The 144,179-nt window shown below is 39.2% G+C and overlaps 1 long non-coding RNA gene across 1 annotated transcript; it reads right to left on the bottom strand.

Moving 5' to 3' along the window:
* Nucleotides 1-76,591: 76,591 nt before the first annotated feature.
* On the bottom strand, nt 76,592-129,789 carry LOC135447739 (uncharacterized). The gene is made up of 3 exons (XR_010440284.1): nt 129,718-129,789; nt 77,832-77,940; nt 76,592-77,503 (listed from the first exon to the last, which is right to left on the bottom strand). It is a non-coding gene; the product is annotated as an uncharacterized LOC135447739 (long non-coding RNA).
* Nucleotides 129,790-144,179: the final 14,390 nt, after the last annotated feature.

Here is a 144,179-nt window from a genome sequence, read left to right as displayed (position 1 = left end):
CATGAAGGAAGATTTACACTTTGCATGAGGTTAAGAAACAAACTAGGAGAAATATCTACTTGTGAAAGCCTCACTTGGTGGTTATTGATAATTTAAGCATAACAAATTGGAAATATACTAAAACTTTGTCCAATGGTGGCATTACTTCTGTGTGACGTTGCTCAAAGCAAGACTCAATCATCTGGGAATAAAAATGAAAATTTTCACATTTTAGGGTAACTTTCTTTCATTTCAATAATCAACCCTTTCATTCTCACACTTAGGGAAAGCTTTATAATAAGATAAATCTTTCTAAGAAACACATTTAAAACCCTGTAGTATTTTTAACTGTTTATTAACATTTTTGATCCAAGTACACACCTAATGGTTAATTAAGAATGCAGAAGATATCTCTTGCTGCATAATCAAGGTTACTATCCCAAAAGAGTCAAAGCTTGCTTTGCAAAAGAGCAAAAAGAAATGCAGATAAGAAAGATGAACAAGGCTAATGAAATAAGCCCCCTTTAATTTCACAATCCTATTAAAAGTTGAAAAGGAGAATTGACCTGTTTCGTGATGAGGCACTGCTCTTCCCCAAGATTAAAATATTTTTCTTGAATGTTGATTTTCTTTGCTCCTGGTCTCAAAAATACTTAGAAAATGGCATGGCCATGTTTTATTTTGCTTTTTCAAGTTGCAACAAGATATTTTACTGTTTATAAATTCACCATCTGTCATGATTAGTATTATAACAATACCTAGGGCACAAGAACATGGAACAGAACCTTAACTGAGCCTCAAACACAGAGCTTAAGCCTTTCACCCTCTCAGCCTCTGATACACAATTCTTTCCAAAAATATGAGTGTCAAGCATTGAATCAAATATCCATAAACACTGTTTGAAATAAAAAATATTTGGGTCAGTGGTGGTTGTAGCCCACCACCTGTCGTCACTCAGAAATTTGATGATTTCGCATTTATAGAAAAAAGCATAAGTTATGAATTTTCTGCTTGCAACAGGAACAACAGCAAGGGATACACCACATTTCTCTATATTAATTAATTATTCCATCCCTTAACAATACTTCAGAACATTTTGGTTTTTTTGCTACTGTCTTTTTGCTATTGGTGGATGAGAAGAGGAACCAATAGTGAAGTGGAAGTTAGAATGTAAAAGCACTTCAGAAAAAACAAAAAACAACTGCAGAAGCCTTGGCTATCTGATTTCAGAACATGAAAATGTCCTAATGTGAAATTAAAAGCCAATCTCCAGGCTAAAAATATTCAGAACAAAATGTAGCTGTGTTCAAAATGTGCAAATTTCTTTTTATTCACTTAAACTGGTTTAATTCTATAATAATGCAGTGACTAATTGTGCCCTGAGTAGGCACAAGTGTGCCTGACTGAAAAGATTGAAAATGGCAGTTAAATAATTAATGTAAAAATATGTTGATGAGCCTAACTAAGAAAATGTGAGATATTGGAAATTAAATAGCTGGCATTAGGTAATCTACTTACTGCATAAAAAGCATTAGAAATATCCATTAACTGCATCTGCCATAAATAAACAAACGTAGGAAGGAGACCAAAAGATAATATTTTTCCACTTTTGCTTAAGAGGAATATATTCAATTAATTTTTCAACAATTAAATAAAGAACCCCATACTAAATTAATCTAGAAACCTCACAGTTTACTTGGGAGTAAAATTAAAATATAATGTACTAATTTGTTTTTGGGGAGGTGGGAACAAGGGTGCTGGAAGAACCACATTATAGACTCTAATTTGATACAAATGACTGGTATTAATGATATATGTGGATATTAAGTTAAATCAAGAGTTATATTCAAAGAGGAATAGTTATATTCAAACAGGAAGAATCAATTCCAGCCTGGAGCTGCAAGGTTGCTGTAGGTGTCTTCTGAAGGTCTTTGAGACCAGGATAAAAAACACCTGCCTAGTGCAGAGAAAAATGACTGCCCTGAAGCACAGGGTGGGGGGAGAAGGGAATAAAATAAAATAAAATAAAATAAAATAAAATAAAATAAAATAAAATAAAATAAAATAAAATAAAATAAAATAAAATAAAATAAAATAAAATAAAATAAAATAAAATAAAATAAAATATTTGAAGTATTCTCAAGGCTGATCTTCACAGCAGTGTGGAGCTGTGGTTCCTCAGTGGCAGACCAGCAGCATTGCTCAGAACAGTCAGAGGACCAGAGCTGAGACACCTGAGCCAAACAACACAACAGGGCAACTTCACCAGAGTCAGCAGTGAGCCTGAGAAACAGCCTGTGCAGCTGGGAGAGCCCTGCCTTGCAGAGCTAATGAGCCATTGAAGTAAGTAACACTTTCCAAATCACTAAAAACAGAAATCATTCAGCTTCCTCTGCCTGAATATCTCCACTCTCTGTTTCTTTTTTAGCAAATAGGGAAGAGCTGAGGCTCTTATTGTTGCTGCTATTGAATTTTATTATTGATTCCAGCAATATATTTATAATTTTGGATATATTCCTGAAAGCCAGCCTCCTTTTGCAATGCAACTCAGGCCAGCAAACCTTGTACTCATGCTTCCGTGTGAACTCTTGGGGCTGAGCTTGCAGCAGCCTGTCAGAGGGGTGAGAGCTCTAAATGATGCCATTCATCTCCTGGCCATGCACTTTGCAGATGAAAAGAAGGATAAATGATTTTAGCCTAATGCAGTACCTGCCTAGTTAGGCTTTAACATTACTCTGATCACCATGGTAACCCTGAAGGAGAAACACACAACTAACCAAGTGTTAGCAATAAGGAAAACAGTTTTCATCTTTTCCTTGCTCTCCCCACCCCCCAAAAGGTAAATAATGCAAAAGGTTCAACAACAAATACTCCTGATTTACTCTCCAGACTGAGAAGTGAATCTGTGCACTCCTCTTGCTTTTATAAATTTACACTGTGTTTCAGCAGAGCAATTGTCTTGCCAAAATTACAAATCAGAATAACTAGAAATGTTGCCTGATGTAAAACTCACATAAGTAGCTGTAAAATCCAGTTTGTGTGACTTTGGCACCCTCTTGGTGAATAATACAGGTTTTTACTGTGTGCGGTTTAGCACTCAGATTAAAAACTATGCTAAGGACCCTAATTAGAAAATTTTGTGCATACAGCTACATATAAAACAAAAGGAAACCCTGGCCATCCTAAAATAAACCCTATAAGACTAAAATAATATCTGCCTTGAAAAATCAACTATTTTCCAGCTGATAGAAGCATCAGCTTTCACATAGATTATGTGAAAATCCTCAGGTTGAGGATTTTCAGAAAACTCTGAACCCAGGCACAGTCAGCATTTGTGAAAAGTGGTTTGCAACACCACCAGAGAGCCTACTATCATAATTCCCTTCTCTGTACCATCTAATGTTTCTAACAGCAAATCAAACAACAGATGTATGGCATCTAGAGTCAAACAACGTGTTGTGTTCCAAACAGATTTGCTCTGCAAATATTGGAAGATGTCCTCAATAGCTAATATTATCATTTCTCCATGTTTCTTATGAAGCAATAAGGAAATTACAGGAAAATGACTATATATTTTATAAAAATAAATGTCTATTTAGAAAAAAAAGGCAATACATGCCACAGAACATGCATCTGTTCTGCTCTGTTTTATATCTGAACAATCAAGATTGCTTTTTCTGCATTTTTATGCAAATGCAGGCATTTTTTTCTAACACATATTCATTTAGGAGGAAAGATTTTACCACATTTACATAGACTTAAGGTGATGGCAATACATGATGACAGTGTCTAAAATTATTATTTTCCCTTGTGAGCTTCCTTTTATGTTAAATTTTCAATTTTCTAATTTCAGGTTTGTCTACTAGTCCTACAGGAATACTTTAATTCTTTTAAATTCTTTCATCCTGTAGAATTGGTTAGAAGAAGTGCTAGAATAGAAACTACCTATTAAGCTTACTCACCACAATTTGAAAAGAAAAAATTCCATTTAAATTGTTGGCTCTCCTAATATGTAAAACAAAAGGACAAATCTAGAGAAAGTAGGGATCAGAAGTCTGATTTTATTAACAAAATACCACTCAGAAATGAAGGTGTTGTCACACTTGGTCACTCAACTTCACAATAAATGATTTATGCCAGGCAAGCACTTCACATTTTGAAAAGCAGAACAGATATCAGTCAAATTTTAGCCCAAACCAGTTGTGGCATGTGGATGGTTCCTGGTGGTTGATAAATGTTTAACAAACACTCATTAAATGGTTTAACACAGAAGTTTCAAATGCACTTTAAAACTTGTACTCTGCTAGGTCAAGGGTTTAACAAAAGCACAAACATAACCTCTCCTTCCAGCCTGCTGTTTGGTGGTTTCATTAGGAAATGCAATTTAGCTAATGATTCAGTTAATCTTTTTATAACCACTCACATAAATCTTGAATAAATGTTATGCAAGCTCCAGCACTAATTTAAATTACTCCTATTAAGAGTCATGTCCAAATAAAAACATGACTGTTGGCAATAAGAGCCTTACAAGGGTATATCCATATGGTACAAGATTCAAAAATGCAGAATTCCTCACATCCCTATCCTTCCTCTGCTGACATTTTAAGGCTGTTGCATTTCTTATTTCCCTTTCCCCTCACTTTTCTACCTCTTCTTCTGCAAAAGTGATCTCCAAAAGATAAAAATAGGCAGTAAACCTTCTGATGTTTTGTAGTTAAACTCCATCTATTTGTGTTTTATGGTAAGCAATGCAAATTTTGGCTTGTAGAAATAACCTTATTAGGTATGCAGGCATTTCTCTGGAAACACTATCATAAAAACCACAGCTAAGTCATTAATCTTTTCAAAAAGCTTGTTGAGATCCCCATAGGCATTTAAATGGATCATAACAGCCTCACATATGAAATATAGAGCTGCAGCCAAGAGTCTGACAGAAGTGCAAATTTGGACAAATAAGACCATCAAAGCTTCAGCTGAAGAGATTTCTCTTCTCTCCACAGGACAGGGGGTTGATAAGACCAATCATGGAGGATGAAACTATAAATGAAATAGAAATGCCAAACTCATGGCAGCCACCCATGGACTGTTAAAAGCCTACCTGCCTGAAGAGAGCAGCTATTAAATGATTGTATCACTGCAGAGAGACTGGCACCGTGGGATGGATAAATGATGGAGCATTTGCCCAGAGGAGAGCATCCCTGTTTGTCTTGCTGGATTATTATATCACACTCAGGGCAGTGAGCTGAACACTTGGTGTGTTAAATCAATGAAATTATGACCTCTTCTTGCACAAACAGAGGAGAAAAAAACCACCACACCACCCATTTTCTGGGATAAATCCCACAAATTAGTGGTTATCATATCCATGGACTATCAAAACTGCACCAATGATCTTACAAACAGTCTTCAGAAAGAACAGGCCCAGATTTCACTGTTTGCCTCTGGACTAACTCCAAGCTGCTTTCCAAGTTGGGTGTGTTTGCTGCAGGTTATTTTACTGTACCAGGATAAAGTATGACACCCAAATCTACCCAACTCTAAAGCTGAAATTATCAGATTCCTTTACAAAATTTATTCAGAGAGGACTGTGGGCCTAATCAGAGATGCTGAGACCTTCATCACAGAAGCTGCTTAAAGAGAAAAAAAGTTTTGCCAGATCCTGGGGAAAATATGGATTTGGCCAGAAACACTTTGTTTTCTGGGGAGAAGTGGGGTAATGTTTGAGGTTTTTTAATGGGAAGCACAGAGTAAAAAGAATTGCTGTCTGTGTCAAAGAGTCAGAAGGTATGAGAAAAGTTAAAATAAAGTTTGCAAAATGAACCTACAACAAAAGCAGTGACTGAAATGTCATCATCTCCAGGAAGGACTTTATAAACACCCACTCTATCACTATTTGTTTCCATAAACCATTTCAAATTTGTCTTCTTGGTATCAGCCAGGTAAACATTCAGGACTTTTATAATTTAGTGCTAAATTAATCTACAAAGTAGCACTGTTTTTCCTGCTTGCCCAGCTCTAATGGAAATGCTTAATGCTATGTTGGAAAAGAAACAACACATTATCAGGCATTTTAAAACTTATACAGCAATGACACAGAAGAACATGAATGTGTGTTTGCATTCAAGGAGAAGAAATATGCAGCCTTTGTGATAAGTTACACTTTCTCACACAGGCATCTTTTCTGAGATTTCTGCAACTTCAGTAGTCAATAATCTTCTTTTTCTTTTTTGAACGGGGTGTAAAACAACTTGGGATTGTTGAGCCAGCCACATGGAGAATTATTTCCATTTTCAGTCAGTTTAGCATGTAAATGAGGCACTGTGGTATATAAGGTCTGAGACCTCATCTGCTTTAAGCACATGCAGTATTTTGGAGAAATACTTTAGGATATGCACAGAAGTTTAAGTAAGCTTATAAGTACCCAGGATTAATCGGCAAAAACCCAACCGTAGAACAACAGCTCTGCTGCAGATCAGCTAAGAAATCTCCTGACAGTGAAATGGCCCAGGCTCCTCATTCCCACAGCAAGTTCAGCTCTGCCTTGATGTCTCCTCCCTGCCAGTTTGGTACCACAGAGCTTGGGCTTGAAAGCGCTGCCTCCGTCCCCACTGCTGTGTCTGGAGGGGAAGGAGAGCCTGCCCCAGCCCCTTCCAACCTCAAACACTCCTGCAAGGCTGCAAATCTGCACTTGGGATCCCAAAACACTCTCTCTAAGTACTTCAAATGGACAATTTGGTTCAAAGTTACAGAGATGAACTCTGGGCTGCTCCCACTGCTGAATTAATCAGCAAATAAGGAGCTCTCACTCTTCTGAAATAGGCTGAAAATTATTAGAAAGTTTTAAGTTTCTGGGAAACTTTGGAAAGTTTTAAGTTTCTTGTCCCCTTCACCTCCCCAATCCAAGAGGGAAAAAACCCATTAAATATTAAAATTATTTCATAGCTGAAATTAGGAAAATAAAAATCTGTGATGACTCATGTGGATGGTTTCGTTTCAATATTTTACGTTCATTTAATAATTTTTCTTTGTAATTTTTAAGTAAGAATTACCTTGCCTTCCTAGATGAAAACCAGTTTCAAGCAAAATCCTAAAACTCTTCAAATTTCAAGATATCAAAACAGAAGAGAGCAACAGCTGTAAAACTATTTGGAAAACGAATTAGCCTTACTTTTCCCCACAATAAATGGGTGTTTTTCAAGGAGTAAATGGCAGAATATCCCCAAAGATCCCTCTATTGCTGCTGAGTCAGGATGCTCTGGGAGCTCTCAGCACCCTCCTGCTCAGAGAGGAGTCAGAAATGGAGCCTGGACTGGGATCTCTGGATTTCCCTCTCTAAACAAACCTCCTGCTCCCTGCAAAACCCAGCACTGCAGAACAGCTGGCAATTTTTTGGAACACAACTAGAAAATAATAAAGCAAAAATCCAAGCAAAAGGCATCAAAACAGATTAGTTTGATTAAAGTAATTTGTTTAAAGGAAATACTTTCTACTGCCTTTTTTCCTAGAAGTCTGCTTTCTCATTTATTCTTTCTTCAAGCTGTCAGCTACCAAAAGCAGACAACAGAATTTGCTTAAAGACCATACCAGTGCTACAAATTATTCCTCCAATATTGCTCCTCAGCTGTCTCCCTTCTCCGTGGGTTTTCATGTATTTTGCTGCTGCTCAAACTGCCTCTCCTTGATTTTGTAAATTTACATCAGGACTGCAGAAGCCTGAAAACAAAGTTACGGGTGCTTTGCAGTTGATCAGAAATTAACTACAAATGCTCTTTTACTTTTGTTTTATTAGTTCCTGGGGTTATTTTTAGAGATTTCATATAGGTTTCAATTTATATTTAAGTAATCAGACTGCTTTCTAATTCAACAGAAAGCTTCCTACTTGGAATACATTTTCTAGACAAGAAAATGTGGGTTTATTCACACCAAACTGCTTGGCTGTGGCCGCCTGCCTCTGCTCTAATTAATATTTAATTATTTATTTGAATTAGAGCAGCTTCTATGAGCGTGTGCCAGACCAGAATAGCCAAGGAGCTGCAGAACAAAATCAGCATTTGCAGGAGCCCAAAGTTCAAATCCCTATCCTGATTTAATTTTTGGCTTTGGGAGGCAGGACAGGAGCTGCCTCCCCTGTGGTGGGAAGCATCACTCAGGATCTGACTTCAATTCCTGCTGAGCAGCTCAGAGTCAGGATCTGAGCAGGGTCTGTTGCCTCTGCTGTAAATTGGGATCGGTGCTAAACTGCTTCCCAGAGATGTGCTGAATAATTGGCAGTTGCAGAGGGCTTTGAGATGGAATATTTCTTAAGTGGGAGGGGGAATGAAACAATACTCTTGTGCTCAGAGCTCTGTAACAACTGTTCCTAAGAGCTACTCATGGCAAATCTTAAATCAGAATATGGATGAGGAAGAAGCGGAGTAAGTTTCCAGTTTTATAAAGCTGCAACTAATGAAAAACATCACACTTCCACATTATTGATCAATGTGATGGGTGATTCCCAAGTCTGATTTTAACAAATGCACACAAAGCTACAGAGAAATGATCCATTTGTACCTGTCTCCACTTATTTATATTTTTCTATTGTTCTTATATTCAGGATTTGCTATACTTTACATGCAATTAAATCAACGTTCAGTAAAACTGGTTTTTGAACAGAGGTAGGAATTACAAATACAAAATTTCAGGGGTTTTTCCATATAAATACTTTATATAACGTCCACTTTAGGAACTGTCCATAGAAACCTATATTCATTAATTTATTTAGTCTAGACAACACCAGAAAAAATCTTCCTTGGCTGCCACTAGAAGTACCCACCACTCACCCAAATATTGTCCTAAACAACAAAACTTTGTTAGCTGCTCTGTGATTACTAAGGCAGGCTGAAAAGAAAAAACAGTCACATTAAGTGCCACATCTGTAGGAGAACCAGGAGATGACATGACCTTTTTTCCCCCGTAGTCATTTCCTAATCAAAGCCCAGAAGCTGCTGAGCTCAGGAAATGTCACCTGCAATCAGCTGGAGATGCTTTTAATTGCCTGTGTGCCACCGTGCATGCTGCAGGGTTTGCTCTGCTGCTGCAGGAAATCTGATTTTGCTCCTAAGTTCAGGACCATGGGATAACCAGGGATAACTTAGGATAACCATGGATAACCACGGGAAGGATGAGAGGAGCAGGAGCAGTGAGGCTGTGGGGATCTGCCCCTGCCCAGCATTCCCTGAACACACCCAGGCTCCAGCACAACAAATAAAAGCTGCTCAATGGCTGCCCTGTGCCAAAGGAGTTAATTAATTGCTAATTGTTCACCTGGAGGTGTAACAACACCGACAGAAACAGGCCTGATGCACCAAGTGAGTTAGGGAGGAACCCATCCAAGAGCTACTGAGGGCCGAACAGGGAGTCCTCTCTCTCGCACTCAGGGAAATGCATTTTTGGCCATGTTAACATCTTTCAGGCATTCCAGTCAAATTCACAAAGTTTAGAAGCAAAAGGAACATTTTCCCATACTTCAAAAATAAAATATTTGTTTTATGAAATGAAGCAAGACTTTCATATCTGAATTTTCTTTCAAGTGTTCTTGTAGAATAAATAAACCTTAAAATATTCAGAATAGAAAGGAAATATTTTTATTTTACTCAACAGAACAAAGCCAGATATTCTACTTCTTTTAAATACTCAAATTATTTCAACTACTTTTTAAGAATACAAAATAACAAAAAGAACAGCTGTTGTTGGAGGAGTTGTATATGTTAGATGGACATGGCTCACTCTCACACAGCTTTTCAGCATTTGAAGGTACCACTTGCATTTTGATGAGTACTCTCAAGCCCAGTTCATATCCCCATGCTTCAATTTATTGAAGCACCAACTAGTAGAAAATACTTAGCTTGCCCAATTAATTCCAATTTACTATGAGCTGAGCATCTCTTTCATATTTTATTTATTTACATTCCTTTCCCAAACCAAATTATAAAGCTTATTAGAGCTTTATGAGAGTGATCAGAGTAGTTCAGTATTTATTCCACTGAAAAAATGATATTTCAGGAAAAAGGTGTGTCAGCCCCATTCCCACAGGGTTGGAATTAGATGATTATTTACAGTCCTTTATTATCATAGAATGCTTTGGGTTGAAAGGTTTATTTACCCAGCAATTGAAATGTCTGTCTCAAGGTGACAATAAGATTTGAAACTCCATTTCCTAAATCCTATGCTGCTGACCTAGGAATGTAAGAAAAATCTTTAACTGTATTTTCAAAAATTAGTATTAAATATTTACTATTATTATAGAAAAAGGAATTTGCAGATGAATAGCACGACATTTATCATTACAAGTTGCTCACAAGATGATCCTACAAGTAACTCCCTTTCATTTTGTCAATAATAAATGAAACAAAAGGTGTATTTTTTTCTCTTATGGAGGTTAAAAAAATAGAAATGACCCAATGAGCTACAACTCTGTTGAGGATCACAAAAGGTTTAACCCAACATTAGCACTAATGAATTATCAGGGCACCTCACAAGCCCTTCAGAAGGGCTGGATGCAGAAATAATTATTTATTAGGACAGCACCTGACAAGACTGTTGTTTTGATGAATTGGCACATATGGAACTCAGAGCTGATGAATTGCACTGATGTCAATGCTATTAAAAGTTGTTTAACATGCACATGATTTGATTTCTGATTTTTTTCAAAATAGAAGAGCATTCTCATCTCATATGAATTAAAACACTCACATTCCTAAAACATAGCAGGAACACAGGTAATGGGTATTGAATCAATTCTTCCACCCAGCTCTTTCCATTCTCAGCAGGTTTAATTGTGGAATATGACAATCAATACATGTATCTACATTCTTGGAAAGTCACAACTGACTTTATCACTGGAGGGAGAATGGTGAAAATCCCTGGTAGTTCCACACAGTCATCAATACCTGGCTTAATTTCCTACCTCCTAAACAGAAATGTCCATGAGGTGTTCCTATTTCCATACATGGTGATACACCATTTTTAGGTACTTTAAGTCATGCACTTCTGTGGTTCTCTCATCTGTAATTTTCCTAACAAAACTAAGCACAATGGAATAGAATAATTCATAAAAAACTAAAATGCTGGTTTATACATATTTTATTTGTATCCCTCTTCAGTGTCTTGTACTAGCACAGCAGACATACCAGATCACATAAATGTCTCTTCCTACAAATCTAGCTCTAAAGCCTTATACAATAACAGTTTTACTACTGAGAAACTAAGAGGGGAAAAAATACACTTCATAAAGAGAAAATTTGGGGTTTCCCCTTCTTCAAGGATAGCCTTGGCCATGAATGTGTGGCCAGCATCTCAGAACAAGCTGAAAATCACCTGGGGAAAAAAAGAACTTCCAAGATGTGCTAAACATCACAGATGTCAGACTATTTGCTCTTGAGGACTCATCAGGAGCTGGAGAAAAATGCTTTAAAATGCAGACAAAGTACAGAGCAGAAGTAGTTCTGTTCCAGCCAAAACCACTAACAAACCAAAGCTCAAGCAGAAAACACTCAGCTGAATGTGTGTATGCAGTAATTCTCCTGCCTTGTGCAGGTTCAGAAGACCAAATATTTATCTTCTAAGAATGTTTGAGAATCCCATGGAATTGACCTAAATCCATACAAGCTTTGAGCAAATTTGTGGCATTATAAAAACTGGCCTATATTTAGGCAGCATTATGGAGCTTATCTTTTGACTCCTTTGTTTTCCTTTATAACTGTGAAGGGGACAACAGGGTCGAGATCACACTTGAAAATTACCCAACTAGGGAAGTTTCCAATAAAAATATGGGGAGGATACATCAAGCCTTCCTGCCAGTTGTCCAGAGCCACGTCTCTCCATGAGAGCAGCTCAGGTTTCCCTTGCCAGCCCTGAGGATTCAGCAGAACTTCAAGCACAGCCCAAAGTGACAATACCAGAGGTCACAGGTGTGCTCAAGCAAAAATGGATGGCTCAGCCTCAAGTTCAGAGAAAAGTAACATAAACAATTCTTAGAAGATTATTTGTATTTACTTTCAAAGGTCAAGAAGGATTTATGTAGTGGAAAAAGAGCTGCCTGGCCTGCTTTGTCCATGTGTAGGTGTTTAAATGTTTTTCAGTTTCTATCCAAACTCTAAAAATTATGCAGAAAATTCACTATTCTTTTCCTCCCTAGCAATCCATCAACCTTAATTATAATGGTGCTGGAAAAACATAGCACTCTTTATGGAACCTTTTAAAGCCTGAGCTGTTCTGCTGCCATTATAAAAAAGCTAAATCGCTGAGCAATTTAATTTAATTTCTCCAATACTGCCTCATGTTTTCTAAACAAGAACCATCACTCTCCTAAGTTTGAAACATCTGAAATATTGATTACAGTACACTTTCTTTTGAGAGTAAAACATATTAAATGAGTTATCTTTCCATTCAACAAAAGCCATAATAAAGTAGAAGTGCTTAGAATGTGTTGCCTATATATTTTTCTGTCCTATTAAAACTGAAGTAAAATAGAATTTTGGGCTGAGTAAGCGTGGGGTTGAATGTTACTACTGGCAAAAAGAAAGTTGTTTGCCCACAGAAAAGCTGTGCTTGTGGCTGCACACTCCCTCAATACTGTGACTGGTAGGAGGGGTTTGCTGAGGAGGATGAAGAGAAGCTGGTTCTGTGTGCTGCAGTGGAGTTCCCAGTTTCAAGGTGGCTTTTCTAGATGCCTGAGGATTTTTCTATGTCTTTTTGTCTGATCAAAGCCTTTTTTTTATTTCTTGCATATATTCAATGGGGTTTTTTTTCTCCCATGTAGACTAAAAGGGAGTTCTCAGCCCTTTCCACACTGGAATATTCTCTCTTTTTTTCTTATCTCAGCACAAGAAAACAAGAGGAAAAAAAAGAGATAGCCAAACAGAGATAGCCAAAGAGTAAAAGCTCTGTCTTGGCTTCATTCTCTTAGGGCAGTACACAAGAAGCAGTTAAGAAAGAAAGGAATTACAGAATGCCCCTGTCTGTCAGCAGTCTGCAGCTCCTGCACCCTTTGGGGGCTGGATTTCAGCTCCAGGGTCAGAGGGATTCACCTGGAGCACACCAGACAAGGATGGGTTGCAAGGATGGCAATCTTTGGGACATTTGTGCCCCTTCACCTCCCAGCTCTATCCCCTCTGCCCAGGTCTATCCAGTTTTACAGGCACACCATCCAACATCTCAGCCAGAAAACACTGAGCATGAAGGAGCAGACCATGCAGTAAATTACAGCAAACTTGCTCAGAAGGTTGCATTTCCAGAGAGCAATTAAAGGGAGGCAGCCACAAGGGTAAAGACATCTCAAACCAGGTGAACAAGAGCAGAAAAAAGGGAAGCACTTGATTTAAAGTCTTCTGGTGGAGGATGAGTAGAGACACAAAGAAAGGAGCAGCTGGCCACACACAGTCCTAAGCCCCTTCACCTTGAATAAAGCAGTAAAACAGCTGAGGGTGTTTTCCTCAAAAACATTTTCTTGTAAACAGACAATTTGGCAATCATTGGACCAAGAAGATAAGACAATGTGTCCTTATTGTTCCCTCTATGGCTCTCTAGGGGATCATAACAAACCTTAAGAGCAGTGTGAGGTCAAAAGACATCACTGGGTTTGTGTAACTTGGTCATTCATGCCATCAGTCCTGCCTGTATCAGTCTCTTTTCTCATTTCCTGGGATTTATCTGCACTTGCCAACTGGAAAAATGTCTGCATTTCATGGTATGAACAACTTCTGCACCTTAAGCATTCTTTTTTTGGCATTTGTCAATATGAAGGACTATTTTCACTGATAAAATAGCTCATTTTGATTCATGGTAAAAACTGCAATGTATTTTAGCATGCAACTAAAACTTTAGGGCTTTGTATTTGCTCTTTCAAAATTTAACAAGTAAAAAACCGTTCTTTCAATTAACATTCTGAGGAGCATGTTAATTTATATTAACATATAAATGAATATATAGTACCATTTTTTGTCATTTGGTCATTTTTCCCCATATTAATTGTATTCCACTGGAGAAGCCTACTTAGATGTATAGAAATCTGTCATATTTACCTATGAAATGCACAAATAATGATAAAATCCCCTGCAATGCACCAACATGTCTGAAGAATTACAGAAAGAGCTACAATAAAAGACAGATCAAAGAGACACTTTCTCATATAGTCTGAGCAGAAATCAAGCAAACAAGTGAGTTTGAAATATCAATGATTTAATAAACAAACTAAAACAATCAGGAAGAACCCACCATCCAACTTCTTTGAAATATTAATGACAAAGAATTTTCAAATTGGTCCTTCTGCAATGGAACACCACAGGAGAAGCCCTGGAGACAGGGATACCCTTGCTAACAGTGCCAGTCCTCATGATCTCAATTTTCTCAAGGCTTCTCCATTTCCAGGTCTGAATTAATTCTGGATGCAGTTGGGCAACAGATGGGATGTTACTGAAAGGCCCTAACATATCTCATAATTAACTGCCCAAATTTCATCAACTACTTTATTGTTCTTTCCCATCTCCTCCAGAGATAAGTGCATGGAGAAACTTGAATTGATACAATTTATGCCAACATATTTTACAGATAGGAAAAGTCTGACAGCCTAGAGAAGGCTGACAAGGCATATTTTCTTCCTCTTAAGGAAAAGATCTATATTTATATATGCACACACATAGAGAGAGACTTCTCAATTGTGGCAGCAAATTATAAATGATGCATGAAATGAAAAATTCCTGTTGGGTGCACTAAGAAGTGTACAGACAGTGCCACCATGGAATCAACATTTGCCATGTCATTCACTTACTGAGAGACACTGACTCAAAAGCAGACAGAAAAAACATCAGCAGTTACACATTTCAACCTGCACAGTATTTGTACATTTCCCATTTGTTTTCCAGGTCTGTTAAAAATTATCCTATTGTTAACATTCAATCACATCAGGCCAAGTTTCTGTGTTAGAAATGGGCAGAGATGGTCAGGAAATCCAGATTTTTATAAAGGAACCTCAAGGATCAGTGCATTGCAAAATTGAGGTTTTATTCTGCAATTAAAATTAAAAAATTAAATCTTAACTTACTCTGAGTTATTATCTGAAACTACTTAGCTATATTTGCTTGATTTTTGTCATCAAAACTATTCTGAGACAAACTTTGAGGGAATCTGTATTTGTAAAAGGATTTAATTTGTGACCATCAGAGCCACTCAGGCAGTCAAGAATTTTCATTCTAGTGTCCATGGAAGAACTGCTCCTCACTTTGCTGCTCACATCACAGCTTGAGCATACTCTGTAAAAGACTTGGGAAGGATCTGCATCTAACATAAGCTGAAAACAATATACCAAGACGTAAAATAAAGGTAAAACAGTGACAGAAAAGCTAAAGGACAGACCCATTATATTAAGGAAAAAGGAGAGATTTTGGACCATGAGACCACAGAGGAGCATTCATGGGCTGACCTGATCTGCAAATCATCTGGATTCTGTGCTTGTGCAGGCTGAACATGTGCAAAGGGGAACATAACAGCAGCTGGAGACAAGGCACTGCTGCATATCCTGCCCCACACAAAAAAAAAGTGTAAGTGTTGCTCAAATTTTCAAAAGAACAAGGATCCATTCAGGATCTTAATCCAGTTTGAAGCACACAAATCTCATAAATGTAAAATATTTTGCTTTGAGAACTGGAAAGAGCAATCCAAACATCCTCCAGATATCATCTCTATCTATGCCTCAGAGCTCAAATGCTGTAATTTCACCAGTTTTTGAAATTTTGCCTCCTCTTCTGCAGGCAAACACGTATCTGCATCTGTAATTCACACACAGGTGCAGTTCCAGACACTCATGCCTCTAATTAAACAGCATTGAGCTGCAGGTGTAAATCAGTCACAAGTTGAGTCACATTTCAGTTGGGCTTCATTACTAGGTGCAATTTTAATCTTGGTAAAATGTCACTCTTAAATTTGTTCTCTTGCTGCAAAAATCCAGAATCCAAAGTAAGTCCCCATTCCATTATTTGCAATAGAAGAGCAATCCTGACAGACTAAGTAGAAAACCAAGAGATAAATTACTGTTGAAAGATGCAACAATGCTATGAAGAACAATGAAGGAAATGATAAAACAATCATCTGACCACAATCAGCTCCTTTCAGCATTTCATTTCATTTGCTCTTAAGGGAATGTTTCAATAACTGTGGTGGAAAATGATGTTGAAGACTTTGCATGAGGGATCAGAGAGGGAGCTTTGCACCACATTACATGTTCAGAATGCATCTCAGGACGTCTCATGCTTTTGTCTCCTCCAGCACGTGGTGTTTACTCAGACCTTCTTTTGTCTTGGTAAATAATAGAGAATCTGAAACCTCTCAACACTCAGAGCCAAGCCGGATCTTGAGCCAGTGGGTTTCCAGTCACAACACACTATTTGCAAAATCCCTGAAGCATATTCAATCACCCTATCCAGGTGGAAAACAATTTCCAAAAGGAAAAGAGTCTGGAAGCCCCATTTTAAGTTCTCCTCTTCCATATTGCTTACCCATTTTAAGGGTGATGGAAAAAGAGGGAGAGGCCTACTCTCTATTTACAGTGGTGTTACAATCCTAACTGTTGATTTTCACATTTAAAATATTTAGAGGCAGAGGATAAATTCAATTTGATAATATCCCTCTAAAAAGGAGACTTTCCTTTTCTCACTGGGAAAAATTAATCTCATAGGCTCTATTTATACTACTTAGCAAATATTATTCCCAGGGAAAAAAAAAATTAAGTAGAAGCCAAATTTATTTTGACTACTTAAGAAAACAACAAAAGTGGGAGTTCAGATGCTCTTGATAGCTGGAAGATTCACATAGCTTTTATTAAGTACTTTGAAATAAGATATGACTTCTGCCTTTATTGCTTAGTTTGCATTGATTAAAGCACAGCAAAACCAACTCAGGTAGCAAAAGTGAAACCCCTCTTAGAGGCATCATCATTACAAATCACACTGGTAAAAGGAAACAAGTGAAATCCTCTTCAATAATTCATGCACACAGCTCATTCACATCAAAAGCCTCCTCTCAAACAGCTCCACAGCAAAGTATAACTGCTTGATTAATCTAGAAAAACACTAATTATACACTGAGAAAACAGTTCTAGGGAAGAGAAGGCAGCAGAGGAGACAAAATAATGGCTAATATTATAGGAAGTGCAGTAGTACCTCAGTTTAGTCAACTTGATTGGTAAATGGAGAACAGGCACCCTGCTTCACAGGAAGGAAAAACTCATTTACAAAGGACAACAGACAAACAGAAATGGATGTGGCATGGAAATAAAAGACTGGCACATTCTGAAAGGGCTTGTTATCAGTCAAATACACCAACGTGCACAGCAAGGGTTTGCATCAATCTCTGTGCTCTAGATTGAGGTCTGAACAGGACACGAGGCTGATCAGGAGGGTTTCTGGTTTCTGGCTGCTTTCCCTTGTCAGGCAGAACCTGCAGCTCTTACATGGCTCAGCAGGATTTTAACCCATGTAGTTTTGCTTCCTCAGCCAGCTAAAACGGTGAGACCTCTGAAATTGTGTGTTTCTTCTCAGATCTCTGTGAAGTTAAAACAATCTCCCTGTTAGGCTTCCTTAACAGTGTCACAAAAGGTGTAATTCACTGGGCCCTTAATCTTCATATTACATATATTAACCTTTCTACAGGCTGGGAGGAGCAGGCACTGACATGCAGAGGTGTCCCAGAGCTGCTGAGCAGTTCCTGCTGTGTAGAAATTTCTCTGCTGTGTCTTGACCAAGTACTGCACAGAGCTTTACACCTGGATTCTATCACAGCATTGCAAGGTACACATCAGCACACTGATAACAGCATAAGAACACCAGATCTGATTCAGGATAAGAGGAACAAAACATCCAGAATCATCCAATCCTTCTAATCTAGCTGAAAAAATCTGCTTCTTGAAATATCCTTATATTTGTTTTACTTTGAATAATGCTCTAATACAAAAGATCATACACTAGGTGGTAAAAATAACCACTTAATGAATCAATTTTTCCTCACAAAGTTAAAAAGATTTTCAGATATGTCAATGATATGGAAACAAAAACACCAACAGCTCTCCCTCTGCTTCTCATTTTTTGTGTTTAGGACATCAGTTCAAATCCACTCATAGGGACCACTGCACAAAATACCTATCAGATAAAAATAATCCCCACCAGCTGGCACAAAACTAATCTCATTAGGTCAATTACCAATTTTACAGCATCTTTCCAACCACTGTTGGAAGAGCCTATAGTAATTGAATATATCATTGTTTACCAAATACAAGAATGAGCCCCTACCATACACTGATCATCCCTACCTGTTTAATGAAATTCAGTGATGAATTTCATTAAATGAACTGTGACCTGTGCTGTGACAGAGAGGCAGGAATTCCTACAAATTCTGTGGGAATCTCGTATCCAATGTGATATTTTCCAAGAAAGAGCCAAAAGAAGGAAAAATTATGGTAGAATCACATGGTCATATAAAGACCTTAGAGTGAATATATGCAAAACCTCATCTTTAAGCCCAAATTAAAACTCATATATGAGACTATGAGAAGATTATGAAACAAAGCTGATTTGGGGGAATTCAAGAGTGAAATGATCTTTCACAAAATTTGTGCCTGCACCCAACATCCATCTTTTTGAAGGCCATAGAATTATACTGAGTCAAAAATAGATTTATGAAAACAGAGTAGCTTTGGAGGTCATTTCACTGCCAGTGCAGATTTTGTTTGGGATATATGGGAATACCACGCTGACAGGATGAAGCCTAAAACTTTAATGCAGACAAGAAGAGATTTGATTCAAATCCACTGCTCACTGTAAAGGTGTTTCTAGGGACCTCAATGGGATTTGGACCAAGTCCTTTACTTAATCCTTATCTTGGCTTTTTTTTTTTTCTCAAAGCAGATAAAACTGAAAGTTCATGAGTTTTTACAGGCTTGGAGCACTGATGTTTCTCTCTTTTTGCCAAGGGCTTCTTGTTTAAAATATTGTTAATGAGAAGAAAGGAAAAAAGAAATCTTTAATTGTTAATTATCTGAATATGTATTTCAGAAATTTTCACTTACAACTATGAATGCAAAAGGATTTATTTATGAAGCAAAACAACATGCAATATGCAGTAGTAGTTCATCAAAGCTAGCTAACATTTCACTTTCATTAAAGCTGAATAATTTCTTACTAAGTAGTCACTGTATATCTAATTTTCCTGTAACTGTGGTGAACTCCCAGTATAAAAAAATAAGTAGATCTTGCAATCAGATAACTACTAAGATCAAAGTAACTCCTAGTAGATATTACACTGTTAAAAAGAGGTAACATTGTGAATAAATAAACAAATAATCTCATAATTTATTAAAAAAGCAGAAGAGTTGGGTTTCCAAGACAGGATTTCAGTCAGAGTTTCTAAGATCTGAGTAATTCTAGTTCTTCCTGGCAGCAGGCTGGCTGGACCTTACATATCCACAGAATGAGGGTCAAGCAAGAAAAGTGATGCTTTTCTGAGGCTTTCCAAAGCCCTTGCTAAAGTACCTTGGATATCTTCTATATCCAAGGAAATGGTTTGAGGAGCAAGGGACAGGAAGCTGTGGTGCCTCCCAAACTGGCTGATTTTATATGTTTACAATAATGAAAAGAGGGGCATAACTTTATGTGAAAGAGGAGCAAACGCTTCCTTAAAAATTGCATCTAAAGCGCCTTTTCCAAAGCTTCATTCCTATCCCAAAATGATATTTTTACATATTTAAATCCACAAAGCTGCATTCTCAAAAGATGGGATATTTCCAAATTCCACTCAGGTCTCAGGGATGATACACTTCATGACATCAGAACAACTGAATTTTTTCCATTAATGCTCAAATATTAATTTACTTCACATTTTCAGGCACACAGTATTTGACATACTGATCCAAGAGGACTTGTGCCAGCTCAGCAATTTGCAATCTGTAGCATTTTTTGTTTATTTAGTTTGAAACGTTCATGAGTTTATTTATTCCCTAGGAGAGGGAAGGACCCACAAGGATTATATTATAATCCCTCTGGATCTGGTAAATTTGCATATATTAGTGACTAAATGCAAGGGACAGCTTTGGGATCCACAGCACCAGCAAAACCAAGAAGGAATAGTTTCTCATTTACAGCATAAAACAAGCCTGGTGACAAAAATATCCAAAAATGCATATTAATATTATAACCTGTGTGATTAGAGCCCTGCAGGGGTAGCTGTGCTGAGAGCAAACAGAAATTGGCTGATTGTCACATCTGCCCTCCAAAAATATTTGACCAGGGGAACAAAAATCTCCAGCTGCAACAACAACAATCCCAGAGTTGTCAAATTATTTGCACAAGAGGCTGCTCTGTTCAGCATCAGGGACCACAGTGAGGAAAGAAAGGCAGCACTGCCTTCAGATGGGAAAAAGCAATAATAGATGATTTTAGAAAATCTGAAAGAATACTGTGCATTAACATAAAATGAACTCAACGAGGCACCAAACTCATGTTCAAATTATCACTATGCAGCAAGTTTCTGAAAAATAAGAGTTGGATCTGAAATGCCAGTGCTTTGAACAGAATGCTATTGCCCATCTAAACCAACTTCATTACCTTTATTTGGTGTGAGCTGATGGAAAGGCACTTAAAGAGAATGAATAAATACACCAAATAAATTTAATATTCGTTTTTCTGACTTTATGCTTTCAGAAGCCAAGATGCACTTAGTGGAAGGCAAAGCACTCAATAGAAACCAAATGGAAACAAAATTAAGCAACTTCCATCACAGAATTACATAAGGGACACTGCAGTCAAGGTAGTAAGGACACCTTCCCATGGCAACCACCCTGCAAAATTCCTTGTAAGAATAATTTGAAGGTAAATGTTTGGTTGTTAGCAATAAATGTTCATGTAAAAGCAAATCAGAAAAATTCATACATCCTCAGGTCACGATTCTCAGAACCTTTGCAATTTTGTTTCAGTTGTCTAATTTGCTGCTGGTGTTTTGAATATCCAATCCCATTTCAGAGCAAACAAAATGGAATTAACCTATTAAATCAGGAATGAGTAAATGCAGCTTGGACACTTTTATACTTTGCCCACATGTTAGAGGGCATTTGGAATTGCCTTTTACTAAATCTTTTTGTGTTACTATTTCCTTCAGTGTCTCATGCATTTGCCCACAACTCGTCTCAGTTATGTTCTGCGCTATAACACACTGCTGAAGGAACAATGCCCAGGGATTACAGACATTATTGCTTGGTTACCATATTATAAAAACAGTTAAAACCCAAAGGAGAAATCTTCAGATATGTTAGAATGCTTTGCTAGAGCCATTACCACACAAACATCAGATGTGCAGTGCTGCAAGTTTCAGGAATCTAAAACAGACTTTATGGACCTTTTACCAACCATTCAGTGCTAAAAATATCAGAGATGGCTGGGAAACCATAAGGAAATGGGTTTAGTTAATGAAAGCCTCTGTAGATGCAACACATATGAAGGAAAATTGCCTATTGAGAGAACTGTTCTGTGTCTCCTCCCTGGGCTGTTACAGCCCGTGGCTTCTTCTCTACCAAATGTGGGATCTGATTTCCCAGTGTTGTGATGTGCAAGCAATAAGCTGAATTTAATGCCAGAATAGAAAAACTGCAGGGGCAGCATGTTTCCTTTCAGTAATTTAGTGCAATTTTGAGAAGGAATATTTCACTCTTCCCCAGCTACTCCCTTCTCTTTTTAAGGAATCTCATAAAACAACGTTGGAATTGGGCACAGCAGCATCTGTGGTGCCCACGGCACTGCTGTGAGCCCACCTGGGGCCACACTCAGGCATCATTCTGCTCTTTCCCTGGTGCCACACGTCCAGGAGCAGGTCTAGGGCACTGAAACACCCTGGCAAGGTTTTGGAGCTGATGATTCCCACCCTACACCCATGGCCTCCTCAGCTGTGTGCACAGGCAGCACAGGGCTCTGAAAGCCTCTCATCCACCTGCAGGGACCCCTTGGCCCTCCCTGCAATGTCTGATGTGCCATTCTGCACTGCTGCAGCCTCAGCAGGTCTCACAAGCCTCATCACCTCTGCTACAGCCTCCAGAAAAAGCAAAATGGCTCAAAATCTGCATTTCTGTCACCTGAGCAGCAGGGATGGGGCACAAGGAGCAGCCAGGTACACTCCCAGCCCCAGTTTGGCATTAATAAACACACATCTCCTCCTTACAGCACAGAGAGCAGAGTCCTTTAATCTTTTCTAAAGACTCTGAAGTAGAATCTCTTGAAACCACATTTCTCTTGAACGCTCTTTCACTGCACTTCATTTTTTATAAAACAATTTACTCTTGACTGGGAACTTGGAGCACAATGGTTTATTACACTAATCCAGCTCCTCCACATCCTCAGTCCTCTGGCCAAAAATATGCAAGTGGTTTTCAAGTGTTGAGGACGTCTGTAAGCTGAAATTCTTTTGCTGAAGCCATGAAAACAGTGCAGTCATTCTGGTCTTGCCTTTAATATATCTGAAACATCACATCTGGTGTCAGGAACAAGCAGCCACCAGATTTCCAGTTTTGAAAATTGCTCACCATAACATCATAAACTGTGTTTGAGCAAGAAGGGAATGCAGCAATTCATGCATTGTCAGAAACACAAATACTACCTGAGGACCAATGTTTTCAAATTGTTTTTCATTTTAAAAAATGTTGAAAACATCACACTTCTAATAGAAATACCAAGGGATGCAGCTTGAAATATCTGTTAGGTTTTGATGGAGTTTTTAAGCAAATCTTTCTCTTACATTCCCTTAGATGTAGAAATATAGTCCTCTTTAAAAAAAGAGTAAGAATTTACTTTTAGAAACCATTATTTTAAGCAGTGTGATGTAAAACAAGTAAGTAAAGCATTTGTATGCATGCCAAGTTGGGGAAATTATTTTTAAAGTACATTCTACAGTGAAGCTGCATTCAGAGAAATGTGTAGCTCACTTTTACAGTTTTAATCTCCCTGAAATGGATTCTGAGGTGCAAAGAAAGAAAATATATTGAAGCTGCACAGCCCTGCAAAACACAGGGATGATTTACTGATTAAAGATAATAATCTGTTGAATAACTGGGGCTTTTAACATATGGCTGCATGTACATCTAGACACACATACATACAGATACAAAATTATCTTCAACGGCACAAAGAACATGGTTAATTCGAGATTTCTGTGCTAGTTAGAAACAAAAGAGGATGTGGGGAAAAACATTTGTGGTGATCAAAACCAGTGAAAACTGTCACTCTCCTATTGTATAAATTATTTGCAAAGCACCCATTCCATCTTTAGCTGATATATTTTTTCTTACTCTGCATAGGCTTTGTAATAACAATAACTGTCACCATAAATTACTAAGAACATTATTCAATTTCAAGCAGCCCCATTTGTTTTCATGTTTCCAGCAAAACTATGACAATAGAAATAGATTATTGTAATTGCTTCTTCAAGCAAGGACTACAGGTGGTTTTATTTTTCCATGACTAATAACTCCCATTTTCCTATTCATTCAGCCACTGAGATGTTCAGACCGTGGGCAGGAGGAAGTGAAATGGACCTTATTGTGGCAAGAAAAATAGAAAAAATGATTGAGCCTTAAAAAGATCATTACATTATACACTGTGGTGATGGTGATGAGAGACAGAGATCACTAAAGCTGCAGCAATTTACATCAGGAGCACCCTACATAAATAATAAAAATAAAAGAATATATGCACAGTTTTTTTCCTTTCCTTATTTTGAAACAAAGCAAAGTGAAAAATCTTATCACCAAACTACACTGACATCATTAAAAACAAGAATGTACTCCCAGCTGTGCTCTGATATTTTATGTCTTTTTCAACTTTATTCACAAACAAGGTTCTTATTCTAAACTGACCAATGTAATTGTCACACGTAAAACCTGTAAAGGGTCTGCCTGTTTTGCTCCATATTTTCCCTAGTCCAAACTTACACACTTTAGAGCCAACTTTGACATTTAGAGCCATATTAGCTACAAACACAAGATGAGTGCACACAAACACTTACCTGAATTAAAGCCACTTGGTAGCTGGAAGCTTGCCTGCAAAGGGAGTTCCAGTATTTTAGGAGAGGATAGTGAATTCTGGTGGGATTTAGCAAAAACTGACATGGAAGTGCCAAGTCAGGGGATACAGAAATCATCAGAACAAATTGACAATACAGAAACTGGGACCAGTGTTGGAATTCCTCAATCACACGTTAAAGAACAGCAAACTCTGTGGCTGTGCCCAGAACTCCCTTCTGCACCTGAATCCTTCCCATAATCAAACCAGATGATTTCCACCTGTTGCATTTCTGAACTTTTTTACTACATACAGGTGAAATTAATTTGTGTTCAACAAAGGCACTAGCAAAGGAAGGTCAGCCACCAGGACACAAAGTACAATTGCCATGCTCTTGAATTTTTCATAAGGTAACCAAATTTGATGTGATCAGAATTTTAAATAACTGCAGGACTAGCTAATTTTAAATAATTAAAACATTTCCGGGTTTTGCAAGTGATTTCATTTGAACAAGAGCCCAAACACATTATACCTGAGGTTTAAAACATAAGGATTGTAAGTGATTGCAAATTAACATCTTTAATAGAATACAGTATGAACTTAGAGGACAAAGCTAAGGAATTGATTGACCTCATAGTAAACCATAAATAGTAAGAAGTAAAATTATTAATCACTCTCCTAGAAAAAATAAAATTCACTCTACCAAGGCTAGCAACATAAGCCAGCTTATGATGAATTATGGCTTCAGAAACTTTTATTAAAAGCAGCCAGGTTACTGCAGAAAATTAGAAAGAATGAGTAATATGTTTTCCTTTAAGTTCTGTAAGCTTTTTCCTTCACTTAGTTCATTTTCACCTTAAAGGAAATTTCTCTTCATCAACTATCAGGAGAGATTCTCCTCCAGGGGAAGAAAATCTGCACAATTCACCTACTTCTTACAATTTTGAGAAAATCTTCCATAACCAAGGTGCTGGTTTGGGTTAGAGCACCCTGTAGAAGCCTCTGTGCTTAACTGAAAATTTCTTTTCTAGTAATTTAAGAAACAGAATGTCAGGAGGGTGACCAAACTATTGCTTGGGTGCTCACATTTCTTCAGTGCTTTAGGGGTGAAGATGCTGACAGGCTGTCCATGAGGGCACAAACCCATTCCTGGCGCAGGAGAGAGGAATGCAAAGGTGTTTAAAGCTGTTCCATGGACAGGGGTTGTGTGAACACCCTCAGCAGGAGCTGGAATAACACATCCCGTGCTTGGCACAGGAGCTGCTTCTAACGCAGCCTACCCCCAAGAGAGAATTTCTCACATTGAGGAATCATTACCTGGGAGCTCCTCCTTTAATAGAAAAGGTCACAGGCTCCCTGCACCCTCCATCTCCCCAAAAGGCACCAAGTTAAATCTCCACCTCTCTGCACAAGTATTTTTTGTTGAGGTCTGATCCCAGCCCTGCTGACTGAAAGGGATGCTGCAGCGCAGGCAGCACAGCCAATACATTGCAGTGGCATTTGAAATGCTCTGCAGCAGCAGGGCCCCTCATCTGCGCATCCTGCCCTGCAAATCTGCTGCCTCCCCCTTGGCTTCCTTGGGGTAATCAGAATAAATGAATGCACTGGAGAATGACTGAAGGCATCACACACTGGCATCTCTTTCTTGGTCTCTGCAATAAAAGTTATTCATATACCAAACAGTTTCACAACTTATGCCTTTATTTCAAGCCTAAGGCTTGTAGGATTCTAGAAAATTCTTAAGAGTCCCTTATATTCCTAATGTAATATTTACAGCACCCTATACCAAACTAAAGGCTATATTTACTGAGGCAGCGTCAAGTTTCTTTTTCTCTTCTATCTCCTCTCTCTCTGCTTCTAGCAAGAGACACTCAGGGAGAAGCCTAATGACATGCTAATGATATTTTTTGTTAAGCTTTTAAATTCACAAGCACTTGCTATGTCAGTTTACCTACTGCGGATATTATTTGGAATAAAAATCAAGCTTTGATTCCATTTTAATAAGAAATTTTGTGTGGTTTCACAAAAAGGCTGGAACAAATTAGGGGCCTCATGGATGCCAGTTCAGAGGTTTTATGCATATATAAGAAATATCTATAAAAATTTTAAGTGGATATTCTTCTTCCTGGTATTTCTGAGATTGATTTCATCTTATAACTCTGTTGAAAGAGAAGGCAAATCTTTCCAGCCTGTTTGTTATGATCACGACAGAAATTCTTGCTTCTGACAAATTACAGTAGGTTTAGCCACATCTGTGCAGGAATCAGATAAAAAGTTACCAAAATGCTGCAATTTCCAAGATCAGGATCATACCCTCTGTAGGAGGGGTTTTCCACCACAGAGGGTGCCTGATCTAAAGTAGTCCCTGTGGCCTTTATTAGAATTAATGTCTATATACAATGAGCCATGAGGGAACCACAGATCTGAGAGGGAATGCCATCCACAAAACTAATTTACATCTAGAATAGTCTAGGTGTAATTTGTATCTAATGAAAAAACATTTATTTTAAATAGAAGGCAAAATATTATCTGCACTGATTTTCTGATACTTATAATTATACCAAGCATGATACTGCAATCATGGCTGATGTAATAGTTGGCCCTTTGATACAAAGGACTCTTTCACATCAGCAGCACTCACTACTGACCTTAAAGCCACAGCTATTCACACCTGCTGGACAAGTAACAGAAAACTTAAATAATAAACAGTGTTATTTTCAGCTTAGACTCCCTTAATGATTTATTGGGTGAAATGTGCATATATTGCAAAGTGTATAATAAATAAATAGTGTCTTTTCAAGCCTGGATCCAATGAAACCTGGAGTTCAGGATGCACAGGCCGGTACTGGAGCACAGTACTAAAAGTCTCAGAAATCACTGAGATCAGTGTAGATGCTCTACGTTTTCTTTATCTGCTCAACCTCAGGTTTCCCACAGGTGAGTGCCAGACCTTGGCATCCTTAAAGGAATTTATTCACAGTGCAGTAAAACCATTTTGAGCTGGTGCCTCCAGGGAGGGACCCTGAATCCTTGGGCTCTTAAACCATCAGAATCCATTTCCCAGAGAGTCTGGGCTCTTCTGTTGAGCCCTCTGCTCCGGCCCTGCTAATGCAGCTCACCTGGCCAGCACCACAGGTGTCCCTTGTTATGCAAAGAGTCAGCAGTTCCCTGTCCCCACCTGGGGCTCCTTTCCCAATCCCAGAGCTCAGCTGGGAGCTCTCCCTGCAGCTGCTCACCTGCACCAGGTGTGTTCCTCAACAGAGCTACCAGGAGAGATATTCTCTTTTTTCCATTTCCACAGTGACTATCAGTGGAGTTACTAGCTTTAAGCAACTGCAAAATGTGGAGTTTTTACTTTGATTTACAGTAAATCTTTCATCTGATATATTTGTGGCTGTGGGGTCAACTGCCTGTGAGATTTACTGTCAGTCCTCAAACAGACACAGTGATCTGTAAATCTACCATATTAATCCATTGGTGTGTAGGATTTTATCATGGCAGCTCAGCCCCACAAAGCCATTCTCTAACACACTCAGCAGCAAGATGGGGGAGAGAACTGAACGGGTAAAAGTAGGAAAACTTGATATCAAGACACTTTAATAGGTAAATTAAGCAATTAATTCATTAGTTCCCATGGGCAGGAAGGTGTTCAGCAGGGCTCCATCACTTCTGAGAGTGACTCAGGAAGGCAAATGTCATCACTCCAATCCTCCCCCACCCCACCTTCCTTCCATTTCCCCACTTTTATATGCTGAGCATGAGGCCATGTGGCCTGGGGTGTCCCTCTGGTCAGCTGGGGTCAGCTGTCCTGGCTATTGTCATCTCTGAACCTTCTGTGCCCCCAGCCTCCTCCATGGAGGTGCACTGTGAGAGGCAGGAAGGCTTTTTCTCTGCCCAGCAGTGAATAAAACATCCCTCTATTATCAACACAAACTCAAACCAGCCCCCTACCAAAAGGTAACTCCATGCCAGCCAAAACCAGCACAGCCTTTTGTACTTCTGCCCACCTCCAGCAACACCTAATTAATGTATGTGATCAATGCCATTGGAATAATGGGCTTGCACATATTTGCACATTTTGGGCTGAATTATTACACCATTATTACATCATGTACCAAGTGATAAAGCCCCACAGAAGCTCCAGCTGGAGAATGCTCAGCAGCCCCTCTGCTTTGCAACACAGGTCTGTGGTTCTGTGCTCTTCTGGATTTTGCAGCAGCTCTCATGGAAACAGTTTTTTTCTCAGGACCTAATCCTGGAGTTTACAAAACCCTTTTCCAGCTGCAAACACATCCTGCCACAGCTGGCTTCCAGCAGCTCCACTTGAGCAGAGCCAGGCTCATCCAAACCAGGTCAACATGGGCACATGAGCTCTGACCTTGATCTCAGGAAAGATAAACACACTCAAAGATCATCCAAAACAGCAGTGATGGTGATAAAGAGGGAATACTATGTGGGGAAGGTAGGGACTTCTCAAATCTTTGCAGATTTACTATAGGATGTTGCATAATTAATATAGCTTCAGCAGTGGAAAGAAGCCATAAAAAGAAGCAAGAGAGCCCTACAACAGGTCAACAAGGAAAGAACAAACTGAGTAACATTATTTAGGTCTCTCTGACTCAAAAAGTTTCTGCAGTAATTGAAGATCAAGGCCATCAGCATTTCTTTTCAGAGGCAGGGTAGAATTTACACACTAATTACCATGAGATACACTTCATAAAGCATTCAAGCATCCTTGGACAAAGGCAATTCTGGTCCTACAGAAACACTAGTGAAGATCACATTGTGTTTTCTGGGAAATGAGAGGAGGCTATTTATGTAGCCTTTTCAGATCTACTTGAAAAACTCAGTATCTACCTGCAACCTTTGCTTCCCAAAAGCCTTTGAAAAACAACTCTCATGCCTAAATCTCCTCCCCTTTCATCATGCAGACAGTCCTTGCACACAGGTGGTGAAATCATGGGTTTTTATACTCCTGTCAAGACCCTGCATGAGTTATGTGCCACAGGTGAGCACAGATGAATGCAATTCTCATTTTGGGGCTGGTTGATGCCAGTCTGATGTATGCACCTTCTGCTGTTGCAATGCACCACAAGGATAATCTATTACAAATAAAAGTTAATGAAGATTATATATTCAGTCTGAATCTGTTGTCCACACATTTTGTCTCTGGACAAAAATGACTCACACATAAAACATGGTGCTGCCCACTCGCTGCCATAACTCCACAGCAGCATATTCTTTTTATAATGCAGCACAGAAAACAAACACTTGCACAGTAAAACTGCAGCTGGGAGGAATAATGAGGCATTTAGCAAACCAGACAAAGACCACACGGCTGCATCTCCCTCAACACAGCAGAACCTGTTACTGGATATCATAATTAATAAGCTAATGATGGACTCCTAACCATCCAACAAGTTTTTATGAAAGATATAAACGACTTTTAATTTTCTTTTCAGGGATTAAATCAGTCAAATATCTAAGAACTGTAAATACTTTTGGTATGTGCCAAATTCACTGCAGCCCTGAAGAAGCAGAACTTGTGCACAGCCCCAGTACTGCTTGTACAGCTACTTGGAGGAACATGAGAGCTTACCTAACTTCATACACCTCACTGATGCTGACTAAAACAGGACACTGGAACTCCTGCACATGGTCAGCAGAGAGGAATACAAGGTAACTGGAAAAAAGAAAAAAAGAAAGAAACTGGCATTTCATTTCTCTTATAGCAGCACACCAGTTTCTCCCACCATGGTGCCTGAGGAGAAAACAGAATAAATTAACTCTGGGAAGACCTTCAGGATTTTCTGCATGACTTCTGGAATCCCTTCTCCTTCCCAAGTCCTGTCCTTCACATGTTTTCACTGCTATTTGTGGATGAGTTTCTGCAAAGGAATTTGGTGGCAAGCACTGCAAGAACTTGGGTTTTCAGTCCTTTGTGAAAGGGCCCACAGGCTGCAAACACAAAGCCAAGCCATCTTTATAAAATAATAGTGGTTTCTTAATGCTGAGAAAGGACTTTCAGCATTTAAAGGAAAAACCAAGATCAGTCATTAGCCCACTAGTTAATTTTTCCCCCATATCTACTCTCTGACCACTGCAAAATGCTAGCAGGAAAAGTCACATGTGTTTGAGAGCTTGGTACTGAACAAATTAAATAATTCTCCATGCGCTGAAAGTAAAAATACACACTGTAAAAAGCCATGACAAGCAACTTGCTGGTTTGTGATGAACCTTGAGAGAAGCTGTGATCACCCACTGAAGTGTGAGTGGCAGGAAAGGGAGTCAGGAGAAAAAGGTCTGCTCAAGCTTCAGGGCAATCTTTGCACCAGAACAAAAGGCAAATGAACTCACCATGAGTAACTGTGTGCTGGAAAGCAGTGTCTAACAGAAATGAGGTCTGGAAGTGTCTTCAGACATGACAGTGAAGAAAAATTTAACTGCTTTTAAATTCTGGATAGACTTTATATAAAGCAGATGTCTGTGAGACAGAACCTTTGGATTTTGCTTCCATTCTTCTACACCTCTCCTGGGCAGAACTACACCAGCAAATGGTTATTTTAAAAGAAAATCTTAAAATACAAACCAGAGCATGAGGCAGAATGTGCAGATACATATTTTCAGGAAGAGACAGGCTTCTTCTCCCCACTCTCCCATTGGGTCACCTTCAAAATTCTCTCGAGTAGTTTTCCATCTGTGAAGAAAACATTATGGAGGATCCAATTCAGAGTGGGATTGTGTACCATTAATGTGCTCTGAGAGTGCAAAGCACATAGACCTATCAGTCTACTCCTAAATTTTAGTAGACAATGCTCAGTGATAAAGAGCACATGAAAAATTACTCTGTTTTCCACTGAGAGACAATACAGAGCAGCTCAGACTTTTACACTTCATTACATTATTATCTATTAATAACCTATGAATACCCCGAAGTATGACACCAAGTCACTGCACAAACATCAGATGAAATAAAAAATAATCTCAAAAGTCTTGGGCATCCAAAGCCTAATTTCTGTAACAGATTTTGAGACATTTTTCCAGCCAGCTAGTACTGTCCTACTGTAACTTATCAGGTCTCCCAGCTTTGTCTCACTCTGGCCCAATCATTCCAATGGGAATGTTCTTTGCCACATCTTGTTTAAATGCTTTCCTTGGCCACACCTTCACCTTCCTGTGAACACACAGGAAACAATAACTGGGAGCTCTCCTGCTTGCACAGACAGGGAACATTTCCTGCTGGGCACGTTTTTCTTGTCCTCACACTGTGGGGAGTTGACCTGGCAGGACTGCAGGTGCCCACCGAGCCATTCTGTCACTCCTCTTCTGGACAGGCAAGAGAAAATAGTGAGAAAAGGCTCAAGGGCTGAGATAAGGTCAGGGAGAGCAATCACCAGCTACTGTCATGAGAATCAACTTGGGGAAAAATTAATTTAATTTATTACTAATCTAGTCACAGTAGCAAAAGAAGAAATGAAAACAAATCTTAATACACCTCCCTCTCACTCCTGCCTTCTTTCCAGACTCAATTTCACTCCCAGTTTTCCCTCACTCCTGTCCCTCAGTGGCACAGGGGACACAGAATGGGGATGTGACCAGCTTGTCACACACTGTGTGACATCCTCTGCACTGGGGACTCCTCACACTCCTCCTGTGGCCCAGCATGGGGTCACTCTGATGGGGGACAGCCTTCCATGAGCTTCTCCAGAGCCCTTCCCATGGGCTAAAGCTCTTCACAAGACTTCATTCACAAAGGGTTGCAAACTTTTGGGCACAAGCCACAAGTCCAGCAAAGCTGCTGTAGACTGGGCTCCTCTCTGCAAGACCCTGCCAGGACGCTGCTCCACACTGGGCTCCTCTCTGTTGTCATCTTATTGCAAAGCTCCCATTCCTTCTTGGTGATTTCTCATGGACATCGAGTCTTTCTTCACAGCACAATCAACAAATTCCAGCTCTCTCCTAACCCAGCTAAGCCACTCTTTTATAGCACTCATCCTCAGTGGACACAGCTGTGCCCTGTTAAGGGCAGGCCTGTTCCTAATCTTTGGTGATTGGCACAGCTGCAACTCCTCAGGGTGAGATTGCCTTCTGCACTATTCTCTTACATTCAATCCCCCCACACCTCTGTGCACAGCCCTGCCAGGACCCTGTTCCAAGAGGGCTCCCATGGGGTCAGAGCCCCTCTGGGCCCATCCCTGCCCCTCCCCAGGCTGGATCCCTGCTGCCAGGCCCCCCTGTGCTGCAGGGCACAGCTGCCTCTCCATGGCAGCACCAGGGGCTGCAGGGGAACCTCTGCCCCAGCACCTGGAGCACCTCCTGCCCCTCCTTCTGCACTGCCCTGCCTGTCTGCAGGGCTGCTCCTCTCACACATTCTCACTTCTCTCTTCTGTGCTGCAGTTGTTTTTGTGCAGTGGCTGCTCCTCCTCCCTAATCACTGTCTCTCAGTGCTGCCAGCACTTGGCCAGGGCAGGTCCATCCTGGGGCTCTGTTGGACATGGGGATCATCTCTGGCACCTTCTCACAGAAACCACCCCAAGGAGCTCCCCTAAGTAACCAAAATCTGACCACACAAACCCCAAAACACACATCAAATTTCAGTGCTATGATGTATTAAATTATCACAATTCCTGCTACACCGATGCAGCATTTGCAATAATTACTGCAGTGGTTCTCCAGGTCTGCAGAAATTGAGACTGACTTTTGATAGATGAAGTGTTTGATACTGCAACATCTGCCTGATCAGCATACATTGTTTTTCAACAGAGAGCCCTCACTGAAGAGTTTGTAAACAACATTTATAAAATACAGATGCTCTTGGTTGCAGATGCATTGAAAGAAGCTTAATAGCAGTTTGGATAAGTGGTTGTGAACATCCAAGATGATTTATCACCAGTAAAAAACAACCCATTTTGTAAAACTTATATCCTATTAAAGAAGCATTAAATGAAAAGCAGAGCTAGAGAAATTGTCTTCTCTAGAGTTCTGTGGGGATTCTTTCTTTCTTTCTTTGTCATTATCAGCAACACAAACTTGGACAACAAAATAGCTTTTTTCGATGATGAATTTCGTGTTTATTTTGAAAAGCAGCATGGATAGGTAAATAAATTCTTTAAAAAAAACCCAAGACTGGAATTCATAGCTATGCAGAGTTAAAAAAAAATGAAGCAGAAGAATATTCCTTTAAGTCAGGATGAATGCATACATTTGTATTCCCTTCTGCACAATTGAGTGAACTTCACTTTCAAAATGTCAAGGATAAATATCCTTGAAATGGTTCTATTAAAACTGTGATAACCATAGTAACTGTATGTCGTTTGCTTATACCTTTTTTCTTTTTTTTTTTTTTCATTTTGATGCGTATTCTTTGCAACAATGCTGCTAAGAGAGGTAAAGAAAAGCAAGCCCTACCTAATTAATGATTTGAATGTGGGTGTTGATAGCCTTCCTATGTTGTGAGATTTTGTTTGGTAATTTAAAAATCTGGTTTTGGATATGAAACCTGAACAGGCCATTATGAAAATACAGTACCACCTGCTGCACTCATCAGTTTAGAGAGGCTGTTATCTACTGTTTATTACTTCTTTTCCCCAAGTAATTATTTGCATCAGAAGAGGGGAGAGTAAGGTCCCCTCCAGCTCTGGATAGTCTATGATTCTATGCTTAAATTAAGTCAAAGATAATTAAGAGATCCAGCTACACAGCCTCCAATTACTATCAATACCAATGGATTTTATACAGCTAAATCCCACAGCAAAATAAAAAAAAAAATAAAATCTCAGTGCTTAAACTAACGCAAAGTGTTGTGGTAATATTGTTAACTATTAAGCAGGGAACATAGATTTAGGTCTTTTTCAACAGTATCAAGTACAATCCAAGGGAAAAGGCAGCTTTTCTAGGGAGTGCTGAGGCCAGGACAGAACCATGCTGTTATCATCCCATTGGCAAAATTCAGGGCCTGGACACCACCTCACCCCTAAAGGGGCTCTGACTTTAACACAGTCTGATAATCCCACCTCTGTCTGTCTTTATATCCATTGTGATACTTCATTCAGCTCCAAGTTAACTATAAATTCCTAATTGGGATCATCTGGTAAAGCATACCCCTATTTCCCACCTCTCTTCTCATAAGAAGAAGCTCGTGGTGCTCATGAACAGGTCAGCTGCAGAATAAAGCTCTGTGGTACAGCCTTCACTTCGTGGTTCTACTGAAAGTTAAAAAACTCCTGATGAATTTGAGATCAAGTTCTAAAGCTGTTCTTACAGATTGCTGATATTTCAATACAATGTAATTCACACCTTTCAAATCATTCACTCTGTGTGGGTAGAAATGAGGCAAGAGTTCAGTGGTACTTTTGGATTTGGCACAGGTTTCAGTCCAAGATGTCTCTGCCCTTCAGTGCCTGAAGTTCTAGAAACAGAATTTTCCATGTGTGCAACCATAAGAAAATCATGTGGATGAAATAGAATAAAAAACACCTTACATAAACAATAGGGGGGTTTAACCTAAATTTGGGGCTAAATTTACTCACATCCCCTGCCTTCTGTGAACCTATTTATTGTGAATGCAAATGGGCAATATGGAATCTTTGGCAATGCATTCCTGCTTCATTCCCTTGCAGCATTTTCATCACAAGAAAAACAAACGAATTTTAAAAAAACTCTCAGTGAAGAAACTCAGCCTGGATCAAAATGATCTTCCTGAGCCTGTGTCAAGATGGTGAGCTTGTATCTTTTTCTACATATTCTTTTTTAAGGCATCATACAGAGATGTTACAGAGAGTTAATGATTTCAGGGAAGGATTAAGGGAATGGTCAGGGAAATTCATAAGCTGCTTTGGTACAGTCAAAAGGAAAAATGGCAGTATTATCTGTTCAAGAGCTTTCCTGATTCATGTGACAGATTATCCTTAAAGGCTGAACAATGCTTTGCTGACTGCCTTCTTGAGTTTGAAATGTAAAATCTCCCAATTTGCAAGCTTTGGGAAACATAGTTATATCAACTAAATGTTTTTATATATCTATAAATTCCTTCCATTCTACTGCAGAGCACTTGCAAATGGTGCACCATCCTTCCCACATTTATCTAGCATTTAGTACCACGTCCTCCATCCTATCAGAAATAGAGATGTTATGGATATTTTAATCCTTTAAACATTATTCTTGTGGCTAATAATGTACTTCTCTCATTTACTTGTCCTCAGAAAATAAAGAAGAAAGAATGATCCAACATCTCCACTTTTTAACAGTGTTATGTGAACAAATTTTCATTGATTTCTGAGAAGGGACCATATTTTGCAGTAAACTCTCATGAAATCTTATCCACTTAGAAGACAGATTTGGGGTTATGTTATCTATCATTAAAAAAAAACCAAACTGCTTTTACTTTCAATATTGAAGTGTAAATGTTCTCCCATAGAAATACTTTTGGTAAATATTTATACATTGGTTTCACCATGTTTCTGATTTTTTTCAGCACATAAATGACAGATTGTAATGAATCTGAGCTTATAGGGAGTTTATTCACATCTTAAAGGTTCTAAATTAAAGATATCTTATTATGTCACTGGATTAAATATTCCAGTGACTACGAAGAATTTCTGTTCACTTAAATAAGTGGTTTGTTGGCTGTGGCATTTTTTTACTGATTTTAGTTTCTCTGAGTGTCCCTTGATGTCAGCTCTTTTTTGCTGCACTGCTGATTTCAAAGGGTAAGTTTCACTACCAAGTTGGAGTTTTTTCAGTTTTGCCATCTTCACTCTTCACATGCAGGTCAGAAATCCTCCTTATAATAAATGTCTCAAGCATTTGAATTGAACTCTTCTTTCATTAAAGTTTGTTTAGTGAGGAGTTTTTTTTATGCTTCCTCCCCCTCTGATTTTATTTTACATAATGTATAAAGGCCAATCAATGCTCTGTGAACTTTTCAAGGAATCTTCTACCACTCATGCTCTAATAGCATATTTGCAGGCATAAAAATTAATCAAATTTCCCTGTAATTAATTCAAGCAAAAAAACTTCATTTTTCCTATTACCAAGCTCTCTCTACCTAAATAAAGGTTCCAGGGCAGACTGGCACTTAAACACTCACCACCTTTAAATAGGAACATGGACATTTTTTCCTGAGTTTGACTGCAAGAGAGGCAGGAGGGGCTGCATGTCAGGTGCAAAACAGTAATTTAATTCCATGGTTTTTTAAGAGTTTAAGGGGATGAGCTGCTTATCTGAAGAAAAAAAAATGAGACTTGTTTGGTAGTTGCTGCACTCTGTGTGCCTTCCAGCAGATTCCTGCAGAGGCTGCACAGCAAGACGCCCTGGATCCTTATTTCATGATGGCTAGCACACAGAGTTGAGAATTTTTATTTAGTTTAATGCTTTACCTAATTTTAAGTTCCCGAATGATCACAAGAGTCTCTCTTTATGCATACAGATCCTCTGTAGGCAAATCAGCTTTATTCCACCTTCTATTTGTGACTTGGGCTGACAATTCTGAGCCTAATCCTCAAAGAAAACTGTCAGAGGCATTACAAATTAACAAATACACGCTCCTTCCACTTCCAAGCACATCATCCTAAAGGAAGGGTCTTGAATTTTCAAGTCAATATGCACCTTTAGTTACCAAAAAGCTCCATTTTCCTAACAATTCTGTAAATATATCAGGACATGGTGAGTGCAATTACAAAAATTTTTGTTGTGTACATACACACATCCATACAGAGGTGGGAGCTGGAGCCTGGCTCTCTGACAAGGGGAAAGGTTGTGCTAAGGATACATGAAATATCCTCTGTTTAATAGAAGACAGAGAAAATTAAGACCTAGGAAAGCAGAATTTGCTTCTTATTAAATACAAAGCTCTGTTACCACAGCAATATTAATTAGTGGAAACAAGAGAGATCCTTTGATGTAAGCATTTTAACTCAAATTACTTCAGTATGTTCCAAAATCAGCCTTAAGAGATGTTGGGAAAATATAAAGGCAAGTGTGTAAAACAAACTGTGGCTGCAATTTGGTACTTAGTATTTTGATGCATCTACACCTGGGCAGCTTTTGGCAGCCCATTTTATTTTGCAGACTTTCTGAGTCCATCTTTGTAGGAGTGGGTTCTAATGAGCCAGGCCATTAGCAGCAAATCTCGGGCAGCCACAACAAGGCAGCAGCAGCATTTGTACTCATTGCTCAAACCCTTCTGTACTCATTGCTCAAACCCTTCTGCGTGTTACACTGAGAGGGAACAAAGACAGACAAGGTCAGATCTAAACATAAACCCCTTTGTGAAACGTAATTTGTGCACAGTACGTTCCTCATTAATCTATTTCAAATGCCTACCATATTCACATATTAATGCATCATCCCATGTATGTTGTCCAACCATTTTTCTCTTTTTTTTTGCTGCTACAAAGCTAAAAAAGTAACAGCAGTGAGAAAAAGGTCAGATTCATACATAAATTTTATTCCCCAAAGGAAATCAAAATGTATTTTGTTGATATACTAACAATATTTATTAATATGCCAGTAAACTTTACCAATATTTCATTAACTATTCAATAGTGACTCATAAGAACAGCACAAGGTCTTCCTTTCCCGTCCTGTTCTTCATTTAATCTCACACAGAATGTTTTTGTAGCATAAATCTCACACTTTGGTTGAGCCTTCGTTGCCTTGTTTACATTTTCTAAAAACCTATCTTGAATTCTCCAAAACTTTATTCCGTTTTCATGAAAATCAAAAAAACTCACCACAGGAAGGGATGAGGAGAAGATTACAGCTGTAAATTCCACATGATTCCACCCACAGACACTCTAAAGGAAAAAGCTTCTCCTGGGTAACACCACCTGTCAAACACCAAGATGTGAACTGCGGGCAACTTTTCCCCTATTACCAAAAGAGTTATTTTCAATTGCTAGTTTCTCCATTTAAATTCTCCACATGTTTGCACCAGCAATTCTTTACTATTTCACACCCTTTGCAAATTCACATCTATAGAGCTAAACAAAAAAACAAAACAAAAACAAAATCCAAACCACATAAAAAACCCCATCTATCCAAATCAAGATTTTGCCTTTGGTTTACTGTTATTAATTATTTGGTTTCATCCTGCAATATGCTTCAGATGTCAGTATATATCTGGACATCCGTGTTTTGAAAGTATTTTCTCTTATGTTTTTTTTTCCATTATTAGGAAAAGTTATGTAGTTACTAACATATTATATATTAGGAATGGGAAGTTGCCAAACAAGGCATTACCAACCAAGGTCTCTGGGCATCCTCCAACATTCATCTCCACAAATCTTTTAGATGTCCAGATCTTTCCCCATTTCCAAGATCTTTCCCCTAGTCCAGGCTTTTACCTTCCTTCCCTAGCTCCAGTCCCTGAATGTCCCAACCAGTCCAAAAGCAGAACACAAGTGATCAGCTTCTCACTGCCAGTTTTGTGGTTCACCTCTTGCTTACCTGGAGCTTTCAGGACATGGCATTTTGTTTAGCCCAGGTGTCATCCAGACCTGCACGTGGCTTTCACCAGCTGCAGCCTGCAAGTGGCACCTGTTTGAAATGTCAAAAGCTCAGTTTCAGACATTCACCCACATAACACAATTATGTGCCACACAGTTTAAGTTATTTCCACCCACACCAGCCCTGAGGGGAGGTTTCTACCTTGGCTCCTTCTATTCAGACTTTCAACAGAATGAACTTCAATTAGTCAAAAAAAGTGGATTTCAAGTTGTTTGGATTTGTGAGAACTTTGCTTCTAGTTCACAAACTTCAGGCAATATTTCAGAATTTATCCACTTCAGCCATTGGTACTTTTGTGTTCCCATTCCAGGGCTTGTTCTGGCACTGCCCATTTGGAAGACTCTTTCTAGCCTTTTGTGGGTGTTTAAATCAGTGTTTAGAAGAATAAAGCAAACCAATATAATTTATGTCTGCTTTATCTTCACCAGTTGTTTCCCTGCTTATTTCTCAAAGAATAGGAATTGTCCATCCTTATATAAGAGCCACACTGTCTTCTAAGAAATCTCAGTGTAAACCCTCAGCTTACCCTGACTGCACTCACTGAGGATATTAGTTGTTATATCCATTAAATTTCTATTTATTGTATTAAACTTTAGACCCAAAAAACTTCCTTCTGTGTATAAGGGAAGTATAGGGGAAGTACTTCCCCTATGTGGGAAGCATCAGCACTGCACCCATTCCTAACAAGCCCCTGGGCAAATTCCTATCAGTCTCTGCTCCTCCCAGGACATTGCAATGGCTGCTCAACTTCACATTCTGTAGAGCTGATGAGAAGTCTAATAAATGCTCCATTTCTCCTGAAGACAATTAGGGAAAGCTGAACATTTAGCTAGTGTCTTTTTAAACTCATTTTCATGAGTTGGACTCCTAGTCAAAGAACCGTATCTGGATTTATTTTTTTTTCATCCATTCCAAGTGTTGTTTTAACTGCACTTCCACCTTGGAGTACCCAGAATATTGAAACATCAAGCTTCCTCCACTTCAAAATTAAATAATAAAAAATCTGTCCTTCCTGATATTCTGGAACAGGGAGCAGATTGAGCCTGCAAGTCATTCCTCTTTTAATGTCAGCTAAAGCTTCACCTTGAGTTTCCCAGGACCTCTCTCCTGCTGGCTGTGTCACCTCCCCACTTTGCTGACAGATTAACACATGCTGCAAAAACCATGCTCCAGGTTTTAACAGTTTCTGCAATTAATCTTGAATGAATTCTCATGGGCTTCCCTTTTTCCTCTTTGCCAGTCTCAATCACATTTGAGTTTGGCTTTTTTTTTTTTACTTTCTCACTTTTCTTTCTCTTCTTTCACCACATTTCATCTGAGCTGTTTTTCATCCTCCTTCATTTACATTTCTCAGCCTCATTCAGATCTCAAAAACTCTTCACATGGAGTTCTCACAGATGTCACTTTTATCGAGCTGAAATGCAGTGAAGGTAGGTGAATTTCCACTTATAAACTCTCTGCAGTGAGGAATTTGTTTTGAGTAAATAAAAAATAAGCTTCTGCTATGAATCACTAAACCTAAGTGAATATTGTGACTTTATTGCTATAATGCAAACACCACACACATTAAGCATTTGCCAGAAGAAAAGTTAAGCTGAGAGGAAATTTACTTGGCTTAGCTTCCAGTCTAATAGTCCATTATGGGTAAGTAGCAGGAACTGCCAAAACTCAGAGCCTGCCCATGTATTTTGGAAATATTATGGTTTGGGAGGTGACCAGACAGTAACAGACTATTTATTTTAGCTCTTGTTAATAAACAGCTACTTTCAGCCTCATGAGAAAGAACCAAAAAGAACTTCCATGTTAAGGCAACATCTCTATCCAAAACCAGACAAGTTTTGTCTACTTGTGTCAACTTAATTGGTAAAAAAATAAATTTAACTAAGAAAAAAAAGTAATTTATGCACAAAGGGAATTTAATTTTTTTTTTAATTTCATGGAGAAATGGTAAAATAGATGCATAGAGAGAAGGTCTGAAAAGTATGCGAAAGACTTTGAGGCATTGGAAGAAAGGCAGAACAAGAGGTGGAAGGACTGGATTTTGGACAACCTATGTAATTAGCTGTCTAGAAGGACAGCCTTATCTATAATGCTGTATTGTTATTTCTCTGTTATTTATGATAAAACACATTTTCTAACAAGCTTAGGAATAGGACCTTAAAATCAACAAGAATGGGTATAAATCAATGGAAGAGTTTCCACAGAGAAGAAGAAAAAGATAAAGGAATTGAGGGTCACCACAAGTGCAGATAACATAAATGAGCAGGAAGGAATCAATAACTACTCCTAATAGGGTAACTTGTAATATTGGACATGTGGTGAGAAAAGAGGAGGGGGCAATACTTCTGCAGAAAATGAGGTGTCCCCACATCTGCTGAGTTAGACTTGTCATGGCAAAAAGAAACCTGTAAAAAATGTGGGAGAGGAAGTCAGCAATAAGAATATGAGTGAAAAACAAGATATTACAGGAGAGAGCAATTAGTGTCTCAGTAAGCAGCACAGGAGCTGTGGCCAAAGGCAGAGCTGCTGGGGAGCTCAACAATGCAGAGCAAACCCAGGACATGGCAGAGATAATAAAGTCTGCTGGAGAGGGAGAAAGGCTACAGAATGTTCTATGTTTTGTTTTTTATTATTTAACACCCAAACAAGGAGAAATTTCCGAGAGAAAGATTTGAAACTTTGATTAATGCTGTTGTTTAAAGTGAAGCTGTCGGTTGTTTCACAAACCATCTGCAAAACAGTGGAAACATGAACAGAATCCTTAAAGCAGATCTTCCAATATTAGTCACTTTATCTGCCATCTGTGGGGAACTGCAACTGCCAGTTCATTTAGTTTTTTTAAAAGCTGACCCTAAAATAACTCACTGTAAAATTGCAATATTTTTCTCACTTCCTGTAAGGAAAAGACATCCTAACTTATTTGAACTAAGACATGAAATGGCTTGTAAAATATCAAGATGGCCTTAATAAGTATGTACTAGCTCATCCAACTGATGTGCCATGAAGCTGGAGGAACCTTTAATATTCCATTAATTTCACTGCAAAAAGCAGTTCCATGAACAGAAATAAGTTCCCAGACAATGAAGGAATCTTCATGCTCATTATTTTTTTTATTGAAGTGGACAGAGGTTTGACAAAGAGCTGCACTGCTTGCAGCCAGGAGATAAATTCACTGGACATCCAATATCGCATCACACCAGGTACAAATGTATCTACTGGCTGAGCTTTCAGTGGATTATATTACAGCAATAACCACATGTCAGGATAAATTAACATGCAACTTCAGGATATTCATGTTGCTTCGACAAAAGTAAAAGGACAAAAGGAGTTACTAGGTACATTTTAAATGAAGAAAAGGACAATGGAAAAATAAATTAAATTTCAAATTCCATGGGTATGCTTTGTATCTACAAAAGAGTGAAAAATCCTGCTATCTTTGTGTCTGCTGGAGAAGACATGCAAGGCTCTACCCACTTAATCAAGCAATATGAACAAAGAGAAAACAGAATGGTGAGAGAAGACCTCAACAAGGGGTTTCCAGTTCTATTTGCAGTGTACATAACTATTATTTGAGAAAGGTCCAGCCAACAGAAGCACATTTAGAGATCAGAGAAGTGAGTGGCATCAGCAGAGTGCCCTGGTGCTGCAGAGGGGCACAGATGGGGCATCTTCCCTCACGTGAACTCTGGTAACAAACTCTGCCTGTTTCTCATGGGGTGTGCACCTGAAAACATTAATTATTTTCAGGAAGAAAGGGACTGTATTCTCATTTTAGTAGGGAAGAATCTCTCCCACAGATTTGCTCAAGGTTATGAAGAATGAAAACCCTCCTCCATAATAAAACTTTCATTTTATCCTAGAAGTAGGAATTACACAAATTTAAGACAAAGTTGAGCTCTATCAAAAGGCATTGAAAAATATCTCCATAAACAAGGTGAAGCATTAAATACATGTACAGTAAATAAAGTAACTTGCCAATAAAAATATTGACTGGGAATCACTGGGAAGCCAAAGAGAAATCCACTTGAATTAAGATAATGTCTCTGGCTGCTAACAGCAAATATTTCAGTTCTGTCTGTGTCAGCACCCAGGGCAGGTCAGACACATTGCCAGAACCATCAATTGTCCTTAAGGAACTGAAATACTCCAGAAAACAGAAAATCCTACTATCTGCATAGACCCAGGCTGCCTGGACAGGCATAATTGTGCATTTTAGTTATGCATCCTCAGTTATCCATCTTTTGGTTTGGAGACAAACCAAAAGTTTGGAAAAGGTGCCAGGTTGTCCACTTTGTGACACTGGTTTTGCAATAAGATGTTTAAGGTAGTTATATTGGTACAAAGCCAGTGAACTCAAATCTGTGGCCCTGTACTTAAAAACAGAGATAAGTTAATTTTTCACAGACATAGACTTCCTTTCCATAAACTGATTTTCAGTCCTAATTCTGTTTGGGACACATCTCAGAAAATCAAGGAGGTCATTCTCCCACTGAAAAAGCCAAGTGGGTTGGCCAAGGCTGGATGCCAAGGCTGAGCCTCTCCTTCTCTCCTCAGAGCAAACACAATTAAAGGTTTGTGGGTTGGGATAAGGACAGGGAGAGATCACTCAGCCATCACCACCGTGGGTAAAACTGGCTTCTTTGGGGGAAATTAGCTTATTACCAATCAAATCAGAGCAGGATAATAAATAAAACCAAATGCTAAAACACCTTCTCTCCATCCCTTCTTTCTTCCCGGGCTAAGAAAGTTAAAAAAAAACTTAGAAGCAGTAAGCATTAATGGATGTCCTGGAAAGAGCAGCACATTTTCCCCATGTCAGTGGGTGTGTGGCCCTTGAGGGGTCTCAGCAATAGCCACCAGTGCTCCCCTGCACCTGCAGGCTCTCAGCAAAGTGCTCCTGCAGCAGCAGCAACACAAGCCCTTCTGCAGCCTGCTCTCCTCCTCCCACTTGGCACACAGATATAATTTTCTTTTCACATTCAAAAGGAAGAAAGCAACTTTGAACACTGCCTCTCTCTCTCTCTCTCTCCAGCTGTGACATGGGGATAGAGCTCTTCCCAGCCACCAGAAACTCAAACATAAAGACAGCAGATGTGAAGGAAAATGCAGTTCTTAAAAACAGAAGCCACATCCCCAGCTGAAACAGAAAGCAAGTCCCCAGCTCCCCAATGACGTAAGATGATCTCCCCTGTGTACGAAGATTTTGGGCAAAAATTCAAACAAAAAAAAGTGCAAATATTTGCCATTTGCTTCCACATTATGTTGACAACAGACATTACCCATAATAGTACAGAATATCCAGTTTTGCATTTATTACAGTGTCTGTTTTGTTCCTAGGCTGGATTCTCTACCACTGGAATCTGCTATGATGCCCTGCAGCACAAAAGTTGAAATTGTCCCAAGATGAAAATCTGTCATAATGCTTTTATTTTTATTATCCTAGACAAATTTGCTTCTCTGTAAATCTATCCAGTCTTGTCAGTACCTATATGAAGTATGTCAGTATTATTTATAAAACTGATTTAAGTCAAGGATGATTTTGTGATGCCCTCAGGCTGATTACTTTCCACCATGACAATACTCTCTTCCTATAGAGTTGCTTTAACTTTCAGAGTTTGCATTTTGCCATTATTCCCTGCCTGGTTTATTATTTTTGATTGTGACAAGACAAATCCTATGCTTCTCCACTCAGTGTCTTCTCCCACTTGAGTTTTATTTTCAAGAATTTCCTTTGTTCCTGTTTTATGCATTATGTTGGTTACCTTTGTGCTTGTTTACCTGCACTGGCTTTGAAAAGAAAAATTACTGTGAAAATCCCTGCACCACTTCTTCTTTTTCTGTTTTTTTTTTTCTTTGTCTCAGCCTGGTTTATAGTATTCATTTTTGTCTTTTAGAGAGTGTTTGGATTATGTTTCAGTGGAAATGCTTTTCATGGGAAGTGTCTCCCTTTGAAAATGAATCAGCATGTACAAATTCATATGTTTTTACTCTTTAGGAACAGATGTTAAGGGAATGTAGGTTAAGCTTCAGATCCAAACTAGTCTCTGCAGGACTATAATTTGCTGAGATAAACAGAAAGAAGGAAAGGCAAACCAACAGGGGCATCCCAGATTTAACATCCCTTCTGTTCTGGCTGAGATACATTTGACTCTGTCACTTGCAGATACGCTTTGCTGCCACAGTAATCAAAACCAACACAGAAATCTCTCTTAATCACTACAACATTGTCAGTCTTGTCTAAAGCTATAAACATGCAGCTCACCAGAGACTGAAATTTGTAAATATTCCAGACAAATGTGCATTGTACAATTCTGTAATCTGTCTTCTATGAAATATATTTATAAAAGTACATGTTTACAAGAACATTTGAGGAACTCATAAATGTCACACAAAGAAAATGATGAAAATCTTTTATAAATGTTTCATGAAGATTAACAAAACCTTTAGCTACAAAGAGAATGGTAACAATTTTTTCCTTGCCTTTGAAATGGCCCCAAAATTAATGGATTTGTTCTTACCTGCAGTCACTACTCAGGTGAGTACTGCTTGGTACCTCCAGCAGATTTTTGGAGTATGTTGGACTGGGACCACCAGCCAGCCTTGAAAATCTCTCTCATTCACTTGCATTTGTTTTTAGGCCAATAAGCTATGATTAGCTTTTCATCATCATAATTAATGTAGTATGGATTAATTAGTTGATTTAGGCACCTGAGAGGCAATGTTTCATTTGACTGTGGCAGGATATGCACAGCAAATCTCACCTCCAGAGACCTCTTGTATTTAATACTCATCTTGGTTTCTGTAAATTTTTTAACATCCCTTCCAAGCAAATCTTACAGGAAAAAGTCATTTCAGTAGAGAGAAGAAAGAGCATGAACCTCCTTCATTGCAAAAGCAACCTGAACAGAAATATGCAGAAAAGGAGGGCACCAACCTGTGCATTCTGCACCAGCTTCCAGCAAGATTTGGCAGCCCCAAAGCACAGTTTGGTATGAGGACAGAAACTGAAGCCTCTCCTGCCAGCTCATTCCAGTGCTTGACTTCCCTCACAATAAAAGAATGATTTTCTCAGATTCACAAAGAATTTTATGTGTTTCAGGCTGTGCCCAGTGCCTCTTGCTCTGTCAGGGGACAGTCCTGAGAGGCACCTGAGCCCTTCTTCCCTACAGCCTCCATGAGATCAATATCAACATTGATAAAATCCACTCTGAGCCTTGTCCAGGCAAACAACCCCAGGCCTCAGCCCTGTGCTGAGATGCTCTATGGCCAAAACTATCTACAATTAATAAAATTAAAATGAATTATCAACCTAATCAAGCCTACTTTTAAATACTTGTGAAATAAGGCACAAGAACTCCCTAAATACAAACTGCTTTCAGAGAGCAGGGTGTTCCCAAAGAGAAAGCAAACTACCCAAAAAATGCCATTATCCCAAAGAAAATATAAATCACAATGATAAATAACCAAATCTATTTCAAAGAAATTCTGCTTCTAAGATTACTTTGTGATTGTTTCCCTCAGATTTAACAGAAATATGCTTTCCTTTGGAATGCCCTCCAGAAAGCAATGAGTTTTTGGGAAGCACCAGCATAGAGTCTCACTCCAAACCTCACATCCAGAGAGGCCAGGAGGTTCCACAGCACAACTGGGAAAATTTACTTCACAGGTACCCTGGATCCAAACTAAGTTAATGAAGATGGAGCCAGTGTTTATGAGGATTTTTTCTAACATGGAAAGTGACACTTTGCATGTTAGAAAAAGAAGGTACAGACCTTCTTACTCTTTGTTTACTGTATTATCCTTGCTCAAAAGAAGAAATTTCAAAGCAAAAGAGTTTATCCTTTGCGTGTCTCCAGAATTAGGTGTAAAAAGGGGTTTCTGCAGCACTGACAGAAGAGCTTTATACATAAAAGAACATGGTAGCTTACTTAAATAATTTATCACCCATAACCAAATACAGATGTTTCCATTTACCATGACTGCTTTTTTTATTTATAAGAAATAACACAAAAGTAATGCCATTTTGAAAATACAATTGCATCTTGAAAGAAATTTGTGTAGTACTGTATTCAATCGCAGGCATAACCTACCTAGTAATTCCTTTGTGAATTTATGGCAATTATTCCTTTGCAACTTCTTTAACATTTAGAGTTTTTCCTTGACACATGCAAAATAAATGCACTTTCTAAAAATGTACTTTCTGCAAAGCATAAACAGCCATGGAATTACTTTGCAAAAAGACTGCAATTATCATTTAATCATGCTTAATTATATGGGTAATGTACCTCGAGCAAGTGTTAGAGAAACTGAGAAGCAGATACTTGGTTACACTTACAAAAGTGGGATTTAATCTAAGAGAATATTGTCTGTCACGTAGCCCTGCACTGCCAGCACACCCAGAGGCATCTGGCTGATTGTACTAATCCTGGCTTTTTCCTCCTGACACTCCTAGCTGGGACAAGGCCTGTGGATTACCAATCTACAAGAAAACTAAAATATGGAAGCTGAATAAAAATGCAATTTGTATCTTCTGTTTCAAGAGTTCCAGTGTTGTTTATCTACATACACGATTTCTTTTCTTTTTTCTTTTTTTTTTTTTCTTTTTTGTTAGTTTGGTTTTTTTTAATTATGTACTAAATGAATAAAAATCCTCATAAAAGCATGCCCATGACTCCCTTAGGACCTAACACCACCTTTTTATGATATCATCAGCACCAAGCTTGCTGTATAACACACAGAAGGGTTGATGATAGATCTGTTGTCTCCTGTGAGAGCTTTACAAACCAGATCTGTGCTGCTTTTTTGGAATATCTTCTCCACAGCACTCAGCCTTCTTCCCTAGGGGCAGGGATCTGGCAATCTGAGAATCAAGACTTGCATTTCACAGCAGTCAGGGTCTGAGCAGGGTTGATTTATGTCAGGCCAGAGCTCTGGGCAGGCCTGGCTGTGTTAAACAGGAGAGCAGATTCATTTTCAGAAGCTTGCTGAAAACAGTCTGCAGTGATTTATAGGGGTCTTACCAATCACTAAATCACTTATTTGATTTTGTAGAATAAACATTAGTACATTTTTCCTTTTATTTGCTTTTTTTCTTCTCATCTATAACATGCTAGCTAAGCCCTGGGGCTAAAACACTATCAATATTTGTAAAACATTTGCTACAGAAAAAGCAATTCCTGCAGTTGTTACCTAAGAAATCATCTGAATGTCCTGATAATACAAATGTGGAGCATCCTGTAGGTAATATGAGGTGGACAGTCTTCTGTTTTAATGTGGGCAAGCAATTACTTTTGTCAAATCTTTGGCCTACTTAATACTGCCCATTTCAGATGTAAGCTGAAAATCAAATGTGAAAAAATTACTCTAAATACTTCTATTTTTTAAAAATCAGCACATATTACTGGAAAGATCAAAAGCTATTGAGCTGTTATTTATTCAGCTGTACACTGATAAGAGCCACTTCAAGTTTGCTCCTTATGAAGCCTGAGGAAAGGTGACCAGTGGCCAAGGTTTCCTTTAATATTTTTGCACAGTCCTCCGGGCTGGATTTTCTCTGTCCACCCAAAGGCAGCCCTGCCTACAAAAGGGGTCAAGGATTCCCCCAGCAGGGCATTAGGCACAGCTCCAGTCCCTGTGTTTGCCAGCTACAACATTAAGGGAGAGAGAGAAAGTGAGATAAAACAGCAGGTGTCAAGGAAAAATTGCTTTCTGGGTCTAAGAATAGACAAGTTGATGGTTCCACTGAAGTAAATCAAAGTTTTTCACTGACCTCAGCACAAGTTCTGTTATTTAAATCTTGTTCAGCCCAGGACACCAGCCCCTTTGGCCTCAATGTCACCAAAATAAATGGCAGAGTAATGCAAAACTAGTCACATGAGAAGATCAAGAACACATTTTTAATTAAATGCTGTTTAGTGTCCTATGGTTCAAGAAATAGGTTTTTCTTTTCATGATTTATTTAAATTCTGTTTGATACTGTGCTTCATCTGCTTTTGTTTGCTTTTTTTGATCTTAAGCTATTATTTACCTTACAAACATTTCCTGCCTATCTGGCATTCCCCAGAGCTGTGAATCACACTGCTTTATCTTCCTCAGAGGCACTCATTCCTTCTTTTTTATTGATTTTCTCCCTCCTCAGGGTACCTTAACTTTGTCCTTTTACTGATGCCTCATTGCATGCCTTTTTCTCCATAGCCAAACAGGTTTCTTGAAGATGGTGCAACACAAAGTCAAAGCAAAACATCTGAAGAACATGGGGACAGGCACAGAGCAAAGCTAAAAGGATGCTGGCCCTGCTGAGACACAGTGGCCTGGCAGCCTGATTAGTGTGTCAAGAGGAAACAATGAAAAGCAAAGAATCATGAGTTAGGATTGAGTAAAATATATAGGAAGAAGAAAGAAAACCCCTGGAATAGTGAAAGCTGAAGCAGAACCAAACATATTTAAAAGAGATATTACTAAATGCCTGGTACTTACATGCCAAAAAATATTGTTTAACACTGCAAATGGACCAAATTCTGTTTAGCTGAGGCTACTGAGTTATTTCATTCATAGCAACACATTAAAATCATCTACTTGAGTGAAGAGACACCAGTCCTTTGGCAGGAGAAGGCCTTTGAATTGATAGCAGTTGTAGTTCCACACTTTGGGGCATCACCCCCATCCCAGCCTGCTGCCCCCTCTCTCCTGCATGGCTTGGTTCAGGTCTGAGCTTTAATTGCCAAGAATTCTCTTGGGGAGTGGGGCAGGCAGGCAAAGCTGAGGGCCCTGTGATGCACTGAGAGCCACAGGGGGGTGGCAGCGGCCTGCTCTTGTCCCCTGGCCAGGGGGAATCTGGGGTGACCTTTGATGGAAGCAGCCCCACGGCAAAACTCCACATTTCCACTGCAGAGCTGCAACGCTGGCTTTTCTACTCTAGAGAGACAAATTCTGTCTGTAACAAATCATTATGGAGCCAGAATCAGACCAAATTCATTATAGAAAAGAAATGATACTCAGGAGAAGCTGTTTTCTCTGTAACTTTTTTGGGGGAGTGGTTGTGTTTGGTTTTGTGTTTGGTTTTGTTGCCCTTTTTTTTGTTTTCTTGGTTTCTTTAACCATTAAATATCCAGATTTTATGGACACAGAGAAATATTTTGTAAATATTTTCTGCTGTCTGCTTGTCCCATGCAAACAGCTATCACCACAAAAATAATAAATTTAAACATATTTTGTCATTTTTTTAAAAGGCATGAAAACATTTGCCTAGATTCTCAGTTTAACTAATCTTGGCAATTGTCCTAATAAAATGGCATTTTGGTTGTCTATAAATTTAGTATGTATCGTATGAAATGCCTATTTTTATTTTAATCACATGCATTAATAAATAGCATGGAGTAAATATAAATGACTATGTAACACTATGTACTCAAAAACTGAACATGTTCTTTTCACAAACTTAAGAATATAAAGGACTTTGAAATGGCAGGGCGGTTTGCAGATCTCATCAGCAGCTCTGAATTTTAACTTCTGTTTTATAACAGCTGTTGTACATTGTGGCTGATGGCTCTTTTACAAAAAATAACCTATCATTTTTACTTAATGTAGTATAATTAGGGATCAAAATCAGACCTATCACAGTTCCCTGAGATGATAACTGACAGATTAACCCTGCATAAATTAGTTCAGTGTCATTTCATGTCACCCATTGCAAGGTATACACAGAGACTTGAACTGGCAGATTGTTGAAAACCGGCCTTTTTTCCCTGAATCAATTTTTACTTACAAATGTAAATGTAAATGTAAACAAATGTTACATGGACACAGTCCCAGGGAAAAAAATCCTGTAATTGGTAAATAGGGATGCTTGAAAAAAGTCATGGGGTATTACATTTCTCTCACAGGGGACTAGAAGTAGATTAAGGATTATGTTATTAGTGTTTTACTGATACTGGGAAACAAGTTGACATAATTAATTGCATTTGAATATTTGAATATTGACCAACTTTTTTTATTTTTCCACAACTAACTGAAAATCTGGCAAAAAAAAAATTTAAATGACTTTTTAAAGTCTAGGTAATGCATGAATACATGACATTTAGTGAAGGCAAGACAACAGAAATTGCATTACTGACATGCTCAATGCCTTGAGCTTCAGGTAGCCAGTCCAATGCTGGCCACATCAGGAGTCCACGGATCTCCCCTCTAAAACCTGAGGGCAGATTGGAGACTGGACTGAGATCTAAATATGTCAGAAGAGCAGCTGTGAGATGAACAGACAGCACTCCACCAGCTCTAGAGATGTGGAGAAATTAAAAATTACCTGCTCAGGCTCATTCTGTAATACTTTATGTTACACACGGTATGAATTCAGTGTTACTTCTCCTCTCCAGCCTCTCCACCTGACCTCTGTCCATGCCACTTGGTTTCAGCCCGCTTGAGTCCTGATCACCTATTCTGGAAAATGCTCCTGAAATTAGGGGATTTCTGAAAGGACACACTGATTTTGTTGGAATAATTGATCCTGGGATGGTTAGAGGGCCATAAGACAAAGAATGAGATTCATCTGACCCCAATGGCAGCTCTAGAAGCTGTGTGCTCTGTCAGACCAGGTTTGGTTTTGGTTGGATTTGAAAATGTACAAGCTTTGTTAGCAGTGGCTGAATGAAGAGCCCCAAAACATGGAGCTGATCACATCAAGATTCTGAATGGATGTAAGAAATCCCAAACCAAGATTCCCAGAAGTTTCCTGATCTTCAGCAGAATATAAATCATTGTGATCCCTGAATTATAGCCAGGTTCTGAGAGTTTTCAAGGTAAGCAGCTGCAAAGCCAGCGTTTGTCAGAGATCCCTCCTGTCCGTAGCTGGGAGCCATCGTGCCCAGCAGGACTGAGTAACTCCATCAGCTGCAGAATTCTCAGCTGTGAGACAGAAAACAACCTGGCAAGCTTTTTAATCTTCATTTAACTTTGGTTTTGGAAGTTCACCAGAATAAAAGCACTTTGAGGAGGAAAAAGGTGAAAAAAAATCAATCAATTCTGGCACTTCTCTGCAGCAATTTACACAGGTGACCCCTGCAGATCAACCTATTTCCACGTGCAAGGTCACAGCCTGCAGACATGAGCAGAAGAGAAACAAGGACCCCAGGCAGTGAGTCAGAGCTCCTAAATCATGTCACTAACATCCCTCTAAGTCTTTTCACTTTCTCTCCCACCCTCCCCACCTCTGCCAAGGTTTTGAAAGACACTTCTTCAGGGATTACCAATATGATGAGATCTCATTCAAATGGACACTGCAGGTTTTCAGAGAGGTATTAAACACTCTCATAATGCTAGTAATAACAAATAACAAGTCAACAATGATGGTTTTTTGACCCTTGATGGAATAGAAGTCAAAACCTGTTAGGGCACAATATACATTTATTAGTAAATGAAACTGGATGGCTTTAAGAGGAAAGCATCAATAAAACTGAGGGAAAAATGTCATGGGATAAGCCTCATGACAGTGCCATGGTAACACTTCTTGCTGCTCTGCAGCTGAGTGCTAGGATTAATTTGCAAGGGAAATAGCTTTCATATCCAGACCATTCAATCAAATATTAAGTTATATGGTCATTATAGGCAACAGGGGAATATAAATAATGGGAAATGCTTATTGTGCCTCTTCTGGTATCCTTAGTTATTAAGCTACTGCTTCAGCAGCAGCAATAAGCAATATGTATGTTTTGATTCCTGGGTAACTTGTTGGAAATTAGGTTTCACAGTAGTATTTGTGTATTATTCTGATCAAATGCTGCATTATCTTCCACGCTTCTTGGTGGTATTTATGTGTTAAGCTTCCTTTTATTAAGTTTCTTGCTGAAGTGTGATGTATTAAGTAAAGGCTCCCCATAGTAAATTATGTCAGTTTCTTGGTATTATCACTGCATTACCCTGCTCTGAATTATCTTATGTGCCTCATTAGCATAACATGAATTACAATAGGGAGTTTAATCTCCAGTCCTACACTTCTTTATGCACATCTTTTTCTCCCCATAACTTTTCATTACCACAGGCTGGGAGTTTAGGCTGATAACCAAACAGGAATGGGGAAAAATTCGTGTTCCAGGATGAATGAATGCAGCAGCCTAAGGGAACAGCATGTGAGTGTTCTCTCAGTGATGGCAGCAAATAGGGGAATGGAATGAAATTTCAAGGCATACAAGGATCAGATTTACTGGCCCTGCATACCTAATGACAGGAGAAATGAGCCAGCATTTTGCCACAGTGCCCTAAAGGAAAGGAGTGCAAAAACCCAAATTCTCCCTATGGGTTTGTGCACCTCAGTAAGTCTCTGGAGTCAGGAACATCTTCTGTGCCTCACATGAGGGAAACAGGCATTTAGGGGAAGCTATCTAGATCCCATGCACAAACCAAATAATTAGTGCCTTTATCCCTGTGTTACCTTCTACTCACACTTTTTAAGGATTTTTTTTCCTATTTATTTCTTGATATGGTTATATGATCAAATTAATTGAGATCCTATGCACCTATGCACAAAGGTTTTCAAAAACCAAAAATTCCAATGTTCTTTTCCTAGGAACAGAGAAAAGTACACTGAGAGATTTTGTATAAAAATATTCAGTTATATATTGCTCTGCTTCAAGGGAAAATTTATTTTATGTTTCAAAGTCAGTCTCGAATGGCTCAGCCCAAATTTGAAGACTGAGCAGATAGGTTAAATAAATAATGACTTAATTATGGACAGCTTTCATCTCCAGCCCTAACCCCTAAGATCTGATAGACTTTTACACCCACACTTCATGAAAAGCAGCTCTAGAAAGTACTTTGAGAGATCACACATCTACCTGAACAAGAGGAGACAGGCTGCCATGTGCAACAAAAAAAAAAAGCAAAAGCAAAAAAACTAAGCTGTTTTTATTCTAAACATGAATATATTATAAACATGAATATATGAACATGTTTAATATTACTTACTTCATATAGCCATGTTTTGAAAAAAAATTATACTGAATTTATGCTATTTTATTAGAGATTTGAGTGATTAGAATTGAAGATTTCTCCATGGCTGAGCCTAAAGCACAGAACACAGGAGAACATTGAGAGTTCACCTGCCAGCACTGTAACAGCATCTTGTTTCTTGAATGCAATTCATTTCAGAAAAATTTGGCATTTCCACATTGAATGTTAAATACAAAGACATTAGTATTTTTTTTCTAATCTTGTGAAGGGTTAGTCTAAATAAATTAAAAGATTCTGAGTGTTTGATTTAAGGTATGATTTCCTAGAAATTCATATATCAATCATCAAATCAGAATCTTCTGCATAAAGTGACTACAACTGGTATTTTACAAGAAAAGTGCAACTTCTGGCACTTTTTTATCACGTTATTGTGATTGCTGTAGTCACAGCGTTTGACTGTGGGTCTCTTTAGGGTGATAATGTTTGTGGCTATAAATGTTTTTATTTATGTAAACACTAGGACTGGAGAGGGAGCTGAGCCAGCACAGAATCTCCTCTTACAGCCCCTGTGGGCACCAGCCTCTGCCTTCTGGTTGTCAGGCAACCTCTCTGAAAAAACTCCATGGATTTATGTATTTAAATGCTAGGCTTTATGGAGGAGCATACACCAGAGAGTTTCAGATTCAACAGAATAAGATTTAAACAGGGACCTGTCCTCTTTTACCCTTTCTAACAAAAACAGGTTATTACTTGAATTATACCACAAACCTGAAAGGTGTCACCTGCTTCTGCTGCAGATTTTTTCAGGTTTATCTATAGGTGTTTGCAGTTATCCACAATTACATTTCAGCAAGGCCTCATATTCCACTTCAAAATTTGCAGCTTTCTTGTCCTTTTAAAACAATTTCAAACAATGCTTTGGAAAATTGAAGTTTGCACTTCTTAGCAGTCTACAGAAGTTCTATTATTGTTTTATAACACTTAGTGTCTCATCCATCTTCCAATCACATGACAAAAACCAGCATTGTGGATGCAGCCCTGTCACAGCCAGAGGGATCTGTTCCAGACCTGCTTCTGTCCTGTGTTTGCACCATCAGTGCCAGTCATTCATGTTTGTGTTGGTATCACACCAAATTCAGGCTGCTGTCAGGAGCACATGAAATACCACCACAATTTAAATGCACTTTGTTAGAATAACAACCATTTTCAACAGAGCTGAGTTCAATTCAACACCTCAGAATCCATGGGCTAATTCTGATTTATGTAAAAAAAACCCCTGATATTAAATCATCTGCTTATCATCTGTACATTACAGAAAGTCAGAAGGGAGAAAAATCGCTGGAAAGGAGAAGAAGAAAGTTTTCAGGGAAGTGGCAGAAACATTTATCAAGTCAGTGACACACAACCCCTTGTTGGATGACTTTGCAGCAGCAGTTGGACACTGTGCTAAGCAGACATTGCCTGGAGTTCATCCACTGTGGGAACTTGCAAAGCATGACTGAAAAAGATCACTTGGAATGTCTGAATGGATTTGGAAAAACCTAAGCAGTATATCAGCTCAGTCTGAAGCAGAAATACAGAAGCAAAAACCCATGAAAATATCGTAGGAGATGGAAGGGAAGAGAAGCAGAAATGTGTGTGCAATTTCACTGATTGCTTCCCCTGGGAATAAAGAGGTTCAGGTAAGAGCCTACATGAGCAAAGGCAGATAAGCTGTTTGTCAGGACAGTGGGAGGCAGATACTGATGCAGGAAAGAGCAAAATCTCTCATCATTCAGGAGCACTCTTCACCTCTTCATTTCTACATGTTAATACTTCTGCCACTGGCTTTTTGGCCTGTGAATTATTATTATTCATGACCCAAGACATCTCTCATATTTCATTTGAAACAAAAAAGATGGCATCTTCTCATATACAAGTACTTTTGTGCAGGACTTGTCTTAGTCCTGGATAAAGTCTTTGATGCATCTTCTGGCTTTCTTTCAATAATATTAGCCATTAAAGTCAAGAAAAATACATCTTTTTGCCACTTATACTTTGCATTACACTGTACATCCTGCAATATTAAAACATGCTCTTCTCTGAGGAATTAATTCAAAATTATATTATTAAGCTGCCTTATTCCCAACAAACTTTCCACTCTTCTCTTTTTTTAAACAGCTGTAGCAGCACTATTAAGATGTCTAGAGCCAGAAAAAAGTCATAAACAAAAACATTTATGCTACAAACAATTCATGAGCAACGCTAATGCAGTGCTACAGGAAAATCTACGGCAGTGTCACCCCAGGGAACAGTAGATCTCCAGTGGAACCGCAGAGGCAGAGAGGCTACAAACAAGCCACAGGAAAGAAACTGGAACACCTGGAACTCGGTGTCAGTCAGCCATAACTTAAGTCAGGCTTAAATAAACGAGCACAGTTAAGGCTTGACAGCTCTTGTGCAGCATCCAGGAGAGAGATGTGTTCCTCTCCTGTTTGCTCAGACACACACTTCGGTCCATCCCTGCTTGGATCAGCCCCAGCTGGGTTTTGCCATGTGTCTGAAACAATACAAATTCCTGCTGTGGTATCACCCATGTCTTATTCTCGCTCTGATCAGCCATAACCAAACGAAATCAACCCAATCTACAGTTGTTGTTGGCATGAGGTTAAAAGCAGAAGCTAATGCTTCACTCTTCTGGTTTTAAAAAGTTACTCCATTCTCTGAGAAAATGCTGAATAGAATGATAAACCCATCATTAAAGGAAAGAGAAAGTTATAGGCTAATAAATTTAATTCTTTTTCATTTAAATGGAAAAATTGGCAGATTGAAAAATGCTTCTGCCAATTCAGGTCAACAGAACATTTGCTTTACAAATTATCCTTTTGATAGCAAACATAAACGAGATGAGAGACTATAAATTGAGAGGATCAAATGCCATTAAGCTGTGCACTCAACACAACAGCATCAGGAAAAGCAGCATGCATAGGTGCCATCATTCCAACACACAAATCACTCAAATTAAACAATGCTGTGTAACAGTTTCCCCCTTTTGGCACCTGCTCATTGTATGTACATTTATCTCCAAGCATGAACTGATCTGCACCTTTAGATACCTCCTTTATGCATCCAAAGTCCCCAAGTTGGTAAAACCAAACCCAATACATTAAAGAAAAAGAATCTTAAAGATCAAAGCGGTGTTTGGGGCAGGGATGTGGAGGACATTAGGATAAACAACAAGGGTGATTACCTTCAGCCTTCATTAAATGTGCCGAATAGCCTCCATATTGTGATAAATGCTTCCATTGTTTGTTACTGCAGCAATTATTTGAAATGTCAGCTCCTCCTGCTCTACTGCAAACAGGCTGAAATAATAAAGGAACAGGTCTTAAAAATGTAAATTTCCTGAAAATTGTTACAGGCAAGAGCATTCATTCATTGCCAGAATGCTTTGACTGCATTTTATTATTATTATTACATTTTGCTGCTATTCCACGTGAAATCCCATGTGCTACTGATGACAGTATCTGACAAGTTTATTGCTTATTTTAATCTTAATAAGACAGATATCAAGTTTAGGTACATTAAAAAATTCTTCTGTATTTATTAACTTCCCCATTTGGTCAAGCTCAGTCAGTACCTCATATTTATCTAAAAATACAGTAAATAGAATACATAAAATAATTTATTCAAAGCTACATCAGAGCAGTAAAGTCCACTGGTAATTCTGCAGGTCAAAAAATAGTACATTAGGCTTTCATAGGAAGTTTTTGTTCACTTTACAGCCCTGAGCAAGTTGCTTAATGTCTCTGTCCATCTCTGCACTCATCCTGTATACGGGCATGATAATAACTTTACACTGAGTCATTCTCAGCACTCTAAGAGGGCACAGATGGAAGTCATCATTCAATGCAAATCCTCATTGTTGTTTTTGCATAAAATCTACAAAACAAAATGTGTTAAGATATTAGGAATGCTCTAGAGAACTGAAATTGCCAGTTAAACCTCTGAAAGCTGAGCTCCTTCATCCAGTCCACAGCCCCACCCCAATCCTATTTTTTGGGAAGTTCCCTGATCATTTTAACCCAGTGTGCAAAATAGTTAATTCCAGGAGAGCGGCCAGACGGTATTTTTTAATAAAAGGCAAACACCTGTAGGCTCTTAAAGGGCAGATCAGCCACTTGTGATCTGAGCCATGGTTTTAGGAGGTGTTGATGGGTTTGGATGGACCATGCAACATGAATTACTAATAGGTGATAATTATATTGCACAAACTGCACAGGTACCACAGCCATCCAACTCCTAATTCTGTTCCAACACAAATATTAATCAAGGCATCTCAAGTGGAACGTGATGTAAAAAATGAAATGGTCTCATGTGTCTTTTCAACTATGAAGTCAGTATTAACAACCACTTGTGTGATTATATCATTGATTGAAGCTTAAAGCCTTTTATTTACAGTCTTGTCTCACATGTGAAGCCTTTGCAAATACAATGAACAAAGCAACCAAAACTGGATTCTCAGTGTTGTTATCCTAAGTATCCTTGGTGGTTCAGTATGGCCCACAATAAAAACAAAAGAAAGCAGCTATGAACCTGCCCCTGGCATAGAGAATCAGAGCAGGCTCATCTCCAGCAACTGCAGAGCCAAAAAAGGAACCCAATTTTAAATATAATCGGCCCACGTTAACTCATTATTTTTGTCTTAAATCAGTGGAACTCAGTGTAGTACCACAAACTCAAGATATTTACATTTCTCTTTTCACATAAAAGGTACAGAATAATCTCAAAGCACAGATTTGAGGAGTATGCAGAATTAAGGCAACCTGTAAAAATGCACACAACCTGTCTCATCCTGCCTTACTGATGAGAAACAGGACAGGAGGCACAGACCTCTCAAACCTACATGAAATCAGCACAAACTCTAAACAGCAGGGCCAAGTTAAATCAATGAATTCTAAACTTCTTCCTGTTGCAACCCATCTTTGTCTTATACCACAGATTAGTATGTTCAGAGACACAGGAGCATAATAAAGGTAAACTACAAAATCTTAATACTCCACTTCATTAAGAATTCCTGCTAGAAATGTATAGGAGCCAGTTCTGAATTACCATCAATAATTCAATGAAGTAGATGTGCCGTTCTCCAGAGGCCACTGCACCAATCTTATCTTGCAGTGATATTTACAGACACAGCTCACTGCAGGCAGTGCCATCTCCTCTCTGCCAGCTGTGACAGCAGCAAGGCCTTGAGTTTATGGTTCCATGGCATGCAAGAAGGAATTTTTGAGATTTGTGCAGTTTCCATGTGAATGGAAAGTGTGGGTTAAGCCAGTCCAATAAAATGAGAATCATCCTGTCTGAGCATAAAAAATTTAGAAACCCTGCCTTTTAAACCTCCATTTTATTAACCTTTATCAGCTGCTGAGAAACCAGCACATGACGAGATTTCTGAACTTTGCTGTCAGTAGCTAAAGGGTAATGCTTGTAGTGATTGCTGTTTTGCAAAATTATAATTCTCATATCCCAAAGGTCTCCTAATGGATTTATTCCCCAACGATTACCGAGTGCCACTGGAGACAATGAGCATGGTTTGGTGGCTGCATCTCAGGGCAGTGTGGAGAGCCTGGCTGCAATTCCTGACTTCCAGCCCCTAAACCAGGGCAGCACAGTGCTGCAGGTGAGGGGGCTCCATTCTGAGCTGTGCCCAGAGCAGGGCTGGGACTGTATTGTGACAACAGTCCCCTGAATGGGGAATAATTAGCATTGACTCCATGACTGCAGAAGGCTGATCCATTGCTTTAGTATTACTGTACTAAACTATACTATCAAGAAAAACCCATCAGCCTTGCCAGACACTCTGATACAGCTTTGACCTAATTGGTCAATCAATAAACACCATCACCAGAGTCCAATTAGGAAACCACCCTTTGCTAAACAACCTCCCTAACACATTCCACATGTGCACAACAACAGGTGCAGCAAGTGGAGATAAGAATTGTTTCCCATTCTCTTCTCTGAACTTTCTCACAGCTTCTCACCACTTCCCAGGAAAATCCTGGGAGAGAACTGTCTCTCTTTGCTCAGAGGATATGTGATTACCACAGGACTGTGTCCCAGACAAAGGAACAACCCAGCAAAGAGCTGAGTCCTAACAAAGCCTCTGTGAAATAATTAAATTTGCAGTTACACAGAGAGAGTTACACAGAGGGCTGAGCCAGGCAAGGACAGACCTGCAGTTTAACCCTTCCATGTTCTTGCAAAGCTTTGTGAAATCTCTCCTTTGGGGTACCCCAGTAGTCCCAGAGGAACAACACTTCAATCACAGTGCCCTTTCAGAGTGATGAGTTAGGAAACCTCAAATATTTCAGCAGGTGTAGACTGCAGGATGGGGACAGACAAAATCCCTGCCCCATGGACAGAATTATTGGGGCAAAATGCACCAACCATAACCTGTAACTCCAAGGGGTTTTCCTGAATTGAGGCATTCCTCTAAAGACTTGAGATAGGAGAAGCTCCAAGGAGGGCATCCAAAAGAGAAAGTTATCCCAACCAACTCTTGCCAGAATTCCTCCAAACAAGACTCACTCACAAGATCCAGGGCTCACTGAGGGAGCTGGGCTGATGTCTGGCAGATAAATAAAGGCAAGAAGCAGAAAGGTCAGACACAGTCAGGCTCACTGGTTGTTAATAAAAGATTAAAAAGGGAGAAACTGCCTGAGCAGCTCCTTATGGCTGAGACCAGGCAACTAAATGCTATCACAGAGCAAAGAGGCCCCAGATGCAGGGTCAGAGATCCTTAAATAAACCTTGACCTTCAGCAAGAAAAAGACCTGAGAGACAGCAGCTGAAAGAGAATTTTCACTGGCAGCTGACCACTGAGAGTTCCCTCCTGCTGCACTGAGCTGTTTGAGACAGACAGGTGGAACAAAACTCATTTCACAGAGCTGATTGGAAGTTTTCTAGCAGGCAAAAAGCCCAGGACATTTCTTTTCATTTTATCCCCTAGGTAAAGTTTTCAATATACTCTTCTTCCTCAGAGAAATTCTTTATGTGGTTCTCTGATGGGAGCAGCCCAGGAAAGGTGTGCTTACCCATCTGCATCATCTACTGGTACCTGCAAGGACTTAAAATCAATTACCTTCCACAAAGCAATAACTGCTAACAAAATACTCCAAACTAGAAGGTAAGCAGCCAGCTGGGTAAGTGTGAAAGCAGGAAGCAGACTGTGGCAGAGCACAAACTCTCAACAAAAGGATTAGAACAGCCATAACACAGTATTGAATATTTTTGGTCTCCCCTCTAGTGAGCCTCAGCTCTGCAAAGCAGAGAGAGATGGTGCCACATCCCAGGCTGAGAGTGACACTAAGAAGCAACACCAATAACAGAACAAAGGAGAAGTGACAGCCTTTGCCATCTTCCAGCGCAGCAATCCATAGAGAGAAGTCATTCATTAATATGGATTCTAGAAAGTATTTAATCAGTCTCACAGGCACAGCACTAAAGGATGCTTTTTCCTGGATGTTTTACAAAGTGGAGACTGTTTCCTTGCACTGTATATGTGTATATAGCAAATAAAACAGGCATTCTCTCTAAGAGATGTTGAGTGGATGAGCTGCAACTCAGCCCATTACACCCATTTACAAATTCCAAATGTGTGGAGCTCCTATTTTTCCACCAACAAAACAGCTTTCATAGTCAGACCTACATGTAGACACTTATCCTGTCTATAGTGTACTTGATAGGGGAACACTGGAATGAAATTATGACTATACAGTGGCATCTACTGCAAAACATCAAATACAGGTCAAAACATCAAATACAGGTCAAAACACAGGTCAAATACATATCAAATACAAATCAAATACAGGTCCAGCATAGGACCTGTAAAATCAAATACAGTTCCATTCCATGTTGGAGCACACCTGGAGAGGAAAGTGAGGTCAAAGAAACCTTGGACTTTGTTCCTTGGTTGATCATTTAAACAAAAGTTTCAGGCATAATAATTTTCTTCTCTTGGTTACTATAACTTCCCACCAAAGGGAAATAACAAATATCAGAAGTCTGTACTTTTGTCAAAATTTCAAAAAGGAAGTCAGCAAAAAACTTTGAGAGCCATTTTAAAGGCAGTTTTTTTACAGACAGAGTGTGAGACGGCTGTATTATAGTTAATATTGTAGTTAAATTAGAGTGAACTGAAGCTTGCATCAATATTCTGGAGCTCAATATTATCTTTCCAGTCAGTAGAAATGGACACAGATGACTTCATCAGAGTTATAAAAATTGATATCATCCAGGCTTTTGAATGTTAACTCTTTTAGTTCTTTGAAATATCAGATTCCTGCTGGCTCTTAGGCCATTCCTACAGTCTCTCCAATGCCTTGTTTTCCTTATTGACAGAAGAGAAATGATCATTTTAAAACACCCTTAGGAAATGTTTTTCAGATCTATGCCAGTGAAAATAATCTTTATTCAATTGCAATTCTTGTTCCTTTTAAAAAAGTTAAATACCTGTGTAAAACTGCTCATGGCAGAATTTCCACCACAGTATACTAAAAAAAAGAAATGTAATTCCTATAGAAGTACCTGGATGACACTTGTGCACCTGTCTGGGAATTTTTCAGCGCACAAACTGAATATAAAAAGACACACTGCAGCAGCAAACAGTCATCACAGGCAAATGAAGCAGCATTGTGGATCAGTAACAGAGATCTAAGCAGAAAGGGGAGAATGTTTGGCTGCCTGCACATGTGTAGGAGAAACTCAGTGTAGTCAGTGGGCAGCTCACTGTGTGCTCCCGTCTCACAGCACACTCTCAGGCAGGAAGGAGCCCCAGCTGCTCCCCCAAAAGCACCAGCACAAGCAAGGTTAGGGGGACAGGATACCTGTTTGGTAAATCTGAATAAATTTAACAGCTGACCTCCTTGATTTTCTGTCATCTATTTTCTATCATATATTCTATCATATATTTTTAAGGCTCTTCTCTGTACTCGAGCTTCTATGACCCTTTCCCAGACCCACATGCAGGAAGCAAATGCAGCCTGTCAATACAAACTTCAAATGGGGATCTCCCACCCCATTTCTCTCACTCAGTTCACAATTAATGCATAAAACAGGGTCATGACAGAGTCATTCACCTTCTCCAACCTAAATCACCACTGACACACAGTTGAATCAGTTGCCACCTTTAATTTCCTTTTCAGGAACACCATATCTAAAAATCACATTTCTTGAAGGATTTGGGGATAATTAGGAATAGTTCCCATACCAAATCACTCAACCCTCAGCTCCAAAAGTGTGTTTCTGCATAAAATTCATTCACATCACTGATCTGCCTTTTGGAAGGTTACCACCTTGTTCTTTCCCAGCCTATAGCAACCCCTTCTTCAGGAAGAGACTCATGGGTCCATCTAAAATAACTAGAAGACTTAACAGAAGAAAAAAAATATATATACTTTAAATCCTATACAATAGCAAGTGTTCTCAAATTCTTTCTTCAGTAAGAGCTCATGAGACTTAAGAGAAGTCAAGGGAAAAAGCTGAATTCATTAAAATGGGCTTTGGATTTGATCCAGAGAGCCTTCCTTGGTATGCCACTTTATTACAGGTGACACAGTCAGTGGGGGCTTTGGTTTTGTTGTTGGGTCTTTCTCATATAATGAAATCTTGTGGGAAGTTCTTTAAATTATTTTTGTCAAAGTCACCAGAAAGAAAATGTATGTGTGTGAAGCAGCAGTGGATCTCTTTAGAGATGAAAAGCAGCCACTCTGTTCAATTAGCACCCACTCCAACCACTTCCATTCCTCTGCCAAGACCTAACCAATATGAGATTTATTATCCAGGTTCAGCTCTGAAAAGCCACATGTCATTCTCCTCTCTGTCCAACACCACCCTGGGATTTAGCAGAGATTTAGCAGTTTTGCCTTAATGTGACTGCATTTGTTGCAGTGGGAGGATTCTGCTTTAGACAAGGAAAGCAGAGAGCAGATTCATTTCCAGTGATGTTCTGTCAAACTTGGATCTGACTGCAAGGGCAAGTTACTGTGATTTAAATAAAGGGAGAGAAACAGAAACAACTACAGCACCATTCTTTGCAGAGGAGTTGAGGGAAAGTTACTATCTAATGTAGCTTGAACATCTGTACCTGGTTGCAAATGGCATAATGAGTAATCTCTTAAAAGCAACATTTTTTATCAAGTTCCCTTACAATTAAAAAAAAAAAAAAATCAATTTCCCTCCAGGAAAAGTCATCTGGGGACCTGAAACCATCTGTGGAGCAGAAGTGCAGTACCAGGGTATACACACTCAGTCAGACTTCAGATTGATAGGTGATCACTCATTTTCTCAAAAACACCTCTTTATTCTATCCAACCCTTGCTCATCAAATACTTTCCCATAGAAGAGGAATATCATGGATAAAATTTAAAATTCACAGGACTGATGTATAATTGCTCTCTATGACCATCATACCACTGAATTCTGAGGGGGTGGTGGCTGGACCTGCTGAAGTTGGCTCAGATTATTTATCCTTGCTGTAAAGTAGACTTGGGCTTCAGAATTTCAACCACTAAAGGTGAAAAAATGTTCCAAAAAATGCATGCCAAAAAATAAATAACTGAAGGGCAAGCAAGGCCCATGCTCTCCATCCCCAAATCTCTTTAGCAGTAGAATCAAGTAACAAAAATACTGGTTAACTGCAGTGCCATTTTCTAACTTGAAAATATAATACATTCTCCTTCAAAATGCGTCATAAGAACTTGTTGATTTTTATGACAGCTTCAGTGGGAAAAGTCTACATGAAATCTTGGCTCTTGTTACATTTTGGAAATGTCAAAATGCATTGTTTCAAAAAGGTTAAAGCAATTTTTCAGTTCAGTTTTTTCAGGGTGATTCATCTCATTTAGGCATTTGTACTATGTTCTGGTACACTGGAAATATTGCATGAACACTAGGATTGCACCTAGCTATAAATTATTTGGGTTTTCTAACTAGATATTTTACTCTACTTGGATATTTTGACATTGTATGTAATTTTTGAACATAAAGAGCATTTGACACTTGAAAAAATTTTAATTCAGATAAACTTACTGAGTTATTTCTTTGAACATACAGGGAAGGAAATTTGAGACATTTCACATTGAACTTTACACTCTCCACTTCAAAACAGTATTTTAATTGAATAACATTAAAAGAGAGCAAAACAACCCCAAGATGCACCCTCTGCATATAGAACAAGGAGCTTCAAAGTGAGCTTAAATTTATCATCTTTCTTATTTCAACAAAAGAACAAAAAGCAGAAACAAGAATAAAACATATTTGCAGCATTTCCCCCTGAATCTACTCTTTAATTTAATTTTCACTGCTTTCTTGCTCCATATTTTCATCCCCCATCTCTCATTGGAGTTAAGCAACCTCTGACCAGGTTATTTACCTGAATTGTTTTCATTCCTTGTGCAGAGCATTGACAAGCAACATGCACAGAGGATGCAGGCAATGTCTGAATAATAAAACACTCTGTTCATGTTTCCTCAGTGCCCCACACAATCTGCTCAGGTTTAGACAGCTAATTACTTGGAGGCAGGGCAGAAAAAGCCACTGCTGAAAGATAAGTTGAAGCTGTGCTGAAACCTGAGGGGTCATGCATTAAGTACCAAAGCAAATGGGAAAATTGTTGTAAGAAAAATGAGAAATGAATAATTTTGTGTGGTGTGAGGGAATAGAAGGTACCAGCCAAAGTGGAAGAATCAATAACTGCTTCTTAACAATCTGTCCCTGTTTATACTTGACATTTGTGACATACATCTGCTTTTTCCCCATTTCTTTCTCACTTTTTCTGTCTGCCAGACTCTCTGGAACGTCTGCGAAAAGCTGGATAAAATGATATCATAAAATGATAAAAATCATATTCCCTGGGTGTTAGTTTATTGGGTTTGTGGGCTTTTCTTAGTGGATGTGCCCCAAACCACTCCCATTCCTATTTCAGGTCAGATACCTGGTGGGACTCATCAGATCCTTTCTCTGCACCAGTTTTCAGCCTGGACACAGCTTTTAATCCCTCCACACTGCCAGCGCCTGCAATGTCATTGCACTGGCCATGGAAACTTCTCCCTGGGTCATGTGGGGAACAGAAGACGGATGCAGGCACATTATGGGGCCATCATGTGCTCTGCCAGAGCTGCAAGGGCTCATTTCCTTGGGAATTGTGCTCTGTCACCTGGGGCTGATGAGCGCTCGAGCCCCTGACATCAGTCAGCCTGCTCAGGTGAAGAAGGACTTAGCACAGCAGAGAGGGTTTATAGGATGTGGGTTAATACTCTGAGCCTTCCTCTCTGTTTGAACTCAAACACTGCAAGTGCAATTTGATTAAATTTCAATCCAAAACAAAGTTCTCTAAAAATGAAGGATTTACAGCACTCTATTTTTGCATGTTGTAATTAGATCCTTCTTATATGTGCTTTCATTTCAATATTCTCTCAGGAAGAAAATCATGGCTTTTAAGCTTTTCTTTTATTTTAAGGCACAATAAAATAGTGGCTGAAAATGTAAAAAATATAAAAGGTTAAAAAGAACTAAACTATTAAGTAATATATCAGAGAATGTTTCCTGAAAACTCAGCTATTGTGAGAACTTCAGTAGTGGAATTACGATGATTACAGTTAAGAAAGATTTAGTTACATATTCGTAAGAGGGAAAAAAAAATACTCAGAGTATCACAGCATAATAATGAAATATAAATTGAACTTCTGTCTGAGGACAGAGCTCCCCAGTCTGCAGCTTCCCCCTGAGGGGAATCAGAGGAGCAGGCACTGATCTCTCCTCTGTGGTGACAAGGACAGGACCCAAGGGAATGGCAGAAGTTGTGTCAGGGCAGGTTTACTTTGGACATTTAGAAGAGGTTCTTCACCCAGAAGGTGGCTGGGCACTGGAACAGGCACCTCAGAGAAGAGGTCATGGCTCAGAGCCACTTCTACATAATTGCTCTTTTTTTTTTAATTGGTAAATACAAAGAGCATTATGGTGCCAATAAGGTTTTATGTGAGTTTCAGGTAAATTGATAAGTTCATGAAAGTCAGTGAAACTTGCAGTCTTAATAAGAAGTCCAAGGAAATCTAACAGCTAACAGTTCCCATCAGCAGTTTGGAGGGGGTAGAAAAATCAAACCTGCAACAGAGTCTGCCATGCCACTATATTAAAATTCCAGATCCCAAATACTCATAACAGCACACTCAAAGACCATACTTAAGTTCAATTCCTTAATCAAATTATTCATGACCTTTCTGTACCTTCTGACATCACCCATCCTCCTTATGCAGGAATGGAAGGAAGCAGCAGAAATGCCTTTACTGCTCCCTAGAACACTGCAAAAACACAGGATCAATGTCATTCTGGAACTCCTTATCCCAGTTAAAAGACCAAGCGTGAATATAAATATACACATTAGAAGAGACAAAAGAATGGAATGTAGGACATCCAAGTCTTGTTGGACCATCATAATGTGCAAAGGAAGAAGTACTGGTAAGATAGTCTGAAAATTAGATTCAGGGTAGCTCACTTTTATATTTAACCTTTATATTCTGCCCTTTAAAAAAAAACCACTTGGACTCCTCAAGATCATGTTCAGTCTATTAGAAAGCGTCTATATTTTTGATTATCCTAGAAAAATCTTGTTACATTTCCTAAAAAGGAGAAGGGGACCTGGTACAGAAGCATTTTTTTTTCTCTTGAGGATCAAGCAAACTCTACAAAGCAACTGGGTGTAGAAATATTTTTGGCTGCTTTTATCTCATGTGCAGTGGGAACACATTAAAAGGTAAGAAAAAAGACTTCAAAGTCCTTCCCTTTTTTTCTGCAATTTTACATTTTTCTATGTATTACATTATAATGATCAACGATCCAAGAGATGTGAAGTGAAATATACCAAAGTTGGCAGAATGTGAGAATACACAAAAAGAGTCATGAGAAAAAAGGGGAAAGGGAAAGGATAAGGATAAGGAAAAAAGGAAAAGGAAAAAAGAAAAGGAAAAAGGAAAAGGAAAAAAGGGAAAGGAAAAAGGAAAAGGAAAAAAGGAAAAGGAAAAAGGAAAAGGAAAAAAGGAAAAGGAAAAATGGAAAAGGAAAAAGTAAAAGTGCTCAGGGGGTGCATTCACTGCTCTGTGTTTCACACCTGTTTGCGATGGTGCACACCAGCACTGGCTCTGAAATCCTTTTGCTGTTATTTACCAGCATTGCCAAGTGGAAATTACAGCTTTTGCTCTTTGTTCCAGAGATATTTGCTTTTGTAAACTGATATTTGTTTTTCTATAAAGTGCAGCAGCATAAGATGTGTAGGCACTGCCTCTATTTTGCTAACATTACATAATGCTCAGCACAGTGACAGGCTTGTTCTGCATAACAAAGTTACAAACAGACTTGGCTCTTTTTGCCTCTCTGTTGAAAGACTCAAAGCAAATTGTTTCAAAGCAAAAGATTTATAGTGCTGCTGGTTTTCCTGACATAATTACATCCTGCTCAGAGAGGTAGAAGGCTCACAGGTAGAAAAATTTCCCAGAGATGATTAATAGCTTCTCTTAAATAGTTCTAGAGGTTTTTAAGTGTGTGTTAAGGCTGAGTATCATGTTTGGGGATGCACTAGACACAGAGGGGGTCCAGGTAGGAAGAGCACTAAACCATTCCACTGCCAGGGTAAGGTGTAATCAGAATAACCCAGAGCTTTGTCACCCATAATGCAGGGACTTCAGAGAAACTCTTCAGATCAACTATATTCTTTACAGCAGCTGCTGAAACTAGATTGCTGCAGGCTTTATTTTTTTCCTACAAGGAAAAGTCATACTGCTTAAAAAATAAAAGGTCATGTAAAGGGAAAAAAAAAAATCATCAAACTGCCTTCAAAAATGTTAAACCCACTGGTTATGCAGTGATTTTGATTAAAATCAGATCTTAGATTAGGGTTTCATTCTTGTATTTCCCTCTGAGACAAGTGTAATGGAACTATTTAAGTCTGCATTGAAATTCTGACATGGTTTAGCATAAGGTTTACATAATTTTGCTGTTTAACTTTCACAAATTCACAATCCGTATATAGATTATGTTGGTTTATGAGCACTCAAACCTTTTTGTCCATCTCTGGAATAACAGATTTTTGACTCCAGATTGTTTTCTCCATAACATAGTTTCTTTTGTTCTGCTCTTGGGTGTGCAAGCTCCAAGAGAGCTAAGGGTGTTGGCTTCCAGTGAACATATCCTTACATATTTCTTACTTTTACTGTGTTAAAAAAAATGTTCTTGCATTAAGCAATTCTATAGTTTCCTCCTCTTCATTTCTTATTTCCTATCTGTTACTTCCAGCTCAAACAGAGGTGGGACAGCAGTGTTCTCTGAAAAAACATTACACATTTCTGCCTGGACGTACTTTGAAACCCATTGACTGAGGTTTAGCTCTTAGTGACACCAAACTGAAATAAATGTAATCAAACTCCCTGGAAAAAGTTGCAGAAGACACTCTAAAAACTACCAGGTGACATCATATTCAAATTTGTGGTATTTGTTTTTGTTTTCCTACGTTCAGAGTCTTTACATTTGTAAGCACAAGTGATTTTCTCACTGCTGCTGACAAGGACAGATGATAATGTAATGAGCATGATCATTTTTCTACCCATGTGTCTAGCAGCCATATTATTCTGTCCTTTCTCATCTTTTCTAGTTACTCACCACGTCAGCTTCTCTCCCACACAGCCCTTCCTGCACACTAATAAGAGCATTCTTACACTTTTAAAGACCCCTAATACTGCAACACAAGCAAATCTACATGATATATACATGATTTATTCATTTCTGATTACACCAGCCACCTGGGGATAAAATGCCCTGCAAGTAAGCTGTTATTTCAAAGGGATGCTTTGCTTTATTTGAGGTCAGCCAATAAGTGCTTACACAGGAAAAGCTCTAATGGGAAACAGCCTCAAAGACCAAATCTTCTGTTGATTAGTTATTCACTCTGCACCAAGCCACCTGCTTGCACAAGGTCCCACTTCCAACAGACAAATACTTTTCTTTCAAGTTTTGCTTTGTTTCAACTCAATTGCCAGTTTGATTTTGCAGTTACAGCTCCTGGATGCCTGTGAGTTGGAGTGAATTTCAACCAGTGATTCTTAACAATGTGTATCATCTGTTATGAGTTTTCTTTCAAACCCATATACAACTACTGCCCTAAGGCAGCATCAGACAGCACTGACAGATGTTTCTTTTTATTATTATTATTATTATTTGAAACATTAAAAAACATCTGAAATTAGGGTCTCATGAAACTTCCTAAACTCAGAGACTTCCTAATATTCTGAGAGCTCAGAGGAAATTCTTAAAGACAGGTTCATACCCATTCCACTGACTCAGAAACACAGAATCATTGGCACATGAGTCTATGCAGTGTCAAAATCAGCAGCTCTGCTGTCTGTATCAGATCCACAAGGAGCTACAGTCCCACAAACATTGTTTGGACCAGTGTTTTGGGAACAATCAACATCCTGAAACACACACATCCTATGCAAAAATCAAAGCCTTTATCTACATGCGCTCAATTTAAAAATTCTCTTAGTTCATCCTTGTGCTTAGAACTGCAGAACTGTGTTTACTGAGTATCCTCTGGCAATTCATTTTCCTCCCTTGCCACACTACACTGTCAAACAAAACTCCAGAGTCCCGACACAGCTTGGCAATGATTGGCCATTGAGTCAAAACAATTCACAGAAAACCAATAAAACAGACACCTCTTGATCAACAATCTCTAAACACATTCCACATAAGCAAAACACAGGAGAAGCCAATCAGATAATTATTGTTTTCCTTTTTCTCTGAGGCTTCTCAGCTTCCCAGGAGAAAAATCCTGGGCAAAGGGATTCTTCCAGAAAATATGAATGCCCCACAAGTCCCCTTCCCTGCCTGATTTGGGCCAAATCTTTGCAGTTTGTGGTGTTTATCTGGAGACCCAGGCTGCAGTGGCTCTGCTCCATCTCTCTAAGGGCTCTTTATTCCCTCTCTTCCCCAGTTTGAAATGTCTTGGCAGATTCCTCATGCAACAGTGACTCATCAAAAGCTCTCTGTTGGCACATCATTTATTCTCATTTTCATTAGGCTCCCCTGATGTATTCTCACCCAAAATAAGAGGGGTTTTCTTGTTGTTTCTACTGGCCCTGTTGGTATTTGGAGAGCACAGAGCCGCTGCTGTGAAGAATATTTTACAGAAGCAGACAGGATTTCTGCCATAAGGAATTTCCAGTTGTACATTCCCTTATGTTAAATGTGCACAAAGCTTTCCTGCTTGTCTGCTGTTAGACAAGGTGAAGGTCTGGGAGGAGACTCAAGCTGAAGCCTCCTCCAAATTGTACTGCACTTCCTCTTAGGAGTCATTATTTGTTTTCCATAAAGTAAATCAGCCAAACTTACCTGGACTCTCCAAAACTAAAAATCAAATTAAATGTTCCATGAGAATAATTCTATTTATAATTGTACACTGTTTAAAATACACATTTTGGCTTAGATTTCACAAGGATTTCTTAGTCTTCCTTATGGATTTCTGCACACTCAGAAATCTTATTTTCAAAGTATTTCTTGCAATCAAGGTGACATTGTTCCAGAAGGTACACTCTACTGAACAACACACATCATGGAGTAGATGGTGTGCTTAATGCCCTTTAATTCCAGAACAGATCTCAAAACTACATAATTGCTACTAGTAATCAGGAAAAACTGCATCCCTGCCAAGAAAAGTCTGTCCTAAAGTTCAAGTTAAGCTAATCTTCTGGGAGAGGAAAAAAAAAAGCTATTCAACTAAAAAATCTCACAACAAGTTGGTATTTTAAAAGGAAATTTTGTATATTCAAAGCCCCTTGCACAAGATACTAATTTACCTATAAAAACCTATTGAAAATACTTTTTCCTGAGTCAGAAAATATTTGGTTCCAGAAACAGAGGCTTACATTGGAGTATTTCAGTGGATGTGGGAATTTTACACACAGTAAGTACAGTAATAGCAATGAAGTTCCCTTTCTGTTGTCTTTAGGGGAATAATAAGAAGCAACAGATTATGTCCTAAGAGAACTTAAGGGGTAAATAACCATATTTGATACAAACTTGTATTGAAAAAGTTTACCTAGATAAAGCACACAGAAATTATTCACTCTTCCAAATAGTTTAAAGATATTACCTTTGCCACCTACAACAAAGATCAGAACACCAGGGTGTCCCCAGCAGCATTAAATTAACTCAGCATTAGCAGAGCTGAGACAGCTCAAGGGAATAAATGCGATGTTATTTAAACCAAAGTAAGTCTGACCATGTCCTTTTCTCCACATGCATCCTCCATTGCTCCCAGCAGCAGGGAAAGGCTGTGAGATAACACACAACCACCCAGACTGTGGGTAGCACAAGCTCTGATTTGTTTGACCATTACATTATTCTGATTCTCCTGTAAGCTGTGGCAATTATTTCCACACCTGTGTACAGCCACAGCACATGGTAGAAGGTCACCTGCCCAGCCCATGGGTTTCAATTCTCTGTTTAATTCTCTTTTCCTTCCTTCTCACGTCTTTAACCCAATTTTGTTGGAGCTTCATCTCTCCACTCCTAGCGTTATTTGCTTTACTAATTATCAGCTAAAGCTGATTGTTCCTCAGAGCCCCAAAGCCAACAGACTGATCTCTGTGCACTGATCACATCTGCACAGAGAAATCCATTACTTGCACCCCGAAAATTTGCAGTTTAAAGTCAAGTGAAAGCAGAAAGCAGATAGAAACAGAAAGTAAAATCTGTTTAAAGAAAAAGTGTAGCAGCCATTCTGGAAAACATTAAAGTATCTACAAGCCACAGTATACCTACAACTTGAATTCTTGAATTCTCTTCAACAAGGTTTCAGATGAAAACATGAGATAACCAATACTCTTTCTTAGTTACATGAAAGAAATTGAAAATACTGCAACTCAAACACAAGATTCAATGTTTAAGTGCAGGCATTTAGAGTGAACACAGAGCCCACAAAGAAATCTCCCACCACCTTTCTTCCCACCTCAACTTTTCCACCCAGGCAAAGACAGAAAGAGAACTTTTATCTCATTACTTCCACAATATACTTGCAGTAGAAAAAAATCTGGTAGTATATTATAATGTATATATATTTGTATACATTATATATATCTGTATATATCTATATCTATCTATCTATATATATCTATATATATAGTTTATCTGGTAGTAGATCTATAATGTATATATATAATCTATATACGTTATATATCCCTTTCTACTCTTCCTTTAGCTATGCATATAATTAGGTAAAAAGATTCTATAAACACAAGATGGGCACTAATCTCTTCAGAGAGAAGCCTACATCTGCTGTCCTGTTTGCTGCTGTTGTCAGTGTGCTGTGCAGAGACAGGTTTTCCTGGGAACAAAAGAAATGCTGTCCTAATAACAGCTCAGACTGATCTTGGCAACTGGCTGTTAAAGCTTGGTAGGCAGAGAAAGGCTGCAATCTTTGCTGAGGAAAGGGACTGAGCCATGGAAGGGCCTTGTTAAAATTTTATTTAAGCCTACAGCATGATGCCAGGTATTGGCCACAGCCTCATGTGACATCTGACAGTCACCTGTCATGAAAGCTGGAAACCAACACAACAACAGAAATCTAAAAATTCTGCAGTTATCTTTAAAATACAGTAGGGCTTCCTTTGGAAGGAGAAGAAAAACCATGCCATTCTTATATTTTCATCACTCTGCCACATCCCAGTTGCCGGCTCTATAAAGATTTGCTTTCTTGTGTGGGTTTTGCTGCTGTAAGTTAAAAAGGTCATGGTCTCAATTTACGAATTCCTAACACACAACAGATTTGAGCCTCGTGAATTTCTAACGCAGGGAGTTAAAAGAGGGATGCGAACACTGACGTGGCAGGATGTCTCTGGGAAGTTGATCTTCACAGAGTTGGGTCTGTTGCATCTCCTGTGTTGACTTATGAATCCCATTTGCATTTCACCAGGGAGGTTTCTGAGGCATTTCCTAATAAGTGCAGTGAATCTGGGCAAGTTTCTTTATGTTGTTCTCCCTGATGTAATTCTAACAGTGGCTGAAATCCTTTCAAGCACTTCTGATTTGCATATGTATTGCATATGAGAACCCACCAGATCATATTATCACAGTATAAAATACAGGTTTCCCTCCTGGTTTCCCTCCCCTACTCCAGTAAAACTGCTTGTAACTCCAAAGGAACAAAAAGGAAGCACCATGAAACACAACAGCTGACTTATCTACTTCCCAGGCTACCCAATTAATGGATTTGAAAGAAGAGGTAACAATATTTTGAGGGTAATTTGGGGGAGTGGTTGTTTTTAGGAATTTATGATTCTTCAATTATATTCATGTGAAAAGAAACCATTGAATATTCATGTTTCAATGAGTTTATGGTACTTTATTTGCCTTTTTTACCCTCTAACAACACCCACCTAATGTTCAATGAATTAATATTGCACAATATCACTAAAGTAAACATGCAATCTTTGAAATCTCATTTTCAGAGTAGACATCTGACCTAGATACTAAAAAAATTTTTTTTTTTATGCCTCTGGGCAAATAGTTAACATACAATATCATATATATAAGAAAAATTAAGAAAAAATTTAAAAATTTTAAAAATTAAGAAAATTTAAAAAGAAAAATTAAGAAAAATTGTCCATTTCTTTACTTTGCTCAGGCATGCACTTCTTACCCACCTTCTCAGCCTCATATGGAGTCAGACACTCTGTAAGCAGAGGAGATCACCACAGAGGTGCAGTAACCAGGCCCTAGGAGCTTCCCAGAAGGACCATATTGAAATTATACAGCATGATCTCCAAGGAAAAAAACAAACAGCATTCTCTAACTCACTTTTTAAATGTGTCCAGACCTGTAAGAACTCCTCCAGAGACTTTCAGTGCATTTTGTGCACATCTCCATCAGGGAGGAATTAGGTTTTATTTGCAGTCTCACAGGCACAGTAATGAATGAAGACACAGTTGTCCTATTCTACCATACTGCAATAAATGCTTGCTTATAATTAATTTCACACCAGCATAAGCAGAAGTGACACACTAGTGAATATGGTCCAGAAGCTCCAAAGTGGGCTTATTTGAAAGGCAGGAGTTTGATATTCTGCTGTCCCAGCAGTTTGATGCAGCACAGTTTCAGTCAGCAGTTTAAGTCAACCAACACCAGATATAATTATTTTATTGCTGTGGCCTGTTTGAAATACTTCTCACTTTAGCCAGTTCTCATACTTTCACAGCCCAGCCTGAGGCTTGCCTGCATTTAAGGTTACTTTAAAGAGAAAAATATATCTAAGGGTTGGGTTGCTGTGGCTCCCACATGGCCACAGTTTAACAGCTGAGCCTGTCCAGCACAGGCAAGTGAAAAACACAGGTAGAGCATCAACAAAGAGATTTCAGAGAGCACATTCAGTTAGCCCACGTACTTAATTAACAATAAAAACATAATTTGCAGCAGATATTACAAAATGTTTGCAGAGAAGAACACAACCATTAGTCACTGATGAAGGCTTTCCAGACCTGTTAGGCTCATATTCCATGCCCAAGGCTGACAGACTGTGCTGAAAGTTTTCAGTTTTCTCTTTTCTCCCTTTCCAGCCTCATCTCCACAGCACTTTGCCTAAGGCTACCATCGTTCTCTTTGCTGATTCTCCATCTTAAATCTGGGCAGAAGAGGCAGTGGGGCAAAATAAGGAAGAAAGCTTCAACTTTTATGAATTTATTTATATATATTTCTATTCATTTTTGATTAATAATTCCACAAAAGACAGCAGTGAAGCCTGCTCAGATTCAGATCCAGACCTTACAGAGGGTCTGGAGACCTTAATGCTTTCCCACTCTTAATTTGGAAATCACACATGGGCATGCTCATGCTCCCAGCAGAACTCCTGAAATGCTGAGGAGGAGGAAATGCAAAGGAAAAGAGAGAGAGCTGTGACAAGAGGGCTTCAGCTGTGGCAGGAGCAGCAAGGGATCATAGTGCCCATCCCTGCCACAGGCTACTGCTAAATTTGACCCAAAATAGACCTTCTTGGAGCAGAAATTTTTAGATTTTGGGGCCAGCTGTTTTAAAAGCAAGGAGCAAAGGACTGTGACTGCAGTCCCTCCTCCATCGTGCCAAAGACTCCTGCAGGTAAAACTTCCCATTTCCTACTACAAGAACAGAATTTCCAGGGAGAGCTGAGGACAAGCTGTGCTTCCTCAAGAGGAAGGTATATATAGCACAGGGCAGGATTTTGATTCCTCCTCTTTTCACCATAATCCCAGAGCTGCATGTTTGTTTACCCAGTCAGTGTCAGAGAAATGAGAGAATTTGTCCCTCCTGACAGCCCAAGGAACTGCTGGAGAGAGCAGACATCTCTGGGACAGCCTGCTCACACCCAGCACACCTGGAACAGCTGGCAGAGCAGCCTGCTCACACCCAGCACATCTGGAACAGGAGCTGCTCACACCCAGCACACCTGGAATAGGAACTGCTGAGCTGCCTTTGGCACCCCAAGCATCACTGAAGCAGCCTGGACTTCCCCAATGGAGCTCTCCGCTGAAGGAATCCTCAGAAAGCTAAGCAGGCATATGTTTGATCCATATTTTTCACAAGGCTGGCAAAAAAAAATGGCATTTTGATGTTGTGGAGGTTGTCTTCCCCTCTAATGAGCAATCCAGGATGCCAGTCAGCCCCAGGAGAGCTCCCTGTCCTACAGGCTGTAGCAACACTAAACCAGAGATTTCACACAGGCTTCTTGCAAATGTTTTGCATCTGTTTCTAAGAATAGCAAGAAAATCTCTCTAAATGTACAGCTCAACCAGAACACACCCAAATATGGCTGAAGAAGAAAGCGCACCATTTATTATTTAGAAATAAATGATTTGGTTACTTGGTCTCCTTACTCTATAGATGAGGATATCCTCTTCTTTAAGCAGATCAATCAGCTTCTTTGAAGGTGAAGGGATAGCAGAATTAAATATTTTATCTCTAATTCAGATTTTGATATAGTCAGCCTAAATTCTCCTTTATCTCTGCACCTCCTTTGTGAGGGGTGAAACAAGTCACTCAGGGAATAGCATTTGAGGAAAAGCTCATTTATTTGTTTGTTTTTCATTTCGTCAAGTCCCGTGAGTCATAACAAAACCCTGAATGAGACTACTGGGGGGATTTAGCTAGCTCAGCTCTTTAGCTCAGCAGAGTTTGATCTGCAGAGAAAGCTCAGAGAAGAAAGCAGGCAGGCAAACCCAGGGAAGGAAAATTTGGCTAATTGAGTTAAGCTGGGTTCAGAGCCAAGACAAGGTAACCAGTCAATAGCAGAGTAATCCTGACAGGAGGATCACTGATCAAACAGGGCAGATAAACACTCAGCCCTGCTTTCAAAGGGGGACAAACTCCCCAGCTGTTTCCCTGCTCTGAAGGAACTCTCAGCCTTCAGCAGCTTTGAAGACTGGCTCACTTCCCTGCACTGCCTAGGAAGATAGCTGGGGGCAAAGCACAAATCAAAAACCCCCCTAGGAATGATCTTAAAGCTAATTGGCATCATCTAGCCCAGTGGGAAGGGCTTAAAAAACCCAAAAACACCTTGGAATTGGGGAAGGGAAAGAATATGAAGTGAAGGGGGATTGGGAGAGGGGATCAGTGAGTGCAATTCTTGCTAAATCTGTATGTTAGAGAGGAACAAAACTCCCCCTCAAAACAAACATGTACCAGCTGCAGATTACTCTGCTCTTTGGGCAGTTAAAACACTGCTTCTCTCTTGCAGCCTATGGATGCAGCTGGGAGCTCAAGAGGAATTACATCCAAATCTTTTATCCTCTGTGTGCTGCAGGTTTTTCTCTGTTGTCCAAAACACTTCAAAATTCTCCTCCCAAGCCATGCACAGGTGCTGCAGATTCTGGGAATGCAGATAATTCAGACTGTCTGTTCTGGAATCAATTGGAGATCTCAAATGACAGTCTCAAAATTCAAAATCATTCTTCAGACACCTTGAAATATTAAAAAAAAATCAGCAGAACTGTGTGAATAAACCATTCATTGTATCAAGAAGATAGAAGAATAAAAGCCAAGTATGTATGAATAAACACATCAACAGTATGAATAACATTCAGCAGCAAGAATAAACACATCAGCTGCAATATAAATTCCAGTCTCTTCACAACTCTAATTTCAGTGAAAAAGAACAATGTGATATATGCAAATTAAGAAGTTTCAAGAAGAAAATGAATCACCAAGTGCCTCACTGAAATGCTAATGTGTTATTCTGTCACTTAACTACCAAAGAAAACTCATTTGAAGGCCCTGGGCTGAGCATACCTGGGTTGTTTTTGCAGGAGCAGAACAAGCAGAGCAGGGAGCCATCACATTTTAGCCACAACCTTGCTGTACCCATTTGGGAGAGCGCCTCAAGCATGCCAGCTGCTGTCTGATGCAAGGGATAAAATGGCAAAAGCTTTTGAACCTTATAGAGGGTGAAGTGAAATGGATGGACCACTAGAAAACCAAGGGGAAAACTTGACATTTACATTAAAAAGGAAAAAGAAAGACTAGAGATCATTGTTCTCTCCTTTGTGAAACAGGTGAACAGCACCAGAAGACATCAGCATCCTCTATACCTGACACTGGCTAAAACAAATATTTCACAGAAGGAAATGCATCAGCAGGAGATGTGTGGGTGGTCATTTTTTCAATAAAATGAAGTCAGAAAACATAAAATTTAAAAGTATTCTTTTAGAAAAAAGTTAGAACAATGTAAAGACATTCTTCCCCACACTATCACAAAAATTACAGAGCCTCTCCTGCCACACCTGTAACTGTGAGCTGTTATATGAATCACACTTCAATTGCACACAATGAGAGGAATTAGGAATAAACATAAATAGGTATTTGTTCTAAGATATAGTTCACATTCAAGTGCTGTTCTGTGTATCTGTTATGTGCAGATAGACGTGAAACCAGAAAGACAAAACGGAGAAAATAAGATGAACAAATTCTTAAAAAAAAATACTAATGCATTAATTCTCTCTTATCTTTTGTGAATATGAAGTCATGGCCAAAATTAGCTCATTCTTCTTTGTAGCTCTAACTAATAATTTATTTCTGCCTTTTTACTGATAGGGAAGCATTAAAATTGACTAGGACTGAATATTACCATGCTGTTCACAGAGATTACCCACACTTAAAAAAGACTTAATACCAAATTGTCAGTTCAACCTGTCTGGATGGAGTTTAAGGTACAATCCAAATGGATACACTGTCAGAAAAATTTACTTTAGACAAGACTGAACCTAGGTTGGATTTTGCTGTTAGCTATCATCTTATTAAGAAGGAGCAAATCATTGAAATAATGGCTTAAGTCTAACTTAGGGACCACATCCATCCTCAGTAGGTGAAATACATATAATCCTCATAATGCCATTTTCTCTCCTCTTGATTTCACTGAATCACTTGAACTTCATTAACAATTTGCCACTAAACCAACACATTCAAGTGAGGTAAAGCAGAAGCAGTTTAGCAGAGAAATAACTCAGATATATAGCTGAGAAATCAGATTGGAAACAGATTTTTTAAAATGCCAACAGATATTTCTGTCATTATATTTCCAACAGTGTTAATATTCAGAGAAGCACTAGTAAAAAAAAGCATACATGGAAACAGTCATGAGAGCCAGATTTGATCTGGCTGTGAGAAAAAAGAATGGAGTACTCACCCCTGGGCAGTTTTTCTAATCTTAGACTTTGAAAATGTATTTAAAACTGTGACTGGATGCTCCCATGGAACAGAACTCCATTGTTCTATGGCTAAAGATATGGAGGTACAACTGAAAACCTGGTTTTAGCAGAACCCACCGACCACCTGAGCACCCTTTCTAAAATCTGGGAATTCGTGAGTCCCTTGGGCAGCATCAATTCCATTTGACACCATGGATCTGCATTCTCATGGTGGTGGAGCTTTAATTGGTTTGACTGGCTGATAAAATAACTCATGTTTGAATACAGTATTTGTCTCAGTTTCATAATATTCTGCAAGAAGTAGGTAACTAAAGCCACTACTACTCTAGTTTTCTTTGTATCTCAGGTTTCTATTTCAGCTATTTTTCTTCTCCCTTGAGCCCTGGGTTGCTTTTTCTGTATATTTTTGTGTGAGCCAATATAAACCAGCAATTATTAGCTCATGGCAAAGTTTCTAAGTCAGAATGAAAAAGGACTTCAGAAGCATATAAAGTTTGATTTTATTCTCAGGAGTCACATTCATATGCTATTTGTTGGGCCTGTGAAATATGGAATTAGGTTTTTTGCATGTATGGCACCATGAATAACTACCTTATTTCAGAATATCAGCATTGAAACAGTGTTTGCTACCAGGAAAAACAGAACCCTTTTTCTACAATTATTGCAGAAGTGGGGACTCAGAAAACTCCAAACAGAAGAAAAAGTTCCTATTTTCTTACTTCTTATAAGCTCTAGTTCACAAGCCAAGGAACCTTACAGTGAACGTTAAAAAAAAAAAAACTGTTTGAAAGGACCAAACAAATAAAGAAAAACTTTTTAAAAAATCACAGCACTGTTTTTACTAAGTTTTTTATTCTTTTCAGTATCAATAAGGAAGTTTGGCACAGATTTGTTCGAGAAAATGACAAGTATGGAGACTATTCTACATTTGCCTCAAGAATGGGATCCAGAAAAGTCAAAATTTTTGTTAACTTGGTAAGTCAACTCAGTTTTGAGCAACTGATAGGACTCCAGACATCCACCTGTAACAAATAATTCCACAATTCTCTGATCAGAAAATGACGATAACAACACATAGGAATCAGATCAAATGCAGGCATCTAGCTATTCGAAGTATGGAAAAGTATGGCCAAAACTTAAGAGTGACTTAAAAGTTCAATGTATTTTGAGTGCTTTGTGTCTTTTTTAGCATGATTTATTCCCTGGATATCCTCACTCTTTGCCCAGCCCAAAGCATCCCACAAGGGGAAAGATCTGCTTGAATTCCCCTTCTCACTAAAGCCAGGGAAAGAATCGCATTCCAGGATATTCTCCTAAACAGGGGTTATGGTGAACACTCACCCCCAATCACCCAGCAATTCCTAAAATAAAGGCTGTGACAATTCCATTACCTGGGATCTGTCACTGCTTGGTGAAGTGTGAACTATCAAAAAGCAGAATTAAGGTGTGATGTACATGACTCATCTCCACTCTGCCTGTCTCCCCCATGGAAGAGCAAAGTTCCTTGATAGTTTTCTAATTTGATATATCCCCTCCTGATGTGATAAATCACACCAGATCAAAGGAATGATGAGAATCACCTTGCTGCTGACTGAAGAACCTCTTTTATGCTACCATACATTTGGTTATTTTTTGGGAGAGAGCTGAATTTAAGAAACTATTTCTTTCTCAACCTGCAATACTTCGAGGCAATTGAGCAAAATGCTTGAATTGAAACTCATCACAAACTCAGAATATTTTCTGTTTAAGGGTAAACCTGGCTAATCTGACAGGCACACAAATTTCATATACTCCCCACCTACCCTGCTTTTTTGAAATGACAACAGGAGCTGAAGAAAAGACACCCAGTGATATTGCACAGGGCATGTCCTGCTGTAGGCTAGCTTGAAAATAAAACCAGCCAGCCTTGCCACAGAAAACCCATAGAAGAATGAATATTTCCAGCTCCAGGTGAGAAATCCAGAAGTGCCACTGTCATATTTTCTGGAAAAATCCCTTCACCAGGATTTCTTCTCCTGGGAAACTGAGAAGCCTCAGAGAAAAAGGAAAATAATATTATCTTATTTGCTTCTCCTGTGCTTTGCTGCTCTGAAATGTGGTTTGGAGATTGTTTATCCAACATGTGAATTATTTTGACTAAATGACCAATCACAGTCAGGCTGTGTTGGACTCTGAGGAGAGTCAGGAGTTTTTAATTAGTATTTTGTTAAGCCTTCTGTAAGTATCCTTTCTCTATTCTTTAGTATAGTTTTAGTATAGCACAATATAGTATAGCATTATATGATACAGCATGATATGGAATATGTTATGATATGGCATGATGTGATATGGCATGATTGATTATGAAATATGAGATTATATGATATTATATAGCATGATATATGATATATAATATGTAATATAATATACAGTATATAATATCATGTAATTTATAATATATAAGATGATATAATATATAATATATAGTATTATATGATATATAATATAATACATAGCATAAAATATCATATCATAAAATAATAAATTAGCCTTATAAGAACATGGAGTCAGATTCAATCATTTCCTTCCTACCATGGGGAAATATCACACTGAAATCCCTCAGAAAACTTGGGGCTGCGAAAGATAATCACAGAAAATGAACAAAAAAAAAATCACAGAAGTGAAAAAGAAAAAATCACAGAAAATGAACATTAAGTATTCTCTACTTCAATCATTAATTATCTACCTGAAGTGGATAAAAAGGATTTATTTGGGTTTTCAGATGAGGAGGATCCAGTGCAGTTTGTGCTGGTGGGATTGCGCTCTCAGCAAACATTTCAGCAGAGTTTCCTGCAGAGCAGGGCTGGGTGTGGGACGTGTTCATGCCAACCCTGCTGCCTCCAGGTCAGCTCCTGGCACAGACACCCCAGAGGCACAGAGAGCTCAGCACCAGCAAGCTGGGGGGGTAAAAACCCTATTAGCACCAGCAGATACAGAAATGGGAAATAAATGGTGCAAATCAGCTGGTTCCACACAATACACACGTGCAAACATCTGTGCCCTGCAAATATACATCACTGAAAATGTGCTCTCAGAAGAGAGAGTAGACTGTACTCTTATAGAGATTTTGCAAGTAAAGCCCCTTGAAAAATTAAGTATTCCAAATTTAGAATTTGCTTAGAAGCCTGACTTAGAGGGTTTTTTAATAAAAACAACCTTGTTGCATATTACTTGCCAGGTTTCTCAGCTTCAAAGAGACAGGTATGAGCCTACCTGTAACTTTAATAAGTATGATCATGAACATTTACTTTTTTTGTTCTTCAAACTCATTTTAAACTTTACAAAATACATGTCCTATGGCATTAAAATAGGCAAAAAAAAAAATAATTACCACTTTTTTCCTTTTATAATCTGTGCAGAAAATGCTTGGCAACAACCTGGGGGCTAGTACAGAAAGCAGAACTCTGCATGTATGGTTTTTATTTCTTCTTCTCCAGTTTACTGTTGAAAGGTAATCATAGTAAAGGCAGTAAATCCTGACACTAAAAGTGTGCTATTCACTTATCTGTGCTTACTTTATTTTCCAGCAACTTAGAAACTTAATAATTATTAACTTCAATGTTTATTTACATTGAAACACATCCTTTGCTTCCGAGTTCTTCAATGGTCCTATTTTAATGTCCTTAGAAGGACAAATCAAGCCAATTTGTCAAAATTGGAATTAAGAGGTGGTTGCACACAAAAATTTTGTCATGGAATACAAAGGCAGTTTCTCCAAACACATTTTTATTCTAAGACCTCAGTGGATTCCTTTCAAATTGTATGTATAGCCAGATTCCACAAAGCCACAAACAACTATAAATTCAAATTACTGTGCCTGAGACTAGTTAGATCTGAACCTTTCACTTTTAGGTGCTGAACAAAGACACCATGAAAGGCAGGCAGCACTGCTCTTATCTTCATAACAGCTTTTAATTGATTGATTTGTCCTTGCACTTCAAAAGCCGCTCTTCACATTTTTCCTACTGCAGAACACTTCTACAGCACATATAAAAGTGAAAAGATGACAATTGCAGAGAGCCTGAAAAATGAGCTCTCCCTAGGAGTTCTCTTTCAGGCTGAGGACTTGCTGAGCTGGTTGAGAAGGAAAACAAGCAGGTCCTGTTGGGAATATCTCTGTCTCTGTTAGCCCAGCATGGCTAACCTCAAGTTCATTCAGCCAGCAGCTGTTTTGTTCTGCCTGCATTGCATTTGGCATGTGAAAAGGCAAGAGTTTTTCAGTCCAGTGTGGCATTCCTTGTTTTCTGCCATTTTTAACATAAAGTTACTTATATTTTAAAATTTAGTAGGGAACAAATTTCCTGAGCACTGGAATTAAGAAGTCTCATTTCCAGTAGATTCAAGTCTCTTGATTAACTGCCTTTTTAAACTGAATTATACTATTTTTTTCCTGACACTTTCTATAGCACTTTCATGGAAACATACAAGCTGCCAACCTCAGCTATATAAATAAGGTGACAGCATCAAAAATTATTAAGGGAAAAGCCTGAAAACATTCATAGTGTGCCTCTCTGTCAAAGATGTTTTAAATAGATCATGGAATCAAGCAGTCCAGATAGCTGCTTCCATCCAGACTCCTGAATTTTTAAAGCATGACTTTCATGACAGCAGTATAAGGAATATTCACATAATTTTTGCCAAGATACAGTACCCAGCTCAGAATAGTCTGAGTCCTTGGAGAGGCTGAGGAAAACAGCTGCACCCTGGGGGGAACGTTGCCTTTCCTGCCTGCAGGAAAGCTCTTCCCTGCAGCCCTGGGGACATCCTCAGCCTGCCTGCAATTCCAGAGGGATTCCTGCGAGTTTTGCAGCTCCTCTGAGCTGCGGAATGAGCTCAGCTGAGCTCCCCTGTGAGCCCTGCTCAGCAGCCTGGGCAGCCTCAGATTTCCCTGCAGGTGCTCTCACCTGTGCAGGTTTGGGGGATCCACCACAGCTCCACATGGGCTGGTTCTGAGGACAGGAGTCCCTGAGATGTCAGGAAGGTTATGTATTCCTCCTCTCTGGCCCCTTGCACACTGCTCTATTTTTATTCTCCTTCCTCACATTGACTTTGTCAAATAACACTGTTTTAATAAACACCAAGATCAAATCACAGAAATGAAACCTTTTCTTCTGCCCTGCTGCACCAGGCACATTACACTCCATATTATCAGTTATCCAAGGCCATGTCTCCTCCCAGCACTGAACTCTAATCTGGTTTTCCTGTCACTCATTTGTCAATTTTAGTATGTGCTCTTAATTCCTTTAAATTACCTTAGATGTATCTAGTCTGGCTTCCAGCTTCAGTCCCTCCATCCTCTCACTGCTGTTTGTGTTTTCCATCAACAGTTCTTCCCTACTGCATTTCTCTCTACTTCAGAGCACTTACCACAGGGGATTCATCAAAATAAAATTACAGGTGTCATCTCAAAACACTTCATATTGCTCTTCAAAAGCATCTAGGGACAGGAGTACTCAAGTCTTGGAAAACAGTTTCTTTTTCATATAGATTCATAAAGTTTCAGTATAAAGTCTCATTTCCATTTCAAAAATTCCTTAATCCTTTAAAATTTCAAAATACTCTCCAAATTTTGGAGGATAGTTCAGTCTCCGCTCCTTGTGCCTCTTGGTGGGCACAGAAATTGAGAGATCCTTTAGGCACAGGCACCTCATCTGCCCAGTAACCAACAAGCATCCAATCCTACAACAAATAACTTTGTGTACCCTTGTGGGTACATTTTGTGCTCTATTATAAGGCTTCTGTCTCAGCCTGTCCATGGATAGCTGGTACTGGAAGGTGAATATGTGGGACAGATTGAAAATATAATGTATTGTTTGTTTTGACATGGTTTTCTTTCCATGTAGAAGTTATTCTGGACTAAGTTTGGAAATATCCAGGTGAAAGGGGATCTTCCAGGAGTGCAGAAAGTTCAACAACCATTTTTAAGAATTCTTAACATTCTTTAAGAATATCTCTGGTTTTGCCTCATATTGCTTTTTCAGTGATTTTAAGTGAAAAGAGATATGAAATCTTATTTTCTCTGATTCTACACTGAGAGAAATCTCTGCCAACAGAGACTCATTTCCAGGCTGATCCACAAGCAGAGGGCTGCCTTTCTCCCACACAAGCTCTGCACAAAAATCTCAGTTCACCTTTCCCTTCCCTTATCCCCAGCAGCTGCACAACAACCTGTCCTGCATCTTGTGTCTTCAGCACACCCAGTTTTGAAAACCAAAAACCAAATGCACTTGTTTTGAAGCATTTTCTGGCAGTCTGGTTACTCTACTCACCTGTCAACTTCTCTGTTCCTCTAGAGCTATTTTAGCAATGTTTTGTCAAGCTTTTATTTCTTCCATATTGCCTCAAGCTGCTGTGCTGCTTGAATAAACCCAGAAAGAGACACAAAGTACCAATCCCACCCCCAGCATTTCTATTTCCCCACACACAATACCCTGTCTCTGCTCCTTCTGGAGACCCTGATTTCTCCTTTATTTTTAAGGCCAAAAAAAGTGCATCTGACTTAAACTCATATGTCAAATCTGACACCACCCTCACTGATTTACAACAGGAGAGAGCACTGCTTCCCCTAAACACCCTGCATGCCCTTTTTGAATTTCATTTCTACCTGATGGATAAGAACTGCCATAGTGACTGTTTGCTTCATATTTGCTGTGCAGTTAATACATCCTACAGGAAAAAATATCATTTTATTAATGGCTGGTATCTGATTGTACTTAGGTTCAAATTCTTACTGGTAAGTTCATCTTCTCATACACATTTAAAAAACTGAATCCTCTTTTTAAAATCAAACAGCAAAAGTTCAAGACAAAAATCAATGGTTTGAAAAAATTTGAGTCAAGCTTGTCTTATTTTCTAAACAAACATTATCATGCTTCTCCAAGGAGGATGTAGGAAATATAAACATCTATATTTCAATGCTATAAGCAAAGAAACTAGTAAAAGCAACTCAATGCATTTAGAAGCAATTGTTCACGGAGCAGATTAAGTTGAGTTTGTGGCCAGAATCGGTGTGGGAGGAAAAAGGGCTCTTCTGTAGATATCCTGACAAAATCTCCTTACAAAACAGAAAACTACAAGAGTAGATAAGATGAAATGATATTTTGGAAATTATAATAAGTGTTAGGGTACAAGTTCAGACCTCAATAGATAAGTACCTGCCAAGTGGTTGATTCCTGAGGCTAACAGAGAAAATAGATAAGCTGCATTACAGAGAAGACTTAAATTTTCTTTAATGTTAACTTGCAATTAATTTACTTTGCTGTGTGCTTCAACAAAATAATAGTACAACCTTAACCACATATTTGACATACATACAAATTATTTTGATGAATGTGTGATCCATTACCTATAGGAGGCAGATCAAAGAAAAAGCAAAATTCTCTTTTTTGGCTTTAACGTGAAGGAGCTCCCTAGAAAAACATGAATTTTTACTTCATTTTAGCCATGCCCACTAAAGCATCCTAGAATGCCAGAGCTGCTCTGCTGGTGCTCAGCAAATGCAGCAAAGTAGATCCCTTTGAGCTACTGCTCTGAACAAAACAGAAAACCCTGAAATCCACATTCAGGAAAGAGAAATAAGGCACTCATTTCATGCCCTAATCCCTACATTGAGGCAGAGCCATGGCCAATCATATGCAGAGAGAATGCTAAAATAACCCTGTAGCCCTGATTCTAAAATTCATCATGTAATACAGGAATTGCAAAAGATTGGAATCACAGGACAAATGGAATTATAGTGACTTAGTTTTCCACCTTGCTCCTCTGGAGAGGAATTTTGGAAGAAAAATATAGGATTTCTCTGAATCTTTCCAATGATTTACCAAGTTTTGGGCCCCTGCATTCTCACCAAGTTGTGTTTCAATAAGGAGAAGGGAAATGAGAAAAAATACATTCCTGTTTCAGAAGTTAACTCTAGCTCTGAGATGCTGGTTAAAAAAATAGGGCAGATGGAGGAATGGATTTTATTATCTCCAACCATGAGTTCAGGAAAAATGACATTCTGGAGGTCTGGACTTTACTTCTTTCTCATTTCACCAGCAGGTGCCTCATAAAAAGGTTCCAGAAATTGAAATGAATACATCAGCAGTTTCCCAGTGTGTGCTTTAGCTCCCTGTGGACACCCCACTCCACAGCTTGTGACTCTAAGGTATTCAAGCTTGAACAGGACTGGTTTACTTAACATCTTAGAAAAGTTTCCTCCAAAATATCACAGCACCTTGCAAGGAATTAAGCTTCAGACAGTTTTTAATAAGAAAGTGCTATTATCCTATTTTCTGGGCAAGCAAAGTAAATCACCAGGTTTCAGTACCTTTTTTTCCCCCCAAGGCTTAGCAATAAAGAAAAACCAAGTTATTCTCATTTCCAGATATACATCTCATCTACTGCAATCTCCCTGCCTCATTGTGGGATTTTTCTGGTGCACAAGAAGGAGAGTAGAAAAGTATCACTGTCACAAGAGTCCAAAAATCAATTCTCATGTCACACCTTCCACACTCCAACACAAACCAGACAAGGCACTGCCCTTCCTCCTGTGAGCCTGTTCTCTCTGTGCTCCCTCAGGCTTGGCCAGCTTAGTCCAGCAGTGCTTTCTACTCTTTTCTGCACCCTGTGCACCAAGTTTGCCTTTTCTGGAGCATCAGGCTGATCACAGGTGAGGGAGGTGATCAGGGCTTTCCCTAAGGTCATTGCTCAGTAAAGCACTTCATGCTGCATCAAATTCCCATCAAAATCAGAGTCAAACACATACAAATGTGCTTGGGATAACACATAAAATGTGATAAAGAAAAAAAAAATCACATTACATTTGAAACTATTTTCTTAAACTGAAGGGGACTACATGGAAAACTCTGCACAAGGAATCCTTTACACCTTTGGCAGACTCTCATGTCTGCCATCAGATTGTATTTGGATATTTTCTGGTACCCACTGTTTATCACAGCTCTCTCTCTCTAGATTACCAAATGAGGGGTCTCTCCTCCTAAAGTACTGTAGTGTAAATGTGTGATTTGCTCCCTCATTCTGTTTCAGGAGAATTCAGGAACTTGGGAACTGTTATGCTGATCATGCTAAGGTGCTGTATCCTCTTAAGGTCAATGGGTTTCACTGCTGCAAAGGTGTGACACCTGAGCCCTGCCCTCACAGCAAACATCTATCTTAAAATTCCTCTGTTATTTTTCACTCTGATATCCCCTGGGTTTGCACACATTTTCCTCAACCCTTGGTACAAAACAATGCATAGAAAAATGCAGTGTTCCCTGGTAAGTTTATTACTTACTGGTAGTATCATGTTTACAGAAATTAAATACATTTATCCTCTGGTGGTCCTGTAATCAGCTTGTGAGCTACACTGAGATATGTGTTCTGGCCATGACAAAAAATATCTCCATGTGTCACTGTTCAGCATCTTCAGCATCACCTTCCTTGCCGTTTCTGCAGCCTTGCTCCTCTTCAGCCAGAGCAGACATCAGAAACTCCTAGTAAAATTCAATGGTGTGCTTGCAAGAGTTTCACTCAGCACCACAAAGCCAAATAGCCACAGCAGAAAACAAGCCCAGAGCACCAAGGTCACTTTGTCACACCAAGGAAGACTTTTTAAAAATCCATGGTATCCTGACAGTCTGATCTGCAGTATCCTGAGCAGTGGTAAGAAGACAGACTCCCTCACTAACACAGGCTGCCCTGTGGAAATGCACTCAAATGTGGAACGTGCAGGACAAGATTTGTTTCCTGCTGCTTCCCCCAGGGAGGGCAATCGGGTTCCTTTGCAGATGCCTGTGAACAAAACTGCAGGATGAAGCACGGAGCTGTGACCAGAGGGATGTGTTTCCAGTGAGCTGCTCAGCTTCTCACAGACAATGCTGGCTGGCACAGAAATTAGGCGTGACAGGAGCACACTCTTAAACACAGCATGGATGTTTTTTTCTTTTTTCATTAGGCTTAAACAACCCATGACTGTTTAATCCACAGCTTAACTGCACTAAAACCACACTTTTGTCATATGAAGTGTTGCCTCATTTAAAAGCCAACTTTTTTTTTGTGATAAACACAAGTCATGAGGTTATTGTATCAACACTCAGTTTACTTCATTTTCTGTGACTGCTTTTAAACTCTACTGCCAGGTGGTCAACTAAAGCTCTGTTTGTTCCTTGACAAGTTGTGAGGTCCTTTCAAAGCTACACTTCACCAAAATCATTCCCAGCACAAATTGCTTTCAAGTCAATTACTCAAACATTTATTTCCCTTCATGAGTATCCAAAGAAATGCACTGGGTTTGAGCAAAAGATGCTGCATGTCAAGATCAATTAGCCGTCTACAATGCTTCCATCTCTATTCTCCTGTGCCTCTGCTTTAGTTTAAACACTGAATTTCTCTTGACTTCCTTAAACAATCCCCCAGGATGCCCATTTGCACAGGGGACTGCAAACTTTGCAGTCTTTTATTTAACCCTCCTTACACTGCTATAGAAAACAGATGTAGCCCACTTCAGTCATGAGTAATTAAAAATCTTCATCTGGGCGTAAGGTGTCTTTTTATTTCCCCCATGAAAACATTGAGTAAGAAGTCCTGCAGCTGCCCCATCATCACTGGGGCACCTTCACAAGGAGGTTTTGCAGCTTGGTTGTTTTCAGAGAACTACTGCATTTAATAACAAAGGTGTCAGCCACAAGAACGTGGCTGCTCTGATCACTCTCATTATCATCTGCTGCAACTCTCTATAATAAACCCACTGAAGTGACTTTTTCTCATGCCAGTCAGCCTTTCACATTTGGTAATGGCCTTTTTCACAACCACAGAGCTGATTTCTTTGGTGCTGTGCAGAACAATTTTCAAAGGAGTGTCTCTGTTCCCCACCCCAGCAGACAAGTGGTCTGTGAACCAGGTTTGCAATCAAAGCACTTGAAGAAGCAAATGGAGGGAGTTCCCCTCTTTGATATTCCTGTGGAATTCCAGTTAGGAGCTATTTCCCTCCTCTCCATGGGCAGTTCTATCCAGAAACTGTTCTCAGAGCTGTGGTGAGAAGCCAGATATCATTTTTTACAGTAGTGGTTACCAGGTACCATGCTGGGATATTTTACTCAGGGAAATGCATCTTAAGAATCTGTCTAGAATTCCTGTAAGGAGCTGGACACACAAGCAGAATTCTCCTGGATGTACAAATATCCATTACTGGAGTACCCAACTGCCTTTGGCCCCTGCATTCAGCACCATGGTTTGTGCTTCTTGTACATGTTCTCCTCCCATCTGTTCCTCAAACAGAACAGCAAAGCAGTGCCAGCACTGATGAGTCAGTGGCGCTTCTGCAACCCTATTGTCACTTAACACCTCCTAGAGCAGGTCTATAATAAATTATCTATAAAAAATATCAACTGCTTAGAAAAATAAGAACTCACAAGCAGGAAAGTACTCAAAAGATTAATAATAATAATAATTCCAGTTCTTTCCAAAGTCAGTTATTTCAATAGTAAGATTAAACAATACCTCTTGATTTTTATTTTGAAATTCAAAGGATAGTCTTCAAATGGGCAGCTGGATATAACAATACTAAAGAATATTTTTTCCTCTGGGGAAGTCCTAGCAATGTGCTGGACTCAGGAGTGACCCTGAGGGAAGCAAATAGGAGTGTGGTCAGGACATAAACCTGTTATCAGTCATGGGGAATCCCTGATGACTGTGTTTTTGTCTTTAGCCATAGTAGATAAATAGAGGTATAGCTGAAAATTGCAATACTGCACCTACAAGCACCTAGGGAGTCTAAGATACCTACAGGACTAAACAAAATTTTTAAAATTAATTAAAAAAAATAACAATAAAACAAGAACATTCACAGGGTGAAGGAGCAGCTTCTCCCTGTCCTTCAAAATACAGAAAAGAGTGAGCTTAAATAAGGACCCTGGGAAAACAGTGAGAGCAGGGTTAGAAGGGCTGGAGGGTCATCAGGCTCCAGGTGTGGCTCATTAGACCCTCAGTATCTTGTTAGTGCCATCAGGGGTTGGAAATTCACCCAAAATCTCTGCAAAGTTGTGAGGTTGGCTCATTAATGGAAGTCTACATTCATGAGAAACACACAGGAAATCTGCTTTGCTGCTGCCTGAGAGAATATTAGCTGGTATTAAAGATATTATATACAAGCAACAACTACATTTTGTGCTAAATCTGGCCATTCATACCTTCCTGGTTTATAAGAACGGTATTCAGAGCAAACTGCTCTGTTCAGTGCTTCAGTTTACTGCCACAGCATTTCAGTGGTTGCTCAAAGCACTCTCAGAATTCAAGCTGAGTTCCTCCAGATTGCCTGGGGGAGTCTCAGGGGTGCCCTGCATTGACAGACATCCTGATACAAACTCTGGGTGCTGGGAAGGTTTGGTTACTGCCAGGAGTCCTGAGGCTGTTACCGATATCTCCTGTTCACACTCACTGCTTGTAAAGGCAAATGAAAAGCAGGAGCTACAGAACACTCAGTGGTTACCACTGAACGTGTTTGCCAAAAATTGCTATTCCATCAGTCAGGCTATGCCCTTCCACATAACAGTCCTGTCTCCCTCAGTGGATTTTCAAGTTCTTTTTGGAAGGCTTCCCCTTCTCAGCACTGAGTGTTTCTAGATTAGTTTAAGGTCTTGGAAGAAAATGAAATTTAATCTGCTCAAAAGCTTCACACTTACATAGTTCCTCAAGAAAGAAAACTCAAATGTGTAAGCTCTTTAATGTGATTACTGCTTAGGACTTTTCCTTTATTTTTAAGTGTTGACATGATTCCCAAATTGTTCTAGGGAAAATTTTGTTGAAAAACTCTATTGTATTGTATTTAAAATTCCTACCAAAATATTCCAGATTTCTAAGTTCAGTTGTTCCTTATGTTCCAGTAGCTCATCAAGAAGCAACAAAAAATTTTACAGAAAAGTGAACTGTGTGCTGAAATATTTTGAAATATCTGTGGATATTTTCCAGCTAACTGCTGCTGACAGCATCAGAGCTTCCTCTGTTCTCACTGTGTGTCAGAGCTCTCTGCTCTGGTTGAGAAATAAAACAGTCAAAGCAGCTGAGGAAAACTTCAGTACAACCTGAGATGTCTTTGCAAATTTTAATGGGCTGCCAAAGGCCTGTTATCCAGTGTGTTTCATACTGGAGAATATCTGATCCTGTCAATCACACTACATGAAAACAGGAGTACACATTACCTCTCTGAGCAGAGCTTCCCAATTCTTATAATTGAAATTTTTCAGCTGCTGATGGAGTATGCTCAGACTCTGTTATTTGTGGCAGCCTCCATACACACAGATTTTGATAGAGATTTCTGTGTTACAGAATTTAGTTAGGTTTTTTCCATGGCCTTTTACTCTTCATTGCCAATAGCATTTTAGACAACTGCAGTATGAAATTTAATCATGTATCTATCCACCTTTGGTTTAACACATTGAGTACTTAATAAGCTCATTGCTGTAAGGCTCTTATCACTTATGATGCATTCCAGCTGTCTGAACATACAAATTTCATATACAACAACTAGAGAAAACTCAGACCTTGATGAAACTATTTTCTTTGCAGTTATAGTAACTTTAATAGCCAAAGACAACTGGTGATGCAGCTGAATGCATCATAAACCAAATAGCTCCCTTTTACAGTTAACCAAACAGCTCCTTCCTCCCCCTCCAGTAACTGAAGAACAAATTATCAATAATAGGCAGATGGCCATTAGCATAATCCATAAAGCCAGAAGACATCACAGTACTTTGTATCTATCAACACTGATTAGCAGCATAACGTTTAATTAGCCCCTCTGAAGAGAACAGTGAGTAACAGGGTAGGGGTATGACAAAGGAAATGGTTTTAATAATATACTGGATGTTTTTCAAAGTGAAATTATTTCCAGCTCATGGGCCCTTCAGCAAAGGGCACTTTAGCAAGGATGGGTTCAGAATGTGCACATTGATCAAAACATGGAAAATTACAAGTTTTCACAGACATAAATTTATCTAAAGTATTACAATTGAGCAGAAATAATCTTGTATGAGCTGATCCTACTCTAGGTTGCTAATAAAGAAGAAAACAGATGAAGAGAGAGGGGAATTTTGTGACTGCAGGAAGAACAGGTTGTATATTAAAGCCTGGTAGCATTGAAAATGTTCCCTTGGATCATGTCCAACAAACCTTTGACAATTCCACTTTCACTGGCCTTCATTAGACCAAATATAAATCTATATCTAACTATATAAATACCAACTCAAAGTCTAAAGATGGCAAAGAACAACAGCTTGAGACTCAAATGTTTATTAACATAGAAAAGAAAAACAGTGGTTTAGCCTTAGCAGTGACCTGTTTCAAGTCTCTTTTAGTGACAAAAAATAATAAATAAATAATAAAGGTAAGATGCTTTTCAGGTGAATGAATTGAATGACTATATAAACTTTGAAGGACAGATGTTAGACTGCAAAATATTTTCAAAATATCTTGTATGAGGGGGAAATCTGAGCCCTTTAGCACAAAGCACACAAGGAAGACAACGACTTACATCTCCAAATTCAATAGGAAGAGCCTGTGAATGAGAGAAGATAGAAGAGCATCCTTTTCATATATATATATATATAAACGCATTTTAAACACATTTGAGTATCTTATTTAATATTTCAGTGTATTACCAGTCTTTCCATCACAGCCAGTTCCCCTCTCAGGTTATCTGAATGAGCAAACAAGCACCAGCAAGGCTGCTGAGAGCAGAGGTGAAGCTGCACCACAGACCCTGGGGCAGGCTGGACACTGTGCTGGGGACAGGGAGTGGCACCAAGGACAAACTGCAAATTCCTGCAGTGCAGAGCAGTGCAGAGATGCCAGCCTGCTGCCACTGGCTGTCCTGAGGACACAGCTGCAGAAAAACCTGCAGTGATGCCAATGGCTGGAGAGCTGAGGAGTTTCTTTGCTCCCCTGTTGCAGATTGTTGTTAGCTGAGTGGAGAACGGGAGCAGCTGGGGCAGAAGTGTCACTCAGATTTGTGGGCAGAATGAGAGACAGAAGGAAGTTCCTGGAGCTGACAGTAACACTGACAGGTGCCTGGAAAGGAAAACCAGAGTGGAGTTTCCACCCTTTGATTCAGAACAGACAGCTCCTGGTGTAGGCAGCAGATCATGCAAGAACAAGAAAGTTTCCATGTGCAAATATCACCTCAAGGATCTGTTTTCTATTAAACATACAAGTGAAGGAGAGAAGCACCTGTACAGAAAAGCAAAGACACAAACAGACGCATCAGGGGACTGGAGCAAGGCAGATCAAGGCAGAAGGGAGAGACATTGTGGGGGCAGGCTCTGTACCTGCAGATGCTCCATGAATGCCACCACCTTCATCTGCTTAAACAGACCCTGCTACTGGAGCAAACAGCACCTGGGGACAAGGTGCATCAAATGGTGCAAATTGCTCCAACTAAAACATCTGGGAGGGAAATATTCCTGGAGTAGTTCAAAGAACAAATTGGATTTCATATCCCTACCCCTTTTTCACAACAAGGAGAGTCTTTGGACAAGTAGGTGATTTCAATGTTCCAGATGAGAAGTGCAGGAGGACTTCCTTTTCTCCCTACTTAAAAAGAGCTTAGGAAAATTGCAAGTCACAGTGTTTTTCAGCTTCATAAAGCTGTTTCATTAACTGTGCCCATCTCAGATGAGCCTCAGCTAAGCCTAAATTAACAGCCTTACCAGATTAAAAAATGTGCTTCTCAAATGCATCTCTTACCTTTCCACCCCTAGAGGCCTCAGTGCAAAAGGAAAGGAAATGTTGCCTAGACACAGTAAGAAGTTCTTCTCTACCGCTCAGGTTTTTTATTAAAACACTGTGGTTGGATGTCATTCAAATTCTCCTTTTGGTGTAAAGATAATGGCCTTGAGGGGCTGTCTGCAAGGGTACTTCTTAATTGTTCATTTCTTTAGTAATGGATTATTTGAATACAGAAATAGATAAGTTTTACATATTTGCCTATTTTTGGCCATGTCTTTCCCTGTCTCAGTTCATCTTTCACCTTCTATGCTGATAAATGTGGGATCTTTCATGCCTAACTCAACAACTTTCCTTAGTTTGATTGAACAAAGTATACAAAGTAATGCAGAGTTCAAGTGTGCTACCTCATACATCCATCTTATACATGATTCCTGTGCTTGGCAAAACCACAACTTGCACTTTCATTCTGCATATTAATATGCAAATATGTTTTCCAATTAGTCACAGCAAATTAACTGCCCTTGTCCTAGGCAAGGACAATTCCACTTGCCTTGCTGTAGCACTCCATCTTGTGAATCCTTAGCTGAAAGTTCAGGTCTAATTAAGAGAACCCCTTCCTGCAGCAGAGTCCCTTTGGATGGAAAGGTGCTCACCTGCAGGGTGCTTAGAGAAATCCTACTTCAAAAGATTCATTTCAGAGAAAGCACAAGTAAATATGGACATAAACTTCATCTACAAATCAAATCCTGCTTTAATCCAGATATCCCAGAACGTTTTGCTGTTGCTGCACGCAAGGCATTGATTTCATACAGCATTCAATCCTGACTCCAAGATCAATATACAGCACAATAACTGCCCATTCAAAGCTCAGCATGATTGCAGAGACTCCAGTGCTCTGATGGGTACAGAAACATCACAAAATTTTACAGCTACTCTGATCAGGAACACAGCTCATTTACTGTCCTTGGAAATCACTGAACCTCTTGGAATGGAACTGGCATAGTATTGTCAATTGGTTTTAGTTACCAAAAAGCCTGGAATGAGAATGACTTTCAACCTCTTATAAGGTCACCAAGACCTCCTGATGATCAAGAAGTGACAGGAACTGTGCAGAACTACTTGTCCTCTCAATCATCTATTCAATGGTCTGTGAAATTTGACTGTATGAATATGTCTTGGTCAAATTAAGTATTAGCACCAAACTCAACATGCTTTCAGATGAATAAAATCACATTTTTCCTTAAACCTGAGTTAAATTAATTCAGTTATTTCTTTTGCTTTAAATGTGCAATTAGCAGAGACATTTTTCTGTTGCTTAAATGACAACTTCAATCCTCACATTTGACACAAAAGTTGACATATTTTTATACAATAGAATTCAGTAGAACATTTCAAGTGCTTTTGAGTGTGGTAACTGCAGATCTGATAGTGGTGCAAAATCAAATATAGAAATAGTAAATGTTGTACCTAAATAATCTGAGGGAAACAATGTCTCATGTCTTTCTGCCTGTGTCAGTTTTGAACTAGTGCTTGTCAGTAAAACACCTGCCTTATTAAAATCTGTGCTTGGATACATAGCCAGGCTGAGCTTTAGGTTTCCTGTGTAAATTATGCCTGTGATAACAAGAGTTTCAATGCCCTGGAATGCCCTCTGCTCTTGGCATCTCAAGCAGTTGTTTTTCTCAGGTAGATTACCTTAGATTTGCCTTACCAAGGCCAAAAGAGATAAAATAACTGTAAGGAGCTGGAAAGCAACCTTAGCATATTTTGCATTCTCTGTGTCACCCCGAGCCTGTGTGGGTTTTTAAGCAGTGTGCAGCTCAGAGCAGATGAATCAGCCTGAAGATGGCAAGAGTTGTCTGAGAGCACAGCAAGAGCTGCCTGACGTGGCCTCTTTACTTCCCCACAATGACTTTGTGAAGCTGCATCTTAGGGGAGAGGGAGGAATAACTTGACAGTGACCATAATACAAATGTCAAAATCCTCCCGCTGCACACTCAGAATTATTTCAGGACTGCAGAAAAGGCAGGGAAAGAGCAAGAAGTAGTGCTTATCAGCATTCTTTTCAGCTTATTAACATGTTCTCAGTTTACTGCCATTTGCTGTCCTTCAGCAATGCCAAGAAGCACAGTGCTCTGACAGGTAAAATCCCATTTTCGGGGATGTGTTGATGCCTCTCTATTAACAACACCTAAACCAATACATATCTTTTTATATGAGCTATTTTTAACAAATGAGGCTGCCAATTTTCTTGTGCTGCAAGTCCTTAAGTTACAGTTGTGTCAATCCCAGGAAGAGCTGAGAGTTTCCAGCTTTGCTAAAATACACAAACAAATGCACTCTCATCTCTCTTAACCCAGCTGTGAGAAAATGAAAGAGGAAAATGAAACCCTTTTCTCTGAGTAAAGATAAAAGACTTGACTGTTAACAAGGAGGGAATTAGAGCTGCTTCTCTCTTGATCTTGAGATGTCTCGGATACTGAAACAATTACTTGAGCAAAGGATTCAGTAAAACTGAAGACTTGTCAAGGAACAACTTTCTGACACCCATGTTCAGTATCTTTTAACAATCTTGTTTCTTTTTTCACATTTGAATCTTAGCTGGCCAACAAAGAAACAAACTATGGAAAAGGAACCTTCGGAAGAAAAAAAACTATAAAGCTATTTACTGAAAATTTATGCTAAATTGCAGTTACTTAAAAAATCAGATTAAAACTTAGGAACAATGAAATTAGGGTTTTAATATGGACTAGAAACATATATTTAAATTCAATGGAAGCAGTCAAAATGCAGTGTTGTTACAAGTTACTTAATATGTCCCCTGTATATAAATTATAGTAAGTTTTTGTAAGCCAAGTGGGCATTTCTTATTTCAAAGCACCAAGCAAACCTTCAAGTATTATTTATTTTTCAGATAATGATATTCCACACAAGTTTCTGCTCTTGGCACTGTATTCAGGTTTGATTTTTCAACATACCAAACAGTTGGAGATTGCTCTTTTGGCAGAATTCAGGAATAAAGTCTTAAAGATTTTCTTTTCCAACTTAACAGGAAAAAACATAGCAATGTAATATTGCAGGCCACAAGGAAGAGTAATCCATGAGTCATGCACAGATTTTAATCCTGCATATTACTAGGTAAACTGTGGATTTCCTTGACAGGAACAGAGCCTTGCATTTTATACAAAGAGAAGAAACCTAACAGAAAAAAACCCCATACAAATAGACAATCCTGAAATATTCTAAAAATCTCCCCATAATTTAAAAATGTAAGGTTTTTAATGAAATCATTGCTATATATTTATGTCATGGCTATACTATATCGTCTTCTAGTGTGGTTGAAGAAACTGTTTTTCTATGTTTTCTTCCATGTTCTAAAATAAACATGTTAGCACCGTTATGTATCTGTATCTTATTATGATAGGTGGCCATAAGTGAGGATTTTGCAAGAACAAAAGAACAAAAACTGAATCAAACTTGATTGGCATTTTGTCTGAGTTTAACTTAAATAAGGGGTTCTCCATATAGTTCTGTTTAGCATAATTTAGCATAACAAGCAAAATTTGCTCTGCAGGGTAAACAAAGTTTATATTTAACGTGGTGTTGCATGGCTCACAGAAAAGTACAATTCCAGTCAAAAATTTGGTTCACTAAGAGTTCATTTTATTCTCTACCACTACTTAGAGACCACAGTTCTGCATGCTCAGTAAAGGTGCCAGAAATTAACTACCACATCAAATAGTACCTAATATCAAGGAAGGCTGTTTTTCCAAACAGGCTATTGCTAAAGCAGAGTCACCAAACCTGGCAGGTTGTCAAGTAGGAAGTGCAACCAGCAATGAAATGGAAAACCTTTCCAGCTGACTTCAAAAACAGAGCTGGTTAGGCACCAAATATTTAAAAATCCCACCAGCAAGGTGTGCATGTTTGTGGCCTATTAATAGTGAGCACCTGCAGGAATTATTGTTGTCACAGGACACAGTTAATGAGACAGAGAAAGAAAACTAAATTTTCAACACATCCAAACATTTAGCACAATGGCAGACATGCTTTATGTTACTGATAACAAAAGGCCTCTGAAAAAGGTGGTGCCAAGGAACAGGACAAGAGACAACAGGAAGAAAATGATGCACAGGAAATGGCACCTAAACACGAGAGTTTATTTACTGTGCAGTGAACCAGCACTGGAACAGATTGCCCAGAGAGGGTGTGGAGAATCCTTCGCTGGAGATATTCAGGAACGGTCTGGAGACAATCCTGAGCCCTGTGCTCTGAGCTGACCCTGCTGGAGCAGGGAGGTGGCACCAGGTGACACACTGTGTCCCACCTCACCCAGCCTGTCACTGCTCAGCACTTATAAATAGCCTGTGCAGGAGGAGATGGGCATCCCAAATATACATTTTCTCTTGCAAGAATTCAGACAGCTGATGTCTCTCCCATGGAGCCTGGCAAGGGACAGGAAAAATTTCCAACTGCATTTTGGCAGCTTGGCCCTTTGGTAACCTGAATGTCACTGGCCCCCAGCCAGAGCTCATTGGAGTCAGTGGGAATCTTTCCATTTGCTTCATGCCCTTTGGATCAGCTCCATATTAGCTTTCAGATTTGTTCATATGTTTCAGATATATCTGGCATTTCTTTTCAAGGGCACAGTGTGTGGACAATAGCCTGTTTGCTGACTGCAATTTCACATCATTTATTTACCATGATAATAATTACAAAAATCTTTCCCTCCGTGGTATATTGCTTATACTTGTATTAATCAAACAGTAAACTAATTTGGGTTGCCCATGTAATAAATTACTTGCCAAAGAAGAAGTAGCTGAATTCCTCATACATTCTTTTATGAGAACATATAATTGGGAATGGTTTGGTTTTTCAGACATGAAGATGTGAGCTGAAAAACTGGTTTTATAGAACTGTAGAATCCATTTACCCATGCAGAGATTATATTAATTGCTGTAAAGAACACATAATATTTACTGTAATAATTTACTGCAACTGACTGTAATACTTCAGGAATTATCTGTCTTCCCAATGCAGATGGCAATTGATTTTTTTCCCTAGAACAGTGTTAATTTCTTAAAATATGCTGTCACTATTTCGTCATTTTACCCATAAAATTGACCCAAGAATTTGTTTGGTGCTATTAGGAGGTGGAAGCATTTCTTTAAATAACTGACTTGGTAACAACTGACAATATTGGATGGAAGAACAGAAGATGATGTTGCCATGTCAAGTATTCCAGTGACCATAAATTCACATACTGAAAGAAATTATTAATAAGTAAAACCAAAGCCGCATTTAGTGAAAAGATGCATGTGTGCAGGAGGAGCCAATTTCTGAGCACTCAGCCCCAGTCCCTGTGTGGGCAGAGGATCCCGGAGCCCCTCTGGGCTCTGCCAGGAATTCTGGAGTCACTCTGCTCACCAGGGAAGGGCAGATGGCAGATCAGCTCACTTGGCCTCTGCCCCAGCCCTCCAGCTGAGCAGGCTCATTCTGCTTCATTGGGAAAAGGAAGGACCCCTAGAACAAGCTGTGAGGAGCTGAAAACCTTTAGCTGGAGAAGGGTGGTAAGCCACAGAGAAGAACAGCTATGAATCAATGAAAAATTATTTTAAAAAGGAAAAAAAAAAGCCTGAAAAAAGAAAAAAAAGCACACAACCCTAAACAAACCCAGAATGGTCAAGCCTTTCCCACTTTAAATGCTTGGTCCAGCTCTTAAACCACTCCTGCCTGTAACATGGTGGAGGTATTTATTTTAACTCAAATCAGCTCATTAGCCCTTTTTCAGGCAGACTATGCCCTACTTGATCATGCATGTCAAAATACATTCCAGATTTAAGAGCATAATAAGACACAGCTTGTGCCAAGGTAGACAAAGGGTGAAGATCAGTGAAGAGGTAAAATTGCTTGTCCACACTGAGTGGCAGAGCTGACATAGGAAATTCTGTTTTTCTAGGTCCAACTCTAGTGCCCTTCACAGACTGAATTCAGCAGCAGCACTATTACTGCAGGCAGCTCAGGATACAATTTGGCTTGTACAAAGCCAAGAATAATAAGAATGTATTACATTATAAGCCACAGTAGACAGGAGAGATACATTTATTTACCAGCTGTTTAATTATTTATACAAAACATAAGAAGTGGGTCACAAAAAGCCTGATAGTTGCCAAATTGCAGTCCTTCTCCTTATTTGTAAGTGGGAGCAATGTTGGCAAACTTTCACGTTAATCAAAGCATCTCTACTTCAGAAAAAACTGTGTGGTAAAAAAAATATATTCCAGAAGATAGCAAAAATCTACTAGACACCTCTGCCTCTCTAATTCACTGTTAACCCAAATGCCACTTCTCACTACACCACTATTAAATCATTATCAAGTTAATAAACTTCTGGAGATGTTTCTTAAATAGTTGTATGCAGTCTCACAAGAAATATGTCATGGTCTGCATGCTGATATATCCAGCCATTGGGAAGGATGGAGCTCCATGACTCCAACATAATCTCCCACATCTGAAAAGATTTTCCATTTTGAAAGTAAACATGATGGCATTAATTTGCATTCAAGTCCAATTCAAGCTAAAATACTGGGAAGCAGGTTGTGCAGAACCAAAGAGCCATTTAGAAAACAGGTTTTGGATCCTTTCCCAATCAAACAAATAACATTTAGCACCATGAACATAAACTTTCTAAGCAATAACTTGTGGTTTGAAGAAACCATTGAAATAACAATATTAAAATGGCATTGGCACATTCAGAAGCCACTATTCTCCCTCCTGCTCATATTTCACTGGAGACCTCACTCTCCTGTGCTTTTTTTGATAGATACACCCAAATTCTCTGCCTGCTATTGACATGCTTCTGAAAGCTCAATTTGATGAGGTCAAACACTAAGGAAAGAACTTAGAAACAAGTACAAAGAAAGAATAACCTAGGAGGTACATCCTGACAACCATAAAACACCTCACAAAACATGAACAGGAAGGGAAAGTCCATTTTATTTCACTGCAAGTTCTGTGGTTCCATCTTTTACACTGATTTGTACCAAGTTGCACATCTGGGATATGAAATTAATTTCTGCCTTTGAGAAACAGTTAAATTTCTGAAATTAATTAATTCAGTTGGAGCAAAATAGAAAATTTTCAATAAAATTTATAAATCACAAAATATGTAATATGGTAATAAGAATTATTCTTTAGCTAGGTCTCACTATTCTCAGGTTTTTTTTGATAAAATTCTAACAACACAAAATTCAAAATTTGAGGCTGTTTAATCATCAGCTCTCAAAGATCTAAAGAATGTCATCCACATTATTGAAATGTCTCCCTGGGCGTTTTCCTAAAGTTCACACTTCTGATGACTTCACACATAATCATATCCCTGTGGTAAAACAGAGACTCACAAAAACCTATAATTTCTCCAGTTAATAATGATTTCCAGCCTTTATTTAAAATAAAAGGTCCTGTTTCATGGAGGCACGTTGCACACCCGTGAGGCCCCCGCTCCTGCCCAGCCATCTGACATTGGAGAACAGCAAAGTCAAGAGCTGTGACTGATCTTCATCAAGGAGTGCCCAGAACTGGCAGCAGCTCAGCTCTCAGACCACAGCTCAATTTACAGTGTTGGCAACTATTTCCAGGGCATTCTCCAAATTATTGCTACTGTCTTTGAGACAAAGTGCCTCTTAGCAAAGCGTCAGTGAACCTGGACACTGGATTCCTCACTCCCTGAAGAAAAACAAATCACAAACCACTTTCAGTGCTCCACTAATGGTCACTGAAAAACAGTTCCTTCAAGGTAATGTTTTCACAAACTTCATTGACTGCACTAAAGGTGTCACTGCCTTGCATAATCCTTTTTGATGAACAGCACAGGGAACCATTGCTGTCAGTGAGCAGCCACTTTAATGCTCAGTATGGAACACAGCAACCTTACAGAAACTTGTAGCCACTTACTTGCTGACACCTTCAGAAATATGTGGGATACTGTCCTTGACGTTAAATCATCTAAGGCTTTTTTTTCCCTATGGTGTACAATTTTCTGGCTGTCAGGGATGTCTTTTAAAAAGTTGCTAAAAGTATTCAGCAATAACCTTGTTGATAAACTCACCACTCAAAAGAGAGTTACGCAGTTTTATAGTGCAGCATGGAAACTGGAATTTTCTCCTGTCTCTTGGCTTCAGTCTGTGGACAACTTGCAGCCCAATAAAATAACAAAATGCACAAGTGTCTTTAGGAGGCTTCCTTTTGAGTATCAAGCATAATCTAATCTAATTTTCCAAATGGAAGAACTCCAGCAGCAGTGAAAAATCTTTAAATGACAAGTTTATGGTCACACATGCTGCGCTGGAGTATAAAATTCCAAGCCCAGCCCATTCTTCACTTATCTATAAAAATTTCCTCCATGAGGGGTCAATAATCCCCCAGTTTTCACAGCCAAGAGTGATCCCTCAAGCCATTCTTCCAAATATACCTGAATTACTAACAGAGCAACCAAGCAATTTAAAGTGTTTAAAGTAATCTGGGTTATTTTCATAGAATCAGATTCAGGTCTGAGCTATAAATTCATTTCTGCCTTCAGAGCTGAAGATGGGAGGCACAACAGCAAGCACTCCTCAGCATTGTTCCATGATCTATCCAAGGCAGTATTTGGAACAATCTCAGGCAACAGGGATGCAATTTTAGATGCAAGTGCAAATGTTGCTGGACAGGAGCCTCAGATATCCACAGAATAAGTAAATAAGAGTGAACAGCACAGGGCAAACATGAGAAGTTTATGGACAGCTCTAGTCCCTGTGAAGGCAAGGCAGTCAGCATTGAAAACTGCACATTTGAGAGTTCAAATGCATGTATATAAACTTCCAAGAATAAAATTGAGGGAAAAAAATAGGACACCATTAATCACAATGGAATATGAAATATTTCCAAATTAATAGAAACCCCATGAAAATCTGAAGACTTCTCTATATAAGAAACAAAAACAATAGCAAGAAACTTCCTATTCTTGCAAGTTATGTGTAATATCACAATAAAACAAACCAACAATCTGAAGAAGGCATGAAAACTAAACATAAAACTTCTTTAAAGTACGTAATTAGGTAACCTGTGAGCAGCTATGCAGAAGGATCTGATGATCACAATATGACACAAAAGCTCATGGAAGACACAGCCACGTTCACCATGGAGATCTGGGAGTTACTCATGCTGAGAAAGCTGCTTCAACACAACCCACTGAAGGATTTACCTCAAATAGAAATATTAATGTGAAGAGTTTCCAGAACAAGTGAACAGTAACAAATTGCCACAACCAGATGGTATTTACCCAGCAATCCAAACTAACTTAACAGAAATAAATATTCTGTAACTACAGGGTGTAGTTACCACTTAAATCTGCCTCTGTAGCAGAGGGCTTGAGGATGGATAATGTGATGCAGCATCAAAAAGGAACCAAAATAAAAAAATTCTTCCAAACAAATACATTTAAGCCTGGAAAGGTTCTGCTGCACAATGCTGAGGAAGCTAAATGTTCACTTGACTCCAAGAACCAACTGAGAAAATTCAGAGAAGAAAATCCACAGTTTCTAAGCACACTGTTTCTGGGTCAGGCAGGCCTGAGGCAAGCACAGCAGCTGGAGAAGCAGTGTGGGAGAGCATCAGTCCATACCTGCACTTGTGCTTTCCCTGTGTGTCACAGCCCTGACAGTGCCCAGGGTAATCCTGGGTTATTTGAGCACTCTGCAGGAGCTGGGAAATTCATCCTTATTTATTTACAGTTTCTATTTTTTTCTAAACTGAGACCAATATGGCATTGAAAAATCCATAGTAATCTTTTTAAACAAAGCATTTTTCCCAAATTTCCTCATGAGGCTCCAAGCCACTGCACACGTGCACAGAAAACATCTAGATACATCCAGAAGACTCCAAATTTATGGAAATTCATGCTGTGTGTCACAGCCAAAGTATTTAACACTGAGAGCCCAAGATTGTTGTGTCTTCACCTGCCTTCCAACCCTTTTCCTGGACCTGGAAAAAAAGGATTAAGGTGCTTTTCTATCAGACACTTCATCCCCAGGGTCTCAGCTCATGCTCTTGTGTGGTGATTTAACCCATAACCTGTGACCAAAGAGCCCAGAGCTCTGCAGGGACAGCAGCAGCTCCTCAGTGGGGCAGAAACAACACCAAAAGTATTTCAAACCTCACCTAGAGATTCACCAGAAGCTGTCTGGCAGATTATTTCACTGTTATTGTTGATTGGAAACTTTCTCTATATTCTCTATGATTCAATTATACTGTAATATTTCTCTATACTTCAATTTTCCTTTCACAGAAGTTCCCAACAAGTAAATATATTTTCCTTGAATCACTTTTTTGCTTTAACAAAGCATATCAATAACATACTTTTACATCATAGGGAACTTTTTCAAATTTCTTTGTAGAGATGGGAATTAAAAAATTTAAGTGCTACCCAAAATTCGATTTTGAATTTTTTTGTAGGTTTGCAACTGTCATTCCCAGATTAGCCTTCAGCTAATCTGTTCTCTTAGATTCTTATATTTTTCTTTTTTTCCTAACCATACATGACAACAAAAAAACCAGCTTCTGCCCTGTTTTTCTTTCAACTGGGAGAAAAGGGATAAGAATTTCTAAAACCATTTTTGCAGTCTAAATCAATGTGGACACTTACTGAATCACAGTTATGGGGGATAAAAACTGCTCTGGTAATGGGGATTCAAATTGTCCTCCTTTGACTCATTTGGAATGAGAAAAATAAACAACAGGCGTGTTTGAGCAGAAAAACTCAGGATTTCTTAAAACTTCAGCTGCAGAGTTTCTGTTGATTTTCCCAAACCCGTGTAAACTCTCTTGGCAGCACAGCAAGTTTTGTATCTGCAATGCTAATGGAATGGAGATGATGGGAATTGTATCATCCTGCATGTGGAATGAAAGGGTGTTTGCTCTATTTGCATACACCCATATGCTATTATTTATCATTACAGTTGGCAATTTTGCCTAACTACAAATTGCTAAGGATTTCTATATTAAGAACAAAAATGTGGAGTTTCAAAATGAGCCAGTATTCCAAACGTGGTGCAGAGCAATGAGCAAACTCTGTGTTTTTCTGCATGTTCTTAACCACTGCCACAGATCTGCACTACATTTATCAAACCTTTATACCACCTGAAATGTCACTCTGTGGAACAGGAAATAACTTTTGAATAATTCCACTATCTGGCCTAAAACAAAACCAGTGGGTTTTTTTACTATGTCCCTACTACTATTGGAAAAACAAAGAAAAAAAGAGATCAAGGATAGAGAGGTTTGTAGTGGTGTAACACCATTCTTATATTTCATTGGTTTTATTAACTTATGCTTTATTAATTTTCAGAAATACCTAGCAGGAGAGAAAACTAAAAATATCACAGTCATACAAGGTTTCCAATTAAATACAACACAAAGATGCCACTGCATTGTTAAAATGACCCAATTTTGTTTTCTTTACATTAAATTACCTTCATGTTCTCATGTCTAATGTGTATATAGCCCCAGGGAAGCTCCCTAGGTGGCAGGTACAGGTGTTATTGATCTATTGCTAAGGGAGAGTTAAAGCCAAGTTAATTACAAGCAGATTCTTGAAACGTAGTTGAGCCTTTGTTTTAGTTCATAACCTCTGGGAAGAAAAAAACCAGTCATAGCCCAGAGGATAATAAAAATGAGTAAAGTGAACAGCTTAAGGAGGAAAAGACATATGTACAGCTGAAAAACTGGAGAACACCTTCAATTAAATCAATAAGTCTCCCAACAGCATGGGAGAGAACAAAAGTGCTTTAGTGGTCAGGAGTTAATCTAGAAAATCTACCACCTAATCAATGTGAAGCTGCAGTCTGAGAAGCAAATGCTGGTTTAAGCTGCTGAAATAATCATTATGTGTGCTTTGCCATTTCCCAAACCTTCAAAAAGATCACGTTTTCACCAGAAGGTGCTGGGGAATGGGCAAGAATTAAAGCCCTCATTTTCATAGCAAAGCTTCTAAGAAAACAAGGCATCATCCAGAAAACTAATACTGCAGAGGGAAAAAAAGACTCATGATTTGATGGGGAAAGCTGAGTAACACACATTTCAGAATTTCAGAAAATCACAGTGATTTGATGGTATCTGCAAGGAGAGGAATGAATGCAGATAGAAGACATTTCAGGAGCAGACAATTCACATTTTTCACATGCAAGCAGCAAAATGAGTTTGCTTACATAGATGGATGCCAGCAGATGTCAAACTAGGCTGTCACTGGGCAGTTGCACAACCATATCAATATTAACAGTTTGGACAAAATGAGAAGCCTTGCTGGGAGCTTCAGAGCATAAGAACCAAAATAATGAGTGGGGAAAATTTCCATTAAAAATAAAGAGAAACTAGGCATTAGGCCATACAAAGCACTTAAGTAAGGTCAACAGCTAATCCTCCATTACACTGAGCACTTTTCTAAGGTAGTCTGTGTGTTCTGTGTAAACATTATAATTTACCTTCTGGATGTGATTCTGGCAAAAATGACACAATTGGTCAGGTACAAAACAACAATAATAGTGTTTGCTATGTGATCCTTCTTTCTCTTTTGACAGGAATTCTGGAGTTGGGAATATGTCCACCTGGGCTGGCAGATGTGTGCCACAGTACAAACTGTTTTCTTTCTACCACCAACTTTACATTCCCACAGGCTCCTTTCTGCAATATAAATTCCCTGCCTGATACCTTCAGATGAAGCCAGAAATGTCAAATCAAACTTTCCTCTTGTGGGCTTTCACTTCCAGCAGCAGAGCACACCCTGATCAGGGGCTGCAGACACACCTGGGTGGCTCAGACCTGCTGTGACAAACGTGGCAAGCAGGTACCACAGCTCAGATTGCCTGTCCCCCCACACCTTCTTTCCAACACGCACAGAACAAAGGAGTAAAGCTGCAAATCTCACTGCAGATGCTTCTCAAGCTCTGGTAGAATTCCCTCATATTGCAGCGGGGAGAAGGAAGTGCCTTCCTTAAATTAGTGACATTTCTTAATAATGTTCTGAGCTAAAACCAGTGCCATTGCAACAGCTGACTGACTTTATTGGAGACTATTTTAATTTACTCTCACCTCAGATCCATGCAACAAACAAAACATTACGGTGAGGGAAAAAGGCAACTTGAATTTTTGCAACAAATTTGTTTTGTGTGTCTTTGTTAAAGTTATAACAGTCAAGAGCACTGTATTGTCCCCTCAGGCATCATGTGACACTATAACTGTTATTAGGGAAGGCTTCATTTCATCTTAATGAAAGGATGAGATTTATCAATTATGGGGTGAATAACACAGAGGTTATCCTTGATAAGTGGACTTGTAATTGAAGGCAGCGATGGGCAATCACCACAAAAATATCAAACATAACTTGAGAACATATAAGAAATATGGTTTGTAACATTTACATTTCAAAAAGGATTGTGAAATATAAGTGCTGTGCTATTTCATTTTTATCTGATAGCTGTGTCCTTTGTAATTTAGAGAAACACTGGATCAAACAAGAGCCAATTACAGCCATGCATTGTTAGTGAGCAAAAACAAGCCTTAACAAGGTTTGTACCCCATTTAATCACTGTATCATAGTAATAGAGAAACTATTTATTAATATTAAAAATGTTACCTTATTTTAATTACAACTAGATACAGCATTACTTCTCTAAGCCAATTATGCCACATAAGACTAAAAATAAATAATTCAGACAGTTTCACTTCAAAGAAATCCATTAGGGTCTTGTTTGGGAGTACTTTGATCCTGTCTGTTTTATGCTTAGCAAAATTTAGCTGTGGAGAAATATTCTCCCCCAGCTGCAATAAATAAATGTGACCAGCTGCACCCCCAGCAGCCTGTGCTCATCCTCACCCATAATTTTAATTTAAGCAGACTGGTGCCTGGGCAGAGGGAATCATGAAGGAAGACTGAATGCAAGAGCCACTCAGATGCTACTGGAAAACAGAAAGCCACAAGCAGCAAGAGGTATCTTTAGAAGAACTGAACCCTAAACAATTTCTTTCTCATTTTTACTAAAATAATATGAAAAAAGGCAGACCAAAAAAGTTGAACTAATTACAAAAAAAAGTGAGAGAGATGTACAGTGTAACTTGCCTCACACCATGAAAGGACAGGAGTAATAACAGTAATTTCTCATGCTGAATTACAGGAGGCACAAGATTGAAATCAATGCCCAAGTAAAGCACGATTACTTTGTTGGCTGCTCAGGAATGTGCATTTTGCCAGAACCTCATCAAATCCACTGGTCTTTGCATTTCAAACAAAGGCCACACAAACGGGACCCCACTAATGCTGAGCACACTCTGGGAAGTGAAATTAGTTCAGCTGCAGAGAAGGGATTCAGGAGAGGAATCTGCTGCTGAACTTGGAGAGAAGTGCAGTGGAAATCCAGGGGGTGCTTCACTATCTCCTGCTCCACACACATGGATTACCAGACCGCTTTTGGAGTATCTCTGTTCAACAGGCCACCCCAGAATCATTTCCCCTAACCATCTGCTAAATGGGATTATTTTCTCATGTCATTGGCTCCTGCTCACACTTATTTTTTTATATTTCTTGATTGCACTAAGCCTCTGTTTGAGATTTCAAAGCTATTTCTCTGGCAGCTCTTACAAATGTTTCATTAATTCTTCCTCTCCAACTCTCTACCATGCACAATCACATTCTCATTTTGGTTTTATTTAAATCCATAATGAAAGTTTAGAAGAAAAAAATACTGAAATCTTTATCAACCTACACCTCTATTTATGTATAGCAAGTGAACCCCTTCTAAACGTGCATCAAGACATTAAGGTACCCCATGAAAATAAGGAGGAAAGCAGGAAAAGTCTCATGATAGAGCAGCTGCTGGCAGGATTTGCTGCAGTCATGTTCCTTTTGCAGATAATATAAACAGAGTCCATGCAACTGGAGAGGCAGGGCATGGATTAATAACACCTTCTGCAACAGTAATAATGTGTCTGTATTACTTGTTTTTCAGAAGAGCAATTTTCTTCACACTAATAAATCTAACTGCAGAAATATGGCTTATGTCACAAAAGTGCATTGCAGCAGCGTAGTCTTTATCACTGAGGTGAGAAATACCTTTTATGTTTATTAATGCACTGTTTTTAAAACATATCTTAAAGATGTTAGCAGTGCCATTGCACATATTCAGTGAAGCCCAGATGCATTATTCATGATAGCTGTGATAAGCCACTTCTCCTGTAATGCTTTATCCACGCTCTGGCTCCTCAGTGATGACTTTCAGAGGTGGGGAGAGGAGCACAGAGGCATTAACAGCTCTCATTTCTGCAAGTGGGATCCTTCAGAGCAGGATCTGCCCTGAAATTCCCCACCTGTGACAGCCAGGAGTCTTTCCTGGGAGGGGTAATTGCTCCTCTGCATAGGGAAAAGGCCTTGAGTGCCAAAAAACAAAAATCATACAAACATCACACACTGCCCTTTTGAGGTTTTGGGTGGTGTGTACCAAATCTCCTTCAGGTATTTCATGTATTTGAGAATGATGCTTGTAATTTGGAGTGCTAGGGCTTGTAGAGAAGGCAAAAGAGCTTTTAGGATATTTTGTGCCTGGGAAGTTTCCAACCACATTTCCCACTCAGAGGTGGAAGCTGACAGGTTGGTGTGCTCTTGTTTCTGGCCCAGCAATGAACATGAATGAAAAAGCTCTGAGTAAGATCATTTGATCTCATAAGAATTAAATGATTACATGGGGCCTGTGGTGCGTATCAGACACTCCACTGTGGCTACACATTTATTCCATAGAAATTATTTCTGAGGGCAGTGACAAGCAGCACTTAGCACCTACTGAGTTCAAAATTGAGGCACTCATTTGAGAGCACTTTGACCCAATTCATGCCTGAAAGTGGAAATTTTATTAATTCCACTGAAATATCCTTTAATAGAACAGGAGAGATCCAAAATTACTCTTTTGCAATGGGCAGGGACATGAGAACTCTCTAATTGATTCTGGTCAAATTTCTATGAAGTCAAATTTATTTCATCCAAACAATTGCCGTTATATTTTATTAGCTATGTGAAATGATCTTCTAAGTTGTCCCTTTTTCTTTTTAGTACATTAGGTAAAGGGGAAAATATAAAATGTTTAGAAAGGCTATGGATTTATTTTTGTTTGGGGTATTTGTTGTTGTTTGGTTGGATTTTTTAAAGCAACTCATTCATAAAGGACTATCAGTGAAGTTTCTTTGATTTTTCTCCACAGTACATCTTTAACTAACTTTACCAAAAGAAAAGATGTTGCCAGCACATATTTTATTTTTAGCTCAGATAATCTAGAGAACACTTTGCTCTTAGTTACTTCACCATCAAACTCAGCCAAAGGGTAAACTCCACAGAAAAGTGCAGATGCTATCAGAAAAATAGAGGGAACGAGATGAAAAGGAGAAAAATTTTAAAACTAAAGCAAAAATGCTGAAAGGTATAAAGATAAAAAAAAATGGAAAACCATCCACATTGACAATGTAGCTAACTCATGAAAGTATTTATCCAGATTCTGAATATCCAACTCTAGCAGTATCATGGTTTCTAGGTCTTTTGTTCTCTACAAGAATCTGCATTAATGTTCAAGAATCCTCCCTCACCAGCAAGTGCAGCACCACTGCCAGGCCTGGAAAGAGAAGCTGCTGTCCTGGGCCAGAGAAAAAGGACAGGGATGCACAGACATCTTCAGGGAGCTGCAGATGCCATTTAGGTTCAGGCAAAACAGCCTCCACTAGAAATGGGCTCTCAAAAGGGAACTACACAGACCCTGTCCTGTTACTGCTGGAACAAAACATTTTTCCCCTGTTTCTCTCACTAAAACCTTCTGCATCAGCATATGCAAAAGGAAAAATCTTGCACTTTATCATTTTTCTCCAGCGAGGCAGGAAATGAGCAGTGCAGCTTCATCATCCAGTGGCTGCATAAGGCCTGGATGGATGAGCAGCAAAGTAGAAATTCTGCTGTTCCTTACTCTACCTAGAGACACAGGAACTGTGCTGCCATCACATCTGAAAGGGCTGGTCCCCAAAGGGGCACCCTGGCAAGATCACAAACTGCTCATCCAGAGGAAAGCATTTCTTAGTCTGGAATGGCATTCCAGATAAACTGTTCCTAAACTCAAGGGTAAGCAGGTACTCTGACAGTAATGTGTATTTACCACCTGGCTTGTGCATGCAAAATTTGGACCATATTGGGTTTGCTTCCTCTGTTTCCCATCGAATGAAAAATAATTACATAAAAGAATATTTCTCTCTGAGCATCTCCATAAATTAACAGGAAAAATTCTTGAAGTAATTGAGGTTGGAAGCCATAATTGAATTGAAAACATTTCTACCAATCTGTGATTCTTTATGAGACAAGTGATATTATCTCTTCAATGCTTACTGGATTCAGCACTCTGCCTCTCTAGTGCATTACTACATTCAAAAAAGCAGCTGGTGATAAACATGCAGCACTTCTTCAGTTTAATAATAAGTGTATAGAACCTAATGATTTTGGCAAGCTTTTAACGTTTTATTACTGGCAATGTGTTTGCAGTGCTCGTGTAACACAGCTATAACAAAGAAAACAAAACTGTCTCTTGCTCCAAATGTTTACAGAGTGCAGATGCACAAGCTCTTTGCATATCTGATAGAGGTAGGGCATAAATCAACCTCTTCCACTTCCATTCCACAAGGTTTATCTTAAAAGCAAGTAATGAACTGAATATACTGTGGGAAAGATCTTTTCCACCAGAAAAAAAAAAGTTTTATAGCCACACCAGACTCTTTCAAAGATGAGTTCTCCAAGCTAATGGCAAATAATCAGGAGATCCTGGGAAAATGATGCCAACGTTGAGGGTTTATTGGTTTCTCTCAGAGAACTTTGAAGCCTCACTCCAGCTGAAAGTCTGGTGCTGTTCCGTACCTGCACTGTGAGACTCAGATCTCAATGCCTCAATGTCCTTCTCAGGACTGCACTTCAGTTCCTTTCCTTATGCTCATGGTGATTTCTGCCCGAGTTCAGGTGCTGAAGACAGCACAGTGACAGGAGGGACAGCTGCTTAAAACATCAGACTGGCAGTTATCCCTGAAGGTTCACTCTTTTTGTACCACAACATCAATGTGTAATAGAAATATTCCCCAGGAAGACAAAGCCACTGCTGGACATTAATAGCTGCACCACACAAAGATGTAAAGTTTGCAGAAATTGCCACAGTATTTAAAGGTTTTCTAACATGTGTTTAAACTCTTTGAGGTGTGATATGGCCCTGTCTTGGCAAGTGACAGGTTTCTAATCATCAATAAGTTTTCTGAAACATTCTAAATTGAGAGATTCACATTAACCAGAACATCACTCCATGTGATGACCCAGCCCTCCAAGAGTTAAGGCCCAGAGGGATTCTGAACTCAGGCACTGGAGGAGCCAAAGGGCACAGGGTGTGTAACAAGCAGATGCAGGTTCACATCTTTTTGATCAACTCTTATCTACATTTTCTACACTTTCCTTCGATCTTAGATCAGCAAGGACAGACACTGCAAAGTCCACCTTAAATTCAAACAAAATTTCTGTTAAATATCCTGGTAATAATCCTTTTCATAAGAATTAACTGTGTAGAAGTTCTCTATAACTGTGGAGAGAATGGCAGTGGTTTGAAATAATTCTAATAGAGGATATTAAAGAACCATTCAAACATTTAATATTGTATTCATGGCAAAAGAACAGGGAAACAAGCTAGTGGTCCAGTTTCTACAGAACTTCTCACATTTAAAAAGCATATCATTCTGCTAAAGACAAGCAAAACAAAATATTTTATCAATATATTTTTCTCCTAAGCAAATTCACTTCAATCATTCATAAGTCTGTTATTTTGTGATTTTTTTCACTTTTACTGCATCCTTTCAAAATGGAAGTAGAATGAGTATGAAACTCATCTAGATTATGAGCATGCAGAAAGCATAAAGGAACTTGGGTATGGCTACAGAAACCTTGCAGAACCATGAAAATGCTGAGCGTTTCTATTAATTAAGTTACAAATTATACCAAAAATAATTGCCTACTGTTATAATATTATGATACTGTTGCATCTAGTGGTGTCTTTTCTTTCTCTTGGTCAAGTCACTCTGCTGTTACTGCTGGTGAGATACACAGAGAATAAAAATTATAAAAGGAATAAAAGCACCTCCTTGGCTAAAGGGACACAGATGGCATCAGAAATGGGAGATTTCTGACATCCACACCCTATCTGATCTTAAGGAGCTTTTAACCACAGGTGGTGGTGTGGGATTTTTTCAACACAAACCTCAACTTTCCTAAGCAGGCACTGGTTCCATAATTAGATAAACATGAGTTTTCATGGATCCCTGCAGGAATTTTTGATGGCAAACAAGTTTAAATGCTAAAATACGTGGCCTTAAGATCCTTTTTTCCTGAGTTCATTTAGTCTGGCAAAGGCCCAGCCAGTGCAAGAGAACTCAGGAAGTGACACAAAGACACCTGAAATTGGCACATTTAACATTCTCATGAATATTTATGGGAGTGTTTTGCACTATTGACTCTGCTCTTGTTACCAAACATAATCAATTTATGTTAATTAGTAATAGTATACTTTTGGGCTGTGGAAGGTCAAAATATTGCTTTGCTATTATTGCTAATTAATAGTTCTCTGTGGCTGTAAAGAGTAGCTAATTTGATTCTGTTTTAAATATGAGTTCTGACAAAACACAGGGAGCAAACTTCCCCATTCTTAGGTCAAATTAGGAAAACAAGATTATGGAAAAGTTACCTTGTTGAAAAGAACCCCACACATTTATACATGCATGCTTTTTCCCTCAATTAACATGTAGGGATAAGAAAAAAGAAGCAGGAAAGAAAAAAGTGCCATTTATGAAACCCAGAGTTTTCCAGTATATTTACATAAAGCATAAATATTTTTTTATCCTCAGAATTTGAATCCTGTAACATCAGGGAATACAGATACTTACTGTTTAAAATAAACCAAAACCTCAAAGGGAACACAGACTGATTTTTGCCTTCAGTTAGAACATTCCTGCTGAACACTGGGCCGGGCTATTTTAAAATTAAACTCTTTCATTTTTTATTTGAAATATGCACTAAGAAAACTGTATTTTGACTAGAGAATTATTTTAACTTCAGTTCAAATTTCATTGCCCATCCTAATATCCCTATAGTCAAATTTTCTCCAGGACATTTCAGTGAGTAAGCGAATATGTAGTGAAAGCTCAGGATTCAAAATTGTTCCTTCACTTATGGTATAAAATGTCTAATAAAATGTTATTGCAGACTGAGAACAAAATTACAGAGGTCCAAAACCATGTCTAGCCAACCCATATGTCAATAATGGACAACAAAGGATTATTCCCAGTGTTTGCCAATCAATGCCCACCAAAATGATTCAACAGCCATTTAAAAATAAAAGCTTTTGTTAAACCCCATGAAAAAGCAGCTTGTGTTGTTCCATTTTTCATCATGCCCCAAAATTACTCAGCTTTACTCATTATTTCTCTTTCCAATACAAGGAGGGAGGGTCTGAAGAAGCAAACAAAGTTTGAAAGAGTAGTTAGAATGCCAGAGAGCTGCAAACTTAACTGCAGAACCTTGCCCCTTGCCTTGCCACTCCAAAAATATTATAATAAAACACTTCTGAGAGACCTTTCAGGTAAATAATTGCCCTGATATCAGTGAATGCTCCTTAATTGAAGTGCTGATGTGCTCCAGCACTTTACTGAAGGAAGGTTTGAATTACCATATGCAAAAATGTATAGATTAAACTCCTTAAACATGAATTGTAAGAAAACACACATTTGTAAAAAGCAATTGACATTTTACACCATTAGTAACTTCAAATTAATTTTTAGAAATCTTCCAAGCATTAAATTATATGTTATCTAATTATTGTCCTTTATTATTTGCATAAATGAATTTTCATTTTCTTGAATACAATTGCTGAGATATTCAAGGTCAGTGATGTGTTTTGTGTTCCCTGATAGAATACTAAATAATTATTGCACAGCCTACAGTGTCTGGTCTTCAGCAAAAATCTAATGTTCAGAAACACACACAAAATTATAATTGCTGTTAACCAGAAAGTCCCCAGCTTCCTCCCCTTTTCTTTTGTGTTCATAACTGCACACTGTGAAAGTGGAAATGTGCTCAGGAGCTGATTGCACCAACTGCTTGCAACTCCCTTGTCCCTAAGGAGGGCAAAAACAATCACCTGCAATATTTAGGTGCGAGTATTGTCTCAACACATTTCTTTTAAACAAAGAGGTTTGCAGGAGTTCCAGATCTGGCTGAGAAACAGGGGAAAAAAATAGGACATAGAGGGGAAAAACCAACCCAGACACTGGAGCTCAACAGACACATTCCTGCAGCTCTGGGGGCTCCAGGGTGGTTATTTGACTCCATTTCACTGCCAGAAAACGTCAATAATTTTGGCAACTTTAGGTTGAGGATACATGATGGAGAAGCATTGCCTACCTCTTTCTGGTTTTGCCTTTAACACCTACAAATCTGAAATTGTTTCAGGTAGCTTCTCTAAAAGGTAGCAAATTCCCCTGAATAGTTGCTCTGATGTTCGTATGAGTGTCTCTTGCAGGATTAGGCTTTAAATCTATAAGAACAAATTGCAGAAGAGGTTCTATTTCAGATTACATGGTCCTGCAAACACTGGACGCCCTGCTTGGCTCCCCTTTCCTACAGCATCCACCACGTGGAACATCCCTGTTAACCAAGTATTTAAAAGACACAGGACCTTAGCCTGCAAAGCAATTTAAAACTAAAGCAACAACATTTTCATTTTCTATTAATTTACCACTGTTCTTTGGTCCTTACAAAATTCTTCTGGTTCACCTTTGATAGTCATGGTCTTTTTGTGCTGTAACCTTGCTGTTATACCTATTTAAATTCACTGAATTTCATGCTAAATGACTGCTCTATAATGCTGCTTTCTTAACAGACATATATTTTACAGAATAAGTTAAACATTAATCATGGCCTAATCTTTTAATTCACTTCAAGTTCAAATTTAGTCTCCAAAATACACTCATTTTATGGAACACCTACAATTTCTGCATATCAACCACCAACATAAAGTGGGAATTATTTGAAAATATGCATTTTTCCCAGTGTAATTTTCAAATTACATTAGCACATTTTTTTCTACTACCCAAGAAGAAATAGCAGGATTGTACACATACATTTAGAAAAGAGGAAATGTAATCTAATGACTGTATTACTTCAGACCTCATTCATCAGCATTTCTGGCTATCAGCATTGAGATTATTACCTTGGCATTTTTTTTTGGCCAAGGACAAGAGTGCCAATTCTAAGTCCCTTGACAGGCATGGTCTGAAAAATAGAAAGCAATAATATCTCCTGGTAGATTTGCTGATAAAATATCTGACATAATTACATTTTTAACTGGGGGGAATCAAAATGTCTGTCATTCTAGGTCAGGATGATAGAATTTCACAAATAAGAGGAGAAGAAATTTCCATCTTAAATCTGCCATAGATGATTACATTCCATGTAAACCTCACAAAGACGTGAGAGCTGTGACTTTTTTCACCAAGGTGACCAGATCCTGAGCAGCTGCATCCCACAGCAAAGCTGGGGATGGCAGCACCAGGGGGGTTCCTGAGCTGGGGAAAAACAGAGGAGCCCCAGGATCCACTCAGAGCCAGCAGAGCCTACAGCCCATGGCCAGCAGCACACACACAAGGAAGGGGCCATGCTGGAGAAATGGGCTGAAAGCAGGAGCTTGCTGAGGATTTTAAAGTGCTCAAGTGATTTGCAGCTAGGGATCACCTTTAATAAACATTTGAGCCATGATCCATGAGCATGGACCAGTCTCAATGGTGGTTTTGTCTCCACTCTGCTCCTCTGGCCAGGCATTCCTTAGAAACCTACTGGTTAGTGAGGTAAAGGAAATAAGTTACCAACATTCCAATGATGTCTTACCTCTAAACTTCACTACAAAACACCATTCTACAGCTATTTCTACTTAGAAATATGTGGGTAGAGGACAGCATGGTATTTTTGGTAAACAAAGTTAGCTATGGGAAATATGACTGTGCCTTGTCATTGCCTGTGGCTTCCAGCTTTTGCTGATCATGAGCTGCAATCACTTAAAGATTGCTGTGAGCTATCCATACCAGAAGGATGCTCTTAGCTCCTGCTTCAGCCATCTAACCTCTGGCTGCAGCAGCTTTGGGCCAGCACTTGGACATCAATGACACTGAGAGGGCCTGAGCTTTCTCTTTTTATGTACATGCACATTAAAATGCCAATAGTGTAAACAAACTGCTCATTAAAACCCAGGCACACCCACCACAGTAAGGTCACTACAAAGGAGCAGTCAAATATATTGACCTCATCTCTGAGCTCTCCAACACCCAACTTACAAAGTATGAACTTGGGAACAGAAATATTAAAAGGAGCACAGGACAGTTTGATCTGCATGGGTCAGGAGGAGGCTGATCAGGGTTTGCATACTCATGAGCCTTCCTGCTCTGTGGATGTGCAATGTTTGAGTTTGCCTACAGAGACACATCTGCAAGATCACAGCCTGAAAGAACTTCTGGCAGTGCTGTTCTGGCTCCAAGACCCAGAGCTGGGGCTCAGCAGACGGAGGTGCTGAGCAGCAGGGGCTGTGCAAAGGTGCTGTGAGCAATCTGTGAACACGCTCTGCTGCAAACACCCTCTCCTGTAAACACAAACACCCTCTCATCCCTGCAAGCTTTAACATTCCGCAGCTTATTGGCCATAAAACTTTCTTTGGGTAGGTAATTTGTGCCCTACCAATACTGAAAAAGAATAGGACAACTTTTATAAATAAGCAGATGTTGTTCATTTTTTATTTCTCTCCTGCCAAGAACTGATTTACTGTAAATTCCCTCCATCTGGCAGGAAGCGAATCTGAATATGAATCAATCTACTCAAAAATAACTTCAAAAATTTCATGCATTCATAACAGGGCTTTTCCTGCACAATACCCTTTTCCAGTCATTCTACTCAGACAAGCAGGACTTTCAAAGCAAATCAAGACAAAATACTATCAGAGAATTTTTCATCTTGAATTTTTATTAATTCTATTGCTATAGTATGAACCTATTGTGATTTTTCTGCTGTTCATAAACTAATATTTTCAAGAAAGTAGAGTATTCAAAAAATTTGGGGCAGGAGGGAAGTAATAACTATCTATATTCAGTGCATATAAAAATAATGTGCAATAAGATTGTCTTAAAATCTAATTTTAAACATTAATTTTACAGTTTTGGCCCTTATTTTTCAAATGCTCTCACATCACTGAAAGAGGTGAGTAAATATATATATATACCATTTCTTTAACAAGAGCAGTTCAGGAATAGCAGCCAACAACAAAATAATGCTATAACTAAGGTTTAGCTGCCAGCTCTGTATAAGTTACACTTTGTACAAAGTCAGCAGAAAAAAACTTGTCTACAGAAGCCAAGAATGATGAATAGATGCCTGTCTAATGAGAAAATAGAGAAGTGAGCTAGCAAAACACCCTCCCCTAATTATCTGTAAAAGTACTAGATCTTTTTTCCAGCCAGTAACTGCAGTTAATTAGAGAAACAAGAATGTTTCTTGTTGGGAAGAACTTCAAATCAGGCTAAAATGCCTATACATAGGAAAATACCAAATCAGGGTAAAATGCCTATACATAGGAAAGTACTTAAAAACATATATAATATAGATACGTTCTCAATATTCACTTAAGATTCAATTCAACTTATATTCATATTGAAGCTTTCAGCCTCCCATTAAGGAAAACGCTAAAGGTGCCATCCATTGTGAATTGGGAAAAGCATGTGTTAAAAATTTAATAGTTTAACTTCTTATTCTTAAATCTGAGCAGCTGCTTAAGCACAATGAAGTACGGAGGCTAAAGCAATCAGCATCAAATCCTGAGCTTGAGGGGAATAATGGAGAATTGACAGGAAAGGTATTCCTGAGGACTGAGAAGTGCATCCCATTCCAAACAGAAAGAACAATATAAAAGAGAACTAAAAAAAAAAAAAAAAAAAGAAAGAAAGAAAAGGATTTAGAGGCAAGAAGAGTTGCAGAACCCAAATGGGCAACAAAAAGGAAATGCTGATGAAACGAGCAGCACTCAGAGATAGCTTTGGTATTGTGTGGGAGGAATCTGCTCCCAGCAGGAGGAGAGGCAGCAGAATGAGAGTGGATTCAGTGCAGGATGGGAGCAGGGGAGGTGATTTTCCTTCCATCATGCCCAGGCAGTGACAGGGGCTCCCAGCACAGGGCAGAGCAGAAAGCAGCACTGCAATGTGGGGAACAGAGGGACCAGGGACAAGGTGAGCACAGAACTGCAAAGCATCACACAATGTTTTTACAGATTTAAAGTCTGGAAATAAATTATTCACAGAACTCAGAAAAGACAGAAAGGGGTGAAAAGAATTAGCAATAGAAAATAACCTCCCTGCTATGCAGCAGTGGGAACTGGGATGGGTTTGTGCCTGCTCCTGCCCAGCAGAAGCAATCCTACAAGCAGCTGAGAGAGTCTCCAGGTAATTAGGATGACCCTGCTTTGAAAGGCACTTGAATTTTGTCTGCTCTAAGGACAGCAGCAAAGCAAAATACTTTGCTCAGCTGGCTTTTGGCTCCAACTCAAAAAAAGTCATTTTTACAGAGTTCACAGAATATTTACTTAGTGCATCAAAAAAGCAAAAGAAAAAAGACCAGAGTGCTCAGAAGACATAAACCATTGAGTTTATAAAATCCATCCTGTGACAATTCCTCCATGACTTTTGTTTCTCACATGTATTTTATGACATGTCTCAAAGGCCTCTACATTCATTTCTCCCAGACCACACTCTCACTCAATGAGACAGTTTATTTATCATCCTCAGCCTGCAGAGAGGCATTTCCCCCCTGGAACAATCTCCCACTGTCCAAGAGAGGCAGCAGGGCAGGGAGGTGAAGCCACACAGCTCAACTCTGGCAGCCCTCAGCACAACCAGCCCTGATCGTGGCTTTAAAGTTTTGTGCTGGAATTTCCAGGCTAATAATTGGATTAAATATAGGAATATTTGCATTTTCTTTTTGTACAGGACAGTTGGCACCCTGAGCTGCTCCTGATTTCCATGAGAAACAGTTTGTACTTTCTCACTCCAGTTTCATCAGCTGTTCGCCTCATCCCTGATTCACCTGTAGTTTTCAAATATTTTGTTCATTAAAGTCTAAGAAAAGCAAAACAAAAAATCCACCCATGAAAAGTGGCAAAATGGAATGGCCTCTCCCATTAGTATCTGTATGCAGCAAAAATAAGCACGCTACAAAATCTCTCATGAACTAAGTAATGGGGATATTTTCATTTAATTATTTCATTAGTGTAATATAGGGTTTATTACAAGTACTTTAAAAATTACTGCATTTCACCTAGAGGTTTTATGTGTGCAAAATGGACTAATTACTTATTAGCTTTTTGTGTAATTGAAGACATTATATAACTTTAGAGGAAAATTCAGGGATAAACTAATCTAAATTGCAAACCACATCATTAAATAAGCTCCTTAAAATGCAGCATAAATTCTGATTGTTCAAATGAGAGCACTGTATAAAAGTCATGACCTTAACAACCAGATAGGCTGCTCCTTTCATCATTTCATTTGCCTTACATGATACTCTGAAAAAAACTTTAAATCTATTTGGATTATAATGAGAGTAGTCCAGATTAGGCAGAATTTTTCACTAAAAAAAATACAAATAAGAGAAGTGTGAACAGAAACCAACTAATGTAGCATTGTCTAGTTACACTAAGTTTCTAGAAGGAAAATAAAAACTATATTTTAATATAAACTTTATAGCAAAAGGATACTGTTATGTTTTATAAATCATAATAGTAATTTGGTAAAGTAATCCTAAAGATCCCTAAAATCTGAAGCTGAAGAGCAATTTTCCTTGTAAAACAGGGCAAGTACATTCAATCTGCTCATATACTTACCCAATTTAAAGATTGCTCTAGTCAGTTAAAAATAATATCAGAATTCTAAACATCTAGATGCAGCTGTGGCCACACTGAACTACAAACACCATGAAGCAGATGTGGGTTATTTATTCTGGAATGCAATTCAGCACAGTTATACTTGTGTGGTGCAGCCCCATATGGCACCATTGTTTTTCCCTGTACATTTCCTCTGCATTTTCAAGCAGACAGCCAAGCTCTCTTATCCTTGCTCTTCTCTTAGTCCTTGAACACCTTCAATTTCCTCAGTTGCGCTGCAAGACCTCTGAATCCCTGCCAACAACTTACAGAACAGTGAAATGCTAAACCCTCGCTGATTTTGATTAAGTTTCTCACTAGCAAGAGGAGCTCAGACATGGTAACCACACTCAAATGTGCCATGTTTGAAAAACACTCATCACTCCAGGGCAACACTTCTTCCCAAAACAACTGGAAAAGAGTTTGGCTGTGATAGTCCACACCTTCAAAAAGCCAAAACAGGATTTGGGAGAGGCAGTTTTACTTCTATTCCTGTGGCTGCTGTGTAACCTGAATTTACACTTCCCACTCCAGCCAAGATCCCTCATCCCCTTCAGCTGGCAGAGCTGTTGATATTATCAGAGGCTCTCAAATTGTAACTCTTCTACAAGATACAAGCTACAATGTCAAGATAAGCATTTTTGGGTTTTAGCACATTCACACAAATTAAAAATAAAACCATAGAAAAGATTGTAAAATAGGGAGCTTTAATTAGTGCTCCAAAATTTTCCTTCCAGGCAGTAAAATATCCCCAGCTCTTGCAGCAGCTCACACATCAATTGCCCTGTTGCTTTGCTGAACAGGAAAACTTGCACAACTTAATCTCCAGATACATCAGAGGGTAACACTTTGAATCCAAGGAAATTTTAAGGTGTTTAACACTCACAGGTCATTCCTTCCTATTTAAATCAAGCATTTCCTGGTCATTCCTCTCTCATCATTTCACAGGGGGCACACGCAGCCCTTACACATTTTACATTTACTGAAAAAGCTGAAAACCCCAAGTTCTGTTTCACTACCAGCCCTCAGGAGTTTGGAAGTTAATTTAAGGTGAGATATGCAAGGGGTAGAGTGAGGAACAAGAAGGGAATTAAAAAGCACAGCACATTCAAGGAGCAGGTTGTTACACAGACCAGCTGTGCATACAATTGAATATCAGCATTTTAAAAGACAAATTTAAACTAGGAAATTGTTGAAGTAATAAAATAAAAGCTTTAAGATCTGGTACTGTACAATCAATTTCAAAATGTTTAATCCCCTCCATTATTAATGTTAATTGCACAGTTCTGTGTGCTCTGGAAGAATCACTGTCCTTCAGAGTGGGGTTTCAGACAATGCAATTGATTCTCCTTCCCCAGGAACTCATTTCTGTATTCCTGACAATGCACTATAGGAGCACCACATTTTTTTCTGCCTCTCACTCTCCATAACTAACTCTTCACCCAGCCCACTAAAATACAGGGCAGGAATTTGGGTCTCATCAATACCTAAATAATAGATGAAGCTGATTTTGAGTAATACCATTCTGAGCATCTCAACAATCAGGACCACAAGTCTGCATGAGGAAGAGATTCATGAGTCCAGAAGCCTTTTCTGATGTACTCCCTTATAAATTCTTCTGTGAGCAAGAAAATGTCTAAAGGCCTGGAGAAAAGTCTTTCTCCAAGGCAGGACTGAAGTGGCACAAGAAGATCACACAGAATGGGGATATGTGACAGAAGGAAAACAGGATGTCACAACTTTTTCTTCCTTACAAATAGAGCTAGGGGAAACACAAAGATGTCTTACTATAATAATACAGCATAAATTCGGATTGTTCAAATGAGAGCACTGTATAAAAGTCATGACCTTAACAGCCAGATAGGCTGTTCCTTTCATCATTTCATTTGCCTTACATGATACTCTGAAAAAAATTTACAATCTACTTGGATTATGATGAGACTAGTCTAGATTAGGCAGCATTTTTCACTAAAAAAAAATACAAATAAGAAAAGTGTGAACAGAAACCAAATATTGTAGTGTTGTCTAGTTACACTGAGTTTCCAGAAGAAAAATACAAACTACATTTTAATAGAAACTTTATTGCAAAATATTATGTTTTATAAATTATGATAGTAACTTGATAAAGTAATCTTAATGTATATTCCCAAAATTTAGGGATATTTCAGCTACCCTCCAATAGCTGGAACTATGGTTTCTTCATGTAGCAGCATGAGTAGCAAGAACCACTGTGATAAATCTATCAAATTCCTGATAGCTTTGCAAACAGATCTGTCATGCAAACATAACAGGTTTGCCTCAGCTTCATTATAAATTCACCTTTTAATAAGACTGGAATTCTAGTGAAGTAGGCAGATGCATCTAGAGTAGGAAACTTAAATATCAGATTATTTAAATACTTGTAGTCTTAATTTTAAATTTCATTAGCTAAGCAGGTCTTTTTATGAAAACATTAAATATAATGCTGCACCACCAAAGAACGCAACATATTGGCCTTTTATTTGGACAAATGGATAATTTCATGGTCAGAGATTGTAAACATTGTTTTATCCCCTTGCAGAACTGCCACTGAAAGGCCTAAAGGAACATTTTACATAATTGAGGGAAAAAAAGGCAAAGTGAAAATTGGATGCACATGGAAAAGTGAAAGAACCAAAATAAAAAGCACTTCCTAACAAGACAAACAAAGAAAAACTTTCCATTTCAATAATTTTCTGTGTTATTTTCAATGTTTGGTAAGCATATATCAGACCCAAGCCTGATGTTCCTGTTATCAGTATCATAAGTGACAAAATTTAGGAGGAAATGCTCTCCTACATTGCCCAGACACTACAAGGGGTGTGATTTCTCTCTAGCTGTTTGTTACCTGTTCTATCTGGTTTTACAGAGGAAAACTCAATGCATGTATAATGGCACATTACCCATCAGAGCACCTCACAGCCACACTTCACCACAGCTCTAGTGCCAGTACTCCAATTAAAAATAAGGGGAATATCTTGCAATTAGACTGTGTTTTCTTTGCAATCATGCCAAACATGCCTTGCAATGCATTTAAACAGACTGCATTGCAGTTGCTCTTGAAAATACAAATGCTTCCAAATACAAACTATCACTGAAAAACATACAAATAGGGAAAAATATCATAGAAATAAAGACAAGGTTCAAAACCTAACAAAGAAAACAAGAATTCCTCTTGCAAATACATGAAGAGGCAAGAAGTACAAGTATTTTTACATACAAGCAGGACAACTTTACCTTGTACTGATCTTAAAAGATAAAAGCAGACCAGTGAAAGTATAGGGGGAAAAACACACTTTAATTAAATTCAGCCTTCATGAAGGGTGACTGAATTTAGCCAAAGTCAGGGAGAGCACACCATGTGCATTCTTTATCCAAAATTATTTCTTCTTTCCTCATATCCATCCATAACACAGATGAAATCCTCATAGGATAAAATACCCCTCAGGCCTAAAGAAGCAAATGTCATCTCAAGTAATTTTCCTAACATGGGACAGTTTCAGAATCTTCTCCTTACACAGAATCCTGGCTGTGTTTCTCAAGTGCCACCCTTCCCTCAGAGAGGTCTGTGAGGGTTCATTAACACTTGCAGACAGTGTGAACCATTCACAGTCAAAAAATTCAAAATGTATTTTCTGTGTATCTACCTGTCATTCCTTCTATGCACTTGATGTGTGCATTCATTCCTACTATGATGTTAATCCACCAGCATACAGCCCAAGTGAAATCTTGAACAGAATTCCAACAAAAAATCAGCATTATTTCCCAAATAATACTGAATATTACAGTTTTACAGCTCCAGGATTGCTCATACTTGTAAGAGTGTGTCTGTTTTGGGGATGGTGGAAATAAACAGAAAATTAATACTGAAATCTACAATTATTCACTATACACACATATTTTAATTGGAAATATGTTTCTCTCATGAATAACAAGTAGTTTTCTTCCCCATCATAGTTTCTCCAAGCTAGCACAGAAAGAGGGTTCACTTATAAGATCCTTAAATCTTCCAAATGAAGTGGTGTCCAAGAGTATGTTTCAGTATGTCTGAAACATGGGTTTGAATAAAGAAATGCACAATTTTCAGGGCTGCATTGAAACAGAATATCTAATGCTGAGTTTAGAGAGAAACTGCAGGCAGAAATCTCAGAGGAGAATGAAGAAAATGACTGGACTGTGGAAGAGCAAAACTAATAATATTGAGCAACTTTACCTATGTCTAGAGTTAGCTGAAGATTTATTTTAAACTGTGTGGTTGCCTTATTTCTCATGTGAGGCAGAATTATGAGCGCTTTATTGTTTTGCTACATAAACCATCTCTGCAACTTTAATATTCAATGCTGAATTGCAGCATCAGTGAAGTGGTCCCTGGAGACAAAGAAACATCCATCTGCCCCTTTCCCACCAGAGAGAGGACAGAACACACAGATAAACTGAATCATTGATAGGATCAGTGATAGGATCAGAGAAGGCTGTGAGCCCTCACCAGGTAAAGGCTTTCAGGAGAAAGACACAAGCTCAGAGATGATGGGGTGAGCCAGGAAGGACCAGCACCTCAAAACTCTCCACACCAGCAGCTCTGGAACCACCACACCTGAGCATAAAGCACCCAAGAGATGCTTTAAGCTGTTAAAACCCGTGAAATTACACCTGCTAAAAGAATGAGGCTGCTGCTCATCCTTTCTTCCATGCAGGTCCCACAGTGAGGGTACATGGCCCAGGTGTGTTCAGAGCAGCAGGCAAACCTGCTTCTCACAGGGAGCAAAATCTGCTCTGGTCTCCCTGTGCCAGGCACACTGGGTTTGCTGCCAGACCCTGCTGGCAGGAGAGGAGCAGATATTCTGCTAGCATGGCAGGAACACAGAGCTCTGCCCACAGCACAGAAAATTGAGTAGCTTTGTTGGAAAGACACTGTTACATAGCAAATACCACAAATGTGCTCCATGCAGGCAGCTGGCATTGTTAATTTATAGCCTTTTATGAGCTCTAGAAACACAGGGTACCAGGGTGAATTCAGTAGTGAAATGGCTGCCATCCAGGTAATTTTCATGCCCGCAATTCCATACAAACTCTTGTGCTTTGGCCACTTTTTTAATCATTTTGATGCCATCTCTTCTAGAGCACCATGTTCCACACCAGCTCAGGTTTGTCCCCTTGCCTAATCAGGGCAATCACGATGTAGGGATCTCTCTGCACAGATCATGTTATGGATATTTCTGACTGTGTGAGGGTGCACCATGCTGGGCCAGCTCAGCTAATTCCACGATAAGCCTCATTCCAGAGCTGGAGGCACAACTACCCTGAGGTAGCACACTGGGTGTGCTGGATACACTGCCCTGCTGCCAGGGCCTGAGCCAGCACCTCTGCATGAGCCTGGACATGGCTCCCTGCACCTGGCAAACATCCCAGGGCTATTTTAGGGATGATTCTGAGCAGGCACACAGCACAGAAATCCCCAAACTGATGGCGTGCCTGTCACCATCAAAAAGCTATGCCAAATCTTGGTGCTCTCGCCTTACCAGCATTACCATAGGTGAGTTCTGTGAAAAAACTCCCCAAAGTCAGAGAAAGTCTCAGATAAAGTGGTAAATTCTGGCTAGCTGTTGTCATCTTATTGCAAAAGTTCCATACCTTCTTGGTGATTTCTCATGGGCAGCGCTTCACAGCGCTGACTCCTCCTTCTTCACAGCACAGCCAACAAACCCCAGCTCTCTCACTCTTTTATAGCACTCATCCTGACTGGACACAGCTGTGGCCTGTTAAGGGCAGGCCTGTTCCTAATCTTTAGTAATTAGCACAGCTGCAACTCCTCAGGGGTGAGATTGCCTTCTGCACTATTCTCTTACATTCTATCCCCCCACAGCTAGCCAGGTATGGTCACTGTGCAATGTGTAATAAATGTATAAAGCTTCATGAACCAGGAAGTCACTCTGATTTCAGACCTATTTGACTGAAATAAATTCTAGTTGTTGCAACACTTCTACTCACAGAATACCAGAACAGTGTTTTTCCTTAAAGAGAGCACATAAAAGACTTGCAGATAAAAATCAAGGGGTTTTTTTGCATAGATCCTTGCTCATTTTAAAAGTGAATATCTTGTATCAAAAGATACTGCATACTTTCCACTTCTTCACCATTCCTTTGCAAACTTACAAAAAGTAGTTTGCTGCAGCCCACCTTTTGATGCTTTGTGCACTTGCTTTATGACCTTGGGCTGCACAGCTGTTATACATGAACACCACTTTCATATTTTTCTCAGCTAGTGCTGTTCCTCGTATTATTGCTGTAGGCTGCTTTTATGGATGGGGTTGGGGACAAATACAGTGATAGGTGAAGTGATTTTCCACATTGACTTTACCGTGGAAAGGATTATCTGTAGCAATTAATTTTTTCTTCCAATAACACATGGATGTCCCAATGAGACAGGAAAAGTAGGTCGACTCATTATCCCAGCTGCACTGACTCAGCAGCACTCCAACCATTTTCCTAGAACTAAACCAGGCAGTGCACAGAGAAACACATACAAATTAGGGTAGAAATATCAACATTGCATAGGTCAGCAAAACTATGTGGTGTTTAGATTAAAGCCATGCATATTCAGAAATACTGGGATCTTCAAGCTGCATGTAAAAACTCAGAGCACAGCTTTGAAGTCCTCACTTCCCTTTCTGTGTCCTGATGTCAGAGTCCATTAGCAGCTCTGCACTGGCAGCTCTGGGAACCAAAGGATTCCAGCTGCAGGCAGTGGCAGCCAGAGCTTCCCTGTGCTGCTCCTGCCAGCCCTGGCTGGGTTGGGAATACCACCTGTCTGCATCACAAGGTATTTCAGTCTCCCTCACCAACCCACCAGCTCCTCAGCTGAGGCTGACAGCACAATGCTGCAGGGGAGGCCTTTGAGCTAACAGACAGTGGCAAATGTAATCATTCAAATTGCCTTCAGCTGGATTTCACACCAGATGTGAAAAAATGGCCCAATGAAAAGCACTAAAGAGCAATGAAATTTGAAACCCCTAGAAACCCTTCTCTTATTTTCTTGACGACTCTCCAAATTATTTTCTATGGAGTGCTATATTGCCTCTTAAACTCCTCAATTTAAAACCAATTTTATCATGAGGCTATCACTACTCACAATCTGAAAGGAAAGCTGGTGCAGAGCCATAGAATCCTTAAGGTTGGAAAAGGCCTCTCCGACCACCCAGTCCAACCATTAGCCCAGCAGCACTGTGGTCACCATTAACCACATCGTACAGCTTTTGAGCACTTCCAGCCACACTGATTCCACCATTACCCTGGGCAGCTTCTTCCCATGACTGACCATCTTTTCAGAGAAGAAATTTTTCTTAACTGCCAATCTAAACCTCCTCTATCCAAGTATCCAGGAGCCACACCAGCACTTGCTGAGCTGTGAAAGAGGCCACCCCACACTCACAACCACCTCAGGTTTCCAGCTCAAGTTCTGGCTTCCCACAGCAGATTCTCAGCCATCCAGAGCCTTAAAATTATTTACTCTTGGTAAAATAATAAAGTAACTGCTCAAGCTGGTACTTCTAAGGAGGGATCCTGTTGTCATTATATTACAAGAGTTCTATTACCATTACACTGCAAGGGTTCCATATTGCTAAAGTTTCATACCTCCTTGATGTTTCTTGTAGGCAGCTCCTCTGGGCACTGACTCTTCCTTGTCCTCACAGCAGCCAACTGACTCCAGTTCCCACCAATCCACTCTTTTATAACTCTTCTTATTGGCTACAGCTGTGGCCTGTTAACATCAGGCCTGCTCCTAACCTTTAATAATTAACCCAGCTGCAACTCTTTAGGGGATAAGATTATTTTCTATACTACCTTTATTTACTTATATTCTATCCCCCTACAGGATCCTGAATGAAGCAACCCCTGGGCTTTTATCTCCTGGCAGTCCCAGCACAGGAGCCTCAGGTCACACGAGCCACAGGTGTCCCTTGTTAGCCACAGGAGGCAATTCCAGCCTCTGCCCTGGGCTCCACCCAGAGTCACCTGCACTGGGAGCATCCCTCAGCACCTGGTGCACACTGAGACAGGCTCCCCTGCCCCTGGCACTGCTCACCCAGGAGAAGAACTCAACTCCAACCTGCCTCCAGCCTCCTCTGGGCATTGTACAAGTGAGAAGGTTCCCCCAACACTCCTTTTCAACCACCCCAGCTCCCTCAGCTGCTCCAGAACTTCCCCAGCTCTGTTGCCTTCCCTGGATGAGCTCCAGCCCCTCAAGGTTTTCCTGAAGTGAGAGACCCAGAACTAAACTCAGGAGATAAAGTGCACCCTTCCAGATGAGTTCCTGGTCAGTCAGAAGCAGGTTAGTTCTCATTACTCTGCAACTCTGAAATCCTCTTTCCTGTTTTGTAGCACTCTAATTTGTAGTAACACAAAAAAATTCCCTGTATATCCTCGAGTTCCTTCACTGTTCCTGTTTTCTATCAAATAGAAAACAAGATCTTCTTCAGCCTTCCTAAAAGGTAAAAATGTGGTTCTGGAAGGAATTCAAGTTTTGAATTTGAACCACTGTGACATGGTTACAAAGCTCTAGCATCAGGTGTGTTGGAGCACTGGGATAGATTTTGGAAAACATATGGCCCAGTTCTTAATGTTGAACTCTCAGTTCCCTAAGCTTTCCAAAGGAGCTCAGAGCAACAGTACCTAAATTCTTAAATTCCTCTGGAAGTCACACCTGAATTCCCAAAGGAATCTACTAATATGCTGTATAGACTACCAAATAACAGGAAAAGTAGCTACAGAGATGGAAGGTTTAATATGGTGTCTCTGAATTGTGGAGGTGCTCCACTCTTTCCTCTGAAATTCCAGATGCAATTTCACTGTCTCAAATAAAAAAGAATGAGAAGCTGTAACTTTTCATTACTACATAAGCACATCATCCCTCAGAGCTATTAAAAAAGACATTCTACCACTTTTAATTTCCATTTGTTACTGTTTTACTTCTCCATCTCAGTATCTTTTAAGTACAGTGACTCACATTGAGTTTTCAGTGTTGATGAGCAAAACTGTAAAACTGTTTTGAAGACCAAGGAGCAGTTTTTCTTGTGCAAATATCATTAACCACTGAATGCAAGAGATAAAAAAGCTGTTATTAAAAGAGCCGAAGTGCAACAAACTAGCCCAGTGAGGACAGGGCATAATATCCAGTAACCATATTGCTCATCTGAATAGTGCATGATGACTTTTCAATCACACAGAACTTCTGATTTTCTTTGTCACCACGTTTTCAAGAGAAAATATTTGAGTGGACAAACTGAGGAAAGCACTCATACCAGAAACTCCAGTACAGTTTATTCTTCCCTTCGATGTGCATTGCCTGGCACAGAGCTGCTGATGATGTGTAGTCGCACCCAGCAATGTGGGTGACATCTGCTGAGCACTCAGCATCACTCTGGGCATGCAAAGCTGCTGCTCCCACTCTGTGGCTCCCCAGGAAAAGGGGCAGAGGCAAGGAAGCAGCTTAGAGGGTTTTCAGTAGGTAAGAACTGACTCACCCTAAGTAGCATAAAACCTCATCATCATCCCTGCATCTTTGAATCAGGCTGTCAGGAGAAAGAGAGGCATCCTACAGCTCCTGGCATCAGCAGAATCCAGAAGAAATTGAACAAAGCAACTCAGGATTTTCTGAATTTCTGCAGAGGAGCAGCAACTCACAGAGGTTTGAACTATGAGCATTCATGGCAACTGAGAAAAGGAGCAGGTCACAGCAGCTGGGGCTCCCTGTGGGCTGGAGTCTGCCAGAGCCTGAGATGTGGCTAACAGGAACAAACTGAGAGGAGTGCCTGATCAGCTGGTGACCTTGAGCAGCCACAGCTACAGCATGACAGGAATCTCATGCTGAAACAAAGACAAATGCAGTGTCCTGTGCTGAGGATGGAAAATCCATCAGTACAGGCTGGGGGGCAAACAGCTGCTGAGCAATTATGCAAAATCACAGAAGGTTTGGGGATGGAAGGAACACCCTCCACAGGGGGTTTAACCCCCCACCATGGGCAAGGACACCTTCCACTAGAGCAGGCTGTTCAAAGCCTCAATCAGCCTGGTCTTGAAGACAGGAATGGGGAGTCCGCAACCCTTCTGGGCAACATCTTCCAGTGCCTCATACCCTTAGAGGAAAAAATTTTGTGCTAATATTTAATCTAAATCCTCTCCCCTTCCGCTTAAGGCCATCTCCCCTTGTCCTTGTTAAAAATCCAGCTCTGCTATGGCCCCTTTAGATGCTGGAAGGTGCTCTAAGGTGTCCCCAGAGCCTTCTCCTCTCCCCCTGACTCTGAGCCTGTCTGCACCACAGAGGTGCTTCAGCCCATCTGAGTGGCTCCTCTGGAATCAGGTTCATTTCCTGCGTTGGGTGCCCCAGACCTGGACATTTATCAACTTAAAGGATTCTAAAAAGTGATACATGATAGCCAAGAGCTGAACATCCATAACATTTCATAAATAAACAGATTTTAAGTGAAGCAAAATTGAACTTTTGAAGGGTCAAATCGTGGTACGCTCATTGGTTTTAGCTACATAAAATGGTTTGGCTTCAAACTTTCTGCTTAGAAAGCTGCTTCTGTAAAAATGGCAGAGGAAAAACCAATCAGTTCATACATTATAGATGGCCTGTCTGAGCAGTGGATGCACTACAAAGTAGGTTTGTTGCTTAAGAAAACTCTAATCCCACAAAGTATTTAGGAAAATTAAAGACTCTCTCTCTCTCTCTCTCTTTTTGTGCTAGGGAAAATTAGGGCCAGCATCACAAAGTGCAGTGACTTTATCAGGTGCTATTAGTGAAAATTCCCCACATCAAAAGAGAATTCCATGCTAAGTTTCAAGCACATTTCAGGCATGCTTTAGCTAAGCACTCAGCCCACACAAGCTCACCTTCTTACAGGTTTTTATAAAAGCTCATGGGAATTTAAGGAATAATCTTTAGCGGGTTCTTTATCATTTCTCCTCTAGAGATATGTCAGGATTAAAGCATGTTCAAAGTTGGGTTTTATATGCCACAATACAAAGCATCTGCAATTTTGAACTTTGGGAAAATCATCCTTGAAAACAACCACAAAGAAACAAATACTTGATTTTCTTTATCAGTATCATACTTTAGTATGTGATACAGAGCTATTCAGCTGTCATCAGTGCTGGCTGTTAGGTAGGGAAAGAAAAACAATTGTGTTTCCTATTGTACTTTTACAGGAAGTCTAGTAAATAAAATTAATTTCCACATACTACCTGGACTTTTTTTTTTTTTTGTAATATGATTAACTATGTATTAAGACCAGCACAAAATTTCCAAGTTATTTATAGATTGACTTTATTTCCAGTAAAAAGGGGTATGCAAGAAGTGCAGTATTAGATTGGTTCATTTGGCAGGCCCCCATTCCTGCTAAGGGGTTTCAAAGGAAAGTGCAAGAGGTGCTGCTGTGGCAGCCAGAGGGCAAAGCTGCAGCTCAGGGCTGAGATGAATGTGAGCAATGCTGGGGTGAAAAAGTCAACCAGCTTCTGTCCCAGCGAGCATTCCTCCAGCTTGCCTGTACTGTGTATGCACCTGGATTGCAGATATTGACCTGAATCACAGCAACAACACCCAAAAAAAAAATCATTTTCCTGTATTCTTTATGTGTGTTATATGTATTTATTACATCTGAGTGTGTGGTTGTGATGGGGAGTTGAAAATTTACATTAAAAACCCTTTTCAGTGTCAAATGAAGCAGAAAAGAGAGTGATAATAAAATGAAAGTATGAAAAGAACACTCCTGTAGTTTGGAGGAGAGTTGATGTTTTGCTTTCCTTTACTTAGTGTTCTAATTACCTCCTTCTCTGCTCTTAACATTGGTTAGCTCTCCTGGTTTATTGATAATTTAACTATTTGTAGAAGCCTTAAAAACATACATCAACATTTCTTCTTCCTGAATTTAGTATTTTTCTAGAAATAAAAGCTAATATTTTGATAATGAAAGATTCCTAACATTTTCAAAAATAAGGCTACCACACTGGCCAATTCACAAAAAGCCACTAAGATGCCAAGTTTATGATCAAACTTTAAAAAATGGAAATATTTTCCCAAGAGCAGAACCTATCAGCTAAAGCAGCTATTTCAAATGCCAGTGGTGTACAAAGATTTATTATAAACATTTAAGTCCCTGAAACAGAAGTTTATGGTGGAGGAGATGAAGAAACTCAGATTATTTTGTGACTGGTAAGAAAAATAAGAGTGAGAATAAATGTTCAGGAACCTTAAAGCAGTTGCAGTGTGTGGTCATTTTGGGGTCCCCCATCATGGGGAGGAAAGATGAATCTGACTCCATGATCTTAGAAGGCTTATTTATTAATTTATTATATTTATTATATTAAAGAATGCTATACTAAATTATACTCAAGAATAGAGAAAGGATACAGACAGAAGGCTACAAAGAACGATAACCAAATCTCATGACTCTTGCCAGAGTCCTGACACAGCCTGGCTGTGATTGGCCATTAACTAAAAACAATTCACATGTTAGATAAACAATCCCCAACCACATTCCAAAGCAGCAAAACACAGGAGAAGCAAATAGGAAAATATTGTTTTCCTTTTTCTCTGAGGCTTCTCAGCTTCCCAGGAGGAAATCCTGAGCAAAGAGGATTTTTCAGAAAATATGATGGTGACAGCAGTGCCTTGTGTGAGCCAAGAACCCCAAAGAGAACAGCACAACCAACAGAGTGATTCCTTCTCCTTGCCCCCACCATGCTGAGCATGTGAGTAAATTAGTTAATTAGTGATGCAATCAGCTCCCAGCCAAAGAGACAAAAAGCCCAGCTCTGCAGCGTCTGTAGTGACCCTGTCCTTGGTACTTGCTAGGAGAGGAATTTCCCCTCTGTGAAATATAAAGGATCAGCTCCACCTCTCTGAAGTTGTGCAGCACTGTAAAATTGCAGAAGAATTCATGGCTACTCCCTCCCATTGATATGCCAGTCCTGCTGTGCCTTTCAGAAGTTTTATGTATCCTATTAACCAAGTCTTAGATGTTATTTATAAGGGATATGTGAGTATGAAATATTCATTTTTAACCTGAAAACATTTAAAATATGCAAGCATATATTCAATTTAGAATTTCAATTTTATGCTGATTTGCATAATTCATTGAAAGGGAAAGCTTAGTTTATTACAAAGCTTCAGGATAAATTTCTTGCCTCGGGGTTGCTAAGTATATCCAGAGCAGGTACATGACCATTCAGAGCATGAAGTGAATGCTTGAGGTTATTTAATTTAAACTAAGGGACTAAATGCTATCTTCTGGCACCCTTCAACATTTAGACATGTGTCTTACCTGGCATTGCAAAGCATTAATGTAAAATTCTTTACCTCTTTTCATGTTTAAAAACTGCTCATATAAATTTCAAATCACAGCACTTCTAAATACCATTTTTCCCACCAAAACCTCTGCCTGCAAACCATCCTCAGGCCAGGCCAGACATCAGGCCCTGTTTCCCGTGGCTGTTCTGGGCTCTCCCTCTGGGCACTGCTCAGGTTTGTGGAGAGCTCCACACACCACACTCAGCCCAGTGCCACCAGAACACTAATGGGCTTCAATGTCTGTGAACCACGACCCAAGGCACAGATGCTGAGTGTCAAACTCACAATCACACATAGCATTTGCCCATTTGCAGATGATAATGCCTTCATTACTGCAAGCAGATCAGATCAGGAACAAAACTGCATTTCTGTGCAGGCAGTACATCACAAGTACATCTGTAAAACTATTCACAGCAGAACCTTATGTTCACCCACTTGCACACCTATAATGTATTTTCTAAATTTGAACTAATGCTTCAACAATTCATTTTCAAATAAATCCTCAAAGGTTATGTATCCATATGCTCACTTTAGATTTCCCACACTCTTCACATGTTAACAGACATGGTGAAGCACTTCTGGAAAAAAGTAGAGACCAAAGAAAAAGATACAATGTGTAAAAATCAATTAAATTATTTTCCCAGGAAGCATCCAGTCTTGTCTTCCAATATTCAATATCCATATAGAAAAAAACATTTCTTTTCAAAAAAAGAAAAACATTTCTTTCATCTTTATTCCAGTGAATCAGAATAAAAAGAAGCGGTATTTTTTTAAGATTCATAGTGCTATAACTGAGAAAAAAAATTGTCACAAAAAAAAAAATTAAAAATAAAAATTTAGCCCTGCCTATGGAAATGTACCAAGCCACAAAACACATTCTTACCTGGAAGTGCATGACTTTATCTCTTTGCAATTTGAAACTATTATGCTGACAAATACAACCCAGTAGGGATCAGGCACCACTTGGAGATGAACATTTTTGAAACCTATATCTATCATAAAAAAATCCACACTACCAAATACAGTGGAACAGATGGATCCTGATCAGGGACCAGGAGAGGCTGAATGCAGCAAGTGCTGAAGATTGATACCTACTTACAAAGAAGCAATCTGGGCACAGTGAACAGCAGGTTGCTACAGACATTTGGCATATTTATTGAAGCATTAAGGGAGTTCCACAATTCCATTTACATATATACAGGGCTATGTAAAAAACATAGTGTATTAGGCTTCCCACACACATAGAAATCTTGAATTATAATGGCTAAGCTACACATAAAACTTAGTGAAACCCGCTTAATGTGGGATAATCCATTGTCAGCACTGCAATTTAACAGTACTCCCATTTTCAAAATGCCAATGATATTTACAGCTCAAAATGCCTGGCCCAGTTTTGTTCCCAATAGCAAAATCAATTACAATCTCCCATAAAGTTGGAGAGAGGCAGAATCAGGCACTGTTGTATCTATTAAAGCAAAGGTACCAAACTTCCCCATAAATATTCCCAGTTTAATTGCCCTTCTGCAGCACAAATAGCTGAGAGGCAAAACATCTCTGCTGCTTCTTTGGAAACTCTAATGTGTGACATGAAAACACATAACTGAAGAAAGTCTTGAGGTAAATTTGAAAAGTCAAGTGATAATTGTGAAAAGCTTGTATTCATCATCAAGTGCATTGAAAGACAGATTACATCCCTGCAGCCCACACCTGAGGACATACATTTGTCCTTCTGATGCCAATGGAGTTTAAAAGAATTTATCTCACCAAATTGAGAAGCTGCTGTATCACTTTACTCATTGACTTTTAGCTCTGAACTAATGTTTTTGGTCACAACCTGACCTCAACTTGCCCTTTCTTCTTTATTCTGAGGATAATCTAGTGCTCTGTTTTAAACTAGTTTGCTGTTGTACACACTAGGGTAAAATATCTGTCATGAGTCTTGTTCTCTTTCTGTGGGAGGAGAACATTATACACAAATTTAAGGTTTGAGCTGTAAAGAAAACTAAAACAAATCTTGGAACAGCTATGAAAGTCTTGAGAATCATTTGGATTTACTGATTGTTTCCTATGCTGTTAATGCTGCACGTTTTAACCAATCATTTCAGCAGCAATGAAACACAAAAACTGATACATCCAGCTGAAGTTTTAGCAGCTAAACGTGTGTCATCACCTAGGAAGCATGCAGAATCCACAGTCAATAAACCAGCTATCTCTAATCTCTGTTAGTCCTTCTGTGGCATCTTTGAGGTTGAATTTCTTCTTAAAAATGCAGATCACATTCCCCTGAGATACTCATCTTTTCCCGTGATGCAGCTGAGTGACAGAACAACAAGCTCAGTGCAAAGAAATGCCACTGGGGTTGACAAGCACATTCCATCAGTATGCAGTGTTTGCACAGTACAGTTTAGTACCAGCAGTTCACACAGTCCTTTGCTTTGGAACAGAATTATAATTAAGCCTTAAATCTTCAGCTTTCTGATTAATTCTTATCACACAGGTCTTATATATTTTCCTGTGGAAGTCTGAAAATATGCTTGTCACTAAAGAAAACAGCCTATAATGGTTAACCAGCTTTGAGATGTTGTTGTCTGTAAGATGCCCAGGTACAATGTATCTAGGACATGAATATATAGTAATTTCCTCGTTAATTGTAAGATTTAAAAGCCTTGTCAGAATGTTAATGTTTTTCTGAAGTAACATTTCCCTCCTCTGACATGTGAAAACAAAGTAAGTGTGGTAAGTAAAAGCTGTAACAACTTGCGATGTGTCAGTTCAGTTTAGAAACATCCTCTGTGTTTTATGAAAAATTATTTTCTAAACATTTGCAAGTTCACAGCAAACGTAATCCAAACCCAAGAGCTGTATAGACCCACAAGCTTCTGAGGAATGTCTCAGAAAAGAAAACAAGAGGGAAAATGCCAGCAAGACCCCTTTGAGGCTGCCACATTCAAGAAGGACTGTGCCATTCTCACACAGGTCTAAAAGCCCATTGTAGCATTTATCTAGCTCGGAACAACACCATTATTTTGTCCTTTTCCCCTCTGTGCAGCCAAGACAGAGAATCACCTGGAGGAATTTCTCCCAAGCAGTCCCAGGCAAGGGCAGATGTATGGGCTCAACATGGAGAAGGATTCAAATCTTTCTCCTCAGAATTCTTCCCTGTTTGTGTGGGAAACGACCTCCTGTCTCTCCTTCACGTCAGCAAAATAATTAACATTGTTTAAAGACTGCACAGAGGTTGGGGGGAAAATCACCATATAAATCAGAACCCTTTACTGAACTCACTCTTTCTCCTACTCCAAAACATAAGCTCAGAAAAACAGTCTTGTGTTACTTTACAACCCAAGATAGATTATAGCACTAACTCTCATCTGCAGCAATTACTTTCAGGGCTTTTTTCAGTGACATATGCAGATCTTCCAAATGTGTGTGCATATTTTCCATAAAACATGAATTACACTTACTGCATAGCAAGTAAATAGATAAGACTTGATATTTGAAAAGAAATAAACATTTTGGTAACCCTCTCACTGATCTAACACAGATTAACTTCTCATGGATGCTTCTCTCAACTGTTATATTAAGATGATATATTAACAATATCACAGAATGGTTTGTGTTTGAAGGAAGTTTTAAAGACTGTAATCCAAAACCTCTTCAGTCCAACATCTTTGCCACAGACAGAACATGTTTCACCACCTCAGGTTGCTCAAAGCCCCTCTAACCTGGTCTTGAACACTTCCAATGATGGGGCTGTCACAGTTTCTCTGAGCCCATGTCTTCCCACCCTCATCATATGAAAATTCCATCCCTATATCCAAATCAATCTACCCTCTTTCACCCCATTTTCCTGTCAGGCCCTGGTTAAATGCCTTTCTTTGTTATAAGGCCCTTTTCTACACTAAAAGGCCACAATAAGCTCTCCCCAAAGCCTTCTCCTCTTCAGACTGAACAGATAAAGCTGCATGGCAAGGGGGGTTATGTTTACTCTGAGATCCAGTTTATAAAGAATGACTGGGACCATTGAAAATGACCAGATAGGGAATAAAATAGGAAAAGGTCCCAGATACAACCAGTGGTGAGGGTGTACAGCAGATCCTACAATGAGCAAACCTGATTCAGCAGGGTCTGTAGGGGTAGCTCTTGGACAAGAAATTCAGCACTACTAATCTGCAGATTGTTGAATCCCACAGGTTCCTGGGGTTTTGGTACAGATGGCGGTGAAAAGGGAAATCCTCTGGATGTCACACAAAGTGCAAGGAAAAGGCTAAGGGTGTCAAAGGGGATGGTAACTTGGATGACAGGTAAAAAGTAATAATAAAACACTGACAAAAAAAACCAATACTGCAATAAAAACAATTTTCATTTTGGGAAGACAGTTCTCAGTAAGTGAGAACTGGAAACAAGCTGTCCCAGGATGCTGGCAGCTATTTAAAGAAACATTTTTAAAGGCCAAGTACAAAGAATTCAATCACAGAGTAAGAGATCATCTTGGCTGTCTTGTAAGCTCTTCTCTGATCCTAATACAAGGAAGCACGCTGGAGATGAAAATAAGATCAGATTACTACAGAATTCAATGCTATTTTCTAGTTCCCCATATGAGCTTGTAGGGAGAAATCCAATCAGTAAAACAAAACAAAATTACAAGAAAAAGTAATTCAAACACCTTGTGCCCCATAAAAATGTGATGGTAACTTATTCTGTCCTGCACTCAAGAAGTGACCAAAGGGGATGGATACTTTGCCCATCAGCTTCTTAATGAAAACTGAGTCAAAATATTCTTTTTTCATTGCATTTTTAGAAAAGCAGCATTACAATAAAAAAAAATTAAAAATTTAAAATGAGGGAGAAAAACAAAACATAAGAATGGTGAAATATAAGGTATTTCCCCTAATCATCAGTAGAGAAGGCATTACTGCAGAGCACATACAGACCTCTCCTCCAGCTGAGGATGAGCTGGGGCCTCTCTCGGGCCGTGCCAGTGCTCAGTGCCAGCCCCCCTGGCTGTGCCAGCCCGTGCCACAGCGCTGCTGGCCCCAGGGAGGGCACAGGGAGTTGCTCAGCTCAGCTCTGCACTGAGGATGCTCGGCAGTGCCAGCTCAGCCTCTGCCGAGCCATCAGTGCCACCGTGTGGTGCCAATCCCTGCTCACCCTGCCCTGCCAGCCCCTGGCTTCAGAACAGATTGACAACAAGCAAAAATATGTTCAAACCTCTGTTTTCTTTTTAAATCGACTGGCTACAGCACTGGCATTTCAAACTCAGCATCACTCTGGGGCAGTGAGAATGAACTGACAGCACAGGGATGACTGAAAAAGGCAGGGTTAGAGTTAAAAACATCACTTCTCTCACTCCCTGCATCCACAGCTGCAGCCCTGGGGCTTTCAGTGATTTATTTTTTTTTTTTAGACAAGCACTAAGGATAAAGTTCTCTTGGAGTTTTTCCTCTGTGGCATTCACATTTTCTGAACATGATCCCTTCGCCCAGGGTTTTTCTCCTGGGAAGCTGAAAGGCAGCAAGAGCCCTCAGAGAAAAGAAAACAATTCTTCTCTCATTTGCTTCTCCTGTGTTGTGCTCATGTGGAATGTGTTTGGAGATTGTTTACCCACAGGTGATTGTTTCATTAACTCCAGTGTGAGTTGTTTTCACTCTTTGGCCAATCAGGGCCAAGCTGTGTCAGGGCTCTGGAAAAAGTCACAAGTTTTCTTTAGCATCTTTTTAGCCTTCTGTAAGTATCTTTTCTGTATTCTTTAATATAATATAGTATAATAAAGCAATAAATTAGCCTTCTGATAAGATGGAGTCCTCTTCATCATTCCTTCCTTCATTGGTGACCCTGCAGTTACAATATTCCTCTTAAAGCAACTAAAATAAAAATGCCTTGTGACCATGAGTGCAGCCTACCTGAGGCATAAGGAAGGTGTTTGCTGGCTGATCTCCTGTGCTGCCTCACCTCTGGCAGCCCCAGGTATCCTAATGAATCAGTTTTAGCTTCTGTGCAAACCCAGGGCACTGGGAATATTTCTCTGCACTGACTTTGACCCTCATTCATGGAAAAAGTTTCCTGGACTTCAAGATAGACTGGAATCCACAAAAGTGTGAAACAGATTATAAAGAGTAGCATAGGTGTATCACTTAGTGAGAAATTTAGGTTTTGGGATTTTTAATGTGTTGTGGATGGAAGCAAGATGGAAAGCACAGGGTGTCATCCTGGGTTCCTTCTTCATGCTTCCTCTTCCTCCTTCTCCATGGGTTTACCTGGCATTTTGTAATTGGGCAGAAAAGCCCCCATTGCAGCTTTGTGGGATCAGTTATTGGGGTAAAAGGGAAAATAATCCAGGTGTCAGCTCTTAATTGGATAGTTTAGTCTTAAAAGCCCTTGTACCAAGAGATTGTTGGCCATTTTGTGCCTTCTAATGAAAAGCTGCCAAATTCACAGTAGTGAGACTGTTTTACTGATAAGAAATAATAAACACCTGAGTCCAGCTTCCCCTGGTGATGCTGTAGACGATTTCTGGCACGTTCTGTGCCCCTCTGGGAGCTCCTGTAAATGGTTTTAACTCACTCTCACAGTGCAAGTTTTAGATGTTCTCCACTTTTTTAAAGCATGGGAAATTAAGCTGTTACACAGTGGATTATTCAGTCAACCCAAAACTAAACATGGCACTTTTAAAATTGTCTCTCTTTACTCTCTGCACAGCTCTTTACTCCTAGCTCTGACTATCTAGGTTTGATTAATATTTCAGCCATGGTTTAACATTGAGTGAACAGGTCACTGGTAAGTTAAACAGCCTGGTTTGGCCCAGGCTGAACAGTTAGGCAGGACAGCTCACATCTATATCCTCATTATGCAAATGACACATGCAGATAATTGCATGTTTCGTCTTATTGTTTTGATGTCTTGGAGCAGATGGTGGAAAACGAACCGCACTGGAAGCAACCAAGTGAAATTTCTGCAAACCATTGCTTTCAGTGACTTCTGCCATTGCTCACATGATGGTGCTGACATTCAGCCTGTCCTCCCTCTATCAGATGGAGCCTGTGCTGCCAGGCTCCCCTTATCACCAGCCAGCAGAAACTCCTCTCTGGCCTCAATAACCTGCCAGCTCTATTTGCAGCCAGACTTTTAAAGAAGCAACTCAAAGCCCCATAATTCATGGGGACAGATGAGTTTCTGCTCCTAAATCAAGATGCACAAAGCTGCTGTTCCTGTAGAATGCATTAAACTCACATCTCTTTGTTTGGCAGTGCTGTAATAAGCTCTGTCTGTAAAACCTACAACAGACAAATAACGATAGTAATCTTTAAATAAAGTATGTGTGCAATAACATTTCTGTTGGTTCTTTCATTTTGAGGGATTTTCTGCTTAATCTGGTTTGCTATTATGATTATTACTGTTCATTCAAATACTATATGCTGTATTTGTACACCACACAAAGGTTTTCATGAGAATATCAAGTTTTCAACTAGAAGATTCAACCCAGCTTTCAGAACCTACATTGTATCCTAAGAAGTGCTTGGGTTTGGGGATGTGGTTCCTAATACTGCTTTTAAAGAATATCCAACAAATCTGATCAGTTCATGTACAGAGCTTTGTTTGCTTTTTTCCACAAGAAAATGTAATTGGAGAATAATTTGCACCAGACATAATCCATCAACACTTAGTTGGCCAATTCCCATTTAATAGTCCCAGCTATGAGCCAGCCACATGGATTTCAACTTGGTCTCCAAAGGATGTTATTTTACATGCAGAAAACCAAAGTAATAACACTACCTTACCATTGTTTGTGGACTTCTGAAGTTGATACACTGCTAACAAGTTTCATTTGAATTTTCATTTATCTCCTTGACACCTAATATCTTAGAATATGAAATATTTCCTTTGCTGCCTTCTAGTTTCAATGCTTAGTTATCTCACCACTAGCAAAACCAGGCAACATTTCAGCTTATATCTCTGGAATAGGTTTCATTACTTTTTGTTCACCCAAGGAGTATATTTGTCAACTTCTTAAAAACACACAAATAAAATTTTACAATCGCTATGTGGGTAAACCTGGAAACAAAAGACTGCAGATTATTTTTCCCTTTCTTGAATGGTAATTTTCCTGCCTGTACCTTCACAAAGGCACATATACTCTTAAAGGTCATTACCTTAAAAGGCATATTTGTAAACATAAAACATAAATCTTAAATTTTAAAAAAATTATGCCACAGCTAAAAGGTAGATCACAGTCCATGTTACCTCACAGGGGTCTAGGTACAAAACAAGGTTTAGAAGGCGCTGCTCACTGTTTCTGTGACCAGAGTTACTAATCAGGGAGCATTCCATGGCAATGAGTTGCTCTAAACTTAAATATAATTTATTTCCTGAAAGCAAAAAAAGTATGAGATTAATTGCACAGGGATAGGATTCAGAGATGCATGTGTCATGGTTGAGCCTGCACAGAGCCAGTGCCCCATGAAAATCCCTCACGGTGTCTGCTGTGAGATGTACAGGAATAACAAACAGGCTCCAGCTTAAACATAAAGAACTTATTACTAAACTACAGGAAATAGGGAAAAACTATAAGGAAAAAAAAAAAAAAAAATTGAAACTTACAAAACCACTTTCCTCCTCCCCACTACCTGACTTTCCATCCGATACATTCTCCAATCACCAACTGCCAGCCTGGCACACACTTTAGTATACTCAAACTCAGTTCATGAAGAGGAGAGGAGTCTTCTGTTCCATAGCTTCCCTGGAAACA

Source organism: Zonotrichia leucophrys, chromosome 4A (assembly GCF_028769735.1).
Source record: "Zonotrichia leucophrys gambelii isolate GWCS_2022_RI chromosome 4A, RI_Zleu_2.0, whole genome shotgun sequence".
Classification (NCBI taxonomy): domain Eukaryota; kingdom Metazoa; phylum Chordata; class Aves; order Passeriformes; family Passerellidae; genus Zonotrichia; species Zonotrichia leucophrys.
The sequence above is the reverse complement of the archived record's forward strand: the minus strand, read 5'-3'. Positions and strand labels throughout refer to the sequence as shown.